General features: G+C 39.2%; 3 protein-coding genes across 10 annotated transcripts; all 3 read right to left on the bottom strand.

Moving 5' to 3' along the window:
- Positions 1-49,869: 49,869 nt before the first annotated feature.
- On the bottom strand, positions 49,870-104,450 carry tnk2b (tyrosine kinase, non-receptor, 2b). Of its 7 annotated transcripts, XM_077557850.1 has the most exons (19): positions 104,236-104,450; positions 95,763-95,934; positions 71,597-71,774; positions 71,279-71,349; positions 67,134-67,400; positions 66,891-67,043; positions 66,306-66,469; positions 65,600-65,719; positions 65,315-65,441; positions 64,997-65,143; positions 64,247-64,341; positions 63,769-63,963; positions 63,444-63,535; positions 61,922-62,044; positions 61,289-61,722; positions 58,312-59,436; positions 56,991-57,086; positions 55,672-55,802; positions 49,870-55,028 (listed from the first exon to the last, which is right to left on the bottom strand). In XM_077557850.1, exons 3-19 carry the CDS (start codon positions 71,757-71,759, stop codon positions 55,022-55,024), a joined length of 3,510 nt encoding a protein of 1,169 aa, XP_077413976.1. In that variant the 5' UTR covers positions 71,760-71,774; positions 95,763-95,934; positions 104,236-104,450; the 3' UTR covers positions 49,870-55,021. The 7 variants fall into 7 exon arrangements, with proteins under 7 accessions (XP_077413976.1, XP_077413973.1, XP_077413974.1 ...); XM_077557847.1 differs by lacking the exons at positions 95,763-95,934; positions 104,236-104,450 and adding an exon at positions 83,037-84,172; XM_077557848.1 differs by lacking the exons at positions 95,763-95,934; positions 104,236-104,450 and adding an exon at positions 83,037-84,172 and having other exon boundaries at positions 62,000-62,044.
- Positions 104,451-105,358: 908 nt separating this feature from the next.
- On the bottom strand, positions 105,359-126,924 carry LOC144043794 (transferrin receptor protein 1-like). The gene is made up of 18 exons (XM_077557775.1): positions 126,769-126,924; positions 120,642-120,691; positions 116,993-117,230; positions 115,239-115,422; positions 114,776-115,001; positions 114,511-114,633; positions 114,321-114,416; positions 113,071-113,210; positions 111,345-111,496; positions 111,109-111,228; positions 110,935-111,020; positions 110,760-110,823; positions 110,588-110,655; positions 110,437-110,498; positions 110,234-110,327; positions 109,901-110,122; positions 107,654-107,806; positions 105,359-107,570 (listed from the first exon to the last, which is right to left on the bottom strand). Exons 2-18 carry the CDS (start codon positions 120,672-120,674, stop codon positions 107,328-107,330), a joined length of 2,304 nt encoding a protein of 767 aa, XP_077413901.1. The 5' UTR covers positions 120,675-120,691; positions 126,769-126,924; the 3' UTR covers positions 105,359-107,327.
- A 9,062-nt stretch (positions 126,925-135,986) lies between these two features.
- On the bottom strand, positions 135,987-143,638 carry ints15 (integrator complex subunit 15). Of its 2 annotated transcripts, none has more exons than XM_077558291.1 (8): positions 143,537-143,638; positions 142,849-143,049; positions 142,549-142,770; positions 140,910-141,075; positions 140,378-140,655; positions 140,037-140,274; positions 139,815-139,854; positions 135,987-136,414 (listed from the first exon to the last, which is right to left on the bottom strand). In XM_077558291.1, the coding sequence occupies exons 2-8, from the start codon at positions 143,041-143,043 to the stop codon at positions 136,177-136,179; spliced, it is 1,377 nt and encodes a 458-aa protein (XP_077414417.1). In that variant the 5' UTR covers positions 143,044-143,049; positions 143,537-143,638; the 3' UTR covers positions 135,987-136,176. The 2 variants fall into 2 exon arrangements, with proteins under 2 accessions (XP_077414417.1, XP_077414418.1); XM_077558292.1 differs by having other exon boundaries at positions 140,378-140,652.
- Positions 143,639-144,179: the final 541 nt, after the last annotated feature.

Below are 144,179 nucleotides of genomic sequence, written 5' to 3'. Positions count from 1 at the left end.
ATGGAAGGGGGAGCTGGGGGCAGATGAATGACGGACCAGCAAAATTATGTAAAATGGCCGCCTCTGATATCGGCACCTTCTTAAAATAATCGCCTTAGTCATTTTGCCTGATTTTTCAGGAAAAAAAGATAACCATATGCTTCATTAGGAAATGATTTAGGCAAAAATAAATTTATTTTTTCCAAAAAATGACTTAGACACGAGGGTGGAGCTGAATCCATTCCACTTTGAAATATAATCAAAAATATGTATCTAATCGTCTTTTATTAGAAATATATATATCTTTGAGGTAAATAGCACATTGACAATCCATTTAAATGTATGTAAAATGACAATAAAAAATGAAAAATTAACTGCTGAGTTCTTCTTCACTAATTGTCCACCATGTAGCCTATCATAGGGGCAACACGGTGGAGAATGTTTACGTGATGGCATGACTGTATACTGTGGCTTTCAAAAGCATGCATCTTAGCTTACGTGGAGAGTCTAAATTGCCTCTTGTTGTGAATGTGCCCTGCAGTTTACTGACAAGACCTCTGTGTACCGTCTATTGTTTAGAATGGACAGGATCGAGGTTGACGATTGATGGATAGATGGAATGGAAATTTGTTTTTAATATCCACTGGCAAAGACAAATTGTTTCCCATATCCGATAAGCACTCAGGAAATTGTATACATCATGACTACAAAACAGGTCCGTGGCCACTGGTCAGTATTGCTCTTGTTCATTTATATAGGACATCAAATGCAAACCTATTTCAATATGAATTTCAATAAGAAATTGTCATCAAATTATGTTAAGCTTAAACTTGAGTGTTACAGACAGTCAGCAAATTAATATAGTCACCTAACTTTCCATTCAAATAATTTGGAAATTAAATGCAAACCTTTTTAGGAATTTATGACTTACATATTAGGCTACGTAATTTACAGTCATACTGTATACCGTAATTAGCTGTGCTCCAACAAAACTAGCCCAACTGTGTGTTATTTAAAACCCGTATTTAGTTGGTTATTGTTTTTGCCTATTTTGTTTTCAAACATAAAGCAGCACATTTTCATTGCTTTTTATTACACGTGGACAACTGGGTTGGTATGCAGTCTGTAGCAATATTGTTTGGTTACGTGTTGACACACTGACGTGTCGCAGATTGTGACGTCACCAGTGTGAGACTGAGTGAAATGCACCGCGTGCACGCGCTGTACGATTATGATTAAACGTCTGCAGATCCAGTGGATATGTGGGCAATGACTATCTAACAGAGATATACATCAGATCAGAGACAAGACTGAAATGGTGAAACGCTGTAATTGTTGATTGAATTTCTTTTTCTTTTTTTTCTTTTTGCCTGTGTTTGTCTGAAAAACCAACCCAGAGGAACCAGACTCATTATTAGATGAACACTGTCATTTTCCTAGCCCAAAAGCAAAGAAGCCTTTTTTTTGTATTGAACATTTTCACTTTTCTCCCAACTAACTTGATTTCTGCTTGAGACACTTGTTCATAATTTACTCCCACACATTATAACATTTAAACTAAGTGCCAATAAATCCTGGTGGAATCAATAAAATAAAAATAAAAAAAGGAGCCGGGGTACAATATTCTTTTGATATATTCATTTATATATTTATTTATTTTTGAATCCCTTTTTTGTATATTTGCTATTCCCGTCAGTCTGACTGATTGTGATGGAGGTGTGTTGGTAGGCGGAAACATCTAAAACCTTCAGGACTCCGGAACTCAAGAACCGGAATTGGTGAACCCTGAGTTGGTCATCTTAGTGATGGACTAACAATATTCAGGTTTCCATCCAATTGTTTTGAATTTTTAAAGCGAATCTACTGAAAATATGCAAAAAAGGGGGGGGGGGGGACTCCGCCGCTGTAAGAGATGTGATCCACCAGTAATTTAAAAGAAGAAGAAGAAGACCAAGAAGCAACTGCGCCGTGCGATGACGTCGTATGAGTTTGCTTTTGTAATTCTTGATAAACCGTAGCGTTTCTTTGCTGTTTTCCATCTGAAATAGCATTAATATTCTCTTCTTTAATTAATTCCAAAAAGATTTCTGTTTCGTCGCTCCCCTCAAACATTCGTCCGCCATTGCTTTGGGACAAGAAGTGTACGTGTGACGTAATATCCGGTCAAAGCGTGCGACGTGTATCCGGTCTTGCAAGCGGTTATTCGCAAAACCTGTTCTGGAAGTGTTTCCATAGCCAAAATTCCCATTTTCCTTTTTCCGATACACTTCAAAATCCACCCCCTCTAAGGATAAAAACTTTTTGGGGGCAAATTTTGGGCCATTTTTTAAATTTCTGACGTTTCCTTTCAGTTTTATTTTCGCATTTCTTGAAAATTTTAATAAAAATGGGTAGATGGAAACCTAACTAATGACAGATGGCTCTGTCGCTGACAAATGACGGACTGGCAAAATGTATTGATGCCCACCTACTTAAAATGCTCCAAATTGCATTGTACTAAAAACAGCCGAGTTGGCTTTTTTTTTTCTGAATGAGTGGTTCTCTTAGTTAAAATTGTTAACTTAATTAAGATGTGCTGCTAGGTTTTTCAAGTGTAACTGTGTCCCCTATTATGTTAATTTTCCTAAAGTTTTAAGAGCATTTGCATGTGTATAAATACAGTCCAGTTCTATCTGTATAAGTTTATTTTTGTGAAACATTTTGGTTGACGTTTGAAATATCCTGTACATATTTGGGTGTGATAAGGGGATCTGGCACTCTATCTCTAACAAGGCACAATTTATTTTTGCATCATGTTTCATCACAGCAGCATGTCTCAGTATTGCTTAGCACGTTTCAATCATAGCGGGCTTTCTGTATGGATTTTGCAGATGTTGGATGTTTTACTTCTTGAATCATTTTTGCCAATTTTGTGACTTTGCAGTTAGTGTAACGTAATGTTGGTGAATTTGGTTGAAGTACAGGCAGACAGATTCTGAGCTCTGTGGATGTCATTATATTTCATTCATAAAGTTGACAACAGTCTGCATCGAACCCTATTAATCCTTCTAGAAATCAATTCATTTAACCCACTAAAATCAACTTACAGTATTTGTTGAACTCATCACCCTACGATCATGTTGAAGGCTATCTCCAAGTGCCCACTTCAGTGGTGATCAATAAATGCCTCAGCCAACTTTACATAATCCGCCCATGAAGGTCTGCTTGGCGTCAGACCTGCACTGAGCACGAATATATGGTATGCAAGCAGACTATAAAATCATGTGAGGTGCAGATATTCATTGCTGGTGACTTCTAGCCAAGCACATTTTGTCTACACTTTGTGCACACTGGAGCTCATTAAATTACAGTCGCTTGAAATGACTGTTAAATGTATTGATTTTGGTCATTATCAACACCATTTTGGGGTCATGTTGCACACCTCTAAAGTTCCCCATGACTCATGTCCAATCCCGCTTGATCCTCTTAATTCATCTGTTTTGAGTGTGTGAGTTCACGCAAAGTGAAATAAAATATCGTTATGACACAAAACAAAAATTTCATGTAGACTATTTTGTAGAGGTATAGCTACAAAAGGTTAAACTCGTTTATCTATCCTTAGAAATGAAACCCAGAACGTCTCTCTCCTGTCTGTCACGTAAGAGAAACTTGTGTATTTGTTCAGTAAATTTAGCTTGCGGGCTTAAGGGCTTAGGGGACGCTTTATAGCGCATTACAAAATCCAAGGGTGAGTAAACATCGCTTCATAAAACATTTAGCAAGGCGCAAAGGGAAGCTTTGTTTTCCTACACTCGTAGCATTATACCGACTCTACTTGTGCATAGACTACAATGATGTCAGAGATTCTGATTCAAAGACAACGAGGCTGGCTCCCTGCCAGGCAAGGTCGGGTGTAGCGAGTAAATGCATCACTAATCAATGGTAACTATTCGCAATGGCAGGCACATGGCCCAGACAACCCACATCACAGAAAGTAGATTGATAGGGAAAGCGGGGACAAAAGCGCAGATGATCACTTTTCCTTCACCTGTACGTGCCGCTGAGAGCAGAACCAGGAGAGGGACTAGATTGTTGAAATATTAATACGTGACATTCCTCAGACACATTCACAGTGGAATCACTTCTGTGCCAACAAGTGACACATTCACGAGATTGGCTGATGATGACATTCAGCGTGGGGGAAGAAACACTTCCTGTGCACACTTGCTGTCAGTTTGAATGAGAGGCCGCTTTCTGTCACTTCCGCACTTTATTTCTTTCTCTCTCTCTCACTCGCGCACACACACACAAACATACACACATTTTAATGGAAATTATAGGCTGCCTTGCCAACCTACCATCACCATCTGAAATGTAGCCACAAATAGAGTTTGTGACGTGGGTTGAGGTGTATGTGCTGGTGCAGTAGAGTGCATTTGAGTGTGTATGATGCTGTGAAGAACTTGAAAGTGACATTACAACCCTTGATGAAACACTTTTGTATGTGAGTCTTTGATTGATTGCATGAATGCGTACAAGTTGCTTTAGCTGTATTAGGTTCCATGCATAATTAAATACATTTTTGAGTGTGTTTTAGATTCTCGTGATCATTGCTGTAATTTGCATAAAAACTAATGAATCTGCATTCATTTTCCGGTGGCTGAGTTGAAGGAATTTTGTACTGAAGAAACTCATATAATCAAAGTGTAATTATGATCGAACCTCATCAAACTCATTTCCTTTCGCAGCATGTGCATCATCTTTCTTTGTGACATTGTCACCTCAATTAGAATTTACCTTGAGGGTCCACATTTCTCACAACAACCTCCGATGAACCCATTACCAAATTAAGCAACACAGAAATGTTTTGTTCAGGGCTCTCAGTGTGTTATGTCAACAGTGACTACGTTTACATGCAGGCATTATTCGGTTTATGGTCAGTATTCAGGTTTCTGGAACAATCGGAATAACGCGTTTACATGCGCAAGTTGACAGAGTTACCCCCGTATACATGGCGTTTGGAATAACCCGATATAAGGGGGTGAAGCACGGACACCATCATGGCAGGAATAGACGTCATTTTCGCTTCTAATTTTTATTTTTTATTTTTTATATTTTATATTTATTATTATTATTATTTTTATTCATCCGCTTCTAATTTTAAACGGTCAATAAAATACATTATATTCATATCACTCACCACATTAAATAAAGTACTCGGTTTCCTACTCGCTCCAGAAGTGCGGTTCTTGTGGGTACACGCCAGAAGCACGGACTTACTTTGTTTGGAACTAAAGCGGAACTATGTGTGTGTGTCATCTAATGTTCCTACACGGACGTGTATTGATGAACACTGCAAGCTAGAGATAAACATTGTTTAAGCATTACGAGTGACGTCGCGTCTGTCTCACATGAATAGCTAACGTGTCACAAACTGTGGCATTTTCGCCATAGAGGGCACAATATAATGTGAAAAGGCAGCGGAGAAATCAATATATATGAGCAAGGCCGCCCGTGTAGTTACTACAAAGACCAAGATTCCTTGCGAGTACAAATAAGCGAAGAAGAGGAAAAGGAGATGAAAAAGAGGTTGTGAGCATGCGGACAACAAAAAGCAAAACCCCGATTGCATTTATATGAACCAGTATTCCGGTTATGAAAGGGTAACCCAAGGGGCAAATTAGAGCATATTCGGATTATTGCGCGTGTTTACATGGCCTTTCAAAACCCGAATATTGCCAATATGCGGGTTTTGAAAGGGTTATTGCCTGCATGTAAACGTAGCCAGTGTAAAATGAATACTCAAATTGTGTTAATGTTTGTCATCTAAAGTGAATATTATGATGTCAGTCTTCTGTTGTGTATTTGACTAAATAGTATCAGACACTGTTTTATTTATTTATTTATTTTAAGAGGTTAGCGTTTTTTTGTTTTCTTCTTTCCAGAGTTACTTGCATTACATACATTAGTTACAGAGTTCATGCAGTTCAGCTATGCTTCCAATCTGCAGTGTAAATGCTAAAGGAGAGGGTGGTTTGCTGAACTATCTGAACTAACTGAGCCAAAATGTATCACTATACCTGGAAACATATATATTAAATAGTCGGTTAGTCACTGCACATTTGCATACCACATTCTAAAAACAGTTAGGTCAAAAGTAACCAAATTATGGATCAAAAATGGACCAGTCATCTTTATGGGTCAATTTGACCCAACTTTTTGGGTTGTTTTATACAAAATGACCCAATTTTTTCACCCAAGTACAGGATCCAATATTTATGAGTTGTTTTACACTAAAAGACACATTTCTTGACTCAAAGTTGGGTCAAATGGACCCAAGTAGAGGATCGGTCCATTTTTTACCCGTATTTGGGTTATTTTTGACCCGTATTTGGGTTATTTTTGACCCAACTGTGTTTAGAGTACAAGTATTTAGCACTTTCTGTTTGTCCCCCCCCCCCCCCCGTAGGCCTAGGATATAGAAAGGACTCAAAACTTTTAAACAACTCATTCAAACGGACAAATCTTTTGACTGAATGTGATGATTGGAATCAGTTCAGTTGAGTTCAGCTGCGAGTATTTTCCGCACTATAAAGCGCACCTAAAAGCCATTAATTCTCCAAAAAACCAACAGTGCGCCTTATAATCCGATGCGCCTTATATGTGGATTAATATTGGTTAAGTATTTAGGGGGTAACAGCGGTTAGAACAGTAGTCCCATACCTGAACAAAGCTGGCAGATATTGTAAATATGGATATTAACGTTTGAACAATGTTGAGTTATTGTTATATTGTTAATACGGAAACATATTGTGACTGCACTACCAGTAACTTGTTTTGGGAGTGAGTGGGAGTTGTCAGAACACTGGTTTGTGTTCTATTACCGGTAATAAATATTGACTGACTGATTGACTGACTGACTCATCTGTTTTGTTGACATTCCCTTTAGTGCAGCTCCATCTAGTGGATGATTAACACTTTTATTCTATGCGCCTTATAATGTGGTGCGCCTTATATATGGAAAACGTTTTTAAAGTAGGCCACTCATTGAAGGTGCGCCTTATAATCCGATGTGCCTTATAGTGCGAAAAATGCGGTACTAAGTAAAAGTAACAAGAAGTCATAAAAATAAAAAAATCACTCAAGTACGAATATAAAAGAATTCGCTGAAAAGAATACTCAAGTACTTGTTTTACATTTATTTTTAGAACCAATGTCATCTGACAGAACAAAACATAAAATTATGTGCAAATGCTGGCATCTTCAAATCATAGAATTAATAAAAAATCGTTACATCCCTATTAGTGTACTCATCCACCTGCTCCCAATTTTAATGCACCACACGCACACACTATATAGACTGGGTGGGGTCACATCCACGGTGTAGGGGTAGAGTTCGCCAGTCGGCGAGTTGGCAAACTCAGTAACAGGGTTAGTTTTCACTAGACACGCCAGCATGATGACCGGGACCTTTCCCCACCGGCGCCTCCTGTCTCCCGGTGCTCCCTTCCCGCCTTCCGTCCCACCACGCGGCTGGATGTGGTGTGGGCACGGGTGCCCCCGCTACTCCGCTGTCCGGCCCCTCTCTGGCACCAATTCCTGGGTACGGGGGGTCCCCGGGATTTGGGAGTTTGGGGAGGTGGCCGCTTGTTTGGGAGGGGGGATTAAGGTACGGATGGCTGGATGGGGGGGTCTTGGGGTTTGGGGAACTGGGGGCGGCGGGGGCTGGCTTGTGGTGGGTGGCGGGTGTGGGTGGTAGGTGTAGGGGGTTCTGAGGGGAGTGGAGGCTATGGGCCAGTGGGGTGCCTGGTGGGCCTGCCGTGCCCTGTTCTGCTGCGTTGGGCTGGGGGCGCGGGCCAAGTTGTGGTGGTGGGCGCTCCGGGCTCCTGGGTTTGCTCTCCGGCCGGTAGCCCCCGCGGGGTCCGGGGGTTGTGCCCTGGCGCTGCTGATACCTGGGGGGCCCTGGGGGGTTGTGCTTGCTCTGTCCTGGCCGGCCGGCGTCGACGGCTCCCCTCTTTGGTGGAGGTTTCTCATGATGCCAGATCCACCACACCAGCATCTACCGAAGTTCAAACACAATCTGCTTTTTCCTCTGAATCGGTGAAGGCTGATTGATGTCTGTGGATCTCACGCTTGATCTATCCTTTTTTCATTTCTTTAGTCTTTCCTTTGGTCTCTTGAGGTTTCCCTAATTTGTTGGAATTTATATGCTTCTGGGGTTGGTGAAATATTCTGGTTTGTAACTCTGTGTGTAGTAGGCGATGTCTGGTCGGTGCTGGATTTCACTTTTCTCTTTTCTTTGATCACTCCTCGGGTCTCCTGACAACTTCACGACATCATAAATTAATGAGTACAAACTCACACGCACGCACATATGCACACGCACATGCACATACTCATGCTTACACAAAGAGAGAGAGAGAGCGCAATGATGATGACATATTGAATTGATAAGATTACCGTATGTACAATACTGAGCTCTCTCAGAAAAAGGAGGGGAAAAAATTAAAGACGTTTTTACACCCCACACCCACTCATCTCCGCCATCAACATCCCACATCTTACTAATCCTACTCCCTTAACCATTCATGAACAGGCTTTTAATCACCTCTTCAACAAGAAGGTTCTGGGCTCGGATGTCATCTCGCCCTCCTGCTAGAAAGTCTGCACTGATCAGATGGCTCCACTCTTCACTCAGATCTTCGACAGATCTGTGGAACTCACAGTCCCCAAGAAAACTGCAACTTCAGGACTGATATCTGTGGTCATAAAGTCTTTTGAATGCCCCTTGGTGGAGCACACAAAGAGCATCAACAGTTTTTGTAGGACGCCCTGCAGTTTGCCCACTGAGCAGGTACAAACAGGTTGTTGATTATGCATGCATTCAGCATGTGACTGGACCGTGATGGCGTAGGGAACTTCATGATCCTGTTTGTGGGCTTCAGCTCAAGTGAGGCTAGGGAAAGCCATTTCAACAACACACACCATCAGTGATGTGGCCCCCAAGCATGTGTCCTCTCTCCCCTGCTCTTGTCTGTCTACACCAGGGGTGTCAAACTCATATTAGCTCAGGGGCCGCACCAGTAAATCATGGTTTATAACTTTAAAACAATAGATGGACTGTAATTAATTACTTATATGATCAGAAATCAATTGATTTCCTTCACTTCAATACTACTGTAGATAGCGAGAGCCCTTGTCATGTTTTGTTATCCAATTCTACTCCATTCCACTTGAACTTCCTTATTACTGAGAATCCATTCCATGTTTTCCTGCTTGTTTGCTTGCTCCTAACCTGCCGGTATTAGTGTCCATTGTCTATCACGCCCGAGAAAGGGAGTCATGATGGATATAAGGAAGGATGTTTCTGAAGAAGAAAGTAAGTGTTGGAATGAAGGATTCTTACCATTTGCGTGTTCATGCCGTTGATTAATAAAACATACAATGAGATCAGTGAATTCAGGCATTTTCTTTACATTTATTCACAAAATCGCGGACAGGAGAGATAGCAGCCACCCGCGCCATCTTGGATTCTCAACTGTCAAGTTCCCCCGCCCCGCCTGTGAATAATATTCCCTTTGTCCTCCAACGTTACCTCCCAGAGTCACATGACTACGCCCCCATTTATCACAATGATGTCTCAATACATTTGGTCAACCATGCTCCCCCCTCTCTGACCCAGGATGGAAAAACACAAGAGTTGAGCCGCTTTCAGAACAAAGGGTCTAATTAACACATTCACCTACCCCCATCTCATCTGTCCTGTAGGAGACTCACCCTCCTTTAAACATTTGAATTGTCACATCAAAACTATACTGAGTAAATCAAAGCAATTTTGTCCAATTCTTAATAGTTACTGTATAACTAAATCAAAACAGTTATAATTAAATTGATTTCATAAGTCTTCATCACTGTCTGTTGATAGTAACAATTAGCTAGCCGTGGCCATGACCCAGCTAACGGCAGAAAGTCCCATGCTGTATTGTATATGAATATTGTCCAGTAGTGAATATTGTGCTAAATTCATTCATAATCATCCATATTCTGTATAGCCACTCTAAGCATGTTGTGGTAGGGGCGGGGCACGCGGAGTGCAACAGCTCTTTCAGGTTACTGCATGCAATCGACAACGCTGTTCTAAAATTAGAAACAGCGTCACGGAACGGAATGAGCTGCTGTTGACGCTCGCTAATATCTTGCATCTAATAACGCCACAAAAGCAGTATTGCAGCAAGTCGGAATTTCATGTTTTCCTCTATTTTCAGGTTTAGTGATGCAATCAGCCCTCGTCATTTTTGTCCAATGCGAGCACAGATCGTCATGCGGGTTGACGTGATTACTGTTAGACATTATTAACATTTTTAATTCTTTATTTCATATATTAACCATGTTGAAATGTTTTATAGATGTGTAGAGTAGGTGAAATAGTGTTGAACTCAGTATAATTTGACCTTAACCTTGTTTTTGTCTAAAAATTCCTCCTCAGTGGTTTGCGCACACACATTCTCTTCGTGAGAACAGATTTTGCCACACACATACCCTGAGAGCACCATCACTCATGGCCACTCTAAATCCAGTTCAATTTGTTTGTGAGATATTGTTTTGGGAAAAAAGTACGAAAAGTACCCTGAGAGTATATTTTGTCTAAAAAGATGAACACAGCTGCGGACTGTGTACGAAAATAATATTATGTAACATATTGTGTGAGAACCAATCTGTTTTACTTATTCATGATGGGAGGAGAATAGGTGTTCTCTTACTGATTTGGATTCTTTAAAAGCTGTATTCCGCAAAAGAGGGGGCACACACACACCCTGGAATTCCACCTTTTACGTGATGTTGAGTGTTGTGTGACCGGAGAATTCTCTGTAATAAATCATCGTTGCAAGGAATTTTTCTCACAAGAAGTCTATCTTCAAGTTTTTGGAACACGCAAAAGAGTGACAAATAATTAGCCTCTTACATTACGCAAGATAGTCCTCTTGCAAAAAGCACAGTGTGAATATGAACCGCACCAAACGAAAAAAATAAAGTGCGCTTTAGGTCCGGACCAAACAAACGGACTAAAGGACTTTTCTGGTCTGAATACAGAGTACATAACTCCAAATGTGTTCATTCATAGTTTTGATCCCTTCAGTGAGAATCTACATTGTAACTAGTCATGAAAATAAAGAAAATGCATTGCATGCGGAGGTGTGTCCAAACTTTTGGCCTGTACTGTATATATTGTTCCCAGAATGCTTTGTGTTATAGGTTTAAGTTATAGGACGTTAATCCATGTCATATGTGTTTGTATTACCAGTAGCATGTGTGTCTTATTCACCACGTTTATGTTATTTTTTTATTTTATTTTTAACAAACCAGAACTTTAGGTTGTGTGTAAAATAATGACATCCAGGTCAATTCCGTGTACAAGTTACATTGCTCATCTGAGGATTGCTTGCGAAATAACAAATTTGAAATGTTTTGATTTTGGCCATCATCTTAACTGGGCCGACATGACTCATTTTTTAACATTACAAGATCAATTCACGGGCTGGATTAAATCCTTTTGCGGGCATGATCCAGCCCCCGGGCCATATGTTTGGTCTATCCCAACACCAATGGATAGAATGTCACTTGTAAAAAACAGCTAATCTACCATCCAACTGGTGTACCGATGCAGTCAATACAACCTGGAGCTGAACATGCTCAAGCCTGAGATGATCGGGTACTTCAAGAAACATTAGTTCTGTCTTCATCCATCACAGTCTGTTTTGGTTTCGCTACAAAGAAAGACAAAACCCAATTTTTAGGATTTGCATGTTGCAAAAACTAAGAAAAGGACAGGCTAAATTATTTTGGATTTGATTCTGATTGTAGTGATGACCAACAAATAAGTTAGAATAATATTACAATATATCAAATATTTAAGCAACAAACCAACACTGGTTTAAAACGCAATCTTACCCACCCGTACAAAGAATAGCTTATCCATTACACACGCACGCTTGCCCACACAAACACTTAACCTGGGGATTTGAGTTTGTTTCTCCTTTAGCCAGCTCCACACTGACATCATGATGAATGACTGTGTTCTTGCTGTGCTTGTCGATGCGCGTGTGTGTGCGCCTGCAAGGTTCATGGCACAGAAAAAACATCCCTCTGTCCCATTAAGCTGCCTGAGGATAATTAAACCTAGTTTGAAGAGCAGCCGAGCTCTCATTTATTTACTTGTTTGTCTCCAATTCTACATGAGACCAGAAACAATAAAAGGCTGACAAATAAAAGGTTTGCTATGGATTCTGCTGAGTGCCTCATATTCAGGGCCATGTTCCGCATTAATGCAATCTCAGAATGACAAGTTATGTGCAGTTCTATTTTGCTTTAAATGCCCACGTTTGTATGCAATGTCATTTCTAGGCGTTGATTACAGACTCATTTTTGCTTTGCAGCCAGAAACAACAGTTTCAGTCATCTTTTGTATGGTATATTCAGAGATGGAAAGTAACAAAGTATTTCGTTATTGTTCTTGAGTAGCTTTTCCCAGTAATTTGTGTTTTTTGAGTATTCATTTTTTTAGACTACTTTTTATTTTCATCCGTTGCATTTTAACACGAGTGTCCGTCTGTACTTTTTACTCGATACATTTTCGAAACAAGGTCGTCATACTTGACCTGGAAAAAAAAGCAGCTGTCAATGTCTCCTGGCTCTGCCAATCATATGAAGCGTTACACACGGTGCTCTGTATCCGAGCTTGTGATTGGCTTTACAACACGCTGTCACATGACGTGCAATTGTCTAGATTAGAACAACCCGTAAATATGACGCCAATGCGCGCCGCCACTACAGAATTTGCATTTGATAAGAAGAACGCTGCAGACTGCCAGTCAAGTCAACAATATGAAAGCAGGTTCAGTCATGTTAGCGAAAAATGGACCAGCAACATGAGCGAGTGATACTCAACGCTGTCGCCTCAGAGAGTCAACTGGACGATGTATGACCATTTTTGCTCCATTAAGCTAATATCTTTCAAGTTGACGTAAGAGGAAACACCCGGTAAAAATACTTTTTACTTCTACTCGGCAGGTACATTTTTTTTTAAAAACTTTTACTTGAGTGAGTACTTTTTCTTTTACTAAAGTTGTTTTTTTACACAAGTAATTGTACTTTTCTGGTACTATTCATTTACATGGCAATTCTCTATTGTGTGAGTAGAATAGATTTTGGCACTCTTCAATCATGTGTATATGTGTATATTGTTGACATTATTAACATTTTAATTCTTTATTTTATATTTTAACCATGTTGAAATGTTTTATAGATGTGTAGAGCAGGTGAAATAGTGTTGAACTCAGTATAACTTGACCTTAACCTAACTGGTACCTTGTTTTGTCTAAAATTCCTTCTCAGTGTCCTGCGTGAAAACATATTCTGTTCGTGAGAGAGAACGCACACACAGCTCCCACAACTATACTACATTAGGAGCTGTCAAGTTCAATTTGTTTGTGAGATTTTGTTTTGGGAAAAAAGTACGAAAAGGACACTGAGAGTATATTTTGTCTAAAAGATGAAAACAGGTGTGAACTGTGTACTAAAAATTCTGTTTTTCTTCTGTTATATAACATATTTACTTATTCATGAGGGGAGGAGAAAGAGGCATGTTTCTTTCAAACTTGATTGTAATAAAGAGCTCGCTCTTCGAAGGAGGGGGGGGGGGGGGGCATTCTTGAAGGAAACTGATTCTGGTTCTATTCAATGATGTGACTGGAGGCCTCCGGAATAAATGTCCTTGCAAGGAACCATGTTCACGGAAATCTCATCATTTTGATTTATTGGACACGCAAAAGTTTGTATTTTTAACACAACCTTCTTCAATATACACTACTCACAAAAAGTTAGGGATATTTGGCTTTCTGGTGAAATGTATGGAAAATGTCAAAAGTTGATGCTACAGTGATATCATATCATAAAAGTAGGACATTTAGGTAGATGGATGCACCGGTGATTTCTTCATCTCAAACAATTAATTGAAAGAAAAGTTGACAACAATTGTGTGTACACCACAACAAAAAATTCCAACGTCTCAATAACTCGTCATGTGTCCTTGAGCGTTAATTACAGCTTGACAACGACGCCTCATGCTGTTCACAAGTCGACTCATTGTCTGCTGAGGCATGGCATCCCACTTTTCTTGAAGGGGAACCCTCAGGTCATTGAGGTTCTAGGGTGCAGAGTTTCGAGCCTTTACATGGCGACTCAGCTGATCCCACACGTTCTCAATAAGATTCAGGTCTGGAGAAAGTGAAGACCATTTCATTTGAGGTACACCAGTCTCCAACAGCCGTTCCCTGATGATGCCACCGCCATGAGCTGGAACATTGTCGTCAATGAAGATAAAATTAGGCCCGTGTTGTTCATGTAGGGGCACAATCACTGGATTTATGATGTTATTCAGGTAGTATGGGCTTGTCACTGTACCATTCACAAAGTGTAGGGCAGTTCTGTACCAACTGGTTACACCTGAATTAGAACGAAGTTGGGTGATTTATTTGTGATTTGTGAAGTAGATGATTCTGAACAAAAGATGAAGGTGTCTTAGTGCATATTTCCTCACTTTAGATTTTTCAGAGGGAGGGGCATTAAGGGGAAGCTCACAGCTTCCCTTGCATATACCTCAGTGAACAAACATGTTCACTGTTGGCTTAGTGATAACCTTGTCAAAACAAAATCAGTTTAGTATTTTAGTGCGACCTATGTTTTTACGATTTATAACTTTTGTTGTAAATAATGAAAATAATAAAGTCAAACTTCTGAATAACCCGAAGCAAGAAAAATAGCTGTTGTGTGCTTACAAGAGAATTGTCCCTGACTCAAACAAGAAACCCAAATTCACTAGCTCTTTGAATGATTATACAGCCTCCAAAACATTTTAATGATACAAACAGGATTGAATACATTTTTTTTTTCTGACTGCCTTTTTTCCACTGATTTTAACTGACTCATTATCAAAGTAATTGCAATACACTGCAAAAAAGATATTAGGAGTAACTTGTGATCTCAGGAGAGTAACATTAGATCACCTCGTCAGTTTGTTTACATTCTCTTGAACGTCATCTCTATGCAATTCATACCAACCATTCATTCCAATTAATGACATATCAGACTGAGAGTGCTACGTAATTCCTTGCTGATGCCCACAGTGTGCATCAACATGGGACAGTTCTTTATGAGGTGTTCTAGGGTGAACATTTTGTGTTTAATGCACAGCTACCAAGGCAAACCATTACTGTGTCTGTTGTTCCCATACAGCAGCCAGCCTGGGGAAAGCTGTGACCAATTAAAATAAATCTGAAATGTGTAGTTCCCTGGAAGGAGAATGTACGCCAGCCCCTGACAGGTACAGTAGTTCATATATGTTTGTTCCATTTTTATGCATGAAAGCTCTTAGGGTATAGGTAATATTTTTGTATGTGCACACTCGGGATCTTTTTGCTGCATTTGTGCCAGCTGTTTAGGGAAAGGCAAACAATTGTAGTGGGATGGAGAGGTGGGAAAGACATGAAATGGGATGTCAAGCTAAAGCTCCTTACACTGTTATTTATAAATAGTCCTCTGTGTCTGTTTTAACAGCTCATGTTCCTGTCATTCAGCCTATGACAGTGAGTAATGAGCTCCACTCACCTCTGCATATCATTTGCTGGTCAGAGCCTAGATCTTTTTGTCGTTGAAGTTACATACCGGTTAAAATGGAAGATTTTGCGAAATAGGGGCATGGGTTGGACAACTACGGTGGCCCTGAAGTGCAAAACACAAAAACAAAAAAGTGAACACGACTGCAAACCAAAAAACACAAACCAAATAAAAAAACACGAAAGCAAATTTAAAAAAAAAAAAATCACAAAAACAAAATGAAAATCAACGAAAAGGTAATCAAAAACACAAATCACAAAAAGAAACACAAAATATGAAATAAAACAACAGAAAGTAATCGCAAACATAAATCAAAAAAAGAAAACTTAAAGGTCTGAGCGGTCACCTTGTGGTAGAGGGGTTTGTGTGTCCCAATGTTCGTAAGAGCTAAGTTGCCTGGGGCTTTATGCCAGGAGGAGCCCTGTAGTTTTTGTCCTGGATGTGGAACAGTGGGCCAACTCCATACTCTTGGATAGGTCTTCGAGGGTGCATGTGAGTTCACCCAATCAGTCTACACGTGCTCTGTGGCCCAGGAGAAAAGCTCTATTGTGTCCCATGGGGGATCCTGTGGGGTTTCTTACAGGATCATGGGGCACCAGACGCCCTCGTCTGAGCTGTTGGGTCCATGTATTACTGATGTCAGAGTTTGTTCCACTACGCAAGAACAGTAAGGGACTCTGCTACAGCTGGCCATTTTGTTCATGACTTTTATGGACATAATTTCTCAGCGCAGTCAAGGCATTGTGTCTGCTTTGGTGACCTCAGTATTAAATTTGTTTTTTGCAGATGATGTGGTTCTGTTGGTTTCATCAAAATGTGATCTTTCTCTATGATTAACAGCAGTGGAAGCTGTTGGGATGAGAATCAACACCTCCAAATCGGAGACCATAGTCCTCAGTCGGAAAAGGGATGAGTGTCCTCTCCAATTAGGGCATGAGATCTTGCCCCAAGTGCAGGAGTTTAAATATCGTGGGGTCTTGTTCACAAGTGAAAGAAAAATGAGCAGAGATTGACAGGGAATGGCGCAGCGACTGCATCTAGGAGTGGCTCAGAGTAGAACCACTGCTCCTTCCCATTGAGGTGGCTCTGGCATTTGACCAGGAGGTCACCTGGATGATTCCCTGGTGACACGTCCCACCAGGATGAGACCGCCAGGGGATGACCCAGGACATGCTGGAGTATCTATGTCTCTTTATTGGTCTGTGAATACTTGGGGATCCCACAGGAAGAACTGGATCAAGTGGCTGGGGAGAGGGAAGTCTGGGCTTCCCTTGCTTAAGGTGCTGCCCCAACACCTCAATAACTATCCTGGCCGTCTGACATCACCTCACCTTCATCCGGACACAAATGTTCTCAAATGTGATCTCCCCCCCAGAGTAGAATTGCACTTTCTTTATGGTCAATCTCTTTCACAGATTAGTTCTTCAAATGGTTTGTTATAGTAAATTGCTGGGTGTGATTAATATCAATATGCTGTGGATAGATACTTAGCAGCACCGACATAAACAAGCACAGATACACTCATGCACACACGCATTGATTAACATTCAAGTCAAATGATAAAGCTCTTTTTGGCCATGTGACATCTCTTCTTGGTATTCTAAAATGCTTTATTGATTTTCTAATGTAAAATGGGTAGGCATTCGTTCAGCTTCATGTTCATGATATAGCATAGCATTACTGTGTAAAAGAATTGTGATGGTCATGACTACATACTAATTTTTTCCCTGTTTATCTTTAGCTCAGTTTGCTTGCCATTCACAAATGTAGGATACCAACAGTACCAACACATCCGGACACTCAAACAGCACTTTGTGTCTCCTGCTTCAAAGCATGTGCAATTGCCTTACCTTAATTGCAAAAACCCCAGTTTTGGTTTGTTCTCCCTTTTTCACATTAGACATGCATACAAAACACAACAAAACTAGTATGCAGCTTATCGGAGGAAACACAAATGACCAAAGCCCTCATGGCCTATTTTGTTTTTGTTTGAAGGACATTGAGCTGATCTGCGGACACTTGGGAATGGCATGATATCTGAAGCCACGTACAAGAAAGGTCAGCGGCTTAGGTCCTTGACCAGCTGCCAAACAAATGCTGAGGATGTTTTATGAGTGTGCACTCGCCAATGCGCCATTGTTTGCTGCTGTGTGCTGGGGTTTGGAAGTAGTGAATGCCAATAGACGCAACAAAGTTATATTGTGGGTGGAACTTTGCATGCAGAGTGAGAGAGGCCTTTATCATGTACGCTTCAACTCAGAAATTTTCTTCTCTGCCACACCGCAACGTGCAGGTAAGGTTCAGCGGCGCAGTCGAGCTGAGACGTGCAGCAAAGGGGCACCTGGGTCTCTGCCTGGGGCCATCAACATTTCTAAGTCCTCCCCCGTAGGATGTGAAACTAATCAAGTGGCCCATTTGGACTGCTAACCTCTGTCAACAGCTTCATAGCCTCAATTTATCATTCAAAATGTTTAACCCTGTTTTTAATAGTAAAGACATTTGAGTGCAATATTAATCAAATGTGCCATACTAAAAAGAAATGTATTGCATAGTGCCGTACGACATGTATAGACAAAATAGTTACCGTTCATGACATTTTGCAGGGCGTGTGGGTAATCTGGAGGGTTGGGACAATTCCCGGTGGGCCGCCAAAGGGCGTTATTAATTTTGGGCCGCGGGTTTTAAAATCACGTATCAATTGTTTTGAAATCATCCCACAAATAAAAAAATATGTCAACTTAATGTCTTATTGTAAATCAACTGTAATTCCAGTTCTCCTTACATAGGCCATTATATTATACATGGTACTGACTGACTGCCTGCCTTTGTTACTAAGGATGTCAACAAGTTACAATAATTTAATACCAAAAGTAGCAAAACTTTTAATCCAGGAATAAAAAAAACAATAACACTGTAACTATATTAAACCTTGTCTGTACAAAAATAACACATAAAACAGGTAAAACACATCAAGTGTTACTACAGTAGTAACAGCAACAAAGCATGATGGGAAAGCCTCCTATGATTACCGTTGCTCTCTTCAAATTAGTGTCAGTGAGCTCAGTGGTGAGAAGTGGTGAGAAAACGTTTCAAAATACAAGTACTAAGAGGAAGTACAGTGTTAGCTGCTCTTGCTGATTTAACTTCATTTGGTAAGTGTATCTTGTTCATGGTTTTTCCTGTGTACAAAATTCTGAGGCGGCCACCTCCACCTTATTTACTTGCCAACTCCAGTTGGTTCCTTTTTGCCTCTTTTTGTGTGCCAATTTTATATTAAATAAACGCTAATTGTGTGCTTGTAAGAGCATTCAATTGTAAATTGCATTTTTGATCAAATGCAATATGAATATCATTGGAGGGAATGCTCATCTATTTTACATTGACACACTAACTGTAAAATTGTGTATGTTCATTAAAACGTGAACTAAAGGTCTGAGCCCTGAAACTCCAGGCCTGAAACTGAGTCCTGCGTGTGGGTGAGTTGGAGCAGAGGGAAATTATATCCCCCCGCTCGCAGCACTCGCTGACCTTCCCCTTAAAACTCTTCAAATAGGGCAAGTCAATTAGCTTTAGGTCATAACTATAAGTCACTCTAATTGTATCAATACTGTACTGTCATAATGTAATATTTGATTCTGTTTATCTAACTTTGCGGTAGAATAAGGGAACACTATTGGTCGAGTTAAAAAGTAGAACTAACTTTAAACTCTTGCCGCTCACGGGAATACATCCACCAAGAGAAGATATTTGTCTTCCACTTTATCTGTCCATTTTTTTTTCTTTTGCTCCGCGGTTGCTTTTTATATTTTTCTGTCTTCCCCACAGACCCGATTGTGTCAGCATAATCCCACCTCTCTGTCACAAGGACAAATGCACTGGAGCTCCCTGCGTGGTTCAGCACATGTGCGGCTTCATAATGTGTCCCGCAACTCCTTTATAAACCACGGGCACACCACCCCACACAAGCTCTCCATGCAGGTGCGCATATGGGAACGGTGCTTGTGCTTGTGAAGGTGTGTGCTTTACTTTTAAAAGATCTATTCTTTAATTTCTGCTTCATTATTAAAAGCGAGAAATGCACAGAAATGACTGTGACTATTAGCAGATTAAATAACAATAGATTTTATTACTTTTGAAGTGTGACTTGAACAATTACAAAACATGCATGAATTCAGATCGTTTGCCACATGACAACTTGAGGTTGTCTTCACACCCAAAGGTCAGGTTACCTGAAAGAACCATTGCTATCGTGACATTTCAAAGTTTCCCATTGGAGCAATCCGTTCATAAAGGCCAGACTAGGAAAGTCAAGAATTTAAAGGTTGTGCAGATAAAAGTGTTGTTTTATATGTGGGTCAGACAATGAGGACCCACAGCAGCTGACAGGTACCGGCTGGCCAAGCTGAATGCAGCTTTAGCAGTCGCTGAGGCAAAAATTCGGACAAGGGAGGAGTTCGGTGAGGCTATGGAAAACGACTTCCGGACGGCTTAGAGGAAATTATGGTCCACCATCCGGTGTCTCAGGAGAGGAAAGCAGTGCACCATTAACATTGTGTATAGTGGAGATGGGGTGCTGCTGACATCGACTTGGGACGTTGTGAATCGGTGGGGAGAATACTTCGAAGACCTCCTCAATTCCACCGACACGTCTTCCTTTGAGGATGCTCTCCTAACTCTGGGGACGAAGTCACTGAGGTGGTTGGAAAGCTCCAATCCACCGGGGGTGGATGAGATCTGCTCGGAGTTCCTAAAGGCTCTGGATGTTGTGGGGCTGTCATGGTTGACACGCCTCTACAACATCACGTAGACATCGGGGACAGTGCCCCTGGATTGGCAGACCGGGATGTTGGTCCCCCTTGCTCCAACTATAGAGGGATCACACTCCTCAGCCTCCTTGGTAAGGTCCATTCAGGGGTGCTGGAGAGGAGGGTCGGTCGGGAAGTCGAATCTCGGATTCAGGAGGAGCAGTGTGGTTTTCGTCCCGGCCGTGGAACAGTGGACCAGCTCTACACCCTCTGCAGGGACCTCGAGGGTGTGTGGGAGTTCGCCCAACCAGTCTACATGTGTTTTGTGGACTTGGAGAAGGCCGTGTCCCTTGGGGAATCCTGTGGGGGGTGCTGGGAACGAATCAGACTTCCTGCTGACAATGTGGACCAAAATCGATCGCACATGGACCGAACAGCCTGTATCAGGCTGGATGGGGGCTCTCGAGGACCCGACCCCTGTTAAAACATTACGGTCGGGAGCGGATTACTGCATTTCTACCACTAGAGCTCGAGCGCGCTTCTACCTTTAAAGCCGGGAAAGTGGATACGCCATTTTGCCGATGAAATGCATCAGAAAATACACGTGCATGTCTTGGAATTTTATTTGAGCATTTATGGGTGATGCAGATTTGCGGGAGTTATTAAATAAATGACGGCGACGCAGAAGGACTTTGAATTAGTGTAACCAGTCGACAGTGACATATAGTTAAGAAATATGTTTGTAGACTGAGGATGTTGAAAATTTTGACGGCTTTGTAACAGAATGGACGACGAATGATTACCATTTGATTCCCCGAGGTTATTACAACCGTGTTCCAGTGTTGAAGGTAATGCGACACTTGTTTTGTTGATTTTTTTTTTTTAAAGAAATATATTGAAGGTTTATAATAATCATAGGTTTGTGTGAACGCCACAGGTGTAAGTTCTGAAATGTTTTGGGAATTATGTTTCAATCTGCTTCAGGAGCTGAGTTTTCAATTATTTAGTAGGCATTGACAATATTGTTGAATTTCCAGGAAAACTTTTTGGGGATGATTCGAAAGTCATCCATAGGTTTTGGAGGTCATGCGCTTTAGGTCTTCATGCGTTAAAGGAAACACCCTCATTACGTTAAAACACCCAGTGTGCTGCAAATCTAGATGAACCAAATTCTCAAACAAGTGCATCCAGGTTTGCATCCATTGTGTTTATAGTATCTAATCATTATTTACATTCCTTTTATATTCAATTAGTTTTCCGTATTATTTAATGTATATATTTTAATAATATTTTCCCAACCATTTGACTATAATTATTAAGGGCAGTCACACAATATCTTCACAGGCAGGAAATAAATAATACATCATTAAAAATATTATCTACAGTAAGTTCACTTCTTGGTTAGATATTACAATGTATTCCATTAGTGCAAATATTTCAGTCTGCTCTTTGCGTCAACTCATTACTTCCTAGATAGTTGTCAAAGGTGCTTCCTACAGTCCTCTTTGACGGGAAAGGTTAGCTGCCTGCACTGCATATTGAGCCGTCTATGGAAAAGAAGTAAAGCTATCTCTATCAAATAGACGATCTTTCATGGGTGAAATGAAACTCTTTCATGTAGCAAGGATGCAAATGGGCCAACAAGACCTATCAGACTTCATTCCCAGACAGGCTTTTTTAATGAGTTACCTTTTGCATCTCTTTATCCCACCTTAAAAGTCAGTCAGACATAAAAAACACATTTGCATTTGAATCAATATCAGTTTAAAAAAAATGCAAAGTGCAAAACTTTGTACTGGGTGGTCCACACATCAAACATCGCTTATTAACATATGTGCACACAGAGGTGTTAATATTACGCTCTATGATCTTTTTGACTTTTTGGCCGCTATTGCAGACAGACAATATGCTGCAGCTCAGATCTTCCGAAACTTACATCGGTTTTCTCCGAGCCCATTGTCAATGTATCAATGGTTGTTTGCATTTCTGTGCCCTGCAAATGGCTGGCAACCAGTCCAGGGTGTACCCAACTTCGCTCAATAGCAAATCTATACAGCGGATAAGATAGAATGGAATGTGGTCTGTACATGAAGTGATTATTGGCACTAAGCTGTCACAAAATGGCATCAAAATACTACTTTTATCTAAATAATGCTCCCCAACTCACTTTAACATAGCTCCTCTATATAGCGCCTCAAGATAAAGCCAAAGCAGTACAATTATTGTTTTGACTGGAGCACAAAAAAAAGTTTTCCGTTTTTCAGTCAATAACGGAGGAATTCCCGCCCCTATTTGTCTGGTAGAGGCAACACCATCAGAATACGCCGGGCAGACAACACAGCAGGTTTGCAAAACAAACGTGATCCAATAGTGCTTCCATACACAAGCCTGCTTCAGTGCTTTAGTTCTCATTATGTGATTGAATGACTTGAGAAAGCTCTGCGTTAATCAGGGCTGTGTAAAGTGAAGAAGCTTTCTTGGTCTCCTGATCAATCTGCATTCTGGTTGTCTACTCACTTTTCAATGAGCATAGTGTTTAGTTTGTTCTTCTTATCATTGGCCAATAGGTCTTTATGCATCTATGTCCAAACATAAAGACAGAATATCCTCTGCTCTTGTATTTCAACACATGTAGAGAATGTGAAAATGGATATATTGTAGTATAGTATTTTATTGCCGTATTTCACTTTACAACTGTACTTGCTTCAAGTGGAAATGATAATGCCTGCTTTGCCATGCTCTGCATTTTTTGTTCCTTGTTAGGAGACTCATTGTTATCGCCTGTTCCCTGCTCCACAAAACCAGGCTTGGGGGAGTAACACAATACATGTACAGCTGTTACGTAATCAGATTGCAATTTTTAAAAAACTGTATTCCATTACAGTTACAGGAATAAACATGTAATCAGATTACAGGTAAATTTATAAAAAATGGGGATTACTTCGAGGGATTACAATTTCTACGATGAGAGAGAGTACAAAAGAGGGCGAGAGAGGGAGAGAGAGAGAAAAGGACAGAGCGAGAGAGAGCGCAAACATGCACACCCGCGCACGTGGTACCGTTGCTACATGTCGGGGAGGTGGGAACGAACAAACTGACTAGTCATGTCCCCCACACGCGGGCAGTTTGTAAAAACTTCATGGACGGCAGGAGGAAATGGCGACCGGTATTCACTCGAACTTACTTGGAGCGAAAGTTTGAGCTGAGAGTCCAGCGGCATGCTACGCGCTGTAGCTTCTTGCTAGCTAGCCCGCTAGCCTATAACCGTAATGTGAGTTACACCTTCCAAACAAATCTTTCTCCCACCAATTCACTATTTAAACATCTATCTATCTATCTATCAAACTGTGAGGTGTGGTTGCTTTCAGTGACAGTTCGAAAACAGCATATGGCCTTCAATCAATCAATCAATCAATCAATGAATAGCCTACATGCTTTTTAATTACACAAGGATTTTTGCTATTTGTAGGCTGCCCGGGTCCCTATCACCCGCAAATAGCAGGGGCACATTGTTTAGAAAATATATTATGGTGATATTCATTTTTATTTTGTCTTCATGAGCATACTCAATATTGGAGTAATCCAAAAGTAATCCAGTTACATTACTTTAATATTATGGTACTTGGATTAAGTTACTAACTAATTTTTTTTTAGCAGGTAATATGTAACTGTAATGGATTACATTTTAAAAGTAACCCTCCCTGCCCTACCCTGCACATAACCAGCTCATCACCTGAGTGCCAGGGAAATCTTAAAAGTATATACAGAAGCTAGGAGAATTCATAAAGACAAGCTACTGAGCGGTGGGAAATTGTTGCTCATGTGTAAGAACAAAGTTAAAGTGTTATCTCATTGATTTTCATCTTTAATCATGTATTAATGCAGATTAATCACACTATTAACTCTTTTACTGCCAAGGACGTTAAATGACGTTTAGTAAAAACCTACGGAGGGCCGCCAAGGACGTTAAAAGACGTTCTCCAATTTTTTTGGGGGGGGGAAACGGGTGGAGGAAAGCCTTGGCCAGCTGTGGTGAAAGTTTCAAGCAGATCTAGTTAGCCTAATGACTATTTTTGGCCCCTAGATGGCAGCGATGACTCTCTTTGGACAAGATTGGGTAGGCGTCAGTAGAAGACGTGAGGCGGAGCTAGAGGGGACAATGGCTGGGAATGGGAAGCGAAAATGGCGACCGGTTGCAAGCAGCTTACGCTTGATCGTTTTTTTCAAAGAAGAGAAGCATCAACCAGTACTAAAGAGCACATTGATGACGACGATGATAACTCCGAGGTTGACGCCGAAGTTGGAAGCGTTGACGCGGCGGCTATGATCACGTCATAAAGCCTCACCGGCTAGCGATGCTAACACCGGAAAACGCGGAGCACAACCGAGCACTTCTGCACAGGCGGACGTTCAATTGGACGATGAAGAGTACCCCGAGTCCAATGCATATTCATCGGAGTAGTGGGTACAGTCTGCTACTTGCTATTCCCCGGAAAAAAAGGCCGTCAAGAAGGTGTAACGTCTGCACGCGAAAGGGCCAATCGCAGTGAAACGAATCTGTTGTGCAAATCCTGCTGCGTCCCCTTGCACGCAGGGGAGTGTTACAAAAAGAAAAACTGTATTTGAAACATCCACATAACTGTAAATAGTACCACAGTTGCACACATTTGTAAATAGTTTGCCAAATTGTTTTGTCAAATTGTTACACTGTTGAATGGAAATAAACGTATTTTGCAATCTAAAAGCACTTTTTCATTGTTGGTGGTAGTGTTTTACAGAAGTAAAGCACTATTTAGGTGTTTGTGGCATCGTTCATGGACAAAAAGAAGTGTACAATTCACTAGAGTGCATGAAAGAACATCGTTTCACAAAAAGCTTGTTTTCTCCATTTTTTGTTTCAAAACAGAGCATTTCGGTGAAACTAACCATTTTCTATTGTTGATTACTGAAAAACGGAATAAGGTAGAAACAAACTTCTTTTTCTGATGAAAGATGAGAGTCCAATCTTTCATTTGGTAGTATGTGTGTTTCCATAGTCCAAACACAACATTTTCTGTGGACCTTGAAAGATCAGTCAAAATGCTTAAATCGGCTGGCACCCACGGCATCCCTTTTCTGAAAACGTCTGGCAGTCAAAGAGTTAATTGTGACCACAGATGATACTTTAGTTTGACAGCAGATGTGTTAAAGGTAGTGCAGTTGGAGTTTGAGCAATAAACATACATAACTACATGTAAGTAAAGCATTTAATCAATGTTTGTGTATGACATTCAGAATATTTGTTCAAGTCAAAACATTGGGATTTTTTTTTTCATTTTAAATTATGCAAGTAATTAACTGATTAGAAAAAGAAGAGGACGAGAAAAAATGTGGAAGACATCCTCATAATATTAAATGTAGAAAGAATTAACACATGATAGGTGCTCTTCAAATTTGGCGGGCACAAAATGTTGATAAAAAAGCCTTTTTAATTAAGTGTTTAATCATGATTAATCAAAATTCTAAGATGTGATTAATCTGATTTAAAAATGTAATAATTTGACAGCTCTTATAAATATACACTACTGACATTAAGTTAGGGATATTTGGCTTTCTGGTAAAATTTATGGAAAACGTCAAAAGTTGACGCTTCAGTGATATCATATCATGAAAGTAGGACATTTAGGTAGTGCATATTTCCTCACTTTATATTTTTCAGGGGGAGGGGCATTAAGGGGAAGCTGAGCTTCCCTTGCAGTCTTAGAGCAATTACCATTGTGAAGCATATAGCTTTGTGAACAAACATGTTCAACAGTGTTGGCTTAGTGATAACCTTGTCAAAACAAAATCAGTTTAGTATTTTAGTGCGACCTTTCATTTTACGTTTTACAACTTTTGTTGTTAATGATTAAAATAATAAAGTCAAACTTCTGAATAACCCGAAGCAAGAAAAATAGCTGTTGTGTGCTTACAAGAGAATTGTCCCTGACTCAAACAAGAAACCCAAATTCACTAGCTCTTTGAATGATTATACAGCCTCCAAAACAGGACCTTGAATACATATATATTTCTTTCTGACTGCCTTTTTTCCACTGATTTTAACTGACTCATTATCAAAGTAATTGCAATACACTGCAAAAAAGATATCAGGAGTAACTTGTGATCTCAGGAGAGTAACATTAGATCACCTCGTCAGTTTGTTTACATTCTCTTGAACGTCATCTCCATGCAATTATTACCAACCATTCATTCCAATTAATGACATATCAGACTGAGAGTGCTACGTAATTCCTTGCTGATGCCCACAGTGTGCATCAATAAGGGACCGTTCTTTATGACGTGTTCCAGGGTGAACATTTTGTGTTTAATGCACAGCAAACCATTACTGTGTTTTACCATTACTGTGAAATTTGCTGTTAAACTCCTCGTTAGAAAACAGCAACTTGTGCAAAAAGTACTAAAACATATAACAGTTGGTAATGTGCATTCAAAAGCTTAGAGGAAGGTCACATTAAGTTCACCTGTAAAGGTTTGAATGCACTTTAGGCTCGTCCTGAAAGTTCACCCAAAAGCCAAATATCCTTAACTTTTTGTGAGTAGTGTGTGTGTATATATATACAAACATACTACTATATACATACTTCAAATGTGAATATATAATCACCTGAAGTGATTGAAGTAAGAAAAATTAAAGGAGTGATATATGGAACCTAGTTAAATGTGACAAAACTTAAAAATGATTATATTTTTATGTGAGCTTGAGGCGGTCTGAGTAAAAACAGCGTTGTGCGTCTATTCGAATTGAATTGATGAATTTTTTATTTTTTTTTACTAGTTCTATGCATTAATTAAAATGTTAGAGAATATACTGCATACCCCAAACTCCTTAGGTGCTATAATTGTCAAAAATGTGGTCACATAGCAGCTTATTGTAAAGGAAGAAAGAATTGAGGTCCGCTTAAGTATGGCATTTGTACATATGAAGACAAGGCCAAATGTGCAAAGTGGGGAGGGCAACATAATGTCTGTCATAGAGAGTGTGAAGTGAAGAAAGAGTATAAGTGAAGACACAATTTAAAGTGACCAAGAGTGCAGTAATTATTTTGGACATTCATTAACCTGCAGTCACGTCAAACTCATTTGTTCTGCCCTCCACTTGGGTCCCACTACCTAAACCTTTGTGTAAAATAAATTGTTTAGAACTTCTATGCTTTTGCTCAGTCATGCTTTTGGGTCCATAATGTTATTCGGACCGCTTTGGACAAATCTGTGCTTCCAATAGCCTAAACCTTTATCGCAGTGTGTCAGGCGTAGGCTACACTAACAGTTAGTTTGAGACAGTAGATGTACTTGCTAGCTGTAGCAAACACACCTGTTCAAGCATGATTACAAAATACACTTAGCAGACACAACATTAGGTGCACTCGCCCATGTGATACCATTAAGAACCACATCAAATGTGTCTTTTTTAGAAGTAGACCTTTTTACACTATGAGTTATTATTTTGGTTTACATTATGCCAACCATAATAAGAAAAACATAAAAGTCAATGTATTTCCTCTTAAACAAAGAATCATCAATGAATGTCATTCGTCCTAAATTCTTGTATTTGCTCTCAATAGATTAACCCTGTCCGATCATGTACCGTATGTAAAAATACAAAGTTGGCATCCCAATAATATAACAATCTCATCACAATATAATGTGATATGCATCAGTCCTCATGACGTGTGTGTGTGTTTGTGTTTGTGTGTGTGCGTGCGTGCGTGCGTGCGTGCGCGTGTGTGTGTGTGTGTGTACACTACTTGGAGAGTTGTAATCGCCACCAACAGCTGTTTGAATCACACACATGGAAAAGGATTTTACTCATCTGTATTGACTGATCCAGTGTATAAGCACTACATTTGAGCCTGGTTCCATTAAAAAAACATGTTACACAAGACTTTTGGTAAATAAATCCAATTCATATGAGTTCACATCAAGTGATATTTCATATATCCATCACAGTTTTGATCAATTTCATTACCCAGCATCTTTTCATTGTAGAAAAACCTGTTCCTTCATATACATTTTATTTTTGTATCCTATCTCTGAAGGGATTTTTTAAATTTTTATTCACTCCACTATATTGGTTTATGCAATCGCTTGCATGCAAAGGTGACATGACAACTTAATGACGATGTGCCCCTGAGCAGTTTCGCGCCTTGCTCAAGGGCAATTTAACAATGTAATAAATTAAGCAAATAATTCCAGATGCAAAAATTTAAAAGAAAAAAAGAAGAAAAAACACCTTCTCAGGTGTGCAACTTTAATGTAGTGTTGTCCACATTAATTATTCAAATTACGCTGATTGAGTCAGAGAATCAGGATTCCAGAATGTCTTGAATGCTTTAATGGCAGCAGATGGTATAGTATTTACATGAGCATTGCGTGTGAGTAAGTTTGTGTGTGTGCGTGTGCGTGTGTGTGTGTGTGTGGTCTGAAACAGAAGAAACAATATGCAGAAATTAGATACATAAAACCGCAGGAAACGCAAAAAGCCACATTACAAAATAGAATGTAGTATTTATAAAGGCTACAATTAGCGTCTGTGAAGGCCACAAGCAGCACGTTCTATTTTTAGCACCAAAGCTTGTGACATTAACGAGGCAATTGAGCCACGCAGCAACGTCAACGAGCCAATTAAACACGGTGAAGTTGCGTGAGTCACAAACATATATATAACACACATTGAACAGTAGATATAGGTGATATTTATCACGGCTTTAGTACTTACTTATTTTCAGTAACGCACACTGAAATAACGCTGCCAGAAGTAATCCAATGAACAAGTGCTGCATCATAAAGAGATACACATGAAACAAAACGGAACAAAACTTTTGTTCCCCCCAGTCTTTCTGACAGCAACACTGTTTGCGCAGCATAACTTAATTCTCCCTCGCAAAAAGAATTAAGCATTTAAAACAATTATTTAGAATTTCTAGATGTGAACGGTTGACTGTGTCTCACCATTTTTCGTAGGCACATACCTGCTCGGGTAACTATTATCAGGTGGGGAGAATCACACAGGAGATTTTTGTCCAGAGAATAAACATTGAAGGCCTTGGATGTATGTTACAACTGTGCTGGCGTGTGCACTGGCCAGTAAATGTCTTTATTACCAATGTCAAACACGTGTTAAAAACATGCTGCCTTAGTCACTCAGGAGTATTCACTGATGCTGAGTTAGCATTCACTCTTGTGTGTTTTGCTTTCATTCTGTTTTGATACATTTGACATGAAATCTTAGTCAGCTCGAGGGAAAGATGTGAAGCGAGGAGAGCAAGTCACAGGTTTGACATAATGCTATTGCTAACTAATCATGGTAAAGGATGGGAGCCTATGCTATTAATAGTGCATTTAACATCAGGTTTCTACAAAATGGTCGCATCCGAAAAGCACCGTTGAATGTAACCAGAATTACCAAATGTTAAAAATGAAATTAAGAAAATCAGATGTGTGCTGTCGTCTGCTCAAGTCAAACAAAAAAGGCTTACAACACAAAAGGTCAGGTACTCGCAACAGATATCAATACTGGTATCGGCTCCCGCTCTTGTGGCCGTTTTTCAGTCAGGAACTAAAGGCTGAAATGATTAATTTGCATTTATTGAGCGCCACAAGGGGCTACGGTAAGAAAGCACGTAAGTCTTCATTTGTACTCAACAATTTAAAATACAGAGCAGCCTTCCAAATTAAAAGCATGGATTTCAAAATAACATATCATTAAACATCACACACTAAACAGCTTGAGGAATTCTTAACATGGAAGATATTACTAAATTACTTGAAGCATTATTGTATGGAATGGAATTTTTTGCACTTCACTGTATTTCTTAAAAAGAAGTTGTACAACCACATATTTTGATTGGGACGTTTTTTTTTTCCTGGCCACTGGATTATTTGTTTCATTTTATTTATGTTTTTTAATTTTTCATTCATGTTATTGTGTGCTCTATGCAAAATGACTTTTATAAGCAAAAAAAAATAATAATAATTGCCATTAATTTCAAGCAATTTTAAGGAAATTTGCTATAATTGACATACATAGGTCTTTTTTGAATTTATCTGTCGTTGTTTTATGGAAATTTTATGTATCATAAGTACTAATGGAATCGGCACTTAGTATCGGTATCGGTGAGTACTGAGGATTTGAGTATCGGTATCGGTTTTAAAAAAGTGGAATCAAACATCCCTAAATTATTATTATTATTATAATTATTAAATGGGATCGACTGCCAAAAACGTTAAATAACGTTTAGTAAAATCCTATGGAGGAGTGCCAAAGACGTTAAAAGACGTTTGTTTCAAAACAGAGGTGAAACTAACCATTTTCTATTGTTGATTACTGAAAAACGGAATAAGGTAGAAACAAACTTTTTTTTTCTGATGAAAGATGATAGTCCAATCTTTCATTTGGTAGTATGTGTGTTTCCATAGTCCAAACACATAATTTTCTATGGACCTTGAAAGATCAGTCAAAATGCTTAAAATCGGCTGGCACCCACGGCATCCCTTTTCTGAAAACGTCTGGCAGTCAAAGAGTTAAAAGGAATGCAGGAAAAGAAACCTCAAAGCAAAAATAAATAAATAAATAAATAATTTGTTTTCTGTAGTTCGGTGAAGGTCAGCAAAAAAGTCTTCCTACAATTCCTTACATTATATATTTTATACACTAATGCTATTGGTTCAATTCCAGCCAATGAAAGGTGTCATTGTGCTGTTGCGTAATCCTACTTCCCATCACAAATCACGGCATGCTTTTTAACTGTGGCATCAACAGCAAGGAGCAATGCACTAAATCAAGGGCATCACTCACTTGATCTCACGCCTGTTTGGGATTTATCAAACCTACAACATCCATGCTGTGAGGCAGATTTATTACACAAAAAATCCGCCGTGTCGCTTGAAACTTTTTCCATGAGGAGTAATTATAAAGACTGCATGGAAGGACCACAATGACACCTGCAGACAAATTTTCTTTTTTTTCCTCATGCAATTCTATATGCAAATGGCCGAAATGGTAATTAGAGTGTAATTGTTTTAACAAGCAAGGGAATCGGTAAATTGCTGTAAATTGTATCCTGATGGTTTACAAACATATCAATTTCACCCCTCCATTTATTTTCCGTGTGTGTCCTAATTAGACGGTGACGAGCGGATTGGAGCATATCTTTGCTAAAGTTGGGCTAAAGTTAGTGTAGTCAGAGTGCACCATATCAAATTAAAGAGTGACTTGTACAAGAAATTTTCCAGGCACATGCAAGTTGACAGATTCCCTGGAAAGTCTTATCTTTACCTGAGCAGGATACTTTTGTTTGTCCTGATTTATTCTTTCCAAACTTCCAAGATTCTCACTGAGAAAGGAGTTGGCCTAACTCCTCGCATGCTTCTCATCATTCTGCACAATTTCGCTTCCTGCTCTCCGTTACCTCTCTGCTGTCAGCTGCGTTCAGTGTTGTAACCAGCAGCCCCCGGCATCCCCGACAGCTGTTCACAAGACTAATGGGGCAGGGAGACAGAGACAGAGAAAGACAGCGTGCATGCAAGACAGACAGGGATGCATTAAAAGAAAAGGAGTGAGCTGCGAGGGTTAACATGCTTGGAAAACGAAGCGCTGATCGATAGTAGACCCCCATGGGCGCAACTGCTCGCTGGGCACAGAGCAGGTGGTATGTGTTAGAATTTCTTCCTGAGAGCGTGTCAAGCTCCCTGATTGACCTGCTTGTTCTTGTTGCGTATGGCAAGATTGCAATTAAACATTTAATTTCGCACATTGATCTGGTTTAAGACAGAGTGGCAAGAAGCTTCATGACTCAGGTGGTAGTGGTGTTCTTTTACCTCTGGACTGGCACTTCCATCTTAGTACTGTCACTAAATTTGGAGTTCTGTGTGCTATACATACAGTTTTTCAGCTAAAACAGGGGCCTCAGTCAAGGTGTGGGAAATTATCCCAAACACTAGTCAGTGTTGCCCCCCCCCCCCCCCCCAAAAAAAAATATGCAGAGAAAAGCCTACTAGAACAGCTGAACTTTATTTCAATTTAATGAGAGGCCCTTTAAATGGTGTCCTAAATCATGTTTTAGCGGAGTTAGAATCTTCTTCTAAGAGGGTGTGCGCACTTATGCAACCACATAATTGTACTTGGGTTTGAGTTGCAGTCTCTTATTTGAATGCTAGTTATTTAAACTGTTGCTAAAACTCTTAATCATTACAGACGCTCCCCTACTTACGAACATTCGAGTTACGAACAACGGTACATACGAACATTTCTGCGCGTACAGTATGTCGAAAAATGTTCGGAAAGAAATGCTGTAAGTTAGATTTTGTATTGCGCGTAGTGCTTCTTTCCGCCGCTAATACCGACGATTGGCGCTGTGAGAGCTCATTGGAGGCTGAGCAACGTGGCGAGGAGGAGGAGGAAGAAACGCCGGTCCCCATGAAGCAGGAAATAACTTTTGAAGCCGATTCCAGCGACGACGAAGAATCTCTCATGATATAAAATCCTCCTCTTCCTCCTCCTCCATCATCTCCTTAAGCATCGAGTACATCTTCCAAAAGTAAGTTAAACTTCATTTTATTTATCTTATTACGTACATGTACATACTGTGTGTGTGTCTTTCGCTCTCTCTCTCTAACATACGTAGTACAGTAGAGTACTGTACGTATTCTCTCCATTTTATTAAAAGTTTTTTTCAGTACAAACCAATGCAGGTTACTTGTACAAGCCTTAAACATACTTATATAAACCTTCAATATACTTATATAGGCTTTAAACATAAATTATAATACAAAATATAGCACTGAAGCAACTTACGAACAAATTCACCTTACGAATGATCGTCCGGAACTTAACTCGTTCGTAAGGTGGGGAGCGTCTGTACTGTGCTTTTATCTATGATGTGTTTCTGTCCGTACTGCACGAAATAATCTTAGCCTTAGACTACCAAATTTCACAGGAAGCTCAACAAACAGCATTTCCAAACTGTTCACAGAAAGGCAATACTTGAGGGGGTACTACAAAGTATTAGGCAAAGGTCACATGATTCCTGAATGTCTGAAATTATTCAGCGAAATGGGAGCCATTGAGCGTTGTGGGCCAAATGAATTTTCAGCATTCACTCCCTGTATAGTGCACTTTGGCAGGCATAAAGAGAGGCTGGCCAAAACGGATCGTTAAGCTTATTTGAGTGTGCTTGGATGACAGTTGTGCTCACCCCATGTTTTTTCTTACTGTTTTATCAATTGAACCTCACATTGCATTTGTCACAATGACAGATTTGAATAGTTTTTTTTTTTTTTGCTATTTCAGCCACAGAGTGAAGGAGAATTGCACTGCTGTCGTTCCAGCACATCCATAATACTTTTACTTCAATAACAATAAAAAAAAAAATAATGGAAACAATGCTCTGTGATCATACAAGTCATTTTCTACCATTCCAGATGGAACAACAGATTATTGACTGCAGAGATGAAACATTTTTAATTAGCTTCGGGCTCATGTTGATATTTTCCATTAGCACGATCCAATATCCAAATAAGTCATTTGGCTCTGGTGTTGTGGCATCACTTCCAGAACATATTTACCAAGAACTATTCACCACTCTTCTCAGTGTCCAAGAAAACATGACAACATGAATTACTTCAAGAATATTGCATATACTAGTGATGGGAAAATTAAGATCTGTGAACCACTTACAATATTTTTTACTCCTCTAGACCAGTGTCTCTAAACCCCCGGTCCTCAAGTAGTATCCAGCCTGTTTTCCATTTCTCCCACAGCCAACACAGGTGTTTCAAACGATCACCTAATCAGCAAGCTCTGCACGAAGCCTGATAACGATCTTCAGCTGTGTTGGCTGAAGGAGACATGGAAAACAGTCTGGATAGGGACACTCGAGGACCGGGGTTGAGAAACACTGCTCTTGACCACTGGTTCTCAACCCCGGTCCTCGAGTACCCCTATCCAGCCTGTTTTCCATGTCTCCTATAGCCAACACAGCTGAGGATCGTTATCAGGTAGGGATGGAAAAACCCAGGCTTTCCGAAACAATGAACCACTTTCGAGACAATTGCCCTAAAACATAGGTGTCAAACTCCGGTCCTGGAGGGCCGGAGTCCTGCAGGTTTTGGATGTTTCCCTTTTCCAACACAGCTGATATATGATCAGCGAGCTCTGCATAAGCCTGATAACGAGCCTGCTTTTTAAAAAAATATATATATTTTTTTGAGAGAGAGCTCAGTATTGTTCATTCAGTAATTTTACCAATTCGACATGTCATCATTATTGCTCCCTCTCTCTTTTTCTATTTCTATTTAAATTTTTATTTTGTATGTGCATTTGCGTGTGTATGATGTGTGTGTGCATGTGTGAGTGTGTACTCATTAGTTCACCTAAAACCTATTAAAAATCCCATACCGTTCACCTAAACCGAATACTTCAGAATCCAGCTAGAATCATGAGGTTGTCAGGAGACCTGAGGAAGGATCAAAGAAAACGATAACGATGATAACGAGCCTGCTGATTGGAATCAGCTTGTGTTGGAAGAGGGAAACCTCCAAAACCTGCAGGACTGGAGTTTGACACCTATGCCCTGAAATGATGCACTGCTTCGAGGCATTTGACACACTGCAAAAAAGCTCCATCTGCTGGTCAAACCTGCATAGAGTCACTGTTTACAAAGGTTCATTCCATGCTATCATATATGAGCCTCAGCAGTTCATAAATTCAATAAAGTTTCAGTGGATGTTGTCTATGTTTTCCAACTGTGGGATTGTGTCATCCTTTTAAATGTCTGAAAATCCCGCTGTTTCTCCCTTCCCCTATTTTGTCATGACTCACTTCCCTGGCTTTCGTGAGAAAAAGGAAATTACTGTAATGACTGTACTTTCTCTGTAAGGCGCGAAGGCTTAGCTTTCAGACACCATTGGAATATTTTTAAGAAATCACAAACGGTGCGAGAGTTAAGGTAATCTAAAGTGCACCTACAGAAATGTGTCTTGTTAACAAAGCGTTCCACAGTAGCACAGGGGACATTTTCAAACTATCAAATTAGCTTTTAGCATTCTTCTTAAAAAAAATAAAAAAAAAGGGACAAACTGTGTTCTGGGAGAGATTTTTGTTTTCCCAGGACAGCTGGTAAAACTGGCAACCCTTTTATCATATGAATCACTATGACAACTGTATGATTGACATAAAAATGGCAAAATACGGAATGCCGGGACAGGACCTGCGAAATATTAGGGCAAAACTATGAAATTGGCAAAATTTGCCGGGATGCGGGACACAAGGCTCAAAAAGAGGACTGTGCTGGCAAAAACGGGTCGTCTGGTAACCCTAACCCCATCGATAAATTGTTTCTTGTCAGTTCAGGCAGAATAAACAAATACAATTTTTACCATCTGAATCATTTTTTATTAAACAAGAGACCCTATGATGATGGAGTGTGTGATTACTACTCTTACGTGTGATAGTGAACTTGAGACGATCAATATTGCACTCACACAAATTTGTAACTCCGATAACAATAAGTTTCCTCCCACAAACCAGATGTCTGTTGTAGTACCGAGGCTGACCTGTGAGAGGAACCATATGGCATCACATGTAAGAAACTGCCTAAAATGAATAAATGAAATAAAATACACAAGGCTAACTGTTAGCTTGTCTGCTAGCTATATTGCCGACTTCTGTCATTTAAAGTGTGGAGAATGACTTGAATTGGTGTCTCTCACCTTCCCTTTTGGCAATAGGCTACGGTATTTTATTGGTATCAGGTCTGATGAGTTTTATAGTCAATCAATCAAACAGTTTTATCCTGTTTATTGAGCCAGCTTTCGTTTTGGAACATGGGGCAGAAAAAAGTTAGCTGCTGCATGAAAACAACATCCCCATAAAGGTTGTCAGCAGAAGGAAACATAAAGTGCTCTAATTGTACTGGTAAACATACATGTTGACTTTGGATTTTAGAAAACGCAATAATAGCACCCCAACCGTCACAGACTTCAAGCAATTTGGATTGTGTGACTCTCTACTCTTCCAGGTCCCTATCGGGTCTTTTTCACGCTGCAATTGCTCAGTGTGTAACACAAAATGAACGATTGCCAGTATGCCCTCATTCAAAAGTGCTGACGTTGCAGCCTACTGAAATGTATCTTCTGCCCAGATTTAGTCATAACTGTTTTAATTTCCTAATTTCCTCAGTAGAGCTTTGTTCTGCGGATGTATCCTTGTGAGTGTTATCACAATTTCTGCCAGGTGCAGTCATGACTGAATAACCTCCTCTATTCCTCAAATGGGCTTTGGTCTGTGTTTGAATGATGTCCTTGGGTTTTATCTCATGCCCGGTCAACTCCGGTTGAACTGTTTACTGGAAACTGTGTGGTACCGCCCTTCAAGATAGTATAAGACTATTGTAAATCCTCTGTAACCTTCGCACTTGTGAGAGGCTATTGTCTGTAACTCACTTGGGCCCGGAATATTCTGTAGAAATAAAAGCTTTGAAGAAACTGTTCATCGATCTCCAGCCTGTATTCAGATAATCAACATTCTCACTACCCGAAAGAAAACGAACACGCGGAGGAAAAAATCTACTCCACAACACTACCATGAAGAAACTGTGTTTTTGCCACTGGTTAGACTGCACCTTGACAAGTTGTATCTTTGCTCCAAAACAAAGCCCTGACTTTTAAGAAGGAGGAGAAGGACACGAGAAGCAGAGGAAAACTAATGGCTCAGCGGGAATTTAGCGCCACCGCTCTCTAATTCAACATTTTCCATTTTGCCATCACGGCAGAAGTCCTCTTGCTGTGCCGCACGGCATACCCAGCAGTGCTCCATTCCGTGGTGCCCGCCCCTCACCACATAGACAATGAATGGGTTTGACGGCGGCATGGTGCACTCTGCTAAATGGTTTTAACGATGGAGGCCACTGAGCCAGACTTGACGTACAGACCATTTAAAAGGTGCGTTTCAAGTAAATGGCTGATTACAGTGTGACTCCATGCTAATTGAACTTTTTCACAAATTCTAATTTTATGATACTGAATTGGGAGTTTTCATTAGCTTTAAACCATTAATGTATGCAATTATTTTTAATTATTTTTTAATAAATCAATTTCACATTTTTTAATTAAACTACTGAAATAAATTGCTACATGTTGTGAAGTCAGAACTGGCTAATCTGATAATTATTTGCTCAAATAAGTAATTTGTTAAGGCAATAATATTCAAAGTGTGAGTCACTGTATTTGTTGACTACCCAATGAACACAACCTCTCGCTAATTCGCATTAAGAAATTATAAAGATTGATTGCCATATGTAAGATTCATGTTTTGAAAGATCATGTGAAACCTTATTCAATGCTCATATTTTCTATACTTGTAAAGGTGACTACTGTAACTATGTTGATCTTAAAAGGTTTAATATTGTGACAGTTTGTGGAGTACAGAGTCAACCCAATTTATCTCCATGTATCTTCACATACTACTCACCTTCCAAGCTTTCCTAAACACACAAAGCCAATCATAAAGTACATTCATTACATTCCAGAGGCTGAAATGAGAGTATTTAAAAAATAAATAAATAAAATTACAATACAGAATTATACCAAACATTTTTGGCTTCTTTCCAATTCATGTGGAGTAAACTTTCTAGCATGAACCATGTTTTACTGAATGTTTGTATTCAGTATTTCCATTGTGTGCTTTATTATCGAGTTGAAGAATATGCGGCACTTTCAAGTGACAGTTGAACTTTGCTGTTGGAAACACTCTGTCAAAGCCTAAAAGTAAGCAGTGAACTTTGTTGGACTAACATATTAGCTTTAGCTCCTAGCTTCTGATAACCGGCACACTCTCAAATGTTCGGCATAGTTGCAGGCGTCAGTAAGTATTTTGTGTTTGACGGTGTGTGTGTCTGAATGCTGCTGATTGCTTTTTTTGTTGTTGACAGCACATTTTAAAATAGACCTGAGGTCAAACTGCAAGTCAATAACGCTTTTTATTAAAATGTTGCCCTTAAAGGGCGAACAAGAAATGTGCTGTACTAAAGGAGGATCATAGGGATTGGAGATGTTGTAATTCCATTTTAGTGGAGTGAAGTCAAGTTTGTAGCAACACACCTCAGAGTAAATGAAACCATTTTAGCATTTAATGCCGTTTAATTTGGCAGCTCAAGCTGCTGTTTGAGAGATGCAGTTTCATTAGTGCAGGATCAGGTTTAATTACAGGACATAGTTTGAGGGCTCTTAAACCTCCTGAAGCCAATGGAAGGCAACGTGTTGATGAGGAAATAAACAACTTCCTCTATTATGTCAATAAAACGGGTGGATTTAAAGTAAGTTTTGGTAATTACGAAGTATAATTAGGAAGCTGCCACTGAGCAATCACTTTGTTAGTTTAGCAGCACTGGGGCTACATTTGAAGAGAGGGAGGGGTGTTTGGGGGGTGGGGGGCGGGGGGGGGGCAGTGGTTGTTGTTGGCTGTGGTTGCAAAATCCGGCTATCAGCAACGGTCCAGAACTCCTGGAAGTCACAGCTTCCATCCAAGAATGCTGTATGGAACCTTCTTTTAAACCTCAATATGGTACTGTTGGAGAAAAAACTAAACGGGTATTCTCCTTGTGTCAACATGTCCAGAGGGAGGAATGATGGCGACAGTAATACACGGCGCCTTTTGCATTCTGTAGTTAAATACGAAAGTGTCAGGGCCCTTCCTTCCTCCCCATGAACCCTGCCCATTTCTTTCCAGTGTGTGTGTTTGTGTACATGTGTTCGCACTGCTGGGCCAGGTGCAGGAAACACAGCTGGAGCAGCAGCCAGGTGCAAACAATTACAATCACCTGTCTACAAAAGCCAGCCCCGGACTGCACTTCAGCGCCAGATCAACTCTAACTGTCACACGGTCAGTTGAAGCCAGCTCAGTGCCTGCCTTTGAGTAAGAACTTTATTCTAATCAGCATTCTTTACCTAGATTTCCTGCACCTGCCCAAGTCGTACCCTTGCCAGCCTCGCCTGTGGATTGCCTGCTCCCTACCTGGACTCGACCCAAACCCCCTCCCGCCCTTTTTTGGTTCATCCCCTCACATCTGTCCACTGATTAAAAGACTCACAAGTGACTCTGTTTGCCTCCCGTGTCCGCAGCCGGGTTCTCATCCAACGCCTTTGAACCCTAACAAAAAGTGAGAGTCCAACAAAAGCAAATGTTTAGATCTGGGATTATTTTGTCAATACTCGTGAATCACTCGTCATAAGATTGCCAACTGCTCTCTCCTCTTTCTGACAATTTTGCTTTTTAATTTCATCTTCCATCTTCATTCCTTCCCTGGCTGAAAATAATGAAATGCATGCTGAAAAGAGGGGCTTGTAAGAATGGACAACACACTGACTGCTGCCCAAATGAATCTTTTCAGTGGGTAATGGATTTTTCTTTACAAATTTCAAGGGTATTTTTTTTTCTTCTTTGATCGATTATTTGAAGAAATGAAAACTCTTAATATTTGTTATTATCGTTATCTAGTTGCATCATGTGCCTCTACAAGAATTTGACCATTGACTAAATGACAAACATAATTCAGGAAAGAGGAAAAATACAATCCATGCGGTCTTACCTTGCAGCTTGCTCCAGGCTCAACATGAAGCTACACTGAGCTCAACCCCCAGTCGTCATGGTAATGACATTTCGATCCTTGGGCTATTTTTTTTCTTTTTTTTCCCGAAAAACATGATTACATGTTAAGATGCCGGGAGAATGACTAATAAACGAATAAAATGCACAGGTTGAACAGGTTCTGCTGCTGCTTTTGGTTAGATTCTAAATTGCGCCATGCCATTGTTATGGGAGTAACATTGAAATAGCAGTTGATAGTGAACAGTCTTTTGATAAGAAACGCTTAAAATGAACACACAAAAAAGAGTGCAAATCAATACTGCCCACAATATTTGGGAAAGGGACCCAGCACAACAAGTACTGAGTTCCGGCTGTCTACACGTGCCATTATGGTTAATAAGTTTGCAGTTCAGCGGTACAAAGCGAGAGGCATGTTTACATGAAATCACAGCCAGCTAGCTCGACAAGCAAAATACTCCCTTTTAAACCTAGTGGTAATAATTAGTGCAGCTGGTGACATTCCTCAGGCCTCTTTCCTTGGCACCGATTGGTGGGCCGAGTCAGGGACGAGGGCCACCGATCAGGGAGGAGCTGTGGAAATACAGGCCAGGGAATGCAATGGGGCGTAACAGCCAACTTGAGGCTGATGTGGCCTCATTCCGCTTGCCAGAATGCACAGCAGCTATACAGACAATGAAGAGAATACATGGAAATGATGGTCGGGTCGGGTATGAATGTCACACCAGCTTCTGTGCGTCTGACAGGAACTTCTTAATGAATCCACAGTTGGAATGGCCTTCCTTTCGCTGTCATTCCATATATTTTTGAGAATGGGCTCCAAAATTAAATCTGAGACGCAACCTGTCGAATTGTATGAAAATCTGTCAAACCATTCTCATGTTTTTTGGAGAGACCGACACACACACTTGCACACACACATGGATAGAAATAGTCTCCTCTGCAGGGTAAAATAAGCAAACAACAATGTGATTAAGATAAGATTACCTTTGTTTCGAAATGGAACAGCAGAGCCACTGGGGTCTGTCTGTCGTCCTGTGCACAATTGACTGCTAAGCCATGTAAGCAAAAATCAAAGTTCGGCATGGTAGAGTTGATTTATGCAGGTTCTTAATTACACAATACTACCGATGACTCCCAACTTGGGTGCCGCGAGAGATCATCAGGGATGCCGTGGGAAATGATCCAGTATCTGAAAATTATTATTTGTTCATTCCAGTTATCATTGTTTATCGATCTATGCCGAACGCCAAATTGTTTGGCGGAACGTTTGGATAGGAAGTAGTTGTGTGTGTACGGGAATATTTGCCTGGCTAATGTCATCCTAGCAATAAACAAAAGGTAGTTTGCAAACTTGGACGCTCGCCTGACCTGAGATACAAACTACAGTACTTGTAACTTGGCTAGAACGAGGCTAAGCGCGTACAAATTACTTGTAACTTAGCACTAGTTAGAACGAGGCTAGGCTAGTACGAACTACTTGTAACTGTGTGCTAGCTAGAATGAGGCTAAGGTGCATGTGAATTAGATGTAGCATTAATAATACACTGCCATGTTGAACATTTCATCAATTTGTCCTGTCACAGCTGTAAATTTGATACGTTTATAGATGTATTACTTCTGCTTTAGTCTCTTCATCACTTCTCATGTAAAGTCACACGTTGTTTTGCCATTTTGATATTAATTTATGCCAAAACAATTTCCCCCCGATTTATTTCTGCAGCAGCTTTGTACTGCGTTAAGATGTTACATTATGAATATTTGTTATGGATTAGCATGCTGACATCTGACAGCAGGATGTGGGGCTCCAGCTTCTGGAAATGTTTAGTCTCACGCTAACTATCTGTTTACAAAGAAAAGGCAAATGATAGATATTTGTCAATTTAACATTTGTTTACATTGATTGCAGAAGTTTAATCTGTTGTTTAAACGAGTAAACCTTTATTAAACCCTAAGTGGAAAGCTTAAAAGTTGATGGTGCTGGCCTGGCCCTGAAATGTGGTTTGTCATCACAACACGGGAACTGAGGCCATCTCAATTAAAAAAAAAAAAAAGAAGAAGAAGAAGAAGTACGAATTAAATAAAAGATCAAATTCAATTTAAAAATGTAGTAAAAATCTCTACATGACCCTGAATGAAGCCCTCAACATAAACGTGTGTTTCTTCACAAAAGCTCCCGTTTAAAGAGCATTCTCTTTAGCCCACAATATGATAAATTATTTCACATGCATGTTATCAGTAATCTTTTTCATAAGAAGAGAAAAGCTGTTTATTAAACCATTATTATTATTAAATAAATCTTCATGTAGTGGTTTTAAAGGTGTTGTTCACAATACAGGTGTAAATCAAATATAATATTGTTTTTTAAAGGTTGGCAATTTGGATTTTTCTTTTGGATCTTTTGACTGAGATGTCAGACTCACTGATGGAGTGTGAAGTCCTTAAAGAGCGTTTCATTTACTTTTATTTCATTTTCCCACCACATATCAGTCCTACAGCTGGCTGGTCCAAATGGAACTCAGTATGTGTAATCATATATAATAGTATCTCGTGGGGGATCTATTTTGACGGTGGCAGAATATGTGAAGAAGTGGGAGTTACATGAATATCAAAATGTGACTCCAGTCTTTCATTCAATATACAATTAAAGGGAAATACTGAGAGGACTTTGTGATGAGAAAAAGTGTGTACCACTTTGCACACGCTAACCTACCCTGCGCTAAGACCTGCAATGCACATGGAATGTGGAGTTACGTATCTCAGGAGAATTTGTTACAAAAACCTACAGCGCAACGATTAATTGATGTTTTCAGCGTGGGGGGTTCATTTGTGTTTCAGCCCTCTTAATGACAAAATGGACGCAGGCACCCTCCTCCCATCACACTCAGAAATTTAAGTGGTCTTGTGCTGATGGTGATGCATCATTCCCCTATACATCATTGATCTATAGATCTCTCCCGCTGATGCCATGTCAAGCACTACACTGTCATAGGCTAAAGTCTTTGAAAGTTTCCAATATTGGAAGGAGGCTCACGAAGAAGAAGTAGTACATGAAAAGGAGTCCAAATATAATGTTCTATACCATTTGTTGTAATCAGGCTTGGGGAGTAACGGAATACATGTACCACTGTTACGTAATCAGATTACAATTATTTTTTTTAACTGTATTCCATTACAGTTACAGGAAAAAACATGTAGATTACATGTACATTTATTAAAAATGGGGATTACTTTGAGGTATTACTTCGAAGGGTTGACAGGGCGAGAGAGAGAGAGAGAGAGAGAGAGAAAGAGGGACAGAGCGACAGAGTGAGAGAAGGCGCGTGCACGCCCGCCCGAATGGGACCGTTGCTACATGTCGGGGAGGTGGAAATGAACGAATTGACTAGTTGTCCTCCACACGCGGGCAGTTTGAAAAAGCTTCACGGACGGGAGGAGAAAATGGTGACCGGTATTCACTGGAACTTACTCAGAGCGAAAGTTTGACCTATCTATCTATCTATCTATCTATCTATCTACCTATGAGGTGTAGTTGTTTTCAGTGACAGTTCAGAAACAGCATATGGCCTTCAATCAATCAATCAATCAATCAGTAGCCTACATGCTTTTTAATTACACAAGGATTTTTACTATTTGTAGGCTGCCCGGGTCCCTATCACCCGCAAATAGCAGGGGCACATTGTATAGAATATATATTGTGGTGATATTTATTTTTATTTTGTCTTCATGAGCATACTCAATATTGGAGTAATCCAAAAGTAATCCAGTTACATTACTTTCATATTATGGTACTTGCATTACGTTACTAACTACATTTTTTAGCAGGTAACTTGTAACTGTAATAGATTACATTTTAAAAGTAACCCTCCCAACCCTGGTTGTAATTAGGGTCATGGTTGAGCTTGGTCCTGTTCAAACAATTAAGAGGGTCAAAAGTACCGGTAATAGGACAACTGGAATTCAAATCTTCAGGGAGAGTCTGCATTTAAGTTGAATGCTGAACTGGGTCAAGTTTCCTAGTAAGCAGAAAGCTGCTGAGTGGGATTTTAAAGTTAAAGTACAACTGATTGTCACACCCACCTAAGTGGGGCAAAATTTGTTCTCCGCATTTGACCCATCCCTTAAGGGAGCGGTGAGCAGCAGCAGGGGCCGCGCTCGGGAATCATTTGGTGATCTAACCCCCCAATTCCAACCCTTAATGCTGAGTGTCAAGCAAGATGAGCTACGATGAATTTATCGGACCCAAACACAGTAACCTCAAATTCAAGTGAACGGAAGAAACTGCGGGGGACTCCTGCTTCAAAAGGGCGGCTAAAGTCTGCACAACATTCATGCTACATTCGCACCAACAGCGTGGGAGGCGTTTCAGGCGGCGCGTTTGCATTGTGGTCAATGTACTTTGCGCGGAATGGTGTGAAAGAACGTGAGACGGCGTGGAGGATGCGTTTGGAGCTGTGGGAGGCGGGGCGGTGAGACGAAAATCTGCACTTTCGCCTTTTCACACAAGTTGAAAATGTCAACTTTCTTCACGCTTGGTCTCGCGTTAGCCAATCGGCTTCAAGTACGGGCTACGTCGCACATAGCGTCCTGTCTGTGGTCACCTGGAGCGCAACAACAAGGCCATGTCCTCCACTCGGGATCGAGTGGAGGACAAGGAAGTAGCATATTGAGTGCTGGTAAGTGTATTTACTTGCTGTTAAACTCTACAGAGGTAGCAATAGTGTTTAGCATGCATTAGATTCAGATTCATAATATTTATTGCCATTAGTGATTTTTGTCTCTTTTGGGTGATCCGGTTCATAAATAGCAACAATTATCAAGTAAAGAAAAGGTTTTTTGTTTATTTTGTTGAAAGTTAAAAAGGCTACAAACAATAAATAAGCAACAAAATTCAAACTTTAACCAACAACAATCAAAACAACAAAAATAGTGAGTAGCAATTTAAGTGCAACAGCAGCAGCGAACAAAACAAACCTTATAAGCTACTCACCAGCTCCAGGATAAAATACCTTATTTTATTTCAAATTGGCAAACTAAATACTTCAACTCTCTTCTTCTCTGTCTGACTCGCGTGCAGTGCAACTCCCTGCATGCCCTCGCTCCTCCCCGTTCTCTTCCCGTCTCTCCCTCTCTGAGCAGCGCAGCCAAACCTTGCTTCAGACACATGAAAAGGAGAGAGCGAGGGAAAATGACGGAGGGTGCCGGCTCTCATCGTTCACTTCTTTGTACCGGCTCGTTCGCAAACGACCCATCACTAATTGTCATTGTCACAAAGGAACAACAAGCCCTGGCTGTATAGTGCCAGGAAAGAAGTAGAAGTACTTGGCGGTGCTCTATTTTGTTGACTCACTAAAGTGCACTACAGTAGTTGTTCACCTCTCCGGTGTGTGCAAATTCACGAATGAGCGGCATTTGTTCCAAAAAAAACCTCTCAAAATGCTAGCAAAGGAACCCTTCCAGAACGCATCCCACGCTTTTGGTGTGAATGTAGTGTTGTGGAGGAGATCTTTTCCTCCGCGTGTTCGTTTTCTTTCGTAGTGAGAATGTTGATTATCTGGATACTGGCTGGAGATCGATGAACAATTCCTTCGAAGGTTTTATTTCTACAGAATATTCCGGGCACAAGTGAGTTACAGACAATGGCTGCAGCTTCTCACAAGTGCGAAGATTACAGAGGATTTACAATATTCTTATACTATCTTGAAGGGCGGTACCACACAGTTTCCAGTAAACAGTTCACCGGACGTACAGAGATACATTCAAGGACACTATTCACAAAACAAAAGCCCATTTGAGGAATAGAGGAGGTTTTTCAGTCATGACTGCACCTGGCAGAAATTGCGATAACACTCACAAAAATACATCCGCAAAACAAAGCTCTACTGAAAAATTAAGGAAATTAAAACAGTTATGACTAAATCTGGGCAGAAGACCCTCTTCAGTAGCATAGCTCTCTCTAGTGGTAGTGTACGTCTATGGGCTTCTTCTACGCATTTGCCATTGGAGCACAGCACTGCCACATGCTGGTAGTAGCGAGGTATTTTCTTGACTCCATCGTGCCTTCCGTCGCTTTTCCGGACCATCAGAAAGATTAAATATGTGATAACACACTTTTCATCACAATTCATCAGCGGGAGAGGCAAATAGGTTTTTCATTTTTGACAGCTGCAATGAGACCAATTAGAGTGAGCGGTAAACTATTCCTGAATTTAAAGTGATGTTCAACGTGTGGGGTACAATTGAGACCAACTGGGCCAGCTATCCTGGGGAGATATTAATGACTAGATATTTTATGTTGCCGGCTCGAATATGGATAAAGGCTTTGCTATGCTTCAGAATGCCACAGTCCGTTTGTCACTGGTAGAATTTGAATTTGCGTTATTCCAATTCATTATGTAGTCAAAGACAGCAGAGAAGTTTGAAATAGTTTTGAAGAATTCTTGTGGTGAATTGGAGGGATTTCATAAGTATAAATCATTTGCATAGAGATTAATTTTTAGTTTGATTTATTAGCCCAGATTATTTTTATGATCATTGTTTTTGTATGGCTGTTGCTAATGTTTCAATAAATATTGCAAAAAGAGATGAGTAGAGGGGGCATCCTTGTCTTGTCCACGGATGGAGTCTAAAACTTGGTCCCTTTTGTAATAACAAAATCTTTGGGTGAGGTGCATGGTGTTTTAAGCGAGAAGATAAACAAGCAAAATTCCAAATAATATCCGTCTGGTCCGGGTAACTTTTTTTTTGCTTAGCTCACTGCTGCTTCATGGGGGTTATGTCATCGTCAGGGTCCTGACATTTTTTCACACCAACCACAGCCAAGCATGCCTTTCTGGACCTTTCTTTGTGCGCTGGGACACAGCTGGGATATAAATAGGCCTCATTCAGCCTGTCCTCACACAATCGGAAGCATACAATTGAGATAAATAATTAAGACTCAGGGGGAAACAAGGGTCCAAGTTGCCCAATCCATCCATTTTCTTGCGCACTCATTAGGGTCGCAGGTGAGTTGGAGTCGATCCCAGCTGAGTTTGGGCGAGAGGCGGGATACTACTTGGACTGGTGACCAGCCAATCTCATTTGAGAACCAATCATTCACATTTCTGCGGCATTCAAAGTCTTCTAACTAACATGACATTCACGTTTTTGGAATGTAGGGGGAAGTTGGAGTTCCCAGAGAAAATGAATGCAAGCACAGGGAAAATATGTAAGCCTTGAAGACCAGAGACAAGATTCAGACCCCAAATGTCAGATCTGTGAGACATGCGAACTACTCGGTAACTCTGTTGCCTCAATTTACATCCTTATTGGTTGATTGATTCAGAGCTTTTCCCTGAATACATATAGTCCGTAGTGTATTCTGATTACTTTGGATTGAGTGTAACAGACTAGAAGTCCAAATTTAAGGGATGCTGGAACATCTTTGTTAATAAAAACTAACTGAAACTACATTTTAGATTTTACTGTTATAAAACTGAAACTAAATATACAGTATAGAGAAAATGTCCCTCATTTCCGTTTTTGACAATTAATATCATGCTTGAGTTTTCAGGGTTCGTTTTAAATATATTTATTTCTGTATTATTTTTTGTCCATACAGAAGAAGGAAGGTTGAACAATCATTCGGGAAATACTTTATTAGACAATAAATTTTAGACCTTTCTTCAACAAATACGCGCTACATTTAATAAAAGAAATAAATAAAAATACTAAAATAAAAATAAAATAAAAAATGAAACTTTTTTTTTAAATAAAAAAACTGCCATTAGGGGGAAAAAAGAAATGCAAAGAGTAGTTTCAAAGGCAACAAAAATAGATCCACTTATCTGCTTACATAATTTGCTACGTTCAGATCTTACTATTTTTTTTTCATTCTTTAAAAAAATAAAAATAATAATAATAATGAAAGCAATCCATAATTTCCCTGCAGGTGCCCCACTGCTCCAAAATTTCTAACAACATTAGCAATTTGCTCAGGGACTTTGTAATGAATGATACTGTACACACACATTCACGCATGCATCTTGATCATCCCGATGAATTGAGATTTTCCCGCATGTCTAATTATTAAAGAGTTATGTACTGAGTGTTGCGCTGTGGTGTTTCCTCACCTCCGCCACCCTTTAAATGTTCTTGGATCATTTGGAATAAGATTGTGAAGCTCCAGCTTTAAATCAAAAATTAAAGCTCGCTTAATAATAAACCCAGTTGGCATTTACTGTAAGTGCTAGACCATCCTAGCATAAATTGTCTAAACAAGCAATGCAATTGTGCAGTTTGAAGGTCAATTGATATCGAGTTGTCTGAATCAATCCAAAAACAATGCATGTGAGATCCGGGGGAAGTCTTCCAACAGCATCTGCATGTTGCAGAAACATCGATCGCCAGTACAAATACAAATGGATTTAGTTGGACATGTTATGATCCAAGGCCGTGCGGGGTCTAAGGATACGTTCACACAAATGCGACATCGAATGTGAATGCAACGCGTCCGTGATGCGACTCGCATGCGCAATGAGCAGACGCCGAGTGACGTACACCCACAACAACGTCAGGTTGTAGTGGTCGCGGAAGTAACCCGATTCGCAACGTTTCACTGCCAGCCAAAAGCCGCTGAGGCAAGCAAGTTTTATTAGTGTCATATGCAAATTTAGCTGTGCCAACGCACGCTACAGATTGGTGGACTGGTTTCGCGGATGAGTTTGATTCATGTGTCTTGTCTGCATCATTATGCAAATCTACTGTGTAAATGCCCGCGCTCCTGGTTGGTGGGCTGTTTTCACGCTCGCTCCTGGTTGGCTGCTGTCCTCGGCTTCCTCGTGCGTCAGTTTTGAACGTGCCGTTTACAAACAGCAACAGAAATCCGTCTGACTTATTTTTTCATCTCATGTCGCCAGAGTAGCGAGGTTGGAAAGGGTAGTAGAAATATTTCACAGTGCAGACGCATGGCATACATATCCGATTTATATCCACATACGAAAGAGATCCAGGTTGGATGTGAAAAAAAATCGGAATTGTACCGTTCACACTGCACTAAAAAAATCGGAATTGAGCTGCAGTGTGAACACAGCCTTAGTGGTTAGGATGTTTGCATCACAGTCCTGAGGTTTTGGGATTTAGTCGAGTGTTGCATGATTTTCTCTGTGTACTCCGGCTTCTTTTCACATTACATGTATGATGTATGATGTATGGACATGGACTTGAAATTGGCCGTAGGTAATAATGTGAGCGTGAATGTTTGTTGACAATTGCAAATGAGAATGGAAGGATCATTCCACTGAGCCATAGACGTCTATTAGACGTCTCGTCTTAGTTTAGACCAAAATTAGCCCGTCTATAATTGGTCTATATTTTAGCCCAAATCTAGACAATACAATTGATCAAGTAAATATTAACTATTAAATAAATACATAAATAACAGTAGGTTGTATAAATTATGGTAAAATGTTGAATTATTACAATTTTAACAGTGATTGATCAATGTACAGTGAAGTTCATATTTAGACTTGATTTAGACGTCTAAATCAAGTTCTCATTTTAACTCACTTTAGACCAAATCTGGACGATTGAATTAAATACACTGAATAATGTGTATTGACACAATAAGTGAATAAATAACTGCACAACTGGATCATCAGTGTGAAACATAATGCCAGATCGCACAATTCACAAATAAAGCAGCCAAATACTATACGCATAACATGAGTGATGACTGATTGAAACTGAATGGGATTTACTAAAATGATAATCCAGACAGCATGATTTCCCAATTAAGCAGTAAATTCATGTTCCACAAAGATGACTCAGAGGAAGGAGTCTTAGGAGAGAAAAGATTCATAAACTGGGAAAAGAGAGTTGGAAAATAATTAATTCTTTAGTAAAAAATACATATAAATTCGACAGCATTAACTTCCCATGAACATTTCCAACAGCCCAGAAGGAGGAAAAAACAAAAACATCTGTTTAGTCGGCATGAAGGGATAACACTGGGGAGCAAATACATACAGGTACAAATGAGGCAGAAATGACAAGTGTGAGGGGACAGAAAAACAGCAAAAACAATATAAAACGCATTACAAATATGCATAACATTTACAGAAGAGTTGTCAAACATCAGTGTGACTTTGAGTTGATCATCAAACCACAAGGTTCATCGCAGTCCTTCAAACAGCAGCTCAAAACAAAATTGACACCAAACAATCACGCAGGTGAGAAATTTGTGTGCAAAAAGGACAACTTGCTTCTTTACAAAAAGGGAAAATTCCAATCCAAACGCTTGACATTGAAAATGGTATCTAACATTTTTTTTCTTTCTCTCTCCCAAAGAGATATTGACGTTAATGGACGCGCAAATTGAAGTATATGGTTTCTACAGCAGCCTTATTGCACATGAAAGAATGTCTTTACTGACTCTTGTCATCCAAAATAAGCACATCATGAAATATATTTTCAACCTATCTTGAAGATTGGTCGCCATTGTAAGCCCCTTGGGCTCAAAAGTCAACATCTGACTGACAGTTAACATTCAGACGTGTTGCAATATTGTTAGTGGACGTGCACAGTAAATTTCGTAGAGTAAATTTTACTCTGTGATTGTGCCTCAACTGTTGGGTGATTTATTTATTTATTTATTTGAAATATTTTACTCACTTCCGAGTATAAAGTTTACAGTTTAGACCGAGACCGAATATAATCTTTTTCAGAGTAAAATTCACTCTACAAAATTTATTGTGTGGGAGGCGGGTGTAAGTGAACGTACATATTTTAAAAGGATTATTTTTGAGAGATGGCAAGCCATCATCGGGGGGTCTGTTTGGGAAAGGAGGACGCAGGCATATTGTTTGTGTTTTGCCGACCACATGAAAGCGAATTTTTAGAAGCTCCGAGTACTCGAGAATGTCTTTAATTTGCTTTTCTCTTTGAACAAAAGGCCCAAATACTTACCATGTGGATTGAGTTTCATGACATATTGACAGCTCATTGCTGAGGGATTTGATTGAAAAATAAATCAGAGGTTTTCATTATAATATAGAAACAAATGCTCAGACTATAGACTGCAGGGTTTTTCCTGTGTACAAAATTCAGAGGCGGCCACCTCCGCCGAATTTGCTCGCTACCTCCAGCCTGAGCCAGTAGTCAGGTTTCCATCCAAATGTTTCGAAATTTTTATGGGAATTTTGTGAAAACGGACATGCGTTATGCCCGTGTCCATCCGCTCCTCTTTTGCGAATATGCGCCGCGAGGTGACGTTGTAGTGACGGAACTTTGTGACAATGGGGAGTTCCAGGTGGGAATGTTGGTTTTGACGGTCTGAACGGATGTAGTTTGTCTTGTTGGCTTCCCTCCCGCAAGTAAGTGAAGTGTGTCGTTACATTGAGACCTGATTTTAATAAAGCCATCTAAAATTTAATTAACGTTTCTTTTCTTCAATTAATTATAAAAAGAATCGTGTTTCTTCGTCTTCCCAAACATATCTTACGTTATCATCCGCCATTTATTGTGACTACAAACGTGCGTGTGACGTAGTATCGGTCAAAAGGTGCGACGTATATCCGGTCTTGTAGTCGCTTATTCGCAAAACTTGTTTCCATCGCCAAAAAGCGCATTTTCCTTTTTTTCGATACGCTTCAAAAACCACCCCCTCCAAGTGTAAAAACTTTTTTGCAAATTTTGGGCCTTGTTTTTTCTCGAATTTTTGCCGCTTCCATCCAGTTTCTTTGTCGCAATTCTTGAAAATTCAAATAAAAATAGGTGGATGGAAACCCACCTACTGATATCGCTCAACACAGCTGGAGCTCGGCAGCAACGCATTTTAACTGTAGTTGCAGTGTTGGGCCATTATGGAGGCGCTATATCAACAGCAGTGCACCGAAAAGACCTGAAGCATCAACCAAAGAAGAAGCGTTTTTTTCTACTTTAATGTACTGAAGAAGAAACAGATCATGGAGCAACCTTTGCACACGCCCATTTCCTGGTTGTGAGGCCAAAGTCGTGGATGCATTTTTAATGATTGTTGTTAAAAAAAATTACAAAAATTAATGGCAACTTTGTGTTCATATAATTTCTCATTTCTAATCCCTGATCGTAAAATGGCTGCAAGAGGGCAGCCGATAATGGTATAGGTTACCTCCGCGAGTACCGATACCTTAAAAAAAGACTGGTATTGGCACGGATACTGATATCTGGTATCGGTAGTCACCCATCATAGTCAGGATGATTCCATCTCTGCCTCATTTTGAGCCAGGAAAACCCCTGATTGAGTGGACATAAAAAGTCTACACACCCCTAGTTCAAATGCCAAAAGGCCGAGATAAATCCTTTCAAAACTTCTTCCATCAGTAATGTGACCTGTACAACTCTGAAACTGGAAACTTTTCAAGTCAAAAATAAACAATGTAGGTAATGGGGTTGCACAAGTGTGCACACCCTCTTATAACTTGGGAAGTGGAGTATTTATAATTAACCAAATCACGTGCTACATGTCACATGTTGAAAAACTCTTTCCAAAAATGCTGATAAACCTCCAATATGCGTTTTCCAAGGGAAAAAGGGGGTTGGAAGTGTTATTTTAGTGTTGAGTGGTATTGTGTTTGCGCCATAGAGGAAATATTGTCCCGTTTGTATTTGAGAGAGGGATTTACAGTATTATAATTTTTTTGTAGACAAATGTAGCTTTTTATGAGGAGGGGCGAGACGGACAGTTCTTGGTAAACTCACTGATGTGCCATATTTTTTCCACTTAGATGATGACTGCCTTCAATGTGCTCCATCATAAATTTAACACCTTGAAAAGACTTTTGTACCCTTCTGATATGATTGAACAATGACATCCCTCTGATTCTGTGGAAGCTCTCTGGCGCTATAAGATGCAACTACAAGAATGACAACTCTAAAAATAAAGACATAAATAATGCAGAAATTGATTTTGGATTTATCAGAGGCACTCTAAATAGTGACAGGCGTGTGATAACTCTCATTTAGGTTGAGCTTGGACACAGACACATATCAGTTATTAGGGGGTGTGCAAACTTTTGCAACCACATTATCTACATTGTTTATTTGTGCTAAAACAGGTTTAAGGTCAGTCATGGGGCAAATGTTTTAAAATGGTACACATTGGTCTCAATTTTTTAAATGACAAAAAAAAAGGCATTTGGCCATAAGTGTGTATTAGTTGTCGTTTGAAGTAATGAGAGGGCATAAAAGGCAATATGTTACCATTATTAGCTCTTATTATTGGGCATAGACTTGGCGGATAAAAAGCGTTAGAATCCATTTCTGGGAACTCATTAGGAAGTGGATTCCCAATGGCCACTGATCTTAACTTGGAATTCAAACCAATGCACTCATAAAAGTGCCCCAGCCGCTGTTAAGCTCTTTGTGTCGATGTGGTATATACTGTATTTTCACATGTATTTCACTACGAGGCGCACATTAAAGTCTTAAATTTTCTCAAAAATTGACGGTGGGCCTAATAGTTAGGTGCGCCTTGTGTGTGGACCAAGGTCCAAAATCTGACCGACTGTGTGGGAGGACTTCCCGCAACATATTGCTTATATTCAAGAAAGGCGGACCTGACTGAGGACAGACATGAGAGCACAGAAGAGTCAACTTGGTGGCGAGTTCTCCAAATCTATGTAGGCAGTCAATTGAAACTTTTTGCCTTCAATTGAGACTAAACAAATAACATTTTTTGATGACCTTTTGGGAAAGTTGGCAGGTGTGCAAAAAGTTCTTCTGTCCATGCTGTCCAATTTATTATCACCTTCCACATTCCCTACGACTTGAAGAAAAGACCAGGATATGCCTCACCCGTAATTGTAGCACTAATTTCAGAGTCTGACAAAAGTTTGACATACAAATCTAACAGTGTCAGAAAAGTAGGATTGTTGTCATTTCTGCTTTGGGCAATTCATAACAAATTCTTAAGTGGAGCAATTTTTTGTTTCAGTCCAAATATGACAAACTTTTATCAGGAGGTGCTGACATTTTGTTCTACAAACGTCAATTCCAATGAAGCTGGGCATTGTATAAAAAGTAAATAAAAACAAAATGCAATGGTTTGCAAATCCTTTTCAACTTCTATTCTATCTAACACTGGAAAGACAATGTATTTGATGTTCAAACTGATTATTGCCCCCCCCCAAAAAAAGAAATCTCTCATTTTGAATGTAATGCCTGAGACGCATTGATGTGATGTGGTCTGACGAGTCTGTTTTTGGAAACCAGAGAGGAGAGGACGTCAGAGAGGAAGAAGGATGACCCGGATTGTTGACAACGCAAAGTTCAAAAGCCAGCATCTGTGAGGGTATGTTAATGCCCATGACAAGGCTAACTTGCGCATCTGGGAAGGCAACATTAACGGTGGAAGAAACATACAAGTTTTGGAGCATTCAGGGACGTCTTAATTCAACAACATATTCATAAGTGACATCTTGTACGCGTTACAACACTATGGCTTTGTAGTAAAAGAGTGCAAATACTAGACTGGCCTGCCTGCAGTCCAGACCTGCCTCCCACTATAAATGTTTGGAACTTTATGAAGCCCAAAAACACTAGACTGTTGAATAACTCAGGTTGTACATCAAGCAAGAATGGAAAAGAATTCCACCTACAACGCTTAAACAATTTGTGTTCTCAGTTTTCAAACACTTATTGAGTGTTCTTAAAAGGAAAGATGATGCAAAACAGTGGTAAAGGTGACCCCTTTCCCAGCTTTTTCTTGTTGAAGTTATCAATTCAAAATGAGTGAAAACTGGAAAACAAAACAATCAAGTTCATCAGTTTGAACATGAAATATCTTGTCTTTGTAGTGTATTCAACTGAACGTAATTCCAAAGGGATAAGCCAATCATTGCATTCTGTTTTTATTTATGTTTTACACAACTCTGTTGCTATTGATGTTTGCATTTCAGTGAGTTGTGCTTTTATACTCCAATCACAGTCTGAAGGGTCACACATGATGGTCCAGAATTCAATCAGAAATCTGCAGCCTGAGATGTTTCCTTTACAGCCTGCAAAAATGAGGAAGATTCAAATTAGGGAAAAAGACCTGCAAAGAAATATACAATCAAAACTCACTTCAAAAGGAGTCACATCACTTTTGATACAGCACAAACACTTTAAGATTACAATGGAACCCTTGCCGTTTATTTTTTAACGACATGTTCTCCCAAAAACGTATTTGATACAACAAAATACATAACCAACACCAACGACCCTCAACCAAAGACAAACTATTCTTAACATGCGCCCATATTTAATTTATTTATGAAATTATTTTTACTGAGCAGTACAATTCTACTCCAGTTCTGTAGGTGGCGGTAATGTGGTCAGGGGTTAGGCCCCAAAATCTTAAAAGAATAAAAAAAAAAAGAGTGGCAAGGATTTTTTTTTTTATTATTATTCTTTATTTTTGCAATATAGCACTCGATATCAGTTTACCAATATTTTCCTGTGACAATTTTTTTACCCCATGTCTAACCAAACCATTAGGTTTATTCGCTAGCTAGCTACAATGTCTCAGTTTTTTTTTTTTTTTGTCCTTCTAGGGCGGAAGTTTACAAGACGTGTGCATGCAAAGAGCAATTTGAGCAACAAAGGGGATACTGTATGCGCATAATTGAGTAAACTTGCAATGACCAAAGTGAGCGGTACCTCTGTTGTGTTGTGGATCCATAGTCATCCAACATCTGAGTGCCGGCCACCTCCAGGTTCCAGTCACACATCTCCAGCAGCTTTAGACACTCGGGCCTGCTCCTCAGACCCAAACAAAACAACTGCTCCACCTACGGGCAAACAAAGCACTGATTAAAACTCCAAGCAGAACTTGGGGGAGGGAGAGAGGATGATTTTTATTGTCGGACATAACATAACAATGGAAGCATTCTTTTGCTTGAAGCAGTCACAAAGCCCATTTGAAAACTGCTTAGTCCAAATGAGTGACCATTTTTTGGATTGAAAGCGAAACCTCTTGATGGCCTTTTTCTTTATCTTCTAAACTTTTTGCTGGTTATTAAGAAACATTTAATTGCTCCCTCGAGTCCTTTACAATCCACACATACCTTACAGTTAGAGTAAGCTGCACAACAAGAGAGGAGGGAGCGGCAGAAATATTTACAACCTGTTCATCACAGCTGCAATGGCCTGATTTTCCCGCAAGGATCAACAAAGCCAGTTATAGCCTAAGAGGAATCCACTTAGGAAAAAAAAAAAAGGCAAACATCAACTTTCAATGACTACCTGTTTGCAGTTACAGTATGCTGTACATAAAAAATGTTATTACTCAGAATGGTGCAAGGGTTGACCTGGAATGCGCCAAACAGGATCTCTGTGGAGCAGCAAAACATTTTACCACCGACGACTGCACTTCCCTCACTGCACCACAAATGTTACCTCTATTACAATGGGCCTTTATTTTGATGGATTATAATGATTCTACAATATACTTGGGGCTGTAAAAACAGTTTTAAATCGTTTGTCTTTGATGAGGGAACTTTGACTTTATACATAAAGCAATAATTTATGTCTGAAATGTTAATGATTTTTCCCTTGGTTTTCGGAAAATATAACAATTATGTGAAGTGATGGAAAGAAAACAGACTGAATGATGGCAAGCAGGCTCTTGATGAAAAAGATATTGATAGAAGCATGAATCAGTGACTGTCAAGGACATATCAGGACACACCCCTCATATTATGACACAAAATAATGAAGATGATAGATTGGTAATGTTGCCTGGTCAATGTAGAAGACAGGTAGTGATTGAATATGGAGGTATGGGCAAATTTTGTAAAAAAAAAAAAAAAAAAAGTAAAAAAGTGTCCTGATTGTCCTGTTTTTTCATACCTTTCTGATACATGCCATAAGGAAATTGTAGAATAATTTAGAGTTCTAATTGGAGAATTCAAATGTGATTCAGGTTTTTCATAAACTGAAAATTGGTGTTGCATGCTACTAATAACAAATGTTCTTACCTTGAGGTAATGCACAGCTTTCTGAATATTCCAGTTGTGGTTGTGGAGGGCAGTTTGGCATTCTTCTAACGTTACACCGTGAACTGCCTCCTGCACCTGTGTGACACAATAAGACTAAATCAAGAAGGAGAATTTACATCAAGACACTTTTTACACCAAAGATTAATACAATAATCTGCTAGCAAAAGACCACTTTGTTCCCAGACTGAAACCAGTATGAGAACTCAACTTTTGAGTAATCACTGATGCTAATACCAAGTTCCGACACCACACACTACTTTGTTTTTATACAACACTGCCTTCCCTCCCCCCAAAAACAACAGCTAGTTTTAAAGGGACAGTGTGTAAAATTGTGTGCCATCCAGTGTTGAATTAATATAATGCAACAATTTGGAAGTACACACACGACGGTGCCTCGAAAGGCCACTCTTCGCAAGCCTACTTCCAATTATTATATTTGGAGTGAGCGGGCAGTGCAGCGAGCAGGAGCTAGTGGGAGCAGCTAACAAGAGTAGCTAGCAAGAACTTGCTGGGGCGGCTAACAAGAGTTGCTAGCAAGAACCAGATGGAGTAGCTAGTGGGAGAAGCTAGCATAAGCTAACAAGAGCAAAGCAGAGCGAGACAAGCAGCAGGAGCCCGAATCGCGGGACTCGGCGACGACCAGCTGTGGAAGGTAAGCGGCGGTCGACCCATTGGGTCCGACATTAGCTGCAAGCACCACCAGAGGCCAACTACGTTTATGAAATTCTTCTCCTTCGGGTATCTATAGCAGAAAGACGGCAGCATAACATGTCAGCTTCCTGTAAGGCACGGCACGACATATGTATAATAATTAGCGAGCACTAGACCCACGTATATATATATTTTTTAAATGTGCGTTGATGTGGTAGAACATTTTTTTTGTACATATTATTGATATTAATATTGGCCTTTTAAAATGAATGAATTATTAGCTCACCACTAGGTGACACTAAATCCTACACACACTATCCCTTTAAAAAAAAGTCCTATACATCTCAATTTTTTCTTAAAATTGCATGAAATTAATGACAAATTTCTAGTTCCTGATCGTAAAACTAGAAGTACCAATACCTTAAAATAAGGTCTAGTATCTGCCCAATACTGATACCTGGTATAGGTAATCCCACATCCATGCACTATAATGCATTGAACTTGCACATTATGAGATACAATACTGCACTAACACTGTATAATTTGCCTTTACCTTTGCCTATTAAGATAATATTCCGGTTTGATTGTCAGAGAGGTATTGATTACTAATATGGTCATTATTAGCAAGCAAATAAATCTTTAACATTACCACTTTGACTTTGTCAGCTGAGTTTTCCAATCCGTCTGTCCTGGGACAGTAAGCGCTGCCTGCTGGTGTTGTCAAACCTTCTGCACAAATACCAGAGAGACTAACTGATGTCTTCATTCCTGTCCATGATCCAAGATTGCTGGAGGAGAAATTAGTCTTCAGATCACCCAGTGGGACAATCCCCTGTCCCTGCCCCTGTAAAGTGCTGAGCACCATGGGTCGGACCGTAGCAGTGTTAGCTTGCCGTACGTGTCTGCCCTCTGCAGTGCTGCCAGTCAGGCTCTCGGCCTCCCTGAAGAAGCGGTCGTATTTGTCAAGGTAGGGCGGCCTCTCCGGCAGAAGGTAATAGTGAGTGTTACTGACTTTTCGCCCGTCACGGACAATGGGGAGGATGCAGGGCCCCTTGTTTGCAAAGTCCTTCTCCTGTGCCTGGATCACTTTGGGTGCAGCATATTTGGGGTCTGAGGCAAAGCTGTGCGTAGTAGGCATGAATTTACCTGGAGAGGTGGAGAGGTAGGAGCTGTGGGTGTGTGTTGTTGAGGGGCAGGTAGTAAAGGCAACTGGCATGGTGGTGGGACTGACAGAGTAGACTCTCTGCTGCGGGGAGCCCACTTCCAGGCCTTTGGGGCTGGGAGTCCTGGAGCCAGGCTGCGACAAAGGCTCCCTCGGAGGGATTTGCGGCGGCCGGTCCTGCTCTGAGCTTGAAATGTCTTCGGTGATGTTGGGCGGGGTCGGGGACAGCGACAGGTCCCTTGACCAACGAGCAGAGGAGTAGTCGCCTCTTTTAATTGGGCGAGGGGGAATAGGGACACGAGGAGGGATTTGGGGTTTGTCTTCAGGGGAGGACGGGTGCGCCTGCGGACATAATGTCGGGACATTGAGCCTCCTCATGCACTCTTGCTGGAGTTCCTGGAATATTTCTGATGACTGGGAGAATGAGGTAGTTGGGCCCTGGCTGTGCTTGCTGGGGAGAAAGAGGTTATCTTCGAGGCCTGCTTTGTCTGTAGCTCTGGAGACACGGATGACACCCTCCACTTCCGGTCCAGACGAGACGTCCTCCTGTGGGATATGGACATTCTTCTGCTCCTCACTGTGCTGTTGCTCCATGCTATTTATGGAACTCACCTAAGATGATAAAGAAAATGGATGTATGTGTGTTGAAAACTGTTAATAAATATAGCTACATCATTCCTCTCATAAAAATTCAAATGGCACACATTTGTATAATTTCTACCAGACATGGGAGACTTGAGTCACATGACTTGACTCAAAGCCATTTTTAGGGCTCGCGAGTTGCTTGCCAAAAACTTGGGAATGACTTGACTTGGACTTGAACTACATGACTTGACAAGTCATCCCGTTTATAGTTAAGAAATCATCATTTAAACACAGTTTGCCTAAGGGAGGAAAGAAGAGCAGGCTGGTATTCTTTAACAACAAGTATGGACTGGGCATCAAGCTACCAAGAAACTCCAACTACCGACGCACAGTTCTAAGTGCCAAGGCCCCTTTTAAAGCTAAACCTAATTTGACCTTCTCTTAATACTTGAATAGCCAACAGAACTGTTAAATTTCATTACTTGTGCACAATTTCCCTAACAAGGAGCCGAACAGCAACATTTTCAACATGTTTGACCCATGAATCGACCAATAAATGTGCAAGTACGTACACTTTTATGACTTTCTGTGACTCTTCCAGTATCTGTAACTCTGTTGCAATTAGCTGATGACACTCTAAACTCACTTGTGAGAACATTCTGTTTGAAACGTTGTAATTACAGAGTTTTGTTGATCAATAGCAAGGTTATTTTAGTTAACGAAAACTAACAAAATAAGTAAAACTACATTTAAATTTTTTTTTTAATTAAAATAAAATAAAAATGAAAATGCTATTTAAAAAAAACAAAAACTATCTTAAACTACATTTTACGTTAACGAAACTAACAAACTAAAAAAATTACAAAGAAAATGTCCTTCATTTTTGTCCTTGGTAATTAATTTAATACATGAGCCTTTTGGGTTGATTTTAAATGTGACTTTAAGTATATTTTTGCGATATTAACCGGAATGAGGACGTTAGAAAAAGTGTCACACAGAAGTGACATCATCTAGCAGCAGCCAATAGAAAAGCACCTTCAGACGATGTCGCTCCAAGGCGACAATTTTGTGTGCTTGACTTTTGGCTCCAATGGCTCGGCTCACCTGCTTTTCATTTAACTTAGCCAAAATGCAACGTTAGTTAAGATATGCGTTACTTTAAGCATTAAAAAAAAAAAAATACTAATAAGAACAGAACCACCCTGAAAACTAATTAAAAACTATCTCAATTTAAAAAACAAATCTCAAAACGAAATAAAAACTATCCATCCATCCATCCATCCATTTTCTTGGCCGCTTTTTCCTCACTAGGGTCGCGGGGGTGCTGGAGCCTATCCCAGCTGGCTTCGGGCAGTAGGCGGGGTACACCCTGAACTGGTTGCCAGCCAATCGCAGGGCACACAGAGACGAACAACCACACTCACATTCACACCTAGGGACAATTTGGAGTGTTCAATTAACCTGCCATGCATGTTTTTGGAATGTGGGAGGAAACCGGAGTACCCGGTGAAAACCCACGCAAGCACGGGGAGAACATGCAAACTCCACCCAGGAAGGCCGAAGCCCGGACTCGATCTCACGTCCTCTGCACTGGGAGGCGGACGTGCTAACCAGTCAGCCACCGTGCTGCCCGAAATAAAAACTAACTAAAATGAAAATTCCAAAGCTATAACCCTTGATCAATAGTTAGTGTCGTCCTGGTCACAAAAAGTGAACAGCATGATGAAGAGGTCTGTTTAAAAAAAACATTTATAATTGAATCAGCAAATGCTGATTGATTGTTGCGTATTTCCACATTTTGTATAGTGACTCCATCATTTGTAAGATAAAAGCCTGTATACACTTCGATGAAACTCATATGGATTGTGTCCTACCCCACCTCCATATCGTCTTCATCCTGGGCTACATCGTCATACGCCGGGGGTGGGGGTAAGGGCCGTGCATCCCAGTCCACCACCGGGGTGGGGTGAAGAGGGCGGGGCAACGATTTGGAGGGACTCTGAGGAGGTGTCCGGTCCAAGAGGTTTTCTGCTTCCAAAGCCAGCTTTGCGAGACAGGGGATTGGGATTTCCACCACAGGTGACGGGGAGGGTGTGGGCGAGGCAAACTCTTCCCCAAAGTCAATGAGGGACACTTCTCTCCAGGGACAGTGGCTTGACTCAAAAGTCTTGTCCGTCCACTGTTTGGAAGAAGACACCCATGCCGTTGGTCTAAGTTTGAGACCTTTGACAGAGCTCGTTTTCTGAAGCGACGGTCTCCTCAGTCCTGCGGATGTCAGGTCCTCATCCTGATGCACTGCATCGTAACAAGGCTCTAGGAAGAAACGTGCAAAATAATTCATTACTTTTGTGAGACTGGAGGATGAGTTCACAGCACATAAATGCATAGTGCACAGCAAGGGCGCCCGATAGCGGGAAAATAGAGAAACAATGATGTGTTGGAATGGAAAACAAAAGTAATGGTAGAGTCACTGCACAACAAGCAAACAAGAGGAAAAATGCATGAGGTGTACCTTTGAAGAGCGGAGCTAGAAGGGAACAGAGAGGGCAGGCGCAATGGGTGAGGAGCTGCTGAGAGAAAGCAGACTTACTCTTGATTACCACTGCTGGCTGAGGAGGGCGAGGAGGAGGCTCTTCTGGAAACAAAATACAGCCACCGCAGTGCAAAGAATGCAAAGGGAAAAGGACAGCAAGTAGGTGAGAAAAGATGCTATTCAAGCAAGTCGAGAAGATTTTTCAGGGGCATTTCAAAGTCAAGCAAAAGGATATTCATGACCCAAATGAAAAGCAGCAAATTTGACAGGACTCCTGGACATGAATATCAATAAAGATGCTTGCACTGGACAATATGAGTCTTGCAGGAAAGTAGCAGAACAAAACGGTGCTACAAGTTGTCGAGTACACAGCCAGCAGTAAACCTCATAAATGATCTAGTTGTTAAATCTACCCTTTTGAAGTCGCGCGCTTTGTTTACTTAAAATAAAGCCGTTGACATTTTATTTTTTATTTTTTTATTTTGTAGCGGTGTGCATTTCTCCAGAAAAGACGATTTAATACTGTTTTCAATATGTGGGGTGTGAAACCATTCAAGGAAGGGTCGTTTTGAAAGTGGAACGATTCCATTCGACTCAATGGTAAGAGGATTCGATTTGATTTGATATGGAACGGCCTAGTTTTACAGGGTATGATGCGATGACTTTTTTGTGATCATTTTACCAGAGATGGGCACTTACATCTCTCGTCTCTTCCCGTTGTTGACAAATGCCCACATATTCAGCAAATGCTTTATGGTGCGAAACGGACTAAGCACCAACTGAAGCAGGTTTTCATCAGTTTATATGGATCAGTACGGACAGTCTTAATCAGTCCGTGTATTTTTTAGAGGAGAACAGATGGGCGACACAAGTGCCCACCCTCTGCATTTTACATACATTGAAATAAAACTGTCAGTACTGGAAAAGTGCAATTTCCTTTTTAGATATATCTCTACAATAAAAGACAATTTGATATGTATCTTGATATATTTCAAAGTGGAACGATTCCATTCGGTTCGGTTCAATGCAGATGCATCTTTTAAATACAAAATAGATTTTCCGGTTCAAACCGAATTTGTTAGATCCATAATTATGGCTCTATACAATGGCGGCAGTTACCTAATTGAGGGTTGAGGATGGCCTAGAATATTGTTAGTAATAGTACAAGTGTCATTTATCAGATTGATAAAGCACAATCAAATATCCATACATACATTTTCTATACCACTCACTCTCATTAGGTTCCCATTCACACCTTTAGACAATTTAGAATCAATTAAGTTATCAATAAACTTACCGTGCATGTTTTTGGAATGTGGGAGGAAGTCAGATTACTTAACTATGACCTCACCGTGCTGTCATATCCTAAAATCATGTTTAGTACAAAAACTAAGATGTTGTCAGGAACTAATCTATCACCTAACACTAAATCCAATCAAAACAGGGACAAAAATGATCATCAGAAAGTAACATTTACGACTACGTTATGCTATTTACTCACTTTTAGCTCGCCCTGGTAGCTGAGTGGGCCGAGCTGCACTCAGGTCCAAACCCAGAACATCAGGAGGATTCATAGGATTCCCAAGATACAAACTGGTAGGGAGAGGCGGGCATACAGCAAGGCCATCATCATCATGATCATCAAAAACCTTCTACTATAATGAGCTACTGCCATCTACTGGTTCAAGTGTTAGTGTGAATTACAGTCATTTTCCTGCTATTACAGTATGCAAAAAGGCTATTGTTTGAACATTGCATTAAACATCTTTGACCTAATTCAAGTCATTTGTTATCCAAACTACAATAAAGCAATTAGAGGTCTTTACTCATCAATCCTGCCAGGGAATCCCCAGCAATGATGAGGGTTGGCATCTCCATGGCCCGTGTGGATGAAGCTGTTCTTAAGTGGCCGGCTGATGTCATGAGCTGACAAACCCGCCACTGATGTCACCACGTGCCTGGGAAACTGTCCCACTTTGAGTGTACGTTGATTTTGACCTCGCCACCAATAATTCTCGGCTCTGAAATACGAAAACAATTAGAAATTATAATGAAAATTAAAAGATCCATAGTCAAGCCATTTGTGTTTCAAACTTTGCACAATTGCAAGTTTCCCCCCAAAAATACCATCTTTGATTACTGAATTTACCAGTAATGACGAAGAAAACATTTTTTTTTCCAGCTGCATGATAAGCAATGACAACCAGATTTAACCTCTGATTAAATTAACACTGAACACTCATAAAGTTTTGACTGCCTATTTACATGTATTCAACAAGTGAAATAACAAAAAATGACTCTCACCTGCCCTCGATGATTGTGATGACATCATCAGTCTGAATCAGAAGCTTATCTTGCTCATCAAAGTCCTGCAGCGCACACATGTCCGTCGGCATGGTCTGAAACACATGATATGCATGTCAGAAATATACAGAACACTGTATATTGAAGCATCACCTAACGGGAACATTACTCTGTCAAATGTTCGTCATGGTAGTTATGTATTGCCACTAAACAGAAGTTTTATTTGTGTGGCTTTTTTTTCTCCTTTTCCAAATGGACATTTCGAGCGGCTACATTTTGGTGAGAGTCAAAACACTGATACGTTCCATAAAACATAAATACTGATAACAACATCTTATTTCATGAAATCAAATCTTTAAAACAGACAAAAATGACCAATTTCCCTCCCTATTGTCTGATCCAAAATGCACAATTGGTAGTTCATTCTAATTCCTATCAGACATTTTGTAAAGACATTTCATTTTTTCAGAGATTTATTTGAATATGTTAGCATGGTATTGAGTGTTTCCACTTTTTTCACTAGACGCCTTTTTGGAGCCATTCACTGTTTTCTTTCCTGAGAAAATGTTGGCAGAAGTCTGCCCTGTGTTCTTTCTGCAAACATTTGAACAGCTACTTCAAGAAATGTCCACTAGGTGTCATTAAAGGTAATTTTATGTAATGGGACTCATCCAAGACCTAAATTCATGTAACTTTTCTTCGGTATTGTTGAGTGAATAGATCCCCCCCAAAATATAGTTGCCACTTTACCTCAAGTAAGAACTCCCGCAGGGCTAGAAAAGTTGGTCTGTCATCTGATATCTGCGCCCAGCACTGCAGCATGACGTTGTAAATATCCTGTGGACAGTCCTCTGGCTTCGTGAGGCGTTCACTTTCTTTATCAATTTTATGCAGGATCTGCAGAAAAACAAAACAACAACAACAAAAATTTGTTGATGAAATATGCAAACGTCTTGCAGTAGGTATTGGGTACTTTTGATCCACACTTTTATTTATATTATAAACACTATTTAGACACTATTTATTCCCTAATCATATTTACTAGTTAACTGAAATGTATGTATCTACCTGGCTCCCATTGAGGCCTACCCAAGGCTCCTGGCCGTGCGTGAACATCTCCCATAGAGTCACGCCAAACATCCACGTGTCAGTAGCATGAGAGAATGTTCTGGTCTTCAGACTCTCAGGGGCGCACCTGTGGTACAGAAAATGACTTATTTTTGCATGCAGAACAGTAAATAAGGATTAGGGGGAAAATATATGATTTTAATTATTAGATTCTAATACATCAGATGTCCCAATTTCAAAGGTCGTGAGCTCAAATGTATTGCTTTCTCACTTTGGTTCACTCACCACGCAAAGGGAACCTTCCGGTGTTCCTGCATGACATAATGCTCATGATTGTTCGGTAGCGCCCTCATCAGGCCAAAATCGCCAATCTTCACTCTGTGAGCTGATGCCAGCAGGATATTCCTGAAGAGACAAGTCACATTTTAACCACATAACGCTGCATATTTAATAACAACAAATGTGCTACTAGCGTTCTACAGTAACTGTATTTTAAAAGTTGCATGCTGCATTATCTAACAATATTTCAGTAGGTACTAGTAGTGTGTTTCTTTTCTTCACAACATAGTCCTGAGAATGTATTGCACGTGCAAGAAATGGAAGTTTTAACCATGGTATGTCAGCCTGCTATTACACATGTTACACAATTAACTCTGACATAATACAAAATGTGCAACGTCATCATCTGTATGTATAAATTAACTGTGAAAATTAGTGGTGCCTATTGAGGTTTTATAATTGACTACATTTGGGCAAGACCAGCCAGGAAGTGACTCATTTAGCCTGTGGGCCAAGTCACCCTGTAATAGTCTACAAATGTCTGGGTGGAGAAGTGAGAAGCAGTCTATATCCATGCAATAACGTCAGATGCCACAAAAACATTTCAAAGGGAAAATACTAGCAATTAAATACAGAGTCGATGAACACCACCCAAAAAAGATTTTGAGCCTGTTAAAAGCTCAAAATGTAATCTTGCTTGGCTCTACTGTACCTGGCCGCCAGATCTCTGTGGATAAACCGCCTCTGCTCTAGATAGGCCATACCACAGGCCACCTGCACAGCATACTGACACAGAGTGTGGATCAACACGGGGCCCTGAGGATGGACGCACCGCAAGCGCTCCAGCAGAGAGCCAAGTGGCGCCAGCTCGGTCACCTACAGCACATGCAGAGAAAGACAAAGCGGGGAATGAATGGCTTGAAAAGTCAGTTAAAGACACAACAACCGAAAAATCGGAGAAAGAGCATGTTATGTTGACAAAGTAACGTGACAAAAACAGGAAGGCTAAAAGTAATGACGTAGCTCACAAACTATTTGGCACTCAAAGGTAGCACTGTGTTAAAAAGGCAGAAATGCCAGCGACTATTTTCGCCCCGAGTACACTTGCTCTCCTCCCTTCCTGTTTCTCCCTGCTTTCCTCCATCCTCTCATCACTCTCACACAAAGGCCTGGTGATGCCAAAGCAGATTAGAATTGGGCATGCGCATGTTAGGGGAATGCGTCTAACATGTATGCACACACGTGACTATGTTCGCATCGTCCTCCCTCTGTGGGTGTTGTTCTGTGTGTGCACTACCATCTTCATTGGGTGTGTGAGCACCACACCGTAGAGGCGAATGAGGTTCTGGTGATCCAGCGAGTGCATGGCGTTGACCTCACAGGTGAAATCCTCCAAAGCATCGGGCTGAGTGAGCACATCTGTCTTCAAACACTTCACAGCCACGTTAATCTGAAAAGTAGGACAACGATGTACGCCGATACAGCTTTCTCAACAAACATATTTTTTTAGCTCATATGCAGAAACTAAACAGCTCCTCACTATCTTCCCTGCAGGAGTCAGCCACTCTCCTCTCTTCACAACACCGAAAGATCCATCTCCCAGCTTTTCAAGGAGAGTCAGGTCCTTCTCCGGGATGAGGCAGGTCAGAGCCTGCTGATGGCCGTCAAGAGGGACATCGCCAGCTGGACGTGTGGTCAGGACTCCCTCCAGGTCCAGGGGAGGTGTGGGAGACAGCCTACGGAAGGAGGAGGTGGGCTGGCCCTGCTGGGGAAAGTCCCCCCCATCTGGACGCTTACCACTGAACACCTAACACAGGAATTAAGGGAGAGAACAACAAAGTCAATCTGGAAGTCAAAAAAGTATATAGAAACAAGCAAATGGATTCAGTAACAATCACTTTGTCTTCTAATGAACAGCATGACTTCAGCTATGGGAAGTTTAGTTACATCCGCAGTCGATGCCTGTACGAGTACTCAAGTCTTGAGTAGTCACCGATACCAAGTACTGATAGTACTTAATACATAAAAACAAAAAACAATGACACAAATGTAAAGAAAGACCAATATATTCACATATAGCATTTTTCTTTAAAATTGCATGAAATGTATGGACATTTTTATTTGTTCATAAAATACACATTTTGTAAAATAAAAATTAAATATAAAACACATACATTAATATATATGTATATGTATATATATACATAAATTATTTTTTTTAAATGCATCAATGAAATGAAACTAATAATCCAGTCAGACACATATGCCTTTAGTTCTTAATTGTAAAACGGCCAAAAAATACTGGTATCGACAGCCATCGTGAGTACCAATAGCTTGAAATAAGGCCGGGTATCGGCCTGATACCGATACCACGTATCGGTACTAGCCCGCCCCTAGTCTGCAGTATAAGGAAATATATGCAGGCTGCATTATTTTGCTCAATAAAACGCTAGCTTTGAAACACAAGTTGGGAAAATGTTGCGAGAGAGAGCCTCCCATTTCATTAAAAATGTTTTTTTAAACAATAAAACCATAACTGGCTATTAATTATCTCCATATTCATTCAATTAATTCAGTCAACTGTCCCTAATTATTGACATTATTGAGAACTATTGATTTAAGTGGCAGCAAAAACTGAAATTGAACATTAACAATCATCTTCAATAGAGACAACCCTAAAAAAATATTGCAAGCATAGAGAGCAAAACGTCAACCAGAAGTCTACAGCACAATATTGCTTCAGATCAGACACAACTTGCTAAAATATTTAGGAAAGTAAAGATAAACTTTAGAGGCCATATTGAGTCACATATAGCAACTTCAGAAATTAAACAATGAACCCTCAGGAATGTTTGAGCAGATTCTAAAGCCCTCCTTCACACTGAGCTGACCCTGTTTCCTTTCTTACCAACACCCATTCACCGAATGTCTTAAATCAGCAAATCATCGTTACAGCATCGCACCATTATTGCCTAATAGATAAAAAAAAGGCAGAACTTGTGGCACAGTTTATACATATTGCTAAAGTTGTTGTTTTTTTGCACTCTCTGTTCACAAATGAAAATCCCACAATGCTCATTTGATATAACTGAAAAAAGGAGTGTGAACAACATTTAATCAAAGTCTGGCACAGCTTTATTTTTGTGGTTGCAAAAAATATATAAAGTTCAATTTTGTGTATATATGCACACACAAAAAAGGACTTTATACAAGCGCACGTGCTGAGTAATGAATACACAAGTGACCTGTTGTTGCCTTGTTTTTGACCAAATGTGATGATGTCTATGCAGTCACTGAGCAACTATGCAAATGCACAGACATGCACCTATCATTAAGGACGCAACGGGAAATAACTTCTCTGCAAGGGAAGTGCCATCAGGCCAAGCACTATTAGATTAAGTAAGCTGAATGTGAGCATGTGTGAGGAGGGTTTTTAGTTCCCCTAAACTTGCTCATGTACAATGTGCCAGCTGACTGAGCAGACACTCTCAATTTAGAAGCTCAAAGAGAGGAGAAAGCTACCATAGTTATTTTGGCCCCCAAAAAACACATTTAATATATAATTTACCCAGCACTCGCATTGACAGTAAATCCCACAGCTAAATCAGATACAGTACAAAGTGATGTTTCCCTCAAGAATGTTGTAATCCTCATTCCAGACACAAATTTGGAATGATAATGAGGCGCCCAGCAAAAGTCAGTACACAGAAATTGGATAATTACAAAGATGTGTCAATGAATCGTCGCTTCCAAGCATGTTTGACTGACCAAATATAAACAGTAGCAGGCGGTGTATGGTGTCACATTCAAACCGTACCAGACATGACATACTGCTGTATCCGTTTTCAAAAATACCGTGTGAGGCACTGTGTAATTTCTAATAGGAGGCTCAACATTCAAAATATCCTGACGATGACTGAGCAGAAGTTGAAATAAGTCAAAGAAGAAAAATCATCAGATAATCACACACTGTAGGACATGCAGACAAGTTAGACAACCACATGCCCGTGTCACAGAGTTAGGTTTGAAATGATATGAAAGCATTTTGGGCTCATTGGGGTATATACGATTTAAACTATTATCATAAACGTTGACATGTTAGGGGGGTCATCTATTGTTTGCACATTTTTGTTATTTGCGTCATGCCTGCCAATGGTGAGGGTTCAGCGTAAACGTGTTTCTTACAGTAAAAAGTCTCGTTGATGCTTCATGCACCGTGTTCCCCATGATCGACTGTTTGCCTCGCTCACATGCTAATGTACATGTGAAAGGCAAACTTTTTTACTTCAAATGTGCAAAAATAGCTCTTAAAATGAAGCAAAAAGAAACTAAATAATGACCACGGGTCACCATGAATTAGATTAAAGATTTCGCACGCATTGATAAGCGCTTATATAAGGAGATCTACCAGTATTTCATGAAACGTTCCAACAACCAATACAGGTGCTGTTTGCTTTTAGTTTGTTGTGTTTTTCCCCCATAGGGCCCCCACCATTGGATTATAAACACGCATGTATGCTCAATGTTCATCGACGGGGTCGTTTGGAGCAATGTGCATGTTTGGAACGCATACCATCGCTTGGAAATATTTATGAATAGAAAAACATGCACACCGACTTATGTATAATGCAGAAACTACAACAGGCTAAAGAAGGTGACTGAAACACAATCTCTAATTTTGTGCCAGTGTTGGTGGAACCATTAAAACATATGCACTTGCACTAACACGACGAGATGAAATTGTTATTTGCACACACTGAAAAACAGCTGACTAATGTGACCAACTGAGTTGCATAAATGAGCCATGTTGAGGTCCAGCCCATTATACCTACCAAAAGCTACAAACTAGCGATGTGCCAAAAATCGATTCTCATAAGAATCGCGATTCTCATTTAGTATGATTCAGAATCGATTTTAAATGTCCCAAAATAGATTTTATTTAAATGATTTTATACTGTCTTGCCTTTGTCTTAATGTGCCTTTATTTGGAGTGCTGTTCATGTTGTACCCGATTTGGCCACTTAGGGGCAGTGTGGTTCCACGCGGTCTAATATGCTGTTAAGTTGTAGCCACATTTGAGAGGAGAAAGAAAATTCACGATCAAGTTATTCCAATAAAAGTTTTTTTTTTGCAGTGTGGAGCCATTCTTTTGAGTGATAAAAGTGCCGCGAGTAGCGCGCTAATTAGCATTAGCGAGTCAGACTGGAGTAGATCATTACAATTCCTTGCACATCTATAGATTGAAGCAAAAATCATTGTCAGTCAAATCATTTTGAATCAAAAATCGGAATCAAATCGAATCGTGAGACATTCAAAGATTGCCACCCCTACTACAAACTACACTGAAGTATTCCACCGACTCTTTTTTTTAATTTTATTTCTTATTGTTTTAGAACTATGTTTCCAAGCTATAATAGTCATGTGAACCAAAGCAATATCTTTACGTCACAAGCAATGGCAAACCTACAAGTGTACCTAACTTATATTCCGTTGTGCGCTTTACATTGGATAAGGGTGGGGTCTTTTGAGGTTAAATGGTTTGTGCCCACAAGCAAGACAAATGTCATGTTAACATAAAAGATTTCCGTGCTGTGTCCGACAGACAGATGCCGTCATGCAAAGTTGCCACACATGCCATACATCCTCAATAATATGCGTGTGTGTGTGTGGGTGATTTGTGTCCACCTTGCTCATCCAGGACTTGCGCTTGCACATTGCTTTCTTCCTTTTTACAGCCTCCCACAGTCGTCTCTGCCCTTTGTAATCAAGAAAATAATAGATATCATGCCAATGCAGAAATACAGCAATAAACTAGTACTAAACACTACAGTTAGTGCAGAACAAATTACAACAACAACCAGATTGGTTTCTGAAAACCTGGTACAAGATAAAGACATTGCATATTACTTGAACAACTTTTAATTAGTTCACAAGATTTAGGACTACTCCATACACGCACGCACGCACGCACACACACAAAGGAGAGAGTGTCCAGTTTCTCACCAGGTCGACCCATGCCAATCTTCTCCAGGTCTTCATTCTTGACATAGTCGAAATGGGAGAGCCGTGTGACATTTAGGTCATCTCTGATTCGCAGGAAGTACTGCTGCAACTGTACTTCTATCAGCAGCTCCAGCAGCCATTCTGTGCCTTCCTCACACTGCATATTATTGCCCAGTTTCTGCAAGGACACAAACACAACACAGGAAACTACTCATTCGATAGTTTTTTTACATTGTTGAGCAGGAGATTGTTTCAAACAAATGCGCAAAAATGCAACCAACAATCAAAAACACAGGTGTAATTGAGTATTGTATGCAAGTAAAATGATGAGCAAATATTGTCTGGAAAAGTACAGAGCGGCTCTTACAGTAAACAAATACATGACCATAATACGACTAATAAACATGACTATATTACTATTATATTCTTACAAACTACACGATTTCATTCATGTGCATTTTCTGGCTTGACGGTGAAGCCCAAACCATCTTCTGGGAAATCAAAAGGTGCTATTAATGCTAGTTCATGCACCGTCTATAAGCAATGGACTTAAACCACCGGTCCGCCAACCTGTACCCATACGGTAGCAGATACAAACAACAACAACATTTTTTGTATACGTATACGTTATCCACAACTATATTACCATGAATCAGTCCATGGCGGAAAAAAGGTTGGTAGCCACTGGTCTAATCGTATAATCTAATAGAGTCTACATAGAATAGTGCAGGTGTGCCTAATATTGTGAGAACTGAGTGGATCATGACATAAAGCTGGTCGGGGGAAAAGGATAAACAAATAAACAATAGCAACTAGCATGCTCCTCATACGTACACTAAGTGAAACCCTCATAGTTTGACATGGCAACACAATCTGTAGAGAACGACAAGGAGAACATTAGAGTGGAGTCTCGGGGTCATAAGGATCATTCGGCTATGTAGCAATTAAGAATGTGAATAGGGAACTTTCTGTGTGGGCTTACGAAGTTCAAAGGTCATGGCTTTCCCTCTGTCGTTTAACCATATTATTGAGTGTGGTGAAATATCACTTCCTATTGCTGAACCTCTTTGTGACCTAAAACTGTAAAAAAAAAAAATCAGTGTTAACAACTCATGTACGGAAGACATGCATCTTTAATTAAGCATGAACACATTCTTCAATCCTCTCTTTAATGATTTCAAATGAGGCCACTCTAATGTTAGGGCTCTACAATGTGTACGATTGCGGATATTTTAGAAACGTTGCTACCCTGGCAAGGCCATGCACCTTTAACTAAACATGGCAAATGAGAATTAGTATACTTTATGCTGAGTGCTTTGTTTGCATCATCTATGGCACTGTTGAGCAGTGCCAGTATTTTAGATTGAAATAGTCAACGGTCTGACATTAAGATTTTAAAGCCTTGGGTTTTCCCAGGAATCACTTTGTACTGTCGTCTCTGCCATGTAGCTTATGTTTTGAATAGAATAGGTGGTTTGTTTCTTTATTAGTTAAGATAGTTTGTGATGTTATGTACAGTGAGGGTCAAAAAGATGCCGGTAGAGCTAGTAGTGCATAATTTGTAATAGTGACCTCAATATGTAGTCTAAATTAAAGAGATCAATAAAACAGACAGAATATAGACTATAGATACTTTTTTGTTTATTACTTGAATAAAGTATTTCAGGTTGCTGATACTCTATATATAGTACATGCATAATATATTACTCTGAAAAGCATCCCCAAAAATCATTCATATTATGAGTTATTGGCCTTCACATCCACAAGGCAAGCCGGATCGTCCTACGCAGTCAACACATCGGTGTTAGTTCACCACACAGTGAAGAAGATGCAACTCTGCTTCCTGTCTGGCCTCTTTGCATAGCAGTGTCAAGTCTGAGCTATAAGGGGTTGGACTAAAATAACAGTCTACTAGCTGTAATATCATGACACCACTAGGGCTGCGAAAAACACTTATTGCAACAACTGTCGATTATTTTGTCGATTAATCAATGAATACGATTTTTAAAAACGATTGAATAACTTCTGCTCCTTTATTCAAAAACAGGACATGGATTCAAATTGACAGTGCAGAAAATGCACAAACAAATTATGATACAGTTCATGATTTGGTTCGTAACATGTCAGAAAATTGACAAAAATGCTGAATTGTTTTCAAAGTGAGCCACTGCTGTCAAAAATTTCAAACAAAAAAAATTGCTAAAGGTTTGAGTTATTATTATAGTTATATTGGTTATTATAGTTAATTCAATCAAATCCTGATGACTAATTACTTAATTGCTGATTATGCCGATCACAACCTCCCAGAAATCATACACTCTAAAAACAGTTACAGTAACCCAAATTGGGTCAAAACGGGACCGACACAACATTTGGGTTTATTTATTTAAACCAAAAAGTTGGTTCAAATGAATAACCCACCAAACAATCCACAAAACAACATAATTTAAATTTTCCAGAAAACAACCCATTTTGGGAGGGATCGACCCAATGCTTTGGGTTATCTATGGGTTATTAAACCAAAAAGTTGGTTGAATTAGTATCCTTTTTTGGGGTCAAAAGTTGATTCAAAAGAATAACCCAAAACCCATTTTTAGAGGGTTTTTTTTGGTCTGTTATTCATTTGACCCAACTTTAATTTGGGCCGGCCTCTTTTTGGCCATGTTTGGGTTATTTTTGACCCAACTGTTTTTAGAGTGTAGATAAATCAAGCTCTGTTTTGGGCAACTTCACCAATTTGCTATCAGGCTCCATCATTCCATTATATATGCCGATTATTCTGTTCAGGGTCATAGGGAGCTGTAGCCTACCCCAGTTGTCTTTGAGCAAAAGGTGGACTACATCCTGGGCTTTTTGTTGATAGCCGTCGCAAGGAATATATTGTACACAGGTAGAGATGAACAACCATTCCCCTCGTACATTCACATCGTCACTGAGAGGGAACAGATTTGCTGTCTGCACCCAAATCAGGCCAATACGTGCTTCAAAGTCACTTGATCACAGATATATCTTTAGATATACACTTACAAAACCACAAATTAATTAATCCTAAGAATTGAGACTTGTAAAATAAGCACATGACAGAATAGCAAATCTCCTTCCTCATGCTGGTGGAGAAATGTACACATTCACACACAGACATTCACAGAAGTATGAAAGGCCAACGTCATGACCCGTATCAACACTTTTCTGCTCTTCCCTCCTGCTGCAAAAACAACACCCCCCTCAAGCCACCCCCCACCCGCCTTGGTCCATCTTACACCCAACACACAAGCCTTTTTGACAAGAGAAGTCAAACAAACTTACTCGATATACACGAAAGTGTGCCAGGAAAGGGAACGACTTTCTCAGCTTGTCAAAGCGCCGCATCCTGAATTCCTCAGTCCTTATGAGCAGAGCAGCCAAACAATGTGCTCTGTGATACCGGCCTGTCCTCCAAACCACTAGAAGAACCACTTTGCTCCCATTCTGAGCTTCCCAGTGTCTGAAGGAATGGGTACACCAACTCCCCGGATCCAGATCGGGAGCTTTGAAGCCAGATGTGGGGCAAACGGCGTCTCACAAAACTGTGTCTAAATCTACAACATTCCATGGCAGGCCAATTCCTCTGAAAGTCCGTTCTTTAGCTTTGACTCGCTCACATGGGCGGAGAGGCACTTCCATGTGCAATAAGAGTCCGGTAAACTAAACAGCCAGTCCTACCATCAAGTGTTCTCCCCACACAGTAATGAGCCAGCGATCTGAACTTGTGAATCACTCCTCCCTCTCCCCTCCCTCTCCTTAAATCTCACTCGCCGTCTCACTCGCAGTCTGACTCTGCATGCGGAGCTACTGTCTGTTTGCTTTTTCATTCTTCCATCCAGCGTGGGGCTAAAAATAGGAGTTCCTTCTCCCTCGGTCAATCACCCTCCAGTAAGCCAGACAGACTGAAGATATGCAGCCAGTCAGAGGCTCTGGTTTCATCTTTTTTCTTTTTCTTTTTTAACAGCGCAACAAAATCAGTATCTGGATGGTGTCAAAGAGAGCACTCCGCAATGTGTGATGCAATGTCTCCTCTTATTTGACCCTTCTCGTGTGGCTTGTACACACATCACCAATATACCTCCACAGCTCCCATTCTCCTACTTCCTCATCTTAAAATAGAACATGGAGCAGATTTTTTTGCACTCGGACCTATTGACTTTATGGAGCTTTTGAAAGGGCCTCCAACTAGTTCTGCCTGTCTGAACATCAATTATGACGATCGCTATACTCCCTAAATTACTCGATCCAATACAATGTGGTGTCCCCTTACACTATCTTCTTGTTGAATGCCTTGCGCCACCTCTTCAAAACTTTTCTCAGAGCTTGCCACCCATTTTTTTCCGCCCACCCTCATCCTCTGCAGTCAGTCAGCCAGTGTCGTGCAGAGCAGCACCCGGTGCAGAAGACAGAGGCGTCATGGTATTCAGGCCCAGAGGAGCATTTGATCCGGGGCCAAAGGGTCACATTCAACTGCAGGATGGAGAGCTTGCTTCCTGTGATACAATTACCCCCCCCCCCCCCCCCCCTCTCAAAACACATGCAAACATTTTCTGGAAATTAAACATGGCGCAGATTGATTAAGTGTTCAAACATACCTGTACACTGGACTTTGCTTATTACTGTATATCTTTGGAAGAGAACGAAGTCCAATTATTAGAAATGAACAGAAGAGAGTTCAATATATTATTATGCTGTACAATAAACAGGAGTGGGCAATTCTGGTCCTCGAGGGCCAGATTGCTGCATGTTTTAGAAGTTATCCTCCAGCACACCTGATTCCAGACAACAGGATTGTTATCAGGCTTATGAAGAGCTTGCTAATGAGCTGATCATATGGCTCAGGTGTGTCGGAGAAGGGAAGGACTCCGGCCCCCGAGGACCGGGCTTGCCCACCCTTGCATCATGAAGATTTTGCTGCGCGTACCAGAATGCAAGTGGAAAAAATGTGGACTACCCTGACGTAAAGTTTTCATTACTATGCCTTGATGCTACATTATTTGTTTTTTCTGTCGCAGTGCATCGAGTGATTGGTTGGGATCGGTATCTGCCCCGATTTCCTTAAATTTGGGGCAATCAGTGATCGGAAGATCCCTTAAAGTAAAACCAATCTTGTCCACCAATCTCCTCCTCTTCTGCTCTGAGATGACTAATCAGCTTTTCATTTTCTTTTGAGGCAACTGCTTCATTGCACTTCAAACAATCTGTTAATCTTGTTTCACAGGTTTTGTTTAGCATTTTTCAATAAAACAAAATTGGAACAACGAAAGTGTATGCTGCATCCGAATTGGTAAATATTGGGATCGACAGGCCTTGTTGAAAGGGATTGGTGATCAGCCAGAAAATTGTGATCACTGCACCCCTAATTTACTGTTATATCAGCTTTAAGATACCCATTATGTCTTATCTGATATTTTATTTGAAGTATTTATACCGTATTATACACACAGTATAAAATAAGGTTCATAAAAATTATTTCATCTATATTATAGGACATCCAGTGACTATAGCAGGATGTTTAAGTTCAAATGCACAAACACTCCAAAACCTATATAATTATTCACTCACTTTTCTGGTAATTAAAGGACTTTAAGTTTTTCTGTCTGTTCATTTTGAATGGCGTAAGAAGCTAACACTAATTTACCGATTACTGGCGAGACCAGAAGTAGGCCACTGACCTGGTGCACAGAGTCCATTTAATAAAGCTTTCATCTATTATTTAGGTAAACTGATGTTGTTAGACACTATCTGAATTTGTGTATGCAATATATTTTATGCAGTAGAGTTGTAGAGTGGATTGTCCAAAGTCCAACTGTCCGCTCTCAAAGTGTCAATGAGAAACTGTTCACAATGAATTACCTTACCGGGTTAAACAAAGAATAATTATATTTTGTGTATAAGATCCATGCACTAATTAGAAAACAAATCAGAAGTTAGTTACCAGTTAATCAGTACTTGAGTATTTTTTTCATTGAGTACTTAATCTTGCTCTATTATTTAGAGGATTTATTTGAGTCATATTATTATAGAGTAAAGTACTCCTACAAATTTTGGCTACTCTACCCCCCTTAGTCAATTTTTTCCACACTACTCCCATGTTCCTCTCTCTCCCCAGAGTCTAACTGACCCATGGCATTTGCTTCTTTATTTGGCGCTGCTCTTTATTTCCTGCAACTAATCCTCCAAAAATGTTATCTCTCTCCAACTTGGCGGACTAAAAACAAACCCTTACCAGCTGCTTTTTAACAGCAGAGCTTCCTTTAATTCACTTTTCTAAATACACCTTCATGTATGGCTTTTAAATTGCACAGCTTAATCTCTCTGCTCATTACATGTCTGCATTTTCATATTTCTTTTTATGCTCTCATTCCTATGTAAGTATTGATCAAATGGGTAAGTGGCTCCTTGATTCACTGCATCAAGTTTAAGTGTCAACCACATCTTGCTCTCATTAGACTACACATTGAGGTCATTAGAACGTGTTAATTACACAGGATGTGACAGGACAGCAACAAAATAGTAAACACACTTCCCATCTGCAGCTTCCTTTCTTTAAGCTTCCTTCACTTCCTTATGTGGGCAATTTCATTAAGTTGGCTCATTAGGATGGAATGTATCGCAGTAAAGGACCTATTATATCAAAGAACCTGGTGTTATGGTCAGATGTCGTATTAATACCAAAAGAAGCTATTTTAAACCTATGTTGAGGGTATTTTTCTGATGTCATCACATTACAGTTCACTCAGCGATGATAACACTAATGAGCGCTAACTTGCATGCTCGAGAAAAAGAGATGCCATACTAAATGTTGCTATTGAAATACTGGTAAAAAGAAACATACTGTAGCTAGCTTATTGTTGTAGTGGTATGTATGTATGCCAAGTTTTGCCAAGACAACACAACAAGCCACACAAAACAACATGTAGTGCTGTGGTGAAAAGTATGCATGTGTGGACCATGACTGATTTACATCCACGGGTTGCAGCTTAAAAATCAGTGCAAGGAATGCATCACAATGGTGCCAGATGCCTCATCACTAAGGAGATTGGACCAATAGGATTACTGCAGTATGTCAACCTGCTGCTGCAAACTAATGGCACTAGGTGGCACCAAATCTAATGCAACTGGGGTGAGGATCTTGCATTACCACGTTTTTACTTTATTCTGACTTAAGCGCTACTAGCCATACACTTATCTTGATATTTGAATGAAGCCGTATAATTCTAGAACCAGTGTCTTATTAGTGTGGCCTTAAATGCGCAGACATTATTTCTGAAAATGCTACAAAACATTATAAACATACACTATGTTGTAAAGCTATATTATCAAATATTTTAGTTTGTTTTGTATTCTGTGATGGTGTTCACACCACCGTCATGTCAGGTTATTTTGTGGTGTGTTCATTCACTTATTTTGTCCAATTATTTCATTAACATATTAAATAGTTAGAAAACAAATGGAAATTAAAGGCCATACCCATATTTTTATATAATCATAGGTCTAGTAATCACTAAGGTGGCGGTGGTCCTTACAGGAGGCCAACATGTTTTGCCGCCATCTTCCTGCTACGGATACCTGAAAGAAAATTCTACGAATGTAGTTAGCCTTGGCACGGTGCCAGAACTTTTTTCTCTCTTAGGGCTGAAGAGCGATTTTCATCACTTGATTTTTCTTATTTACAGGGTCTCACTTTTTCAATGAAAGGCTGATAACCAGCACAAGCATGCTTGATATAAAAGTACTTTAATTGAATTTGGCCTAAGAACATTCAACAAAACAATTAAGCCGGAAATAAGTGACCACAAAGCAATCGCAAAATCTTCCATTCAAAAAGCAAGTAAATTAAAGAATCCCCCCCACCCTTCCCTACCCTTCGACTGACAAACAAAAATGTGGGTCAGTGGGTGCAACACAAACATGGAAGAATGGCTACTTGTGAACTTCTGAATGTTTTTAAACTTAATTAAATAAATACAACTATTTTAAAATGTAAACTAAAATGCTTGAGGTACTTTAGCGGGACTTTATTCTACGATGAATAAAGTTCTTGTAAGCACACAGTTGTCGGTCAATGGACAGAACAATCTGGCAATGAAACTTCACTTTGTGTCGCTGCCCTTGTTCGTTGTTGATGATAGCAATCTATTACGGCTAGTGGTGATCTGGGGGAGTTGTTATCTTTAGCTTTTGACTGATGTCAGACTCATTTCCTAGCATGCACTGTGCATGTGTGAGCACAACTTTATTGTAACGGATCGGCGGAGGTACGCTGCATCTGCAATTAGTGTGTCGTTAAAAATATCGCAAATATCTATTAAGTACTTTTGCCCGTTTTCAACCTGTTTGAGCAATATGAGTATGACCCATGTTTTTTTTTTTTTTACATATGCAATCTGTTACGGGCCTAACAGCTAGTGTTCAAGTGATTACCGTTACTAAAAACGGGCAATCTTTAACAGTTAGGAGCTCTGCATCTGTGACTGTGCACCACCACGTGCTAGCAATTCAAATCTGAAATCAGTGGCCTACTGTCAGCCACTCCTGCAAAGTAATTGCTATACACCGTACAATGTGCAACAGTTGGTTTTGTTGCATGTCGCCCAGTGCATCGGAAGTAGGGAATTTCCGTCTTCTCAAATCCAGCAAAAATTAACTGCGCAAGTGATAAAATTAAAAGAAAAAATTGAATTAAATGCTTAAACACGTAATTAAAGCCAACATTCTTCACAATGTTGACTTTGCTATAAACTGACATAAAACTTGCTGATAGGTAAATAAGATTAAGCAGAATCAAATGAGCATCAGGTCTGCATTATGTCAGGGAAAAGCATCACATGCTTATCCTCAAAACACACACACACACACATCACATCAGTTCAATCTTACAAAATGGGAAGTAACATAAAGCTTCTGGGGGATGCATCACTCTTAGATCTCACATGTAGTAAACTCAGGGGCAAAGTCTGGCTTTCACGTTCCATCTGAATCTCGTTCCAATGACTCCCACATTCATATTTGCTCTCTCATCTTTGAATGATCAAGTGTCGTGGATAAGGAGGAGGTTAAAGGAAGCACGGTTGTGGGAATCAAGGGTTTATATAGAAAGCAAAGTTGCAAACCTCTCAAAGTCAAGCAAACACAGAAGCCTTTGTCAATGGAAGGTATTTAGGATTAGCATACATACAACAGCTGACCATACGACCACCAAGTACATCCTGATGTCAACTCCATCATGAAATCACAAATCCTACCACAACCTGTCTTTGAACACTTAAACCCTCACAGGAGCAATTCCATTTTTAACAGCTCAGTCTAAAAGTAACTCTATAGTGCTTACCTTTTACATTATATTTATGTATGTCATATTTAAATTTACTTGCGATTACATGCAGAATACAGTAATACCCACAAATAACATGTTTGACTCTACTTTTTTATCGTTTCAAAGTGACACTTTTTTATATGTTTAATCACTAGCTTTGTCTAATCTATTACAGTATTTCTCAACCCTGGTCCTCAGCGGGGCACACTATCCAGCTTGTTTTCCATGTCTCCCTATTCCAACGCAGCTGATTCCAATGACAGCTCATCAGCAAGCTCCGGAGAAGCCTGATAATGATCCCCACCTGTGTTGGAATAGGGAGAGATGGAAAACAGGCTGGATAGTGTGCCATGAGGACCAGGGTTGAGAAATACGGATATATTATATGGTTTTCAAATGCAACGCAATGGGGTAAATCTGCTTGCAGTGTATCGGAGTAGTGTGAACCAAAAACATATTTAATAAGACTCTCTGAAATGAGACACCATTTTACTATTTCTGATGAAACCGCAGAGAGGCACCATGAACAGATCCACACAAAAATCCGTACTGATGTCATCAAAATGTTGAACAGATCTACACATCTTTCGTTTCTCTGCAACCGCTCATCCAATGCAATCAGCGTGACCACAGAATTAAGTGGGGCATTACTATAAGCACATATTTATTAAGGGCAGCTTGATGGTTGTTGTTGTTTATAAGTTGTAGAGCACTTAAAACCATTGGTTTGTTGACAAATGCTAAACTAAAGAATACATTAATTAATTAAACAAAAACATTATCAATTCAGTATAGAATAAGGCTGTGTATGCATCCATGGTGATTCCAATGGGGTATATGCCACGGAGGAAGCGGGACTTCCAACTTCCTGGTTTTCACACAGCCACAGTAAGGCGACAGATCCATGTTAAAGTAAGACATTTCACGGCATGGTATAGATCTGGGGTGGGCAAAATCGGTCCACGAGGGCCGAAGACTTGCAGGTTTTGGAGGTTTCCCTCTTCCAACCAACAGGATCGATGGCAGCACCGAGTTAGATAAAGTATTCAATGTACCATTTTGATCAAATTGGATTTTTCATTAGCCCTGATGAAAACTGAGTTGAAACGCGTTGGCAATAAAATGTCAGCAGCAAAGTGCCTCGACTATGCCTTTTTATTTTATTTTTTGCCCACTGAGTTTGAAGAGCACCTGCTGTTAGCAGCTCCTTATACTGTCACTACTACCTACACGCTTTTTTTGATCCAAGGTTCCTTCCCCTTTTTTGCTGGATTTTTCATTTGTTGGACTATGACAGTTGTCAGCAACCTTTCCTGTCAAAAGAGATATTTTAGGCCAAATAAATAAAAAAAATGTGTCTGGAGCCGCAGAACATTTGAACATTATGATGAAGGGAAAAAAATGTGTTTGTGATAGTCTAATGTACTGAGGGCCTAAGAGCTCATTAGAGCTGCATCATAATGAAAAAATACGGAGCATCCAAATACATAGAGATTCATTTTCTTGTACCTTACGTCTTCTGTTTTGGGTTGTCGTTTTTCTGTCATTTTTCAGACTTTGTTTTTCCTACATTTTTAGCCTTTCTATCAAATTTCTGACATTTATGGCAATTTTGTGGATATATTAGGGTCATTTTCTGCATCCCTTCTTCCCTTTTTGGACATTGTATGACTACCGGTATTTTTGGTCATTTTATTATAGTTTTGGGGATTTCTTCTTTTGTTTCTGGACATTTCATAGTTACTTTTTAGGGTTGAGCTGGGATTCAAACCCCGAACCTGTGAGGCAGAGGTGCTAACCAGTAGGTCACCGTGTTGCTCATTTTGGTCTTATGTTTTTCTACATGCAGAAAATTGCAAGTAATATTAAAAGTATGTAGTGATGAAGGGCATCGGCGTATAACTTAACTTGATAAGCAGTAATAAATATTACTATAAACATATTTCTATGATATCAATATTAAAAACCCTTTGACAATAAGCTGACTTTTTTTCATGACGTTTCTACCTTTGTATAATCTCTAAACCACTGAGCATGGATTTGTTGGAACTCATAACAGCAGTGAAAATAACGACAAAATGAAAAGACAAGATCTACCTCTTCATCATCACTGTTTACGCAGTGGTAGTCAGATTCTGAAGTCTCCTGCAGTCTCTGGTATTCTGCCGTCTCCCCCATGGCAGCACGTCCACATCTAATTAACATTTGCTTCCAAGTCCAGTAGTCAGTCAAAGGCTCAGTCAGCTTGCTTCACAGTTTATACTTTCCTTAGGAAGACGGCTCAAGCATTCTGCTTGGCATCCATCAACATTGACTGGTTTTGCATAGCTTTGAGTTCATTTATATGCCATACTGCAATACTCCCACCTTCATTGTAGTCCTCATTTTGGTTGAGTCAGCTTAGACAAAGAGTTCACGGTTCAGTGATAACGGCTGTGCTCACTGCCCAGGTGCTGGTCTTTGCAATAACTGATTTGATGGTGCATTCTGGTGAGTTCTGAAAATGTAATCCTCTACAAATACACAATTTGGCCACAAATGTTGAGTTGTCCAAGCTACAGAATATCTGAAGAATAGAAGGTAAGTTCCCAGTACAGTCTGCCGTTGGTGACATGAACTTCCGGGTTCAAAGCATATCACTTCACATTCATCGTTGTCAGTCCTGACTCGGAAATCACTTACTCGGGTCCTCAGCGGAGCTTTTGCAGCTGGGATGAAGAGCAGAATTGAGGAGGCAATGTGTGGCACTGAAAGTTAGGGATCCTTTTCCATTGTTCCTTCTGACCACTACCAAAATTGCTTCACCTCCTCGGTCACCGACTCTCTGATTCCTCCTTTGCACTGTTTTAGTGCTGACGCATGCTCTTCTTTCATACCCAGCGATGCTGCGCTCTGTTTCTATCTCTGTGCTCCAGTCATTAGTATTGCCAGTTCGTCTTCTCTCACTCAAACACCATTGAGACAAATGGTCTGTTTTTTTTTACCTTATTTCATCCTGCTCGCCTTTCAGGAGCAGATGTGCCAGAAAGACACAAATACATCTTCCTGATTGCTCGGTTGATGCCTAATCCCATGTTGTTGTTGTTATTGTCAGCTCCTCCCTTCCGCCTCTGAATCTGAACCCCGTTAACCTGCTTAACACACCCCCTCTTCATCCAAGCACCAGATTTGGTGAGTGGTCGCCTCCTCTCCTACAGTGATGGCACCATCCACCCACCCCTCTTCTTTCTCACTGTCCCGTGTCCCGAAGTCAGCATCGATCCAGTTTATTGTGGTCCTGTTGGAGGCAGCCAATGGCGGCAAGGCAAGTCACGCGTGTGGAAGAAGTAGGCGGGACAAGTGTAACAGGAGGGGGAGCCTTCATGAAGAGAGTTTATCTTACATCTGAGAGGGATAAAAAAATAAAATAAATAAAAGCCATGATGCTTTGTGTGTGCATGTGCGTGTGTCAAAAGCACCTCTCCCACTACTGGGAAGGTATCCAGACCATCTGGGTCCACACTAAATGGACATCTGGATGTGGAGGAAAATAGAATAAAATAACAATATGTGTTTGGACATGACCGTGCCTCCTGGTCTTTCCCAAGTTGTAGTTGAAACTACACTTATTTTAAAACACAGTCACCATTTAATTTCTCCTATCCCAATCTTGTTTCCTTGCCCTCCACCATTTGTGGCCTGACTCTCCTCCCACTCTCGTGCCCATTCCAGTTTTATTGATGTCCTCGGGCCGGTTATTTGCAGCTCGATGAGCAGCGTGAGCTTTTTGCTCTCATTTCCTCTCCTGGCTCTGCCTCTCTACAAGCCGGTAGTGTCATGTGAGCACCACACAAAATTTAAATGTATGAAATGAGAACTAGAATTTGCAAGTCACAAATATTAACAGGACCAACCAAATGTACATAAAGTCATTGTTTTTGTCATAACCTGTCATAGAAGATTAGTTTTATTATTACACACAATGTATCAACAGCATAGCCAATCTGCTGCTGCCCAGAATACGTCTTTGTTTTCCGGTTGTAACTGCATGCTCCTGAAAACCTACATGGGGCAATTCTTATTGGTCAAGCTTGCAACTGTGGAGCAGCCAATCAGATTTGGGGCCAAAGGCTTACAACCTCGCTCAGCCTGCATCAGCTACTAAATCAACATCTATGATCCCCATCTGCATCGCTGCATTGTTTTGTATCATGCGATTTCAATTTATTTCTTCAACGTGTACTTCCTCATGCTTTGAACATATTATAATGAAACAATATTTTGCTGAAAACAGCAGGTTATTTAAATAATCGGTCACGTGAGGTGCGGAATTAGGACCCAAACGCAGACAGAGCTTGATTTGAATGGCCTCAAAGAAGACACTTGAATAAGAACTTTGAGCTGGCTGGGTGTGGAGAAAACCTGATGGCGAGAGCACGGGTGGATGCGTGGAAGCAACCTCGAACACATGGCAGAACAGCTTGCCTTGCTAGGGCAATGCACAGTTCTATATAACAGAATAAAGGCCAATATGACAAAATAAGAGTGATTAGAAAAACTAAGAGCGACTAATATAGGCACATAGCAACTGAACACATTATCAAATTATCATCACAAGGGACATAGTAACTGCATAAGACTCGACAAGACTAGGAGTGGCTAATGCATCATCATTATTCATTATCATGAACAGTAAATGCAAATAAACCATATTCGCTGCTGGAAAAAATGAGAATCAATTGTCTTTGTGAAACCTGGAAAACCTCTTGAAACAAAAACTGCCTGGGTCTTAACCAATGACCCCAACAGCTTTATTTGTCAGGCAACTTGAGTCAGAGGAAAGGAAAGCTGAGCCTGCTAAAACATAAACGCCTCCTCTTTCCATATGATGGAGCATCAGGAGAGGTAGATCAGACAGGCTGTGGGTGTAAAGGTATGGAACTCTCAGACCAAACACCTCCTCTAAGAGACCACTGAGAGTCCATAGCGACATGAAGGACCATGCCCCCACAGTCCTGCCTGTCTCTTTACGATCGCTGGGGAAGACCACAGCCTTTCGGGGACAGGAATAAGCTGTTGAACAGGAGTAGGATGAAATCCCTGGTGTCTCCTTTGAGTGAGGTGGTTGCAGGATGGAAATAGAATAAAAGTTGTAACTGCAAAGAATGGCTGATGTAGCATTAGCATCTATAGTAATGTGCTGTTGATAACGTTCTTGTTTTCAATCAAAAGGTTTTGCATGGAAAGGTTCTTGGGACACCACAAGCGTGCTCTTGGATACACAGTTTATATATACAGTGGTACCTCGGAGTTTGAACATAATTCATTTCTGCAAAGTGTTCAAAGTCCGAATTGTTCAACCTCCGAAACATTTTTTCCCATAGGAGATAATGTAAATGCAATTAATCCGTTCCCAAGCTCCAAAAACAGAAAATTCCCATTTTAATTTATATTTATGTTTTTTACATTTACAGTACAGTACAGTATTTAAACAATAAAAAAAGACTCAACCTTTTTTGTTATGTTGTGTGGCATCAGTGGTTGATAAATGCTATGTTAATACTAGCTTTAGTTCAGTTTAGTTGCGTGTGTATTTTACATTGGGCATATTGTTAGACTACTACGCGGTCCTTGCGTGTGTTGTTTAACGTCAGGCAAGTTGTTGAACAGCTAAGGGGGGTCCTCGTGCCAGTATTTACAGAAGTAGTCACGGTAGATACAACTGTGCGATAATCTCCTTCTTAATTCCACTAGTTCGTAGTTTTGTCATGTTTTTCTTTGCTGCCACTGGCGCTGTTGTCTTTCTTTGGGCCGATGGCGAAGAAAATTGTCATGGAAAAATCAAAACGCAAAAAATATAAACGCACCGTATTCGTCTCAACTACCGCAACGAGAGCATTCGGCTTTGCTCGGCATTTTTTACTCCGATTTTTTGGTTGAAGTCCGATTTGTACGAGTTCCAAGACGTTCAAACTCCGAGGTTCCACCAAAAAAAAAAAATACTTCCATCAGGCCAAACAATGCAGTCTCGCTTCTTCATCACTTTGTGCCACTAGCCTAGGGTGACCAGACGTCCCGGCTTAGTCCCATTTTTTAGCCTTGTGTCCCGACTTGAGTACCGGCGGATTTTTACGCATGTCCCGTCCCGAGTTTTGGATCATGTGTATGTCAATCCCACAGTTGTCAAAATGATTCACAATGAATGATGATGATGATGAAAAGGATTGATACGACAAACCAATTAAAAATGAATTTAACTGTTAAATTCTTTCTTATGAACTTTCACATTCACGTTTGCGTTCTCCTGTCATCCGCATATATCCGAACTATAATTACTTCCTGCTTCCGTGTCATGGGAAATGTTCTATTTATATAATGCTCGTGATTGCAAGTCATACCGAATGCAAGCTGTGCTTTCCTGGTGGCATATTTCCAATGTTACAATGCGGGACCGGAGCGAAGTAAACACCACAACCAGCTTCCAATTGCTGCCAAGACTGAGCAAATATGTTTGTATAATGGCGAGTGTGTCGCATCGTTTATCACTGTTGAACTGTCGACCAATATAGCATTTAGCCTCAGCTAAAGTAATAATAATACAACCAACGGCAACCAGATTGACTAGCGATTCAATTTGTCATAAATAATTCCTGGTGAGAATTGATTGTATATTTGATTTTCAGCTAAATTGCAGTGTCCCGGGTTTTAATTTTGAAAACTTGTGTTAGCCTGATGCTTCACCACCTTCACATGAGCTATTGCTCCCTCACTCTCTCGCTTACACCTTAACGGTGCACACTGCAAAACACAGAAGTAAGGGCACAAAAACTATGTCCAAATCCTCTCACTGACATCTCACTAATAACTCGATCATGGGTGCTACTATTTGGAAACTAACCATACTGAGGCAAGTGAGTTAATGAGGAATCATGTTCTGCTAGGGTGCATGGCAGCAGTGTGAAAAAGACCATGTACATTAATGGAAAACGCATTGATGAAGGACTAGCATACACCCCCCCCCCCCAACTCCTCCCCAATACCCCCAAACCCACCCACCCAGCATGCTCAGTTTAAATCAGTCAAGTTTAGGCAAGTTCAGTATCTTAACTCATTCACTGCCATTGATGGCTATAGACGTCAAAAATTCATTTGAACTATTTCTATTAGTTTAACATTTTTTCCCCACTTTTGTTAACAAGTATGTTAACGAGTATGAAAACCTAGAAAAATGTATTGTACATTTAGAACAGATATAAAATTTTTGATTAATTGTGAGTTAACTATTAAAGTCATGGAATTAATTACAATAAAAAAAAAAAAAAATCGCCTGACGCGATTTAAAAAAAGAAAACATCATTAAAAATTTGGGGCATCAGGCGATAAAATTTTTTAATCGAATCGCATGACTTCACTAGTTAACTCACAATTAATCACAAATTTTATATCTGTTCTAAATGTACAATAAAAAAATCTAGGTTTTCATCTTCTTGTTAACAAAAGTGGAAAAAAATGTTAAACTAATTAAATTTTGACGTCTATAGCCGTCAATGGCAGTAAATGAGTTAATGACTTCCATTTACAATGCAGAACACAATATGAGTTGCTGGGAGACATATTATCCTTAACGAATCAACCTTTATTGCCCCTTTCCCAGAAAGATTTCCACTTGGGCTCAATGTGCGTGTGTATGATCCATTGCTACATAATTCTCAGCTCTCACGCTGTCTTTCTAGGAAACGTTGACGGCACGCACGGGTGTGGGAGGTGTTGGCTTTCTCGTGTCCCTTCAGGCTAAACAGGTGGGATTTAAGAGGAGAGCTAAAAGCCTGCGGACCAGTGCAGGGCAGGATTAGGGGGACACAAGTATGACAGGAGGGCCCCAAAGCCTCAGCTATGTGTGTTTATGCCAAGGTCGCAGGTGATGAGCTTTGCAAGTCATCAGGAGATAAAGCTCTCAGCGTTTCACTGCCATCTGGGTGCCTGGTCATCTATGTCATGCTGGGGGGTTAAAGTCTCTGTGTGTTAATAATACCACTATTATTGCTTTCAGCGTTCAAATCACAATCTAGAGCAGAATGTCTTTCATTGACTTAACCCATTATGTGACCTGCTTGTATTGTATGTCATCATTACTATTATTTTTTTAGAATTATTATTTATTATTTTGTCCATCTATCATTTTTGTCTAAAACATATACCTGGAAAAGTAGTTTGAGAAAAATACCTAAATGAAAAGACATGTGACTTCATCCATGTGAGGTCTGATGATATGTGACCACCCAGTGTAACTTTGCTATCCTAATGTGTAAAATGAGAATTTAAACTTACAGGTCAATTTCCTAAGCATCTTGTACAGACGACCCTGGGCTAAAGGTCACAGGGGCTAAGGGACTGGACTGGTCTGCAAATAGCAAACTTTTTTTTTTTAATTGCCAGCCACTTTAAATGCATTGGAAATATTTTGAATTTTTTTTTACCCAAAAAATTCCTGAAAAAATAAAATGTGGATAAACTGCCAATAGGCACTTTCCATGAAAAATGGGCGTTAGCTCCCACCCCAAAAGAAAAAGAAAAATGACCCAAAAAAAAGGAAGAAATATTGGTTGAAAATGTATATCAAGCCGAGAGTTACTTCTTGACTACTGATTTGTGCAAAGGGCTCAATTTTGATACAAACTTACAAACAAAAAATTGCTCAAATTACCTTAAATCATTTTATTAGTAGGAAATTCTATTATTTTGGATTGAAAGAAAATCACCAAAAAGGACCACAAAAAAAATTTGTTGACCCAACAAATTCTGCCTTATAATGGGCAATTATCTGCGTATTGGGTCAATTCTAAAAAAAATTAATAAAATTGTGTGTGTAGAAGCTATTAAAAAAATTAATTGTGTCACTCAATATTTAAGAAACAGATAAATACAGATAACCAACACTTCATTTCTATTAGGGATGCACGATAATATCGGTGGCCGATAATTATCGGCAATTATCAACCACTTTGACGTCACAGATAAACCAGATAATAAAGACATCTTATAAGATATTAATAGACATGACACGTTGGTCCATCTGTTGTGGCTTAAGTTGTGCCCAACTCCTCAACCCCTCCCCTCTCTTATTTTAGCGTTGCATATTTGTGACGTCATAATGCGCGCGACCTCGTGTTCACAGAAGATGCATCATGGCAACATGGTGAAAGGCAGTGTGGGCATTCTTTACTGTGTCTCCCCAAAATATTACCCTTGCAGTTTTTTGTTGCATTTTTAAAACATAACTGTATTGTAAACTCAAAATGAGTTACTGGATGTCTTTGAAGCAGAGATATCAATAAAATTCAGCTTCATGGTGCTTTACACAATGTTTCAATGTATTTGTGCATGTTAGGCTTATAGTAGGGCTCAAAAGTATATTTGTATTCAAGTTAATTTTGAAAATAATTATTGGATTACTTATCGACATTGGCACTTTCTAAATTATTGGTTTAAAGGTATTGGTTGAAAATGGCATTATCGTGCATCCCTAATTTCTATAAATCTCTTCCATTGTTTAAAATTTCAACTAACCATTTATACAACATTCCTAGAAAAATCGCAATGCCCGGTAAACAATTTTTTGGAACAGGCACGCGGGCTACTCATGTGGTCCTTGGGGGCTTCCTGGTGCCCGCGGTCACCACTTTGGTGACCCTTGAATTGTACAGCATTGAAATGGTTCTCTCTGGCCACAAGAGGGCAGAGATAAGCAACCTTAAGAAAGTGGCACCTTTAGTGAAGCAGTCATTTGCACTTCCAAAGTGGCTAAAACTTGTATTATTATTATTTTTTTATTATTGTTATTATTATATAATTGACTTATGTAATTTGAACGGTTGATTCTTGGCTCAAACACTTTCTCGTCGTGTGCCGAGCACAATAGGTGTGTGTGTCCCATTCACAGCCACTGCATAATTGCATCATCGCTCTACTATGCGTGTGCGCGCGTGCGGTCAATCTGCACTTCCGTGGCCTGCTACCGTGAGTACCTGAGCATAGTATTAGATAAGAAAGACAACAACAAGTTGTGCTCTGTGACTTTGAGAGTGCACTTGTCAATAAGCGAACGGGGGATTTGAAATAAAAATAGAGTGACAATGGAGACTAGTAGATGAGTGTAAAAAGAAAAAAAAATGGTGCACACATTTAGTAGGCTACGGAAAGAGATGACGAGTGTAGCGGTGGGTGGTATGGTGTGACAGCCGGAACTATGTTCAGGGTTAAAATAACACTGTCCTGCCTCTTACATGCCCCGCACACACACACACACACACACACACTTGGAGTCAGGAAGGCTCCCTTTCCTCCTCTGTCTACTCTTGTCAGTCTGAGCCCCCCAAGGCCCTCCAAGCATTCAGAGACACTCTCCACAAAAAGCTCACTCAATGGTACTGCTATTTTGGGTTTCAGTCTACGCTATAATGTCCACATCCTTCCATATTCCTCTTTTCCCGATTAGCATACTGCTTTTGTACCTGTCCACCCTTCTTTTTTTCTGCATAACCTCTGTCAGCTGATTAATAATTGAAGGGGAGTTAACAGGGCACAAGTTCAAGTTCAAGGTTATTTTTCCACAATTGTGGCCCTTTAACAGCTCGTTGTGGGACACTGCTCAGCCCACAGATTGTGAAACATTGTTTTAATTAACTACACAAGCGTTCTATCAAAACGTTTTTGATTGAAATGAAGTTAAATGGCAGACGAAAGAGTCCTGACCTAAAACAGGTAAGCGTAGGACAACAGCACAACAGGACACCCACTTGCCCTCATGCTATTCAATGCCTGGAGACATTTTGAGACATGCATGATTTCGCCTCTAATAGCAGACATGTAGCCTGGCAAGTATGTTCCGCCGTCTGTATGTTATTTGAGAAAAGCAATTTTACACAAAAGCGTGCTGGCACAGATATTTACGACGGCGTATTAGGGCCACCGTATAAATATATATTTTTTTTAGAGGGCAGGGGCAATATTCCGAGAAAAAAACTCGCAAATTTGCCACTTTATAAAGTGGCAAATTTATGAATTTTTTTCTCATACACGTAGCGTACTACTCGCACTTTCAGTCGGGTTTCCAAATAAGGAGATAGTAATTGCTTTAGCAGAGATTAACCATATCATGTGAAGCATTCGCTATTTGAAGCGTTGTGTACGGCCACTGGCCAGCGACAAAGACGACTAAAGACGATTAAACATTTAAGTTAATTTGTTAAAATTTATATTTACTTGTACCTTTATGTTTTCAGAATTATTATTTACACATTCATACATGTTGGTATTTTTTGTACAAGTATCTAAATTGATGTGTCAAATCTGTTGCTCTCCGTCATTCACTTGCATTTACCTATGGTATGCTAGCATCTGATTGGATAGTGTTAGTCAGCTGATAGGGGATCAGGAAGTGTTGTCGCTCTGGCTGCGGTGAATGACGAGTAAAGTTTTCATTTAAGAATGAATCCGTCTCCATCCTGCCTTTTCATTTTATAAACAGTGTCCAAATAACCCCAAACAAATCCTCACATGATTAGACGATAGCTACAGTACGTTACGTGTTTTTCTCGCAAATCTGCCACTATACAAAGTCGCAAATTTGCCACTTTATAAAAAAACTTGTAAATTTGCGACTTTATAAAGTGGCAAATTTGCGAGTTTTTTTCTCGGAATATTGCCCCCGCCCTCTAAAAAAATATATTTATACGTGGCCTTAATACGCCGCAGTAGATATAGTAAAATACACCAAGTCTGTAAAGTTCTTTTTTTCTTAGCCTTCCTCTTTGTACTAAGTCTTGCAGACACCTGCCTCAGAGTGTCTGCAGCATCCTGTGTGAGGATCTGCTATGGCACGGAAGTTTCTAAAGCCACCATGACTCATACTTCCTTCCACGATTTTTTGTGCTGTGTGACCATGACAACCAATGTGGTAACAATCAAAAAGCTTTTTCATACACAATACACACGTCTGATCAAACAGGACACAGTGAACCACACAAATGGACCCGGCGGCATGGGCGGGCATTGGGGGGCCCGGCCCCGCCCATGCAGTCAGCTGTGCCTGCCCTGGGTTGGAAGCTGTTTTGAGAGGCCTCGCCAATATGTTCTTCCGATCAGTCACATAAACTTGCGTTGCCCCATTATACTTTTAAATAATCACTATAAACTGCTAACATACATCTGCACTTAAAAATAAATTAGATACTATTATTAGTGAATCACAATGTTTGTAAACAAAAGATCAATACATAACAACATCAGATTAGTAGAAGACGAAATAGAAGGCCAGGGATTCTTCCTTTTTCCTTGACTTCCAAAAGGCTTTTGATAAATTGGAACACAAATTTATTTTTTGAAGTGCTGCGTGTATATGGTTTTGGACCAAAATTGTGTAGGATAATTGAGCAGAAAGGAATTACACATCTCCACCATCTCTTCTCAGATAATATGTTTATATCATATACATCCTTGCTCCAAAAACACAAAATAAAAAAAGGAAATTTTTTACATTATCTACAAGTTAAAAATATGATAAAGAAAAAAATTCCAACACTTCAGGGTACACTCTAACCGCCTGTTTTAGCTAAAGATATTAACAAGCTTTCTCCGACAACAACAAAAAAACTTTCAAAAATATATGAGCTACTTTCATATACTGATAAAATGTCTTTACCCATCTGGAAATGGGAGACAGACTTGTCTATAGCACCGGAACCTGACTTTTGGATTCAAGTTTGTGAAAACGCATTTAAAATGACAAAACACACAAATTTACAACTTATCCAATATAAAATTATTCATAGAACATACATTACTCAATATATGATGAAGAAAATGGGACTCTCAGACTCTTGACATTTGTCTCCAATGTTTACAAAACACGACAGACACTTATGTTCATGCTTTATGGTTATGTACTCCGGTTATGTATTTCTGGACTAAAGTCTTAGAAAAACTTTCCGCTATCTTGGACTGTAGGATACCTTTATCTCCAAACTTGTGTTTGCTAGGTGACCTAACAACAACTGACTTAACACATAAACAATTTCAATCTACACTTGTAGCCCTTACTATCGCTAAAAAAACTATTCTTGTTGACTGGAAAAATAAACAAACTCTGAATATCGACCAATGGTCTAACCTCCTCATAAATCACATTTTAATGGAAAAAATATCTGCCTCAAATAAAAAACAAATATCAAAATTTTTAGAAACATGGTCTACGTATATAGAATTTTTTAACCTAATTCTGGTTACTTAATTCTGTCTGTTAGCGAGAGCCACCACATCGTGATAGCTTACATTGATGTTTCTGCATTTGGCAATTTATTATTATATTATATTATTAGTATGGGATTTTTTTTTAATGGGCTTTAGGTGAACTGATGAATACACACACGCACACACGCACGCGCGCACATGCACATGCTCACCCACATACAAAAAATAAAATTATATATATATATATATATATATATATATATATATATATATAAATAAAAAATAAAAAATAAAAAAAATATTATTTTTTTAATAAAAAAAAATTTAAAAAAGGAGAGCAATGATGATGTCAAATCGAATGAACAATACTGAGCTTTCCTGAAAAAAAAAAAAAGGATAATTGAAACTTTTCATACAGATACTGCAAGCACTGTGATACTCCCAACCTATGCCACACCAGGTTTTTCTGTAAATAGGGGCGTGGAACAAGGATGCAATATTTCCCCTTTCCTATTTATAATGGCGGTTGAAATTTTGGCCATTATGTTCAAAAATGGAAAAATTAACCATTTTTAATGAGCAATTTGGGATTAGTCAACTCGCAGACAACACAACAATTTTCCTTAAGAATATGGAACAAAATCCAGAAGTACTAAAACTAGTTGACACCTCTGAAGCATCTGGTTTGATACTTAATCGCACTAAATGTAAACTTATGGCAATACATGATTGCAACCTCACAGAAGCATATAGTATCCCGATTAAATCTTGTGTGAAATACCTGGGTATTAACCTAACTAGAGATACTGCTGCAAGTGAATCATTAAATATCCAAACAAAAATGAATCAATGTAAACTCAAATTGAATTCTTGGCTACAACGAGATCTAACGATTTTTGGAAGAACATATCTAATTAAAATTGAATCTATAGCAAGGTGCATTGATCCAGCATATTCTATGGCTATACCAGACAAATCAATAAAAGCAATAAAAAAAAAAAATGTTTATTTTATTTGGAAAAATAAAGTCCACTATATGAAAAAAAAATCTAAAATTGTAAAAGAATATAAAGAAAGTGGACTTCAAGCAATTTACTTTTGTAAATGCTGTACTTAATGTTAAATGGTTAAGATATTTCCTAATAGAAAATAATAGCATCTGGTTCTGTATGTCCAAAGGTGTTTTTGAAAAAATGGGAGGTGTTGAATTTGTACTTAGGTGTGATTTTAACGATAAAATGCCAGTTAAATTATCGTCTTTTCATAAGCAAGTCCTGCTCAGCTGGAAACTTTTGTACAACCACAATTTTACACCACATCAATCCCCAATATGGAATAGCAGATGTTTTCTTTGCAACAGAAAATCAATCTTCTTGCAGAACTGGATGGATAATCGAGTGTGGTCAATACGCCACCTAACGGATGATCAGGGCAACTGGCTTTCGTTTGAAATTTTTTGTGCTCTCTACAATGTTAATGTCAAAGATCAGAATTTAAAAAGATTTTTCAAGCAATTCCTCAAGCTGTTAAGGAACAGATTGAGAACATGGATATGGACAAGTGACGTTCTGTTTGCACTGAACAAATGTTTCTTACCTGTGTGTGATGTTAAGGCCCGAGTAATCTTCCAAATATGCTGTTCTCAGGTTGATGGCAGAAGGTCAGACAACCTTAGACAAGGCCCCCAGTCTGTTTGTCCAGCTGCAAGACCATGACATTTTGATTTCATCTTCATTCATTGGTTAAAACTAATCCAGGTGTGTATTTCCTGAAAATAAAAATAACACTGATTAGTCATGCAAATCTAGAGATATATCTCTATAATATACACAAAAAAATGTCGATTTACTATTAAGTGATTAATCAAAATTCTAAAATGTGATTAATCTGATTAAAAAATCGTTTGACAACTGTAATTTATATATATATATATATATATATATATATATTTTTTTTTTTTTTTTTTAACTTTTAGTTGACTGTGCACATACTGCATGCATTCAAGGACAGACAACAAAACCAGACATCTCAAATGTAGCAGAAAAGGACAACAACACCAAGATCCTACAAGATAGTGACAATGTAATACTTTTATTTCATTGGCCTGAGCACAAAAAGAGGAAACAGGTGAGTCTTGACGAAGAAGAACGGAAGCTAAGTGCCCCTAAAAGTCCTTGAATAGGTGAATTTACAAATGCCAAACCACGAAGACGAGGGGGTTCAACGTATGCCATAGCCATCAAGTATGGCTGGGCAATAAATCTAATTAATTTGATTAATCGTCATTTTGAAAATGGAATCGTTGAAAATTTGATAAATGGTGAGAATGACTTTTGTCTTCTGGATTATCAAAAGCTCTTGTTCTTATGTTCTGTTACATCCAGATGTTATTGTGAGTTGTCATTTTTGTGGCAGAATGCTGCTTGCAATAGCTACTAACTACTAAATTGTGGCAATGAAGCACAAACTATGAATGTTAAGTTTATGTTCAAACTGTTTTAGAATCAGTATATATTATTGTTGTCCGAGTTGACAAACATTTTTGCTAATTTCTCGGTGGAGAAACTAAAGTGCCAAGTCGCCGACATCCACCCACTTACACTGTATGCACATAGTGACATCAGCGTTGACAACTATTTGCTCAGCATGACCACTAGGGGTGTGCCAAAAAATCGATTCTCATAAGAATCGCGATTCTCATTTAGTACGATTCAGAATCGATTTTAAATGCCCCAAAATTGATTTTATTTAAAGTATTTTATATTGTCTTCACTTTGCCTGTGTGTGCCTTTATTTGGAGCGCTATGTTGTACCCGATTTGGCCACTGAGGGGCAGTGTGGGTCCACGTGGTCTGATACACTGTTAAGTTGTAACCACATTAGAGAGTAGAAGGAAAAAATCATGATCAAGTTATTCCAATAAAAGTTGTTTTTTTGCAGCGCGGTGCCATTCTTTTGAGTGATAAAAGTGCCGCGAGTAGCGCGCTAATTAGCATTAGCAAGTCAGACTGGAGTAGATCATTACGATTCCTTGCACATCTATAGATTGAAGCAAAAATCATTGTCAATCAAATCATTTTGAATCGAAAATCCTTCTTAATGGAAAATCGATTCTGAATCGAATCGCAGACCCAAAAATCGGAATCGAATCGTGAGACATTCAAAGATTCCCACCCCTGATGACCACATCGGTGCTGATAACACCCACTAGTGGGAGCAACTTCCGGTGCTGGATATGAATGGAGTTGACATTGTCCCAAGTCAGGTCTGCGGGCTGGGGTAGAAATCGCAGCGGGCTCGTGAATGAATGAATCCATCTGACACATTCAAGCGCCACCAAATAAAGCGGATGACTAAAGAATCCCAAGAGCAAGCTTCGCTATGTTTGCTCCACAAACGAAGTCTTTGTGTGCAGGAAAACACATACCCAATTGGGTATGATGAATTGAGAAAAGTCCACACACGTTGTGGTTGTACTTCATGAATAAATACAGATATTCAATCTGGTATTCATGAAGTGAAAAAGCCTTCAAGCAGCGAGCGAGTCCAAAGCAGTCAGCGGCAATAATGTCACGTAACAGAGCTCTTCTATGCTACTACACGTACGTCAGCAGGCTGGACAGGAAGAAGGTCGTTTACGGGTTCAGTCCCGAGCCTGACACATAATCGCATACAAATACAGGAGTTCCAAACCAAAACAACAAAAACAAGTGAACACAAACCCAAAAATGAACAAAAACGGTTACTGTGCTGACTTGAGTTATTACAGTGAAACCCTTTCAACGACACAATTCAGAGTGCTGAGTTGAAAAAAGAAGTCACAAAAGCAGCACCCGAAATCCAAGCTCACACTGCTGTCACCAATGACGCAAGAATCCCTACTAAAGGTTATCCCGCAAATACAACCCTAAGTCACTGCCAAACTAATATAAGCATACAATCTGCCTTAAAAGTACCTCAGTCAATTTGAAGAATAACCTCAAGAGCAGGAAAAGCCGGCATTGACGGCTCGGTTCATATGGGAGAAAATAAAAGCCAAAGCTGAAGATGATACATTGTGGGAGAGGTGAACGTTATCCTGCAGGGAGTCCTGCCGTCTCTATTACTGTTATATACGCCGACGAGGCAAGCGTGTTATCGTATACGGTAGCATACAGTAAGTGCTTTAACGGGGGAGGATCAAATATCCTCATGAGAATTATCTTTTTTGAATGGCATAAACATTTTACAAAGGAAATGTATATATATATATATATATATATATATATATATATATATATATATGTATATATATATATATATATATATATATATATATATATATATATATATATATATATATATATATATATATATATATATATATATATTAGGGGTGTTAGAAAAAATCGATTTGGCAATATTTCGCAATATTACAGCGCACAATTGTCAAATTGATTCAATATGCGGCCAAATCGATTTTTAAACATAAATTTTTTATGGGGATATTCAACGAAACGTCTTACTTAGGGTTAGGATTCACACATTAAGCGTGGAAAAATGTTATATTAATGGAACATTGAACCTTAATATTTGATTTCAGTGCTGTTCAAACATGAAACAGACTGCAAACTGTTTGTTAAATGTTATAAAACCTGAATTTTCAGATAAATAAATACATTTTCATACAAATCTTACAGTGTACATGTACAAGTTTACTGATTAGTATTTTCCAAATTTAAGTAAAAAAAAATATTAATCGCAATAGTGAATTTATAGATTCGTATCGGGATTAATCGTTATCGAATCGAATCATGACCTATGAATCGTGATGCGAATCGAATCGCCAGGTACTCGGCAATTCACATCCCTAATATATATATATATATATATATGCACATATACATTAGAATGATTACAGAACCTCTTTAAAATGAATGTTCATCTTAGCCCCTGAGGGGTCATCATAGCAAAACACCTTCAAATACAAACTACTAGGGGTGTGCCAAAAAATAGATTCTCATAAGAATCGCGATTCTCATTTAGTACAAAATCGATTTTATTTAAATTATTTTATACTATCTTGCCTTTGTCTGTGTGTGCCTTTATTTGTAACACTGTTCATGTTGTACACTGGCCACTTAGGGGCATTGTGGTTCCACGCGGTCTGATACACTGTTAAGTTGAAGCCACATTAGAGAGTAGAAGGATAAAAGTCACGATCAGTTATTCCAATAAAAGCTGTTTGTTTTTTCCAGCGTGAAGCCGTTCTTTTGAGTGATAAAAGTGCCGCGAGTAGCGCGCTAATTAGCATTAGCAAGTCAGACTGGAGTAGATCATCACAATTCCTTGCACATCTATAGATTGAAGCAAAAATCATTGTCAATGATTGTCACCATTTTGAATCGAAAATCGGCCTTAATCGAAAATCGATTCTGAATCGTATTGCACAACCAAAAATCGAAATCGAATCGTGTGAGACATTCAAAGATTCCCACCACTACAAACTACAACACCAAACTAGAGCTGTCAAAATGAATCGACAAGTAATCGATTATCACATCAATCTTCTGTGTTTAATCAAATGAAGACATTTGCAAACATCTGTTTTTACTTTGGAAAGCAATGACCAATCCGGTATCGTCAAACATCAATCCCCCTTTATTTAAATCACACACTAAGTACAAAGTACGAAATGACCAATGATTGGTTAATAAACAGTAATCGGGGGGAATGCTTTTGTAATACACTTGAATGCAAAATTAAAATGAATCCGATTAGTCGATTAATCAATTGAATAATCGATAGATTGATCAATTCCAAATATATTTGATAGTGACGGCACTACAACAAACCTTATACCATCGAGTGATACGGTAGAAAAGGGGTGTCTATTAAATTGGACGGCACTCAATCAGTGACTTATTTAGTAGTCTTCTTCATACACCGAAGAATTGAAACAAGACACGGGTTTCATTTCGTGACCCCGCCCTGTCACAACCATATGAATGCGGATGCTATCTGTCCCTAATTAAATAACCTTCAGTGAGGAAATTGAGGAAAATGACTGACTCTATGCTACTGATTGTGTTTAACTACATTTACGTCCCATGATGGTCAGACTTGCCTAACTCATCTCAGTAAGTCATGAAAATGTCAAGAAGAAGAAGAAGAAGAAGAAGAAGCTAAGTCAGCCCAAGCCATGGAATTTTCTCCACTGAGGCTACATTTACACTGAAGGTGAAAAGTATCAAGTCAAACGTAAGTAAAGTGGAATTTGCCCTGTCAGGAGACACTAACAATCTTTAAGGTTTCATTACGCCAATAAAAAAAAGAACCATTACGCGCAAATGGATTGCATGATAAAAAAAAAATGATATTCCCACGTTTACTGATAACGAGTGCCGTCACGTCGACTTTGTGACATGCACGATACTGACAACTGACTGTGTGTGTGTGCGTGTGTTTTACAGTACAGTGGTTAGGTTGAGCTCAGGCGAACTTAAGAGGGAAGGAAGTCGAGAGTTTTGTTCTATTGCCCTCAGGCTCAGGCATTGTATTGATACTGGCCGTCGAGTCAAGCCAAATGTATTCAAGTAGTTTATTTGAGTTCAGAAAAAGTCATGGAAAAACTCAAATTCACAAAAACAATTTTGTTAATGAAGTCAAATTAAAACGAAAATGCTTTTTTAAAAAAAACGACAAATAAACTAGATTTTATGTTCACAAAACAAACGAAAACTAACTATAATTATAGTGAAAATGTCCTTTGTTTTCGTCATTGGTAAATTAATTTAATACATGAGCCTTTGGGGATGATTTTAAATGTGATTTGAAGTATATTTATTTCGATATTAACCGGAATAAGGACATTTGAAAGTGTGCCGCACAGAAGTGATGTCATCTAAAAGCAGCCAATAGGAAAGCACCCTCAGATGACGACGACACGTTTGGCTCGCCTGCTTTTTCATTGAACTCAGCTGAAATGCAGCGCTAGGTAAGAAAAGTGTTACTTTTTTCATTTTGCCATGGTGTTTATTAAATATTGTGCACAAGTAATACACTTGTCGATTAATCGATTAATTTTGACAGCTCTAGTTTGTTGTTGTAGTTTGTAGTGGTGGGAATCTTTGAATGACTCACACGATTCGATTTCGATTTTTGGTTGTGCAATACGATTCAAGAAACGATTTTCGATTAAGGCCGATTTTCGATTCAAAATGGTGACAATCATTGACAATGATTTTTGCTTTAATCTATAGATGTGCAAGGAATCGTAATGATCTACTCCAGTCTGACTCGCTAATGCTAATTAGCGCGCTACTCGCGGCACTTTTATCACTCAAAAGAATGGCACCGCACTGCAAAAAAACAACTTTAATTGGAATAACTTGATCGTGACTTTTTCCTTCTACTCTCTAATGTGGCTACAACTTAACAGTGTATTAAACCGCGTGGAACCACACTGCCCCTAAGTGGCCAAACCGGGTACAACATGAACAGCGTTACAAATAAAGGCACACACAGACAAAGGCAAGACAGTATAAAATAATTTAAATAAAATCGATTTTGTATCAAATGAGAATCGCGATTCTTGAGAATCTATTTTTTGGCACACCCCTAGTATTTGACACTTTTTTTTTTAAAAACACAAACTAATACTGAAACTAACTCAAACTAAACTAAAACTAAGAAATTTTTAACTAGAATCACTTATTCTTATACTTATCACTTATAATTAAAACTAACTAAATTAAAAAATAATAATAACTCAAAACAAAATAAAAACTAACTAAAATGAAAATTCCCAAACCCTAATATATCCCTAATATAGACATATTATTATTATTAGACATAAGAAAACATCCTCAAGGCTGAAACTGTTGTCTTTCCATTAGGTGTGTTAGAAAAAATCGATTCTGCAATATATCATGATATTACAGCGTGCAATTCTCGAATCAATTCGATATGCGGCCGAATCGATTTTTAAACATCAATTTTTGATGGGAATATTCAACAAAACGTCTTACTTAGGGTTAGGATTCACATATTAAGCATGGAAGAATGTTATATTAATGGAACATTAAGCCTTAATATTTGATTCAAACATGAGACTGTGCAACCTGTTCTTCAAATGCAGTGGCTCAGTTATAAGACTGAATTTCAGATAAATAAATACATTTTCATACAACTCTTACAGTGTACATGTACAAGTTTACTGATTAGTATTTTCTAAATTTGAGTAATTTTTTTCCGCAATAATCAATTTATAGACTCGCATCGGGATTAATCGGTATCGAATCAAATCGAGTATCGGCGCCGATATTGGGCATTTTGACGAATATCGGTATCCGCCTCTTTTTTTTTTTTTTTTTAATCTGACGGCCGATAAAAGATAAATCAAAAAACATTTTAATCTCAGGGAATTATTTAAAATTTTATAAGAGATGCTGCTGACCCTGGGAACCTTCTGCACGAACATCTTTACCAGATAAAAGTGCACCTCTCGCTGTTTAACATTCAATAAGGAAACGATGAGACTAAATTGCAGCGTCCATTCATCGTTAGGTTTGTTTGTCTCCCCCGGCGTCGGCGCTTCCTGGTTTTCGCACAACTGCATACACCCCCCCCCCTCCCTAACCCTAACCCTATTTGTTTAATTCTTGGTTTGCTTTCTTATTTTTACGGATTGATTTTTTTCCGGGCAAAAGAGAACGGATGTGTGGTTACTCTTTTGGGTTCAAGCACCATTGAGTTCCGATTGTTTCTGAAAACTGGAATGGTCTATTGGGAAAACTGTTTCGGCTGACAATTATAAACAGTAAACCTGTTCAATATTTACAGGTGCAAATCTTTTTTATTTTTTACGGAAAATGTATATTAAATGTTTATCAGTGTATTTTATAGAAATTAATGTGGGGGGGGGGGTCCCAATGCATTTAAAAGGGACTCAATTGCACACGGATTTTTACTGTTCGTGAAACGGGCCTGGTCCTATCCCCCGTTAGCCTTTTTATCAAATTAACTCATTCACTGCCATTGACGGCTATAGACGTCAAAATTTCATTTAAAATATTTCTATTAATTTCACACTTTTTACACTTTTGTTAAAAAGAGTATGAAAACCTAAAAAATATATATTTTTAAATTGTACATTTAGAACAGATATAAAATTTGTGATTAATCGTGAGTTAATTATTGAAGTCATGCGATTAATTACAATTGAAAATTTTTAATCGCCTGACGTGATTTAAAAAAAACAAAAGAAAATATTGTTAAAAATTAGGGGCGTCAGGCGATTAAATTTTTTTAATTGTAATTAATCGCATGACTTCACTAGTTAACTCACGATTAATCACAAATGTTATATCTGTTCTAAATGTACAATAAAAAAATAGAGGCTTTCACACTTGTTAACAAAAGTGGGGAAAAAAATGTTAAACTAAGAGAGATAGTTATAAGGATTTTTTTTTATGTCTATAGCCGTCAATGGCACTGAATTTTGAGTTAAGACGTTAAAATAAAAAATATATAAAAAGTTACACCTTAAAAATAGATATAAATAAAAATCTGAGGAATGAAGGGAGAATTATTGGGATGATTTTACTTGGAAGGAATGTCACATGCCAACTTTCTCTAAGGGATCTAACATTTTACAAATAGGTTTTATTTGTTTAAATAAATTAAATACCTACATGTGCAGTGTGTACCTCGCCTATATGTTCCATAATGCACATTGCATAACCATGTTACAGTAAATTTGCTCCTGTTGATCTCTCTTGCAACTCTTAGATTCGTATAGTTTCTTAATATCTAATGGAATAAATAAATAATATATACATATAGTGAAATGGGTGAGTGATTGCAGATGTCACGTGTGACAAAGTGCTGCCGTGTGTTTCACAATACCGTAGTGACAGCACCACTCACCCACCTGTTGGCTAATCCTGCCATAAAATCTATACAAGTGGGGTTCTTACAAAGAAAAGCACGTTTACGAAAAGTTGCAGTGCATTGCAAGACTGCTCAAACTTGCACATTATGTCAACATGTGTTAATTCCTGTTGGTGTTTTGAGCGCGTGCACGTACCTGTCAATCTCGGCTCGTATCACCCCCAGTTCCGGTGTGCCTGACAGCCCAGCACGCCTGCTCCAAACTAACGAGGACTGACGCATTTGACGGTTCCAGCAGCTAGAGCCAGACAATGCCTGAATATATTGGCTGCTCAATATATAGAATTGTTCGGCACTACGTGCCCTAAAAGACAGCTTTGAAGCCGCTAATGTCTGTACTGTGGCGTCTTTGTACCGTTCAAAGATCGTCGATTGATGTGTGACATATCACGCTGTGAACAATTCGTGGCCCAGTATTCGGTGCACAGTCCACAGTGTAACATTTCAACATTTTATTTTAACCAAACCTGTTATGTCAAATATGCCATAGCGACTTCAAATTAGATTTTCATGTTGGAGTTGTCTTGTTTTATAATCTTATACTATTTAGGTGATGTTTACAATCAACACGAAGTGGGACATCAAGCCTGTAAATATCTTCTTTGAAATGTATTCACGCTTTCGTCCCACTCTTAAAGGGACATGCCGGCTCCATTCAGTGCAGTAATATGATTTATAGTGAGTTTGTATTGCATAATATTTTAACTTCTTATATGTATTATTTACATGTCTTAAAAAAAAACACGCATGTTCGGTTAATGGCAGGTTCTGAACTACCCATAGATGTGTGTGAACGTGCTGGGCTCAGCTCACACGCGACCGGGAACTCATAATACAGTATAGTTTACTTTGTCCCCATCATCTGGCCAAATACGATATTTTTTTCACTGACGCGTGCATTTTTCTACTCAGTAGTCCGTTGGGGCTTTTAATGATCATTTATGTGCATACTAAACCATAACAAGCGGGTGAAGTGTATTTCAATAAGTCAACTTGTTGATGTATGATGATGTAAACAAAAAAACGCTTTTATACACTACCATGGTGGATTTGAAATGTCAACTTTCAACTTTAAGAAACATTTGAAGTTGCCATATAAGGATTACAGCAACTGTATGCAGAGGATACTTCCTTTTCATGGAGTCAGAAGTAGGCTACTGTATATAATTGACTTGACCACAAAAGGCTCATCGTGCAGATACAAACCTGTACATTCCTAAGACCACTTATTAAAAGAGAACAAACTAGCTAAAAGCTGCTAAGAGCGATGTGATTGTTTATTGCAGAAGAGAAACGTAAAATGACAAAAACTTGCATACATTTGAAAGCTGTGAACAGATATTTTCAAAACACATTCTTTTGTTTTTCAAATGATCACTTGATCCATTTAATCAGCACGTTATTAGCTATTTGGCAACTTTTACTTAAGCACTGAACACCAGATCATTTTAGGATTAGTGAACTAAAACATTGACCCAATTTGGCTCTACTTAAATGTTGTGTATATAAACCACTATCATTCAGTTAGTTCTCTTTTGATGAACACCAAAACGATTACCGTCTGTAAAAATGTGTGATAACATTTTGCGTCTGTAACTTTGATTTTAGCAGAACATATATGAATGTGCCTAAATGTAAAACTGAATAAACCAACCTTTGCACCGTTGGAAATCCACAAGTAGAAGAAGCTGCGATGCATTTGTGAAACAAAATGCACAAGTGACTTTCGTTAACAAAATCAAAGGCACCAAAAACTGCAGCAAACAGATCTGAGACATTTGTCTTCGCCAAAGGCGATGAGGGGGAAAATCACATCCCTACCATATAACATATACATGAGAAAACAGCATACTGTCAGTTAGATTTGAAATGAGGGGAAAAGGCTGCCAGAGTGCAGTTTAGCCATTCAGATTCCTCACCTTAATACAAAACAGTTACGAAAAACTGAGAGCACAAACGCAATATCAGGCACATTGGAAGAAAACACATAAACAGGGAAACATAAAAAAGATCCAAAGGTGAGCAAGAGGATGTATTGTGCTGTTGATGTAATTGATTTCATATATACAAAAATTATGGGAAACACTGCCCCCGATAATACAAACATCCACCCCTACAGTGAAATATGGAGGGCACTGCCTCCGATACAGACACACACTGGTAGGCAAAAACTACCTTCTTGTTTTCCACATTATGGAAGACGCTGCTTCCGATAATGGCGCCAGGATGAGAAGTGCACACGAGAGCACGTGTTTCGATTCAGCGTCAATCGAGGGCTCGTGTGTGTGTGCTCACTGCTGGCTGTTGGTGTGTGTACACTTCTTTTAGCAGATGCTGCTTTTGTCATTTCGACAGTATAACTGTCATAATTATGGAAGGCACTGCTCCCGATAATTATACATTTTCTATAAAAGGCAATTAAAACATTTTTTATAGTGAACCCTGTCACTGATGAATAAATAACACAATAAATAGACTCCAGTTTCAGTGCCACCTGGTAAAATGCCCTCTCCCTGGTTTAAAAAATAATAATAATTCAAAGTTCATTTTTCTGACTTTTCAGAATTGTTTCCTTTTTTTTTAGGCTTAGTATTAATCAAATCAAAAGATGCCATTCACAATATGCTCGCTTTGATCTACAGGCCTCCCATATGACCTCTCAAGAAAGCCTGCTATTATGTATAGGAGGATATTTCTGCACAGTAAGGAATACAGTCCATACATTACTAATAAGTTTGAACACTGTGTTACTGGTTTTGAGTTGTGCCACTAAAAGAAATGGAAATCAATTACTACCATAGATTGAAAAGAATGCCCATATTTGTTTTGCAAGTCTGAGTCCGGATACTAGTGTTATGACTCCAATTTTGCAACTTTTGGTAATACCACCAAGTAATATTCACATTTGAAGGTGGTTACAATAGCACCAAATCGATGAAGCACCACAAATTTGAAATGTTCTTTCAACAGAACAAAACCTATCAAAAAAAAATTATATATATATATATATATATATATATACTATACTGTGACAATGTACTGTGTTGTGAAAAGTTTGTGATAAAAAAAAAAAAGACTAAGGGAGATGAGGTGGCTTTTACCTGGTATGGATTATTAAATACTGTATTATTATTCTCAATATCAATATTATTGCTATTATTTATTTACCCATGATTATTATTATTATTATTATTATTATGATCATCATTATCATTACTTAGGAAAAGATTAGATCTCATTATCAAGTGACCACATGTCCCCTGATAATGCAGTGGCGCAACCCTGAATTGTCCATGTTGCCAAGGCAAACTGGTTGCGGAACTGGTCGACGTCAGCTTCTGGGCTTTCTGTCCTCAGGGCATCAAGATGGTTGGACAGTCCTTTGAGTGTGTGCGGACCAGAGCCGAGAAGGATGTGGCGGAAAGGGCTTTCTCGAGCAGACACGTACGCTGACAGCAAGTTCCTCTCCACCTGGAGATACGCAGGATGAATGTGTTTTCTTTTTCATGCGTTGACTTCCACAAGTCAGACGTCAGGAAGGAGCTGAAACTTACCGACATGATGCGGTCATTGTAGATGCGGCACATCTCAATTTGACTCAAGTCACTGTTTTGGATGTCTTTCATCAGGTTACGAGAGGCTCGGCTGTAAGAGCCAGAGGCTGACATCAACCATTGCACTGAGGTGGGAACCAGATTTGGCTGCATCTGGACACATGGGATGCATGACCCTCGGTTAGGTTTAGAAATGGTGCTCAGGATGTCACTCTGCATTTATTTTTTTATTGACAGACATGTTTCAAATATACTGGAGATCGCAAATGAATGGTCAACAAAGGGTATTTCCGTTTCTTAAAATCAAAATTCCGATCTTAAAATAATTCATTTGCTCTAATGGAGTGCATTAAACACCTCTATTGGAAACTAAAGATATTACATGAAATTGCCCCCCTTGCTTAAAAAATAGGGATGTTTGAAACCACTTTTTTGACTTTTTCTTGTCACAATACTGTTACCAAGTACCAATACCACTTGTACTTTTGATAGCTAAAATGTACCACCAAAAAACAATGACAGACAAATTTAAAGAAAGACCTACATTTGTGATCAAAAGTTAACATACACTGCAAAAAGGACTAGAAAATTTAAGGGAAAAAAATAGTATAATAAGAAAATTATTACTTTAAATAAGCAAAATAATCTGCCAACAAAACAAGAAAATTTTACTTAAATTTACCTGTAAAATTTTGAAAAATAAGAAAATAATATTAGGCCCTTATCAACCACTGCGGTCTTAAAAATTGTATTTTCAGACTAAAAACAAGTCATGTCAACGTTTTTCAAGCTGTAATAAATAGAAGTAGTTTCTTTTCTTAACGCTTGCATAACTTAGCCTGAGTGTCAAGCAGGGAGGTAACAGCTCCCATTATCTTTGTCATGACCTAGCCAGGAATTGAACCCACAACCTTCAAGTCTGAGGGTAGGCACCACTAGACCACTGAGCTGGTACCGACAGAAGGAAAAATGAGCTTAGTAAATATTTTTCATACTTGTATTTTTTTCCATTTATCTTATTACAAGATTATGCAAAATATTAAAATAAGAAAACTCATGAAACCCCAGTTCAGGGTCTTTGATGTTAGTTAGTTGCCATCTTAAAATGTGGGAAATGCTTGTTTTAATCCCCACAGTACTTAAAATTGTCTGTTAACACTCAATGCCAAGACTGCTTGATCAAATAAGATAATTAAGTAATAACTATCTTAAAATAAGCACAATGATCTTATTTGACAATTTCATTTTAAGTAAAAATAAGAGTTATAGAAATAACTGGAAGCTCGGGAGAGCCATGACATGAAGTTCTTTAAAAGTGTATGTTAACTTTTGAGCACGACTGTATGTATCCCAATGTAGCATTTTTCCTTAAAACTGCATGAAATTAATGATCATTTACTACTCTCCTAATTTCTAGTTCCTGATCATAAAACTGAGGGCAGCCAACATTGGTATTGGCCACCGCCGTGAGACCGATACCTTTAAAAAGGGCCTGGTACATCGGCCAGATACTAATAACTGTTATTGGTACTCACCCATCCTTACCTAAAATTGATTAATGACATATTTTGACAGATTTAAAAAAATAAAAAATAAATATTCAAGTGTTCAGTCTAGAATTAATCCAATTTTCCCCAAAATGTATGATTTCATCCAGTAAACCATTAAAAAAAAGAAGTAGTTTTCATTGGTTTCAACTGGTCAAAAGTGATTTCATATTTACCGCCCAATTTTTTTCTATATTCTTGTAATATTTTGTTTATTGCTTTTTTTGTGTGGTTATTTCTCACTAAGGAACTTTTCAACCTAAATAAAATATTTTCATAACTCTTCTGATGAAACATCGACTTCAAACTAGTTGAACGGTACCTTTGGCATGGCCTGAGGGGGTCTCTATCATTTTTACTGCCACTAAGCAACTTTGAGGAGGATGGTAGGAACACTGCCACACATAAATCTACAAATGTGTTAACTGCTTTATGGCCTGCGTCACTTCCCCCTTTACCCATTTGTTACAAAGACGGAAGTCAATTTGAATGTCGACGCACAGAAAAAAACGTCGCAATGCTCTTGTCCTTATGGGAAATGTGGTCTTCCTTCAGGCATAACATTACGGCTTTTGTCCATATGGCGGCGCCATACTCAACATAAACTAAAATCAAATGAAAGTTCCTTTAAAAGGTCGATTGTATTGATATGCTGAGTCAGCTCCACTCAAATTAGCAAACTGATCAAATGGACACCTACCCTCTGTACAGTGTTGACTTTCCTGTTAATCTGCGCCACATGAATACGAATAATCTTGTCATACTTGAACAGGTCCATCTGCAGCAAATGGTCGTGGACCAACCTCAGCACTATGTGACCTGCAAACTTGGCAGCTGCTTCCGCCAGCTGCAGATGCTGGTTGGACGTGACAGTAATCAACTTTTCCTGGGTATCCAGCAATGTGCCAAAATAAGGATTGTCCTAGGGAAGGAGCACAATTGAAATACATCAAATAAATAACACATATTTGGACTAGAGATACTGTAGTAGAGCATATATGGTTATTTACTGTATGTCGAGGCGCCGACTTACTAAATTGCCAGAAGTGAATCGAAATGACAGGGACGGAATGCCACTAAAGGCGATGAAAGGATAAGCAGCATTGTCCAGCTTCAGAGGTTCCAACCTACATAGACATAAAGATTTGTCAATGTGGAGCTCAAGACAGCAAGCCAACACATTGCAAGCAACAGTGTGATACCACACAGATGTACTGCACATATAACTCAACATACACGTTCGATTCCCAGTTGCCGTTTCCAAATTGAGAAAAGAGGGACTTATCCTGGAGGAACACCTGAGGCATAAACATTGCATGTATTGTTATATGTAAAATGTTACAATCATCTTGTGAACTCCTAAAATATCTTACTAGTCCAGATTTACCTCTTTGAGAGCGCGTTCAATCAAGCTGTACATCATAGGACTTGCTGCTACTTTAAAATTCTTGTGACCTGGAAAGGAGTTTATTTATTCATATTATTATAATACATATTACATATTATTATATTCACTTAGAAAAAATTTACAAATGAGGATTTGCAATGCTGATACATACCAGCTACAATGCCATCAAGGTTGATGTAAGAGAAGGCTTTCGTACTAAGAGAAGAAAGATAGCCCTGAAAACAAGAAACAGATCAGAGTATACACATTTAATATCACTGTACAATTGTATCATTAACTTGACAGAGATGATGCTTGAGAAGCGCACAAAAAAGTGTCATTCCCACCTCCAGCCACTCGGTGGCACCAACGCTTCCATATTCTCCAGCACTCCAACTTGCGAACACAATGCTCCGCCTTGGCTTGAACCCGTCTATTTAAAGGATAAAAACAGGGTTCGTCGTTGTCAGGGTTTCAGCAATAGCACACTAACTAAACAGCAGAAGTCAAAAACATTTTACCCTTCTTTAGCATGTCTGAGATTGAACGAGCCATTTCCAACAGAACACCGGTGCCAACAGTCGACGAAGCAAAACCTGGACCCCAGGCATCCCTCTGGGCACCAATAACCATATATCGATCTATAGTCAACACACAGGCATTCAATATGGATTAGTATTAGCATACACATCATTATTATTATTATTAGGATAATTATGTTCAGTATCTCTCTCGGAGAATACAATTTCACAAACACCTGCATCCACAAAGCCTTCGATGACTCCAAAGACATTGTTGATCTTTTTCTCAGTAAGAACGTTGTTCACCTCCACAGTAATGAGATCAGTTTCATTACCAAGATTGCAGAAAACTCCCCACTCTTCTGGTGCCTTCTTACCCCCCAGCTGTCTGTGGGAGAGCATAAAGTACATTTGTTTGTGGCTGTCCAGTTTTTAGTGGCCCATGGGACAATTGACTAAAGATAACATTTGACACAGTTTCACAACGCTCTTCCCCAAAAACAAAAACAAAAACAAAAAAAAGGGGGGGGGGTGGTTGTATGAATAGTATGTGTGTAGAAAAATAGGAATTGTTGCAACACCCGCATACTACTATGACTGCTACTACAAACGATATTTCACATACAGCTATTCTAGATATGCAAAGGTGCGAAGAAACTATTCATAGTTAGAACAATAGCAACATTTTTCATCATAATGCCCTGGTGAAAAAAATAATAAAGTTTAAAAAAAAGTTTGCTCTGCCTTTGGACGCGTCAGGGTCCAACTCTGCTATAAAGACGTCTGGGTTATGATATAAGAATGTACAATAATAAGGTACTACTTTACTGATAAAAAAAATATTATAATATCTGTCAGTATTTTATAAATTACATTATTGGTTAAATTATTACATTATTGGCTCTGATATTACATTATAGGGTGCTACAATCAAAAGGTCACAATATTGTAATTTTTTTTTACCTCATACTAAAAAAACACAAAATTGTGCTTTTGTACAACATCAATGCATATAAACCACCTACAATCGCTAATAACACTTAATATTGAGGCACTTACTTGCTAATGCACGCACATATTTGAGTTCCTCCACATATTGACTCGGTTCACAAGCATATTACGTTCATCTGACTATTAGCGTGGCTTTTTAACATTGAAGGGCCAAAACATGCCTTTTGAAAATTAAACTGTACTAAAAAACTAGCCACCAGAGGGTGCTAGAACTGCACAAATGCAACTCAACCTGACTTTAACAGATGTGCTGCTTTTAATATCGTGACATGACGACGACGATATTGCGGCAGTTTTAATATCGCGATATCACGATATTGCAGTTATCCTTGCATCCCTACAGTGCAAGGACGGATCTATTCTAGTGGGATGGAGGGCCACAGGTCACCCCAAAATCCAGAAAAATCCTCAACTATTTGCCTTGTCAACTCTCTGATGAGGCAGGTTTTTAGAATAACTATAAATAAAACCATAGGCAGTATAATTGATTGATGGATAAGTTTTAGCATTTATAATAAAGTGAAGTTGAAGAATTCCAAAGGGACTGTTGCGGCCTTCAATTTTTCTGTATGCGGCCCTTGAAGAAATAAGTCTGGACACTCCTGTTATATGCATTTATCATTCCTCGAGCTGTTTGAAAGGATACTTGACTCATTTAGTCATTTTCAGCAGTAAGATCATATTTTGTCGAGAATTAGAGATAACGACCAATCATGGTTCAGTTTGCTAATGTCACATGACCATACCCAGGAAACATTTAGGCCATGATTGGTCATTACCTGTTTCCTGAGCACCTGTGATGCCATTTTCAATCGACAGCATGGGGCAAAATGTGTTTTTAAAGGTATTAATTGTGGATAAAACAAAAATATTAACTTCTTACTGCTGAAAATGGCAAATGTTAAAGGATCCCTTTAACTTGAACTGTTTTAACTGCTTTGTAAGCCTTACCGAAGAATGCTGCTGGCTGTTTGTGAAGTGATAGTTTGAGCCAAGATACTTGGCAGACCTGATGACACAGCAGGTGGAAATTGGGTATGGTTAAATGAGGGGAAGCCAGGGGTATAGGGATCCCCTGAACCCAAATGGACCTGAGAGAGGAAACAAGCGACAGAGAGAAAAAGACACAGCAAGGTTAGGAACATTTTCAGATACATCTCGTTGTCTTTTTCTTTTTTTCTTTTTTTACAAGCACCGCATTTCGCATACAAGGACAATCGACTATTTGTATGCATGTGAATGGGAAGAGATCTGTCTCGAAAAAATTCACACAAATAAATTTGTGATTTTCAGTTTTTTTTAGATCCACAAACATTTTTGCGATTTTCACGTTTTTCAGATGCACAAACTTTTTCGCGATTTTCACGTGTTTTTCAGATCCACAAATATATCCACGATTTTCTCATGTATTATTTAAATTTTGTGTGTGCATTTTCCATGACTTTTGCTTGCGAGTTTGTGGCTCGTTGCGCACGTGCATTTATTTTTGAGACGAACATCAAGACAGTGGATGTGTCTGTATGTCCACCCTTGTCCCCTAACCCCTCATTCACTAAACAGCCCTTCACTATATAGTGGCTTAACATGTAGTGCCCTCATTCTGTTTGGCGATTCGGACAGCCAGCTCACTACTTGTGACCTCTGTAACTCTTACGACGCACCGGCGCATAAATCACTGACTATTTATTGTGAATGAAAATGTTTTAAAACTGTACTTTATTTCTTTTGTTGTACATATTTTCAACTAAAATGAATTAATTATTTTCGTAGTATATTTTAATGCATCGGATTTGATACCAGCGCTTGCGCTGTCGCTCACGCCATGTTTTTTTTTTTTTTCATACTCACAATGCATTGCTGTCTATATCAACCCGGTTGAGTGAACATCGATGTTCACTACTTTTCAGAGTGCATTGTTGGTGATTTTGAGTGCCCTTAAAACAAATGGTACCATGTATGCTATAGAAATCAAGAAAATGTTTGTAGATCTTAAAAACAAAAACTGAAAAATCAAGAATTTATTTGTGTGAATATTTTTGAGACAAATCTCTACCCATACGTGTGATGGTGTAGCACAGTTGCAGTGCATATTAAGCTTAATGTTTGTAATATGTTTACATCATAATCAAACAAGTTAACCGTACACCCTGTTGTTGCAATTAGCACAAATATGTTCTCAACTGTCCACTGTCTAGACTCACATGTCCAAAGAGCTCAGCGGTTGCTTCAAAAGGATAATCAGTAGGGTCTTGGTAGATCAGTACAGCAGAGGCCTTCATTTTGGCAGCATTTGCTACCTGGAAACACAAATGAAAGCAGTTATTTACATAGTGCAGGTTATAAAACACAATTGCAGTTTGGGAGATGGTTTAACAACTAGTACCAGCCCACCTTTTCCGCAAAGCTGATCTTTCCAGCTTGGATCAACATAACTCTTCCACTCATGCTGATGTCTCTGTCCCGCAGCAATCTAAAGTCACTTTCCTGTCCATAGTGGGCATACAGGACAGCTCCCTGGATGAGACAAAAATACATTCATCGCTTACTATTGCTGTGGCATCACATGCAGTAATTGTAGTTTGTTTTGCACCACAGACATCAAATTTATTTTCAATAAAGGAAAAGGAAAAAAATGAAGTGGCCTTAGATTAATTACCGTTACATTTCCATTAGCACTGTAGGACAGAAAACCTTCTGGACGCTCTTCTGTGCCATTCTTGAAAATAACTTTGTTGAAGCCATTAAGTGGTCGATCCTGAACTTTAATGAAGTGCTCGTCGGTCCAGGTCTTCATGCCGTACCCTTGAAACTTCTTGATCACCTTGTCTGCCAAAGCATCATCACCTGAGGAACCAGCCCGATGGCTGGCACTTGACACTTCCCTAGGAAATTCAAAAAAAAAAAAAAAAAAAGAAAAAGGTTTGAAAACTGAGTATGTGTTTGAGTATATATATTTTTTTTTTTATAATTTTGACCATAACCCTAATATTGAAAATGTGTTATGGTCTGAATATGTACAGTATGTATGTGTGTGTGTTTTCTGATACAAATTTCTCTAATTTTGTGAACTGTTTCACAGCAACTCTCATGAGTAAGGTATGGGCGGTCTTTACATTCACCTGAACGCAGTTTGGAAGTTAGAGGCACTCAATTTCTGAGCAAATGCATTCTTGACGTCACTCCAGGCCATGAGGGGAGCAGCTCCCATCTCGTGCGCGACGGGCTCATCGGACTTTTCCACAGAGGTTGCACAGCTGTCAGGCAAATCTCTTTTGCGATGGACCAAGTAGCCAATCAAGTACCCTGAAAGAAGCAGTATTGTAGTTTAAAATAAAATAAAAATCCATCTGAGCACTGAATTACACCCCAACCTTGAGTCAGTGGAGTATTTTGTCATTTTGCTGCATCACCAACTAGCTAACGGGCTGTTCGGTCCCTGTACGACCGGTGTCAGAGTTTGGTCCGCATTGCTGGCAGTAAGTCCAATTTGTTTCCAGTGAGGGTTGGACTCCGCCAAGGCTGCCCTTTGTCTCAGATTCTGTTCATAACTTTTATGGACGGAATTTCTAGGCGCAGGGGGTCCGGTTTGGTAGCCTCAGCATTGCATCTCTAGTTTTTGCAGATGATGTGGTGCCGTTGCCTTCTTCAAGCCGTGATCTCCAACTCTCACTGGAGCGGTTCACAGCCGAGTGTGAAGCGGTTGGGATGAATATAAGCACCTCCAAATTCGAGACCATGGTCCTGAGTCGGAAAAGGGTGGTGTGCCCTCTCCGGATCGGGGATGAGATCCTGCCCCAAGTGGAGGAGTTCAAGTATCTTGTTCGCGAGTGAGGGCAGGATGGAGCGGGAGATCGACAGGCGGATCGGTGCAGCGTCTGCAGTGATGCGGACTCTGTATCAGTCCGTTGTGGTGAAGCAAGAGCTGAGTCGATCTACGTTCCTACCCTCACCTATGGTCACGAGTTGTGCGTCGTGACCGAAAGAACAAGATCCCGTATACAAGCGGCTGAAATGAGTTTCCTCCGCAAACTGTCCGGGCTCTCCTTTAGAGAGAGGGTGAGAAGCTCGGTCATTCAGGAAGGACTCAGAGTCGAGCCGCTGCTCCTCTGCATTCAGAGGAGCCAGCTGAGGTGGCTTGGGCATCTGGTTGGTATGCCTCCTAGACTCCTCCCTGGAGAGGTGTTCCGGGCATGTCCCACCGGCGGGAGGCCCCGGGGACCACCCAGGACATGCTGGAGAGACTATGTCTCTCGGCTGGCCTTGGAATACCTTGGGATCCCGCCGGTGGAGCTGGTTGAAGTCTCTGGGGAGAGAGAAGTCTGGGCTTCCCTACTAAAAGCTCTTGCCCCTACGACCCGACCTCGGATAAGCAATAGTAGTAGATGGATGGATGGATGGACCAACTAGCCATACTGTGCAGATCACATAACTTCAATTAGAACCTTAGAAGATGCAAAAAAACTGCCACTAGCAGTTTATATTTCAGACAATAAGCCAAATACCTGATTGTAAAGACAGGTTCAAAAATGAATTGAGTTTTTCTTAATTCTGATTACAACCCAACTAATGGCTGGGGCAGAGGCATGTTTACCACTGCATTGCATCACCTTTCCTTTGAACAACACTCAGTAAGTGAAAATGAAGATGTGCTCGTGTGCCTGTCAATTGTATCGTATTCAATTGAATATAGATTGAAATGGATTTGCAAATCATTGTATTCTGTTTTTATAGTTTTACACAACATCCCAACCTCATTGAAAATTGAAAAATCATTTCTAATCTATGAGGATCGAGCGCCAAAACGGGTTTAAAGCCAAATTTAACATAGGAAACAAAATGATGCCATCTACTCCATTCACCAATCCCAACTTACCAATAATAAAGATGAGGAGGATAGTAGCAACCATATAGCAAAGATTCTTTGGTGTGCGTCCAAATTTTGAAGTCATGTAGGATTTGTGGTTGGAGTTATGATTGAGGTGGGCCCCCACTCCATTTCCACCAACTTCTTCATCCATGTCAGACGAAAGCTTCATCTCCACGTGACTGTTGTCACCTTCCATGTTCTGGGTTAAGTTGAAACGTGTGTACGAATGCGGTTCGCCATTAAACTACAGCAGAAGGAGAAGAACATAAATTAGACAACTGGTACATTTAGTGATTAAGGTTTATGATTTCAGAAGATTCTTTGAAGTCTGACATCAATTGAGATGGGACATGATTGACAAGATAACACCAACCGTCTTGATTATCCTGTTGATCTGAGTCACAGGCAAATGAGTATTCTTGTGCTACTTTACCTAATTACTGGAACACTGCATCATACGTAGATTTGCATTTGACATCAATTCAATCTATAGATTACAGATTATTTTCCATTTCATTTGATTACATCCATCTAAATTGAACAGATGAACAGAAATATATTTAAAGACAAAATGAATCATAATTTGGCCAAATTTTGAGTTAAAGTAATCATTTACTTGTTTGATGGATATTGTGGAGCCGTAAAAAACAAACAAACAAAACAAAAGCCCGCCCTTATCATTCATTTATATGGAAACTACTTAGATAAGCAATATAAGTATTCTGGTGCATACACTTTATAAAATTATAATAATTAAAATATATTATTATTATTATTATTATTATTATTATATCCTTGCTGGTGTAATGTAGTTCAATCAATTATTAACAGTTTCTGACTTTTCTATTTTTTCTTTTCATTATAAACGATAGTTATGACTCTCTGAGGGTGGTAGTGGGCGGTGGGGTGCATCGTGAATAAAACATTTGTGGCCCTTATGATCATCAAAATTCATCCCTCACCTAAATCATAGATCATACATATTTGCCCAAATGCGACCTGTATCTGTCTTTTTTATGTCAGTCTGATCGGCTCAATTCCGATTTTTTCACATCCGACATATGTGGTCCTAGATCGGATAGGCCATCGCATATATCCGACCTTGACCTCATCAAAAAGCCAATATGCGCTCCACGCGGGCGGGACATTGAGCATTATTTATACTTGACGCATCCGCGAGGTACGCACGGTTCGGGAGACCTACGTGAATTGGCAAAGTTGTTTCGAGTAACATGTTGTGACTTTATATTTGACTAATTTAATCCCACTTGAAATATGAAGTATAAAGATGGCATTTGTGGTGGTGATATTCGTAATTTAGCCACGCAGACGGCTCATTTATTACGCGTGGCAATGACGTGACGTCATCGTTAGGGAGAGAAAAAAAGGAGAGGTCTACGTGAGATGAGGCGCTGAACAGGCTCACCTCATTTTCACAAAATATTATTTCAACCACCTCCTGCATCACTCCTCTGTAGATAAGAGATGGTAAAAATATGAGCCCCGACGACGGCAAACAGCGTTGTCAGTGACTTATCCTCTTCTGCGCATGCGGGTCACTTTGGGGACGCATTACGTCCACACAGCAGACAGACTGAGGTCGCAATTAATAGGTAATGTGAACGCTTACTCCAAAAAAATCGGATTCCACCAAAAAATCGTAATTGAGCATAAAGACCTACAGTGTGAACTTAGCCTAAGGTGGTCCTGCACATTTTCTGAAATTGACGTCAATGGGCCAGCGTCTTTTGGGGCTGATGTGGTGCTATTTAATTATTATTTTATTTTATTTTTTACCCAAAAGACTGGTCCACAATTTAGAGGGAGCAGCCCATTAATCCATTTACAATATAGACAGCAAACTGAAGCAATAACATCAGTGGCAGAACTACTATGGGGTAGATGCCATGGACTTCCGGGTTTCACACATCAGTGTTTCCGGCCACTGATGGCCGCGTTCCAACACTCGCACCCCCACCCCTGCGCAACCCAACCGCATGCTCCCGCCAAAGCGTCTCAACTCTCTGAAATGCTTCAGAAAACTGAGACAGACACACTACACACTCGCACCCGTCGACGGGAACGCGCAACCGAGGGGCACAAAGGCGGAAGCGCAAGACTGGGACGCAGCCCACGGAAACGGAACCAAAGCTGATGTGTGAAAACCAGGAAGTCAGAAGTCCCGCCTCCTCCGTGGCATATACCCCATAGCCTGGAAACCCAGATTCACTCGCGAGTGAGTCGCATTTCTGCGGTGGGGCAAATCTGAGCTAACAGACAGTGGAATGAACCAATGAGCGAAGAGCGGATGTGACATCAGAAAAGCGACTCGTATAAGTCTTTTTTTTTTTTTTGCGGAGACGTAGTAAATATCCAACATGGCTACTAACTGAAGAGAGAAAGTAGTGAATGACTTATGTCGTTGCGGGGAAAAGTTGAAGAGTGACGTTGCTCACGAGGACGACTTCACGTAAATAGACAAATTTGAATGGCCGGCCTGTTTTCAGCCGGTGCCGAATTGCTGTCTACGGACGTTTGTCCAGAAAAAGAAAGTGGGTGTGGCTTGCCAGGCTAGAAATACAAGGGTGGGCAAGAGTTGGACCGGCCCTGCATGCTGCTCTTGTATAGACACTTGATTTTTATATATTATATATATTGATAATACTGATTTTCTTGCACGTGAGAAAGTGCATCTTTGGGGAAGTGCCACTTTATTGCCAACCTCTTGTGAAATGTGTTTGAGAAAACTGTTTAATTCGCATTCATACATTATTTTGTTTGTTTTATTGGCTTTTATTGAGTAAAGTTTTTGTTTTGTTTTGTTTTGTTTTTATATATGGAAGGTTTATAATAATGGGTAGTGGGGTTCATGTGGAAGCCACGTAATCTCTTAAATTATTTTTGGAATTACTGTATGTTTTGTCTGCTACATGGGGTTCAGATATCAATTATTTAGTAGGTGTTGACAATAATGTTGAATTTCCAAGAAAACGTCATGTTATAAGGGGGTGATTTTAAAGCACATTTTGCCAGGTGCTTTAGGCCAAAATGGTATAATACACTTACATGCTGTTACGGGACCTAACTTCTTCCATCCTAACATTAGAACCATACAGTTTGATAATGGTCACAGCCTCAGGTAGTGTTACTTTCTAGACAACACATATGTGAAGCTGTTACTGAATATATATATGTGGCCCCAATCAGCAATTAGTTATGTTTGCCAACAAGCAGACAGTATTGGAAAGTTATGATCGTGTGAAACTATGTGTAAAATAGTTTTTGGCTAAATCAGATATGGCGAACTCTAGTGACCAAATATGGTATAACACTTTGTCAAAATATCTTTTGTGCTAGGACCTTTCTCTTTTTTTGAATGTTGTTGTAAAATTGCACCTTCACAACACTTGACAATTTAGATCTCTGCAAAATTGTAATGCAACAAAATTTGTGAAGATTTTTCTTTTAATTAATATCCCATCACTATGTCTTATAGTATATTAAACTGCAAATTTGGCTTCACTGAAAGCTGCATCTGTTTATTTTAGGTAGCGATTTATTGGGATGTTTCATTTTGTAAAGGATCAAAGAAAGCACCAGCTATGCTGTATAAACATCAAGACAAGTCTGTAACAATGAATGTAAAAATACTCACAATCTTAGTTATTGTTGACCTTGCCTGGTCCATTGTTGCTTGACGGAACACTAAAAAAATAAAAAATAAAGTAAAACAAACAATTCATGTCCCACAGCAGACTTGGATTAGACAACCAAAAAATGATCACATGAAACAGATTAGTTAGTATAATAATAATAATAATAATAATAATAATAATAATAATAATAATAATAATCATCATCAAATTAGAACAATGTCGCATCCCACTTCCCCAAACAAATCTTCCAGTTTCCAGTTTTTTCAGCACACAAAAGACTACACTTGTTTAGAACATTGTTCACCACAGGCTCCATGGGAACTCCAACGGCAGAATGATACAATAACGCAATAACTGGCTTGAGGCGACGCAAAGAAAGGGTCAAATTTAACAAAACAGTGGGACCTGAAATGCAACTCTTATGTATATTTATACTTCTCTATTCAAAACCAGTGACCGCCTGAGAGGAGTGTATCCTAGGGTCAAGTCAAGTGAAAGATTTTCTCAGGACAGTCTTATGAAAGCAATGATGAATTTTGGATAAACAACAAATCAAGTAAGATACCTATTAAATACAAACCGCAGACCTATAGAGGTAAAAGTAATTACTGTGGTAGATCGACCAGAATCTGCTCTATGGAGATAGTCTGACTTAGATTTGGTCATCTTTTGAAACAACATTCCCCAACGAGATCAATTATATTTGAAATAATTCATTCCAAAGCTCAAAATTATCCCAGTAAGCTACAAAACCTTCACTGTGTGAACTGTACAGGCAATGTTCAAAGTAACATTTGAACATAATTAATGGGCCTAAAAGTAAAGCCATATGCTCACAATTCCATTAAAAACACACTTCAAGCACTCTTTTGGCATGATGAAGCAATAATAAACGTTGCATTGTTGACGGACTGTATTTCAAATCATTCTTTAACATTATAGCTGTCTCACAAATATAAAATAAAAAACATGCATGTAAGTAAACACATAAAACACTGCACACACAAAACACTTCATCTTTTGAGTGATTGGCAGCTAATCAATCAGTAGCTATTTCTAGACGCTAACGGGAGAAGCTAATATGGCTATGTAGATCTTTATTCAGTGCTCTCCTTGTTACACATCACATTAGATCCAAATCAAAGTTGCACTTGAGGGCCATATGAAGCCAAGGGCAATAAAACAATTGAAGAAGAAGAAGAAACCTAGCCAAAACAAAAAACAGTAACAGTGTTAAAGATTCCTTTTAATAGAGCCCTCGGCCCACACTCGCTCGTCCAATGAGTCCAGACCTACACACATTCAAGGACGTGGTACGTTGAAAGTTGAACGATTCGATTCAGTTCGACTCAGTGGGATTAACATTTGATTCAATCTGGTAGAGCTCAGTTCTCGAGGATATGATGAAATTACTTTTTTTGTTGTCATTTTACATACATTTGTCAACAGACCTACTGTAAATGTGTCATTTCATTCTAAGATCTTTATCTCCAATAAAAGGCAATTTGACATGTATCTCAATATATTTCCAAGTGGAACGATTCAATTTGTTTCCGTTTGATACTCTCCAGTGGTATCTTTTAAGTCAAAAAAAGATTTTACGGTTCAAAACATTTTTTGTTTCACCCGTACTTGAGTCAGTGCACATGTGATGGACTAGAATAAACTACTATTCATCAGCAGGTAGTCATGCTGTATCCCCCAAAAAGTGTGTCAAAATCATGTGTTGGTGTAAGCAACTGAGAAAGTTAATCACACTTGTGTTACTAGTGGACAAGTTAGCATAGAGGGTAGAGCTCTTTGAGAAGATTATTGTTTAACTCTCTCACTGTGACACTATGCCCAGGAGATACTAATTCTTTCAAAGCATTTCTAAACAGATCCTCTAACAAAAATAAGCTTGCTTCTCACCTATTTGTAATACTCCCTTAAGTCAGTACTGGTAAACCAACCACTGAACTTTGACCTTGACTTCTAGTGAGTAGAATAGACATCAGCCTGAACAACCCGCGGTCTGACCCAGGGGGGAAATTGAAACCAAGCCAACAGGTTTTCTCAACATATCTCAATAATCATTGAACGTGAGCATCATAGTGTGTGACCTTTGTTCGAAACAAAGCACTTCAAATACAACATTTGTGGATTCAAGCCTGGAGAAGTGTGTGTGCTCCTCAGCAAAATGGCAGAGAGACTTAATGACCTCTACAGACCAATTTATGAGCTCCACTGAAAGCTGGACATTGCGTGAGGAGAGCTCGTGTGGGCAAATGCCAAGGGGCCACAAATGACCGTGCAAACAGCAGGTCTGGCCTAATTTACTGAACCAAAGTCTTGCCAACTGCAACAGTGTGTTTCCAGGACTGAACATTTACATGTGCATTACTCAAATATAATAAATCAAGTCTACCTATATTTATGATGTCACACAATTGCTTAGTGTACATTTTGACCTGCTATGAGTCGGTTGGTTACATTTATTGCCTAACACAGCCACAGTAGTCCCTTGACTGTAACCTTGACTTGTTGTGATACAATGTAAATACAGCACAGGGAAGACATGTTCCCTATTCAGGGCAATGGTTGCTGTATACAGTTGGAAGCTATGCACTTTACACAAAAATGACCTGCTTTAGCTAAAGCTAATTGGTCACTGGTAGAGAAATGTCTTTAATCTTACGTGCCAAACATACCGCGCTTTAACCAAGCTAATACTTTAATCAGATTATCTGTTTTTTTCACTCTCAATTGACAGGCATGCTGCCATTGCCAATAAACACTATAAACAGAACAAAGACATTTTTAAAATTGCCAAAAACTACTTTTAATACTGCGTATGAGTTGACCACTTATCCATAAGGTGACCATCTGGCTGCTTTAGTTTGGTGAGACATGTGCTGTATCTACGTTCAGTGAACTTTCAACTGGCGTGTGTCAATCAAAGATAATAAGCCAAGTTGTGTCACACCCTTGTGGGACCAATGCTTGATGGGCAGTTCAGAGGGATCACTAGAGCCATAAAATCTTGACTATTTGGCAAGCAAAGCTAGTATAAAACTGGGACCAAGTACAGTAAGCACACATTACAGTAGTGCTTGAAACTTATGAGCACGGTAAAAGTACAAAAAATAACATCGCTTAATGACACAAAAATGATATCAATCGTCACCAGGATTCACGTCGTGTCAACTTCAACCTCTGAAAACCTCAAAACACTTTATTAATTAACAAACAAACTAAGACAAGTTAAAAAATATATATATATATATATATATATATATATATATATATATATATATATATATATGTAATAATAATAATACTAAGAGAAAGGGGGGGGGGGGGGAATCAAGAAGACTGCTTAACAGACCACAACTGACAGACCCAAAAAAGTCTCCCTTCCCACAAAAAAAATAAAAATAAAACGGTGACCAGGCAAAAAGCATGAGAGGTTTATCGTGACCTATTCAGAGGATGCCCAGAATTTAAAAAATACAGTAAAAAGTCCAATGGACTCCTCTGGACTGAGCAGTCATCGGGCAAGCTGGGATGCATGGAAAAAGCATCTTCCCCTTGTGCAAGTGCATCTCATGTTGATTGAGCGAGCGAGCGAGACAGACAGAGAGAAAGAGAGAGAGAGAGAGAGAGAGAGAGAGAGAGAGAGAGAGAGAGAGAGAGAGAGAGAGAGAGAGAGAGTGATGGCGATGCTGCTCGGTGTGGTTGTGGCAGAAAGGGGAACTACACTCCAGTACCGTCAAGTCATCATAATGTATAATGTGGTGCTCAATTAAAAATATGAACTTGTGAGTCCAAAATGGCATTTCATGGCATTTATGGACCAGTCAGCATTTGTTTGTATCTGTGAATGTTCGTAAGGTGAATTTTCGTAACTAGAGGACTAAGTTACGGCTGAGTTGCATTCCTACAACAGCAATGTAACCCGAATTTCAACTTAAGTCGGATTTCACTGTTCAAGTTCATATGTACATTAAAATGCTTTGTACAGTAATTTTAAAGAACATATTTGCGCGACCCGGAAGACCAATATTTTGAGTTTCCGCATGGATATTCATTGCTGATGGACGGCAGAGTTGAGCTAATTCAAACTTTAACACGGAAATGTGACGTGCCTGAAAGCGAGCCGACCTGCTGATGTGACAACACAACTTTATATAACTTTAAAATGGCGTGATTACTGTGTGAAATTAACGAAAAAGAAGGTGCTACAGACAAGGCACGGGCGCCATAAAGTCGAAACAACGTAGGTCGCCTACGACGAAACTCGAGGACTACCTGTATATGTATGTCCATCCATCCGTTTCTAAACATCAGAAGGTTTATATTAATGCTTAATCAATACATTGCCTTGCCACTGTTGCCAGGAAGACGTTCACCTTGTTACTATTTCTTCTTCTACAATGTACCGATAAAAGGACTTCCAGGTGAAAGAAAAACAAGCTTGAGGGAAACAAATTCCGGTCATATTTTGTTTCCCACATTAAAAAAAAACTGATAAAAGGTACATTTGACGTTTTTCAGTTTCCAATTTTTCAATGAGAAATAGGAGATGGATCGTTCTATGAGGTAACATTGCCTCCTAGCGGACGGAGGAGGGATGGCGTTTCTTTCAACACATGAATGGGACCGTGCGTGTGTAGCGTGTGTGTGGGGGTGAATAACTTGAAACTGTGTGGCATTTGTCTTAAAAATACATTTACATGGCCGCTGATCCACAAATGCACATTCAACAGTTCACAAGCAGAATTGAAATGGATATTTACAAATGATAAATGCTCACAAAACATTAACAAACGTGTAAATCGTCACATATTTGTGGATCTGAAAAACACATTGGAAAATCATGGACACATTATTTATGGGTCGTGAGAATCACGAATATATTTGTGTAAATAATTTTAAAACAAATCTCTCCCCATAGTCATTAAACCGATTTGTTTGTTTACAGGGTCGTTTCTGAGCCTAGGTTTGACTGTATGGGGGGGTGAGAGAGTGACAGAGATGGTGAAGGGGAAAGAAATTAATTAAAGAAGCTAGCTGCAGAGCAGAGTGGGAGCGGGGTTAGGGGCGCACCCGAGACATTGTGCAGGGGTAAATCATGTGAGAGTCACATTGGGGGAAAAGCATGAGAAAGTACGACCAAAAAAGTAGGACAGTGAGACAGGCAAATCCCATCTTCTGGGAATTGTCCAAGCCCAAATTAGTGGACAGAAGGTTTAAACAGTGACCTGAGAGTGCCTTTTGGGGTGTCAGATAGACAACAATGACCTTGGAAAAAGTAGCACAATTGGCACAATAGAAATAAATACCGATTCAATGTAATAGTCTCCTGAGCTGCTCTTTACACTCCGCTCTTTACACTCCGCTCTTTACACTGCGCCTGGCATGGAGCCGAGTCTAGTTACTAGTTTCAGTATGTTTCCATTACCAACTTGTCAAGTTCACCTGCTACTTGTCCAAACAACATGACTTCCGACTAAAGCCCCCGGTCCGGTCTCCTTCTTCACATGGCCAAGTTGAGAAAATAAACACCTGTTTTTGCATTCTTGCTTGTGACCTGTAGGTACTAGTGGGCACGGAATAAATATATCTTATCTAGCAGCAAGGTCAGAAGACATCCATGAGAAGTGTAATGTCTACCTAGTGACACAGTAACCTCGGAGCTGGAAGGTCGCACTGAGGTAGCTAACGGGGGGTGTACAGCGGCTAGCCGCCGTAGTTCATCGGGGACTAGCGGGCTTGTGGCACCTTTTTTGATTTGGCAACGCGATACGCGGACAAGTTGCCAACTGTTCAGGTTTCTTTAACAAAGTTTATGCGTTCTCGAATTTTCGCTTTCAATTTAGTTCAAATTTAAACGCTTTCATTTTCAAACACATGGCCAAAGCAGGGTTTGTTTTGATATATTTATGGTACGTTCATAGACAACGAAGAAACAAGACACTTCGACATGATTGAAATATATATATTGACATATAATATAGAAACAAATATATGGTACACACATATAAATCCAGTATATATCGAGTCACCATTTATGCCCCTAATTTGGACTCATATCGTTGCCTTATAGCACAATTTACTCATACTCCAAAATGTTTCAAATCCTACCTTGTCTTTCAAACAGCTCAAATCTTCAATGGTACTTTGGACACCCACGAGGGTTCCCCTTCTTGCTGCTTTCTAGCTACGGTTGTGTGTTAGCCTTGTGTGTCCTTCAGCCCACTGGCCCCTTGCTTATATCTGGTTACTCTCAGCCAGTAGAGGTGGGAGGGGGACAAAGAGTAAAAGGGAGAGAGAGAGAGAGAGACCTTACTTTAGACCTTTTACAACACCCTTCTGGTTGCATTTTGGAATGCCAAAAAAACAATATTAAGGTGTGTATTCCTGAAGTGGGTGTTTTCACAACTGTAAGTAGAAGTCAAGTAAAAAATATATTTAAAAAAATAATCTTTTTAATATGTTTTGTGTGCCCCATTAGTTGAATACTATGTTCTGATTAATATTGCGCTGGTGGAATAAGAATTAATTAGATAAGTCCACCCATTTTCATCCATCAAAGAGTACAGCCATTTTTGACATAAGGCCTACTGCACACACAGGTGTCAAACTCAAGGCCCAGGGGCCAGATCTGGCCGCCACATCCGGCCGGCGAAAGCAACCGATGGGCACCAACTTTCATGTTTCTTGCCAAAAATCTTTCCCAAAATGTCAAATTGTCACATGTAATAATGATTCTTAAAGGGATGCTTGACTTGTTGAGCCATTTTCAGCAGAAAGAAGATAATATTTTGGCTATAATTATTGTGATAACATTATTTTTCATGAATAATTAATACCTTGAAAAACTCATTTTGCCACTTGCTGTCGACTGAAGATGACATCACCCGTGCTCAGAGCAGGTAATGACCAATCATGGTCCAGTTTGCTGAGTCTGACTAAACCCAGAAAACAGGTGAGCTTTGATTTGTCGTTACCTATTTCCTCAGCACACGTGATGTCATCTTCAGTCGGCATCAGTGGAAAAAATATGTTTTTAAAAGGTATTAATTGTACATGAAAAATAATGAAGCTATCAAATTAATTCTGGACAAAATATTAACTTTTTACTGATGAAAAGGGCTCAATGAGTCAAGTATCCCTTTAACCTTAATGAAGTTAAGGAACCCCACTGAATTTTTTTATGTATTTGTACACATCTGTACATTGCTAACTGCTGTCCACGGAAAATGACGTGAAAGGGTCATTGAGAACGTCACAGCTCATCCATTTTCTGGATTTGATTACAAGACGGTGAAATTGTTCACAATGTTGACGTTCTTCAGCAAATTTTCAAACATGAACAGACAAGTCATATCAGGTCATGTATGCAGTTCATGCCTCAAATCGAGTCTATATGTTTTGGCTAAGCAAGTCCTATGTCTGAATGTCTCCTGACTCAAACCAAGCCATATGACTGAAATGCTCTTTCAACAATATATTTGACAGTTTTTCTATTCGAAATATAAAAATGTGAATGAAAAATTCCAGAGCACTAAAAAGGGTTTGACATCATTTTGTAGCATGAAAATAATCAACATATGATTGAATCCGCCTTTTTTTTTTTTGCATGGTTTTGAAATCTAGTTAGTCTTGTTGACAAGTGCAAAGTGGCATTGCACCCCTCCATTTCTTATAGCGCTTGCTAGCGTTATAATAATTTCAACCTTTGAGTTATAAAGCACATAATCTACTTGAGGAAAGGGTTTGAACTGAAATAGGTCAGGTAAGTCTCACATTAACTATGTTAGAAATTTATCAACATTGTGTTAATCATCATCACAAGATATTGTGTGACGACATTGTTTGCTCAGAGGTTATTTGTAGTCATTTATTTGCATCATCCTGTGTAGAAAGACCAGACTTTAAGCATTGTTTGATATTGCTTAGAGTTGCTTTTGTTTCATGGGGTTAGAACTGGGACGCAAATAGTGAAAATCTGCGAATAAATTACGCCCTTTCAATTTACTTAAAAATATATATTTTTTTATTTTTATTTTTACACAAATAGTATACTGCAGTGGTCACCAACCACCAGGCCGCATACCCCTTTGCACAGGGCCTCGGAGTCCTTAAAGTTGAAAGAATAAAAAAAAAACAAAAAAAAACATACAGTACTTCTGGTTTATCCCTGGCTAAAAAGCATTTTATTTTGAAAAGTGACCGGATTATCTCAGTTTCAACCATCTATGACTCTTGATGCATGTCTAGATGCTAATTATCTCAGTCGCTAATATTAATATTAATTCCACAAGCAATACTGCCAATAGGCTAAGTGTTTTCCATGAGCTTTTTCACCGCCGTAACTTTTGGAGAATTTTTCAATTTACCTTGGTAAAATTTTGTTTGCATGTTTTTCAACCAACAACGATTTCTGGGTAATTAAATTCTCCAGGGGGCATCCGAATACTATTTCAGCAGCAGGGTCTTGCTGAGCCAGGCTGGAACTTTGAGGGGGCGGGCTGCACTTATGGAGGACCAAAACTGCCAAAATTTAAAATAAATCACTAAAAATAATAATAATAAAAAAGACTGAAAGTTAAAATACAAACGGATATAAAAAATATAATTCAAAAATTAAATCCCCAAAATATATATATATATATATATAAATGACAATAATTAATTTAATCCATTTATATATATATATAAAGGCCGTTTACAACGGCCTTTATAGTCCAACCCAAGACACGCTTAGGACTGCCCCCTCATTTGAATAACATTTCATCCTGGTAGAGCGTCTGCAGCATGAAATAAATAAATGTGAGAGCAGAGCGTATTTATTTATTGATTGACATTTAATTCTATTCATGTTTATTTTTGTATTTATTTGGACATTTATTTTTATATAAATTTTTATTTTTTCAATCTATTTTTTTCATTTTTATATTTATTTTTACTTTTATTTATATATTTATGCAGATATGTATTTTTGTTATTTTAATTTCCATTATTTCCATTTATATATATAAAGGCAGTTTACAACGGCGAAGTTCAACCCAAGACACGCTTAGGACCGCCCCCTCATTTGAATAACATTTCATCCTGGCAAAGCGACAGCATGAAATAAATAAATGTGAAAGCAGACGTTTATATATATAATTTAAAAAAATATATTATGAATTATATTTTCAATATCAGTTTTTATTTTCACTTTTAGTCATTTGTTTATTTTGTCATGTATTTATTTTGAATTTAGGCAGTTTTGATCCTCCATATGCACTGACCAAGGCTGATTGGTTGGTCATTTTTTTGGGGGGGTGTTGTTTTTACATCGGCTGGGCTCATCAAACTCATACGTCATCAAAATCATTTGAATTAATTACCGAGAACTAAGACGCTATTACACAAATGATAAATTCCCTGTGCAACTTTTTCAACCAAGAACTCCCTTTACCCAGAACTCAAAGATCCTGGGCTTGTTGGTGGAAAAGCCGCTCATTACTCACAAAAAACTCATCATGAGAGTGCAGCTGGCTACTTAAAATGTCACTTTCTCCAACAGTTCACTGCCAAGTCAGTGTATCGCAGGTTCTAAAGATCTTGGGAGGTATGGGGCATTGAGTGTGAACAGCTAGCGGCTAGCCCCTTTCACAAATGTCAACTTTGTAAACCAAGACACTACAAACGGCGCTACAACAACAAAAAATAGCCATATATTTGTTTTGTGCGCTCTCACAATTTGTTTTCTTTCATCAGAAATCAGATGATAGGCCTACTTAATTTGAAAGCTTTAGTCGTATTGGACACCACATACTGTATAAAAGGCAGCAGAACTCAATGAAAAATTTCATTCATTTCATTTCCCCAAATTCTCGGATTGATTCCAATGAATGCATTTGAAAAGGGTTAAAATTGGCAAAACAGTTCACATTGAAACATGAACTAAAATAATACTGGGCAAGCCAGAATCCACGGAATAGTTGAGTTTTGGTGCAGCTGTTAAAATATCATCTTTCGGAGAAGGAACAAGAGGAAGTATAAATATATTTAATGCGGTCTTCGGGTTGCTGACTAAGTCAGAGGTGTGGACTTTTTTTTCCAGTGAAGTTGTCCGATCCCTCATCTTTTCAATGATAGAAACAAAACATGGAGTGTGTTTATTGTTCCAGTGTAACTTTAAGAATACTGGAAATCGGTACCCTCTGTTCTGATGACCTAGTAAAATGTTTTGTTGAAGGACTGTCTGCAGAAAAACAACACAGACACACACGCAGTGGAGTCTGGCATGAGCTCCTGCAGACAGGGATGGCAAAGCAGTCACCACTATGATTGGATATGGTTGGTGGGGAGTGGCAAAGCGGACGCCAGTGATGGTAAATTATTAATTCATCTTTGTAAACACTTTTCTTACAAAATCTAGGTATTTATTTACCATCAGCACAATGTATTATTTCACCACAACCCTTACATGGAAAGTAAAGCTTTGGGGTTTATAATTGTACTGGAGATGTATTTTGTGGAACCCAGCCGGGTGGTCTCTGGCCCAGGTTTGGAATCATTTTCCCACAGCTGCCACTTTAAATCATCACGTCTCGGCAGTGCAGTTCACCAATCAAATACAACTAGGTCTGAGTATTTGGACAATCAAAGACTTTTTGATGGGGAACAAATCAAATTCTGCTTAGGGCCCCTTAAAGTCTGGTCGTTCTCCGAATGTCTCTCTCCCTTTCAATTGGATAGAAAGTCGGTTATGTTAATAATGTTTCTCAGGTGGTTCAGTTTCATATTGCACATATTCATCCGACCACTTTCTTTTTTTGCTCGACATAGTATGAAGGGATTAAAAATAATAAAGAAATCACACGACGTAGCATCACAACAGCAACAAGTTCACTACTAATATGTATGTCTTGACCGCCAAACCACTTAAGAACCACTGATTTAGATGAACAACAAAACCACTCAATTTTCATCTTGCTATACAAAAATTAGATTAACTTAGGTCTCCAACCAGAGTTGGCAAATCCAGGTCCAGAAAGTAAAAACCCTGCCACAGTTTGGCTTTAGCTACAGGTGCTAGCTAGCTAGCTCCCATGGTGCTCGTTTACCTAGCATCAGGGGCTATGTTTATTTCAATAATGTTTCTCAGGTGGTTCAGTAGCTCTCTGATTCCATGGTTCATATCACAGCTCGGTTGAAACGCTCCTGTTAAATACATCTAAAACTGTGACAATGTTTTTCACTAAGTCCAGCAACACTGCTACTGATGAACCTGATGTTTTTGTTTTAGGGGAAAGGCTCCAAATCGTTCCCAATTACAATTATCCGGGGGTCATAATTGATTCACAGTTAACATTTAAAGCACACGTAAAAAAAAAAAAAAAAGGGGGTTTGTAATCGTGTCCATTTTAACCTCAATCATTTTAGACATGTTCGCCAGCAGATGTCAACACAGGCAGCAAATATTTATATGCATGCTATGATCTTTTCACATATCACCCACTGTTTACCCGTTTGGTCTCAAGCTAATGTTACATCCTTGAAACCTTTACGATTACTTTACAAGCGAACTGTAAAAATTATTGATAAGAAACCTAATAGTTGACATCATTGTCCAATATTACAAAAGTTACTCACCTGGTAAAACATGGTAAAATATTCACATCTATGTCTTATCTATATAATCATTCATAGTCGATCATCCCCTCCTCTCCGCCATTTTATTAACATCCAAACAACTGAACATAGGAGAACCAGAGGTGCAGCAAGGAGAGACTGAATTGTTCCCTTTAGGAAAAGTGCTTTCGGTCGAATTGCTTTCTCTATCCGAGCTGCTACCGAGTGGAATCTCACTCTTGTTCACATCAGAAATCTAGACACATACATTACATTTAAGCTCAAACTTAAAAAATGGTTAACTGATAATCAGAAATGTCAACACTAATGCTTTCTGTATTTGTTTATCCCTAGTTGGTTTTAAGGTTTTTAGTAAATGTATTACTTTTGTTATGGAAAGGTAATTTTTACATTTTATTAGTATTTTCATGAATTTATTGTTAATGTTGTGTGTTTTAATTTTATTTTACTTGGGTGACTTTTATGATCTGTCTCGGGACTGCAGATGAAAAATAGCCTTTTGGCTAATTTTGGCATATTTACTGAAATGTTTATTAATATGTACTGTCCCTGATACAAATAAATCAAATCAAAGTATCTGATTACAAAACATTGGAGGTGATGTTTTCTGACTTTGCTGTTCTTAAATAATACACTTCAATCACATCCTGTTTGTTCTATTACATATCCATTGTGGTGGTGCGGGAAAGTAAAACCCTAACAACTCTTTAATTGTCCGCATACTTTTGGACCTAAGTGTAATTTGCTGGTTCCCCTCAATAACTTAAGCGTAGAAAATGAATATAATAGAGATTTATTTCCGTCCTCTGTTTGAAACAGGCATTTTCAGCCTCGAGATGGTGTCTTGATTTAGAACATGGAAAGTTCAGCTGCATTCTTAAATTACGCGTCGTTGTAGTTTCATACATTGAAGCCCTGGAATGTGAAGCCACCATAGAGCTGTCAGAGGCGATTTACATGTCTTGCGTAAATTCTTTACTTAGTACTCGGAGGCTGAGGCTCTTCTGCTCCAAACATAAAACGTTTTCTCCGTTGTGTAGTTTTATTGTTAACGGACAAATGGTAGAAGTCAACAGGCATAAATGGTAAACATCATGGCAGTGTGGCAATACAGTGCTAAACATATATACACTTTAATTACGAATTATAATCAGAAATCACATTTTTTGTTGCTTTTTTTTAGTTACTGTTGCTTTGCTGGATCTGAAACAGCAAGTGGATTTTAGATTATAATGATTTAAATCAGTAGCTTATAAAACGTACCAAGAGTAAGCAGACAGCAGAGGTGCCAGAATTGAACCCTGTGGAACACCATACGTTCCGTTATACATGAAAAATCATATTGCACATATTCATCCGACCACTTTCTTTTTTTGCTCGACATAGTATGAAGGGATGAAAAATAATAAAGAAATCACACAACGTAGCATCACAACAGCAACAAGTTGACTACTAATATGTATGTCTTGACTTCCGCCAAACCACTTGATTAAGAACCACTGATTTAAATGAACAACAAAACCACTCAATTTGTATCTTGCTATAAAAAAATTTTTGATTAAATACTGAAATAGGTCTCCAACAGGTCTCCAACCAGAGGTGGCAAATCCAGGTCCAGAAAGTAAAAACCCTGCCACAGTTTGGCTTTAGCTCCAGGTGCTAGCTAGCTAGCTCCCATGGTGCTCCTTTACCTGCTAGTGCGCTAGCTAGCTAGCTGTGGCAGGGTTTTTACTCTCTGGACCTGGATTTGCCACCTATGTCTACAACAGTAGCCTATTCCAATTTCACAGGTGACCTTGTTCAAAGCACAAGTTTATTTCATCAGGATCAAATTTAAGATGGCCTTATCTGGTTTAGCTGACTGTGTTGTTGTGCAATGTCATTCTCCCTCAGGAAATGATCATTCTGCAGCTGCTGATAGGGACGGCCTCACACAATTGATACACACCTGCAAAGGAGGAACTGGACCAACCACAACTAAGATGTCACACAAAAAGAAATGTTTTTACTCTTCATGTGTAGGCACAAATAGATCTGGAGAGATTTGCTATGGTTTAATGCACAAGTTACAAAGTAAAAGGTATCTATCGTGCATGATGATTTCATGTTTGGGAATATTTGGGGGCCGGGGGGAAGATCATTTTCGATTTGCCTTTAAATTTCTGTGCATTTCAGTGAATATTGCCAAACGGAAACTTAAATGTCACACTCCTAAAATGAACGCACAACCTTCAAGCCTGCTTTTTTCATTTGAATGGTATCGTTTTGTGTCACCTCCCTCATCTGCATCATTATCACACCAACCATCTCGTTATCATCCCCCCACCCTTTACCGTAGTTAGAACAATCTAACAGTGCATGATGTGACAGTTGAGGCAAAATCCAAAAAGTGACTGTTTGAAGTTACTAATGGAAACCTGCAGAGGTTCCACATTTTGATTCAAATGGCCTTCAAATGAAGTCAAACTTAACATAATTCCACTTTACAAATGGCAATATATGTCATGACCTGAAATTCACTCTCTCAAGAAATTAGAATATTACATAATAATGCAAATTTTTATATATATATATATATAATGAGATTAGGAATTGGGCTTTTAAAATGTGCTTACAGAGTCCAAAGAAGTTTCACTTATCTAATTAAATTGAAGTACTAAAATAAATTAACCAGTCCACGACTTTCACCAAAATAACGCACACCAGTGAGCATACATAAAGTATGTATGTACATAATATAAAGTGCATACAGTACTTATGATATACGTACATGTGTATGACTACTGATATTTATGCAACACTGGCCATCCACATTGCCATTGAGGGGGAAATAAGTTAGATTCATCTAGAAACCTTTTACATTGTCATGCGTATAAGTCAGTGGCAGACCAAATTATCAGCTTTGAAGAACTACAACGGCTGATGCAACTCGCACTGGGTGAGGCGGGTTGGGGTCCAGGGGTTTGGTCGTCTTTTCAGGGTGCGCTGAAGGCTAATGATTAGCTATCTGTCTCAAGACAGAGGCCAAACATTTGCACATGGCATAGCTCCAAGATACTTGTGACATCTTTGGTTAGATAATAACTCCCATTGATGAGGGACCAAACTGCTCCTATTTACGATCTGCCCTACTAAAGACGTTCTAAAAAAATAAAATGAAATAATAATAAAAAATATATATATTTTGAGTTAATGTACTAGTGTTTTGTGCTTGTCAACTTGTTGAAAATGACAAGAAATTAAAAAAAAAATTCTTACACATTCACATTCACAATTGAAGACATGACATTAAATGCATCTCAAAAATCTACCAACACACTTTGTATATTAGCATAATTATAGAAATAATTCATATATATGTATATTAATGTATATATATATATATACATATGTGTGCACGTGTAATATATATATATATATATATATATATATATATATATATATATGTGTGTGTATACACACACACTATTGTTACTAACCTGCATAGTGTATAGTAGTACATGCATGGTGTCCTATTAGAGAATATTGTAAAATGATTACCTCTGAGAAAGTGGAAATCAAAACTATGCATTACCAATGTAAAACTTAATCAATACACAGTATTCTTATAATACTATGCAGCCATACCTAATACCTGATGCACTTACCATGACTGGTGAACAAGATGCAGTTTTCCAGCTAGAAATAAAACAATAGTGACCACTAGTGGCTGGAGTCGGAGAAGTACAAAAATATTTATTGGAGAAACATGTTAGCCACACAGACTTTCAGAAGTCAATGTGCTTATTAACATTATGATACTTTAGACATTGTACAATCACTTACTCAAACACACATTTGATGCATACACACAGACAAAAATAATGTTAACTCACAAAAGAGGATACCTTTTTTTTTTTTTCAGTGGCTTGGTCGGAAGGGAAATGGTATCCCAGCCATGAAGGGCTGCGCAGGGTATTGGGGATGGGATGTGGGATGGGGCGAGGAATGGGAGGCCAGCGGCGTGTGCGGGGCGTGTGTTGGGTGGATGGGGTGCGAGGCAATGGGAGAGTGGGATGCGTGAGGGCTGAAGGCCAGAGGGGGCGTGTGGATGTTGTTGTAGTACATCACTGGGCCTGACAACACCAGCTGGAGCAAACTGTCCAAGAAAACACACAAGGGAATGAACATTGTTAGAAGAACAGTTATGTTATTAGTAAAGAAATTAGGAACATGATCAAGGTTTATATATGAGGGCTATCAGTTGATTACGGTTTTTATTATTTCTATAGTTAACTCATTCACTCCCAGCCATTTTCACTGAAGCAACGGCCTTCGCACCCGGCTGTTTTACTGGATTTTGATTGAGTTTGCAAGGCCCACAGAATGTTCTGTTCTATTGCTATAAAAACATGGAATCCACCAAAAGAAAGATTAGTATTTTCTTTTATCAGGAAAAAAGTATAGTTGTATCTGTTTCCGTTTTGCAGCAGTTAGCATTGGAATATATCTTAATTTCATCATTATTCACAAATCTGTTTAAAACTTTTAAGGAACATGGCCCTGGTTGATCTCCTATAATCTGCTGCCACCTGCTGGTCGTTTTTGTAATAACTACCATTGCTTTAAGCGACCTTTTCAGGTCAGAGGCTGCATCAAAGCCTGCTGTATGCTCTAGCATAAAAAAACAAGATAAAAAACATGAATACATTTTTGGGACCATGGCAATAATTAAAATAGAACATTTGATAAGTTTTTGGGAGCATATGAGTTAACTTGCGATTAATCCCAAATTAATTGCACGTTATAGCTGTTCTAAATGTACAATTTTTTTTGTTTTTTATTCTCTTGTTAATTAACATAAAACTAGAAAAATATGGTTTTGATACAGTTATTTTATAGCAAGTAAATCCATAAAGTTATTTGAAGTAAAAAACAAAAATCTATGCTTAACTGTTCAAATGAGTGGAAAACATTGAGTCATACTGTATGTGTTGTATTGTGCCACTAAACGGGATTAGTGTTTCACGTTATACGTTGGTGATAGGAACAGTATGTTTTCTTTTCAAATTCAAAGTAATTCTGGACTACAAACTTTTTCACTTGCATTCGACCCTGCAGCTAATACAAAGGTGTTGCTTATCTATCAGATCACAATGGGGCGCACTATAAGGGACGCGCAAGAGTGTCAGGCAGAGCAGAACAAACCAAGTGAGCCCAAATACAGTAGGTGAGACAATTTGCGCCCTCTTTATGGAAAAGAAAGTAGCGGTAGTAGTTAAAACACCTGCCGCTTACAGTCAGGTGCGGCTTATGTGTAAAAAACTTGAGTATTCCCCTATAATTTAGCTAGCACGGCTTAGCCAGGTGCGCCTTATAGTCTAGAAATTACTGTACAGACGCTCCCCTACTTACGAACATTCGAGTTACGAACAACGATACATACGAACATTTCTGCGCGTACAGTATGTCGAAAAATGTTCGGAAAGAAATGCTGTAAGTTAGATTTTGTATTGCGCGTAGTGCTTCTTTCCGCCGCTAATACCGACGATTGGCGCTGTGAGAGCTCATTGGAGGCTGAGCAACGTGGCGAGGAGGAGGAGGAAGAAACGCCGGTCCCCATGAAGCAGGAAATAACTTTTGAAGCCGATTCCAGCGACGACGAAGAATCTCTCATGATATAAAATCCTCCTCTTCCTCTATCATCTCCTTAAGCATCGAGTACATCTTCCAAAAGTAAGTTAAACTTCATTTTATTTATCTTATTACGTACATGTACATACTGTGTGTGTCTCTCTCTCTCTCTCTCTAACATACGTAGTACAGTACAGTACTGTACGTATTCTCTCCATTTTATTATTTTTTTTTCAGTACAAACCAATGCAGGTTACTTGTACAAGCCTTAAACATACTTATATAAACCTTCAATATACTTATATAGGCTTTAAACATAAATTATAATACAAAATTTAGCACTGAAGCAACTTACGAACAAATTCACCTTACGAACGATCGTCCGGAACGTAACTCGTTCGTAAGGTGGGGAGCGTCTGTATAGCAATTGGTTTTTGGAACATGAAGCAACTAGTGGGCTCCAGGGCATTTTGTTTATCGTAAATTACAACTAGTCACCAGTCCCCACGAATACATATATTTTTTTATCACATTTATTATTGCTAAATTGTGTTATTGTGACTCTTTCGCACAACGTTTAATGTAAATTAAATCCATTTAAGGCAGTCATTTGAGCAAAAATCAATTTAATGACTTTTAATGCTTTTTAAAGACCCACCGCAGGACGTTCGGGTATGGGGAAGGGTGTAGGGACTTTCACAGGAACCGTAATCTCAGCCGGCCCGCTTGTGGCTGTGTCTCCACTGCGGAGGACGACCCATTTTGCGACGTCCCGAGTTTTGATCGACACGTAATCGCCTTGCGATGGTTTCTGTGACGTCACCCAAGCACGGCGCCGCAAAAATCAGAACGAGGAAAGAGAAAAACTTGTGGCGGTTGCCGTTTTTTTCCGCTTTTTTTGTGTACTTGGCGTGGATGGATGGTTTGAGTGAGAGGAGAGGCGCCTAGAGGAAGAATTTGAAAAGGCTAACAGTAGAGTGGAACAAAAATGGGAAGAGGATTATTAAGAGAATTGTTTTGGTGGAAGAGACTTAAGCCGAGAATGTATCATCGCCGCGCATGAGGGTAAGATCATTTTTTATACAAAAAAGTTTTTAGCCAATCAGCACGAAAGCTCAATCGGGAGTTTATCGGGCCGGCGAAGTACCCACCCTAGAGTAGGACCTCCGCTCGTCCCCGTAAATTCCTGTAAATGTGGCCCGGTTGGGAAGGCTCCTGCAGTGGAGACGCGCACATACGGGGCTAGCCCCGTAAATTTACCCCAAAGAAACGCGGCATATGACCGAACTAAAAAGTACTAAAATAAAAAAGTAACCCCAAAAGTGGTACACATTGAATGTAAGGTTTGCTACTAATTCAACTGCCTTTAATTTTTACCAATAGTCACTGTATCTAATAACTAATATCTAACTTAACTTTGTTTTGATCTTCAATGAGCGACTCGATATGGATCAGCCGATATTTTGCATTTTAATCAAAATCAGTCATCGGTTGTGATGTCTTAATTTGCCGGATGGATGATGTCATTGATTGGCTCCGGGAAATAAACCATTGCATGTTATATTCAGTGTGAATCAGTGGTTTTTGAAAAATCCTTTGGGTTTATCTTCAATGACAAAATGAATGACGCTACAGTACTGTATTTAAAAGTTTTGTGTTAAAATGTGACTTAGTTTGAAATTCATTTTTATTGTTTCTTAGCAGAAAAATTCATTGGCAATACCGACAAATCAAAGGACGCACTGCATCCATGATCTAATTGTGTTTATGTTCCGTGCCTACGGTGTACTTGCAGTCATATTTTGTCCTCCACACAGGGGCATCATTGATGACATGAAACATTTGTAAAAACGTGAATTCATTCATTCATTGATAAACATGAAATTACAGAGGGCATCACGTATGAGGTGCAGATGGTTTCTTACTTGTTGTGTGGCAGGCGTGAACAGATGGCTCTCAGGTCCTCTGTGAGAACAATACAACAGCACATCATAAACACATGACAACAAGTTTACACAATAAAGTACATGTCCATTTGATTCCTAAGAACAAAGAAAAAATGTCAGCAGCTGGGTTTCTTTCAAATCTATTTACACCCCTAAAGTCTTTCTTTGCCCACTGTTTCCTCTGACCATGCACACACGCACCTCTCGAGCAGAGCAAGGCTCCATTGGCCATGGCGACCTGCAGGGCCTGAGCCAGCCTGTCCAGAGCCAGCTGCGTGAGCACATGCAAGTCAGCGGCCGACGTGTGAGTGTGTTTGTCGGCCTGGTCCAATTGCCGGAAAAGGTCAGATGTCAGCGAGGCCAAAGACTCCATCTGGAGCAGCGCCAGGCGACCGAAAATGCCTTTCTCGTTGAGTATGTTTGGCAGGACCATGAAGACCTAAAAACAGAATGGACGATGACATGCGTGTTGAAGATGAGTGATGTTTGGATCAAAAGTATGCATACATGTATGTGCACACAACAAATGAGAAGACACTGACCTGCAGGACACTCAAATGGAGTGCCGAGAAAAGACCTGCTACTTCCTGCTCGCTTTCTGAGCTACTATGTACAGACGTCTGCTTCTTATCCCTCCTGTAGCCCAGCGGGGCTTTGACGCACCAGCGCACTAGCCCCCCTAAAGGTGTGACATCGAGTGAGCTGATTGGCTGGTTGCCAGACAGGGGCGTGTTCAGGAAAGTGACCAGGACTAGGTGAGGGTCATCTTGGATCCAAGACACAATCATCTGGAGGAGCTCTTGAGGAGGGATGAGCTCTTCTGAAGGGCAAAAAAACACAAATTTAGAGGTTTGGATTCAATACTAGGGGGTTCATCTCTCCAATAAAAGACAATTCCATACAATAAGATTCAAGGATGTACTGCAACGATTTTCAAACACAACTGTAGTTGTAGCATAAAGGTTTCCCTCGCAAATAAATGCCTTACTCTAATTGATGCCAATAAATCTTGACAGTAGGAAATCTGATATTTTTACATGATGTTAAGCATTTTCCCATGTCCAAACCCAACACCTGAAGTGAAGTCGTAGAGGGTGGTAACAGCAGTGATGAACTGGCAGCAGAAGCGTGGACTGGCACTGTGGATATTCTGTAAGGTGGGCACTGAACCTGGCATCATGCTGCAGTAGTCGTCCACCAGGACCTGTGCCAGGCGCACGCAGTAGACGCGGTGGGTCCTCTGGCAGACAAACAGAGTCAGAGATGCAGCGGTAAGGTGAGAAAACAATCATACTGCAATTTACTGGACTTTAGATATGATCTTTTGTAGTTCCTTTCCTCTGAATATTATTTTTTTCTGGCTCTCCTTTAGTAAATAGAAAAGCATGATAGCAAATTACCATAATGTATTCCCTAAGACATCCTTCAGTTGTTTGTGATGTGTCGAGGTACCATAAAATAATATTATCTAAACAGCATTAAATTGCCCTTTTTTTGGTAGATTAAAAAGTACATTCATTAAGTAGAAGGATTTAGACATTCAACTCCCACCCTTAAATCTAGCATTTCACCTGTTAAAGAGGTTATTAAAGGGTAGAACCCCCCCCCCCCCCAAAAAAAAACAAAAAACAAAAAAACAAACAAGAACTGAAAGTGGCTGCGGTGAAGGCTAGAAATGTGGGTTTGTTCAAATCACTGTAGACCGATAGACCGATTTTCAGACGGGCCGAATTATCAGTGCCGACATTCAGCATTTTGACAAATATCGGCATCTGCCTTTTAAAAATAATCTGATAATAAATCAATTTAGAACTTTGTTAACTTCAGGAAAATATTTATTTCAATTTTCAGTTAACTTTATTAAAGACCCTGGAAACTCTCTGCACCTTCTGTTTTTGTTTGAAATTAAAACTAAGGAAATTTAACAGATTTTTATTTTTTAAACTTAATTTCCTGTAGAAAACAATGGGGAGATATTGTTGTATTATTTTTCACTTAACCTTTAACGACTTGCTGATGACCCTGGGAGTGCTCTGAACTTTTTGTTTGAAATGTAAAACAAAGATGTCTGTTGTCTAAGATTTATCAAATTAAAGTAAAATTCAACATTTTTGTAACTCTAAAAAGAAATGTCAACAAAGTTAAGAATTTGAGTTTATTTTATTGGTTTATTTATTTTTTATTTGGATGCCAATATTTTCCCTTTTAGTGAAAGTGATTAGATATCAGCCTCCTTGACTACTTTTAACCGGCATCCGCCCTAAAAAAAAACAACAACAGCAAGATATCAGTCTATATAAGTGATGCAGTTATTGCCAACAAAGGATCTGTTAGAAATTAGATAATTTGTTAATGTTATTAGACCACATAAAAAAAAGTTTGGGGACACTGTATTTTTATGATTTCTCAATGATTATTCTATTATATATGATGTCATATATATTATATTACATTACATTAAAATATATTGTGTTATATTATTATGATTATTTATTTATTTATATTTAATTATTTATGATTTATATGATTTAAACTGCATTTTCTTTAGATTAATTCAAAGAGTGATTATTTGTGGTTTGTAAACACAAGAAGCGCCAAATTCAAATGGATCAGACACAAAATCACTTGTCAGGAAATACAAACGATAATGTACAAATGTACGAATAAACAAGTAGAGTCTCAGGTTACTGTGTTTTGGTACTAAAATGCTCACCTGCAACCAGGTGGCAGCACATTCTAAGATAGGAACTCTGCCTACAGCAACTGCCATAGAGACCAGCTTGCCTAGCAGTCCCATGCGACTGTCATCCGCCTGGTTTCCTTGGAGGCTGAAGAGGGCGGAGAACATAAGATGACGAACAGTATCGCGGCTCTGTTCCTGGAAACAGCTGCACATTATCTCCAAAAGCTGAAGTTCCTGAAGTGCACTCATTCTCTGAGAGAAAATAACATCATTATCAGTCATCTGTTTTGAAATCAACATGGTGTATTGTGTGGACGCGTCATGCCTTACCCTGGTCAGTGCGCTTCTGTCCTTAGGTGCATGCAGAATGAATTCCTCAACCAGCTCCAATGTCTTTGTGTCCACTTGAGGAGGCTGCCTACCTGATTGCACCAAGTTACTGATGTAGATGTCCAAGTGATACAGCAGCTCCTTAGCGGCACTCAGCACATCACGAGGCAACAAGGACTGACGTATGTCCCCCATCTCTACCTGATGGAGCCACAAATTGAATTTTACAAACATTAACTCCACACTTTAGTAGAAAGAACTAGTATGATTTATGTTTAGGTTATTTACATCATGCACAGTAGTGTCTAATCTTTGAGAATTAGCAAGGTCAGCATCTGCTTATCTTGGAATTTGAGTTCATGGTTATTTATTGGTGTTGACATTTCAAGTTAGGATAGTGTCTTCGATTATGTGCTTGGTGATATTGCGTTAACAGCCGTAACATGCCAGAATCCAGTACGTGCACTTGGCAAGTGCATTCTTCCAAATATGATGAATGAATGAGTCACATTTATTTTGTTTACGTTCAAATTCCTCAAGTGAGTCCCAGAGAGTCGTTCATCTGCTTCGGCTAATGTTAGCAAGTCAAGCTAATATTAACGTTTTCTATTGCACAAAAACAACTTGCGCATTAATTTCCACCATAGCCGTAAATAAAAATGAAAAGTGATTTAAAATAAAATCTTACCTCGGGTGAAACTCGCAAAAATTGGTAAAATTACTGAATGATTATGAGGAGTGAATGGCTTCGAACGTCACCGGAGCAACTTCCGGGTACTACGGAAGCGTCTGTGGGACAAAGGTTTTGCCGTCGCCTTGGCAGCGTAAGTATAAAACAAAAATTATTCCTATTCTACATTTCCAAATAGCGCACAGCAGCCCTGACATGACCCAAAGAATGAACAGAACAAGACTCTTGATGGTTAATGGTCTAATTTTTAACATGGGAGGAGGGTACATTTTCTAAATGGGCTGCTGTTAGAATCCTCGCCACCCCCAACTTTGTTAGGGACAACGGAAAAACTGTACAACTGATATTCACTGCAGATATTTATAATATAATAATTATTTACTCGGAAAAATTTGGTGATGTAAAGAATGCAAAATTGTATAGCATCTGCCTACGCTCCTACACTCTCACGTACGTGTTGATGATTCACTAAAGGGTAACACAGCTAAATATTGAACATTTTATTTTAATTCCTTAATTTGAGCATGTAATTCGTAGGCATTGTTTTATTGAAAACAAATTAGTGAAAATGTTACTCAGTCACAATGACAATAAGAAAGTAATCTAAATAAATCAATAATAATGAAAATAAAGAACCCAC

Source organism: Vanacampus margaritifer, chromosome 2 (assembly GCF_051991255.1).
Source record: "Vanacampus margaritifer isolate UIUO_Vmar chromosome 2, RoL_Vmar_1.0, whole genome shotgun sequence".
In the NCBI taxonomy this organism is placed as follows: domain Eukaryota; kingdom Metazoa; phylum Chordata; class Actinopteri; order Syngnathiformes; family Syngnathidae; genus Vanacampus; species Vanacampus margaritifer.
This window is presented reverse-complemented; position numbering and strand designations above follow the sequence as displayed.

Coding starts and splice junctions, on each gene's coding strand:
- ints15 (XM_077558291.1), bottom strand. CDS start 143,043: ATGGGGGACATACGTCAGTCCTTGTTGCCTCGTGATGTGCTGAGTGCC. Junction 140,656..140,909: donor CCTCTACGACTTCACTTCAG/GTGTTGGGTTTG, acceptor TTTGCCCTTCAG/AAGAGCTCATCCCTCCTCAA. Junction 136,415..139,814: donor TCACGCCTGCCACACAACAA/GTAAGAAACCAT, acceptor TTTCTTGGACAG/TTTGCTCCAGCTGGTGTTGT.
- tnk2b (XM_077557847.1), bottom strand. CDS start 83,144: ATGTTAATTAGATGTGGACGTGCTGCCATGGGGGAGACGGCAGAATAC. Junction 71,775..83,036: donor TAAACAGTGATGATGAAGAG/GTAGATCTTGTC, acceptor GTGTCCTTGCAG/AAACTGGGCAATAATATGCA. Junction 64,342..64,996: donor TGCGGGAGTTCTTACTTGAG/GTAAAGTGGCAA, acceptor CATGTGTTTCAG/ACCATGCCGACGGACATGTG.
- LOC144043794 (XM_077557775.1), bottom strand. CDS start 120,674: ATGGACCAGGCAAGGTCAACAATAACTAAGATT. Junction 117,231..120,641: donor GGTCAACAATAACTAAGATT/GTGAGTATTTTT, acceptor CTTCTGCTGTAG/TTTAATGGCGAACCGCATTC. Junction 114,417..114,510: donor AGATCAGCTTTGCGGAAAAG/GTGGGCTGGTAC, acceptor TTGTGTTTCCAG/GTAGCAAATGCTGCCAAAAT.